The sequence below is a fragment of the Crocodylus siamensis genome, chromosome 2 (genome assembly GCF_052110815.1).
Source record: "Crocodylus siamensis isolate JL-2025a chromosome 2, ASM5211081v1, whole genome shotgun sequence".
Lineage (NCBI taxonomy): Eukaryota > Metazoa > Chordata > Crocodylia > Crocodylidae > Crocodylus > Crocodylus siamensis.
In genome coordinates, this window is record NC_143396.1 from 89,672,055 (window position 1) to 89,801,026 (window position 128,972).

General features: G+C 42.1%; 1 protein-coding gene across 2 annotated transcripts; it reads right to left on the bottom strand.

Annotated features, from left to right (window-relative positions):
- Window positions 1-5,092: 5,092 nt before the first annotated feature.
- GUCY1A1 (guanylate cyclase 1 soluble subunit alpha 1) lies at window positions 5,093-65,012 on the bottom strand. 2 transcript variants are annotated; one of them, XM_090034720.1, is made up of 9 exons: window positions 64,948-65,012; window positions 28,266-28,685; window positions 22,487-22,548; window positions 20,326-20,384; window positions 18,836-19,545; window positions 16,338-16,823; window positions 15,464-15,607; window positions 7,897-8,051; window positions 5,093-6,140 (listed from the first exon to the last, which is right to left on the bottom strand). In XM_090034720.1, the coding sequence occupies exons 2-9, from the start codon at window positions 28,518-28,520 to the stop codon at window positions 5,939-5,941; spliced, it is 2,073 nt and encodes a 690-aa protein (XP_089890846.1). In that variant the 5' UTR covers window positions 28,521-28,685; window positions 64,948-65,012; the 3' UTR covers window positions 5,093-5,938. The 2 variants fall into 2 exon arrangements, with proteins under 2 accessions (XP_089890846.1, XP_089890845.1); XM_090034719.1 differs by having other exon boundaries at window positions 64,890-64,966.
- Window positions 65,013-128,972: the final 63,960 nt, after the last annotated feature.

The following is a 128,972-nucleotide window of genomic DNA, read 5'->3' on the forward strand; positions in this document are numbered from 1 at the left end:
CACTTTGCAAAATCTAATATTACCATGGGGAGATGTATAATTCTGGAAAGGGAGTGAAAATGGTAAAGTGCATCATCACATATAAAACAACATATATTTTTTCCAGGTTAAAAATAAACCAGAAGCTATGTTAATAGGCTAGCGGCCTAGGACAGTATTATTGAGTTTAAGTTTGAAGCAAAAACAAATATTACTTCACTGGAATGAGTTAAAGACAATCTGTAGGGCTGTGAAATTGGAGCTTCATTACAAGGGGAAGCTAACAGACTGCAGAACAAAGGATAGCCTGATTGGTGGAACATCAAAACTATTAAAAGAAGAGAGTGTTGATAACACCCACAAAATGAAGAGTTTGGAAGGTATCAGGTTGATTAAAATGAAGTCAATTGACTCAGTCAGCACTACCTGACTAGAAATGCTGCTGCCACTGCTGGTAGTCAGTTCTAAACTTTGGGTTGACCACAACTCAAAGCAGGGGGCGTGCAACTGCACCCCTCCTAGATCTGCTCCTGAACATTAGTGCCTTTGCTTTCCAAGGGATTTAACTGCACTAGCAAGTCAGGGACTAAAAGAAAAGAATAAATAATGAAAAATTATATTTAAAAAATAGATCTGTTAACTGTAACCTTTAAAATGCACAGTTTAAGGAAGTATAGTTAAATCCATAATAAAAGTTTTTACTTTCTCACTGTTGGAGACACTGGAGAATTTGGCAGCTTCTCTGAAATTTGCTTTTGTCTACAGTGAAAGTTCCCAGCATTGTCACTAGTTGCTTTGACATGATTTTGTTGCTAGGGGGCCCCCAAAAGTCACTAGAAATAGTGAAAAATATTGTTAAATGCTGAACTCCCTGGATTATGTATGGCCCTGTGCAGTATGCAAATAGAAGGTTTCCTGATCCACTAACTCAGGGAGAGTCTGCTTTGGGTTGTTTTCTATTCAGCTGTTTCAAATCACAGTGGTCAGAGGCATGACATTTTCATCATTATAATATACATGTAAGGATGTACAAATATGAATGCATTTTTTTAAGGTTATTTCAGAAACATTCAGCGATGTCTTAGAGCAAAACACACCACTTAAATTCTAATTCTGACACTGTCAGACCGCAGTCCAAGATGAATTTAACAGTTTAGATAATGCTCAAGGGGTGCATATACATGAGATGTTTACTGCACAGTTGACTAATTAACTGTGCAGTAAACATTTCTGTATCTTCATGTGCATCCTTATTAGGGTTCACAAAGCTAATAAACTTTGCAGCAGGGTAGTACTTTTAAAATACACATACTGCCCTGCTTTGGAATTTTTTCATATGCAGCAGCGCGCATGTAGACACTACCCCAGATGGCTGGGGCAGAAGGTGCTTGTGTGGGGCTAGCCAGCAGACAGCCCCAGCGCTGAAGCACCCTCGTGCCTCATCCAGCTGCTCTGCTGCATTTGAAGCTCAGTCAGAGCAGCCCTGGGCTGGTAGGCTGACCCCCACGGTTCCCTGCCAGCCCAGGCTGCTCCAACCAGGCTCCACATGCTGTGCACGAATAAACTCCAGAGCAGTATGCTCCAGAGGTTTTGCTCCCAGGTGCACTTTCAAACAGCATGCCTGGGAGTAAAACAGAGTTTACTCATGTGCATTAATCACACGTGTAGATGTGCTCAGGGACTCATGCTTCTCTGAATTAGAATAACCTATGTAGAAGGCAGGAAACTTTTGTGAGCTTTGTCTTCTCTTTCTTCAAGGTTAGGTGTGATGTTGACAGACTGAAGCAGACTAATACCAGCTCAGGACTTGATTTAAAGCCTACTGAAGTCAAAGTTATGTATGAACATTGAAGTGAGATCTCCAGGGTCGTTAATTTGTGCTGCAATTCCTTCTGGGTCTGGTTCAGCAAAGAAAATCTGGTTGAGTAGGTTCGTTCCCATCACTAAATTTGTTACTTTCACCTCTCCACACCTGCAAATACTGAATTTCACTGGGGAAAGGATTCCACAGGGCCAAAGGGCAATTTCTTAGCCCTGTCCCTCTCCACCCTGAAAAATTCCTTTTTGGAGCATTCCTCTACAAGCATTCTTAAAATAAACTTAATACTTAAGTTTGAAAAAAAGACTACTGAACAAAAGTGAAAATCTGTGTAGTAACTTTGATTGGGAACCTTGTAACTTCTCAAGGTTCAGATGACAGAACAATTTCAGTTTAAGTCTATGATGTGCAGCAGAGATGGAAGCAAATCATGGAGGTTATTTCCATTTACAATAGGTAACTGCTGACTTAACTAGAAGCATTACTTTATGTTCAGGATCAAAAGGCACGTGAGACACGCAGCTTGTTGTTTGATTTTGCGATTCTTTCGAGTTTATTATTTCTTTGCCTGACTATCCAGCTTCATGTTCCAGCATAACTCCATATTTAACATTCAGCTCCTACCATTTAAGCTCAGAGAATGCATATCTTAAGCACTGCTGTTTTTCTTAAAATAATGGGTCATGTTCTCCCCTTTGTTTTGCAGTCAAGAGGAGAGGAAAAACACAATAATATCAGACCAATAAACCAGGAAATAAAGAAAGGCAAGGTGCCTGACACTTCTCCCTGTTGTCCAAATTGTTTTTTCAGTTTCTGGGAGTTTGGTTTTTTTTGCTTTGTTTTCACATGATGGTTTGAAAAAAGAACCTCAGACTAATTGCACTTCCTCTGGCACCAGAGATGAGAAAAAATCTTCCAAACATCTCCTTGACACTGTATCAGACCTTGATGGAATGAATCATTGTCAATAGAACTATTTGATTTATCTTTAACATTATGTGACAAAATTTTTAGGTTGATAGATCCTGGTTCACATTTATGCTATAAAGCCCCTTTGCACCACTTTGACAGAGCAAGGGACTGTAAACATAGATGTAAATTGTATCAGAACAGTGTAAAGTGTAAATGAGGACCATGCTCAATGAATCACCTTAATCTACTACAATTTGCATATCTGATGCAAGTGTTTCACCTTCTGATCTACCTTTGCATTTATATTGTTGTCACCAAATATTAACCGAGCTCCAGCATACTATATGGCTGAATGCAAGAGAACATATAGGACAACAGATTGGAAACAACTGTATTATATTGATCTGCTTGCAAAAAATATTATGTCAGTTAAACTTCATCTTTCTTTTGTAATTTTCAAAAGAGCGTACTTGTTGGCTTTTTGATGTTTTTGCCTTAGTTCATGTTTAAATAACAATATTTGGTTTTAAACAAAGGTATTTTTGCATTAGTACTTAGGTGCTGACTCAGTGAAGAAATTGAGCAGGAGCTTGATATCATTGAGACTTAAGCACATACTTAAAGCCTTGATTCAGGAAAAGACCCCAGCAGCACATTCTTATGCTGAGTCCTCTTCAGAAAGAAACTCAAGCTCATATCTAATTTTAAGAAGGTGCTTAAATCTCATTGACTTGAATGAGCTCAAATGTAGTTGCTTAAGGCTAAGCATTTGCTAAAGCACCTAGTCTGAATGCTTCCAGGCACATCTACATGTGCGTTAATCTGCCATAGTTACTGCACATTATTTCGTGCCTGTAATAACAAATACTAACTCAATGTGAAGTAACTGGTGCTACTGTGCAGTAGTGCCGGTGCACACATTTTCAGTGGCGCAAATGCACAGTAGACTAATTGTCTTGTGCATTAGTTCATTAGCACAGGTTTTCCTGTGATGTGCTAATGCTCAGCAGAATTAGTCTACTGTGTATTTAGCTTCTTGTGTAGATGTGTCCTCTCTGAAGTGCAGTATCAGTGGATAAGGAATATTTGGGCATTTTGAGACATAAAGTTATTGAAGACAATGATATCACAGAAATTTGCACTAGCTGATGTTCTGGCTCAAAATATCTTAGACTAAATGAGGCAGTCAGATGTTTGGGAGAAGAAAACTCTTTCTGTAAGGCCAAATTACACTCACTTCAAATGATTCCCTTTAAAAGAAGTGGGAGCAGTCAAAAAAATGCATGATGCATAGAGTCATGAATTTATATTAAATCAGTCCTTGAGAAAGGCCATCTATCCAATACAAAAATAATGTTCTCTCAATCAAAGTGGAACTCACACTATGGTGTCTTTTCCATACGGTAGAAGAGGAGTCATATTGGAGAAGAAAAGTGTTTTTATTAAAAAGTCCAGTTTATTTTTTCCATTTGCACTAAATGAGGGATGGACTGATGCTCAGACTTCAATTGTTATTGAATCGTGTCCCTTTTGTGGGTCTTCCAAGGAGTTCCCCTATAATGCTTAACTCTACAGGCATTCTCTCAGGACTTCTAAATCTTCTATGGCTATAACATAATAATATCTGTCAATAAAAACAATGCTGTTTTGACCCTATTACCAGCAAGATGTTCAAAATTGCTATGTCTCTGCAATGTTGTTGTTTCTCTGTTTTAAACAGAGCGTAGTTTTACTCTCCTAGTTTCTAAGTCCTCTTGGAAAATGATTCAGTATCTCCACTGCTATTCAGATGGTGCTTGTGGAAAATTTGTTTTAAGATACACTATTTTTTAAATTTGTTCCTAGGCATTTTACCATTAGCTCTGCTGGTGAAAATAGCAACTGGGATCTAATAGAAATAAATACATTAAGTACTGTGTGGTGCTCAGATACAATGGTAAATAAAGCCATGTAAGTACCACTGACACGGTCAGAAATGCTTGTTTCACTAACAAAACATTTTTTCTTATCTTCTATAATGCTGCAGAGTAAACAAAGCTAAGGGAAATCCAAACTGGCTCACATGTGCCAAGAATTGTTAAACAGGTTCCAGTAGCATAATCTAAAATTCTGTTATGCACAGACCACAGAAGCATGGTTTGCAGCATGGCTGCAATAGCTAAAAAAGCTTCTCAATTTCCTGGTAATAATGCTGCATGTATATACTTAAAGCCTTTCTCTTCACCTTAATTGCTAAATGACAATTTTTAAATGAATGAATAATATATATATTCAGAGTCTATTTCACCTCTGTATTATTTTAGTTTAACATCATATGTTCATATCAATGTGTTTCTGTGTTACATGCTGTGCAATCTGGTTGGAATTCATTTTCTATGTAAATACTTCCCAATATATTTTATTACAATCTTTGAAACAGTTAAAATTAAATGGCAACAAAGAGAAAACATATATTGCTACAACACATAATATAAGGGTGAAATAATTTTTAAATTGCATTTAAAACTCCATGAACTAAATACTGTTGCTGATTACAAAGGCTTTAGTATGTGATAATACATTTTTTGATCTATAAATATTTATTTTATGCACAATAATAAATTCAGAAAGAGTAAGCAGCATATTATGCTATATATACTGTTATTAGTTACCACTGACAACCTGATTCAACAAAATGCTGAGTGCCAACTATTCTCATTTACTTCAGCGCACGATAGGAGATGGTCCATATCTCATAAGACTCACCCAAAGGGCATAATGATGCAACAGAAGATTATGATGTCAGTTATAATTGTTTATGGATACTTCTCTGATCAAGCAACTAAATAGACTGTTTTTAATAAGCATTGGTGTGCGCAACTCACAATACTGCATGTGGCTGCATCATTTGTGCATCACGTTTCCTGCAACAGTATATGTACAACACTTCTAGAATTTGCAAAACAAGTAGGATTGAAATGGTTATGTAATACTTACAAATTATCACAGGCAAAACAAAATACTATAAAACAACATTTTAAAACAGTGAAGTTGAAATATTTAGTGACTGTATTTCTTATAGAAAACAAAAATAAAAAGTAGTCTGTGACATACTTCCTGAAATTTTAATACTGGTTTTCAGGTGTTAACAATCTAAAGTGCTTTCATATTTCATATACTTTTTATTCTCAGTGTATACAAAACTGAAAATATTTATAAAATTATTTTGTAAATGTGTGTATGTGCTATTTAGTCTATTCCTGTTGCCTTGCCTAAGAAATTTGCATTACCATCTTCAAAATCTCTCTTTTGAAACCAGGCCTTTGAATTTGTTCCTTGAATATAAGCATCCAGAAAATAACAAATCCCAGGGATATCACTGGGAAAGTTTGGAGGAAGTTCTTCTCTTGAACGGGGTGTGAACACAAAACCTGGGTATTCCTTAAGCAGCCTATGAGAAAATTAAAATGATTTGATTAAATATTAAATCAAACATTAAATTGTTGTAACTAGTGAAAACATTCTATCATTCTTCTTCATACATGATTTGTAAATCAGGACAGGTTCTGTTTCAACACCTTTCTGTTATCCAATGAAGAGATAAATTATCCTGTTTAGCTGGCATTCCCTTTGCTTACTGAGTGATTTAGTAGTCTGTAAGCTATTCAAACCAAAACATAGTCTCTCTTTCTATTACAACAAGGCAATATATTTGTTGTAAATACTTTTAAAAATCTATTTAACATTAGCTAGTAGATCAAATTAGTTTATAAGCCTGGCACCCGAATTAACCTTTCAATCAGAGAAATACGAAAAGGGTCTTAATACAGTGCTTAAGCCACCAAGCCTGGAACCAAAGGGACTTCATGCTCTAACCAGGACCTTTGTCTCAGTGGATCAGAAACTTGCCTAGTCCTCTTTCCTTTTAAGCCAATAAATACTAAATACAAAGTACAGTGGCTTATCTTGATATACTGAAACCAGGAAGAAGTACTCTGACTAGCTGACATTTCCAAGCGGTCTTCAGGTGTAACATTAAATGAAATACATTGCAATAATCCAATCCAAATGTGACAGACTTGGGGAATAATGGTGTTGAAGACTACATTTGACATCACTTACCATTGACTTGATATATGCATATAGAAAAAAAAGCATTCTTGGCCCCCATTCTTGACACCCAGAAATAACTGGGACTATAACAGGGATTTCTATATTGTGAACCAGAGGCACAAATATATGAATCTGTTATTTCTTCTTAATAGGAAGAAAAATCATTTCCACCCGTCTCTCAATTCCACCCAATAATGACACCTATTTCTTTATCTGAATTATTTCCCTATATTACAAAGGTATCGGGAAAAGGAACAGAGTTGTGCTGTGTTTCACGAGGGAGTCTTTTCATGTTCCAAATAATGATCAAACACATTGGTCACTGAAAATAACAATAGAGCAACTTAACTGCAACCCTATTCACTTCCAGTAGTTTTCATAGCAGAGTCAACAATACCTTCTGGTCATTTATATCAAGGACTGCTGACTAAAAAAATCAGCATGGTCATCTCTTTCTTACTCCTTATTAGAAGGCCATTGACCAGACTAGTCTAGGTGTCATATGAAAGTTAAAATTTCACTGAACTAGGGCCCAGAAAACTGAATAAACCAGGTACTGGCACAGTTGCTTCATCACAATTTTCTTATTTATCCTCCCTAAACAAAATTAAAAGATCTGGCAACAGTTGATGAGTTTATCAATCACTAGAAATGGTTTCTTAAGGAGATATCTGTTGTTCAGTTTTATTATTATTTTCAAAGGAGCCTAAGTCAGTTAGGTGCCCAGCTCACACTGAAAATTATTTAGTTCAGCATGGATCAGACTTCAGAAGAGGAAGAAAAAGCCAGACATGTAAAACTTCAAGGTCAATAGCAAAATGTATTCTATTTATTCTGAGTTGTTACTTGTAATAAATATGACACGGGAAAAATACATATTCTCTCTCACTCTTTCCTTTGCTGTTGCTACTGGCTGGATGTTTCTGGCTAAATGATGCAATCATGAGCTATACCATCAAAAAAAAAATCTCAGGAAAACAAAACTGAATTTTGTTCAGCATTTTGTTCTGAACTTTGTTAAAAAAAATGAAGACAACAATTGAGAAAGTACTACAGAAACTGTCATAAGTTTGGATTCATTTTAAGTACTGTACCTGTAAGTTGTTGGACTGACATTTATTTTCCTAGGTACACTGCAAGACTCGAACTTGTTGGCAAGAGTTACATTATTTCCAAAGAGACAATAACGTGGCATTTTAACTCCAACAACTCCAGCAAAGACGGACCCAGAATGGAGACCAATACGCATCTTTAAATGAAAGACATAGAGCAGCTTTTATTAGGTATAGTAATAATATTCTTACAGCAAGTTAGCTTTAGTACTTCACCTTTGAATGAGAATATTTTAGAGGTACTTATATTTAGTGGTGGGCCTGTAATTTTTTAAGATATGTTCTATTATCATTAGAGGGCCATAAGCTTGCTTAAGGAAAGACTAAACTGCTTAAATTTTCAGTCCATTAAAATTGAATCACCACTCATAGTCTTACTGACACCATCCAGCCCTAAACTGATCAAGGAATGACATCATACTATTATTATCAGGAATTATTGTCATAAATCTGAAATGCTTTTCTAAATATTTAGAGCAAGGGGTGCTGCACAGTAAAGAGGTGAGCTGGTAGAAAGGTAAGATGTAAGCAGTTCTGTTTTTTGGGTTTTTTTGTTTTGTTTTGGACTCCCTCTATACATTACAGATATCACACAATTAACTGATGAACTGTGCAGTTACCCTGAGACCGGTTACATGTGCAAAATACCTATCAAGCCATAACAAGGTTCAACCAGCTATAAAGTTAGACCTTGAAAATGTGTACTGAGTTTACAGCTGGTTGCTATCAAGCTTTAATTTGTACGTGTAGCAGGGTCTCCCTTGGGGCAGGCAGCCCCCACGTCTGACAGGGCTCCCAGAAGCAGAGGTGCACCAAGGACTGCTGGGGCTTACGAGTCTCATAACTGAGGGGACTCTCAGCCCCAGCAGCTTCCAACTCTGTAAGAAACCCCCCAGGCCTGAGGGATCACAACTGCCATGATCACCCAGCCTTGGGGGTCCATAAAATCCCCAAGGTTCCAGGATCACATACGATTCCATTCATCTGGTGTGTGGGGTGCCCCCACAGCTGGGAGCCCCTCAACTAAAAGGCTCCTGGACATAGGGCCTTGATTCTTGCTGGTGCAGGGGGAATCCAAGATCAGGTTCTCCCCGAATCAGCAAAAGGACACAACAGGATCCAATGCACAATCTCACAAACACGGCTCCTGCCATGGATGGATCTCGTATTAGATCCCTGCATGTGTACAGGGGGCCTCAGGGATGTAAAATAAGCTCTAAAGAAAGCAAATGGCAATGCATGGACCACACTCCCAGCTGAGCTCTGTTGAGATGGGCCTTCCTAGAACACAACCTACTGTATTTACTTTTATCCAAGATGAGGTTTCTTTCTCCAGCCTCAGGGCCAGAGCTCCTGGTACTGCAGTCATTGCTACATGGCCAGGCTAGAGCCAGAGTAAACACGTGCTCCAACTTTGAGCCAGAGACAGGAAGGATAAGTAGCAGCTGGAGATGCAGGGAGAGCATGGCGCAGTGACTGCAGGGGCAGGCCTATATGTAGAGTGGCCAGGTACCAGGGGGCAGAGGGCAGGAGTGCAGGGAGGAAACTGATGGGTGGGCGGGGTGCAGGCAGCAGGGGAAGGCAAGTGATGGGGAGCACTGGTGGCAGGAGGCAAGAGACAAAGGTCAGGCTCTGACCCCCCAACTGCCTGCCCCTGTTGCCAATTGCCTTGGTACAGTGGGGCCAGGAATGAATTTAAGACAACCCTCCAACAGTTAGATTCTATACATGGAAAATTATAACACATGTATACATTTTCCATGTATATAATAATTACTTGGGAGGCCTTCTTAAATTCAAAGTAGTCTTGGCTTTGGGTAACTACGGTTCGCAACTGGGGCGATCCACAGGAAGGTCCCAGCTCGTGTCCAGAGTTGTTGCTGCCGCCGGCTCGCGTCCAGCCCCTTTGCCCCCCAGCCCGACCAACCCAGCCCTTAGAGCCAATCCTTATCCTGAATGGTTACTAAAATGAGGGATTTGTATAACTGATGAAATAGTCACAGTACCAAAGGTACAGATTGCAGGAGTATGTGAGAGTTGCTCTGTCTTCTGAAATATATCTTAGGATTTGCATATTTTGCTTCTTTGATGCTGTCCTTTGTTTCATCTATTTAATTTTTCTCCCTTTTTAGAACCTATTATCTGGCCTTTTCAGAACAGGATTGAGAGTTAGCAGCAGGGCGGTACTGGAAAGTTTGCATTGTTACTGCCTGTGCTGTTCCATCTCTTTGCATCAACAGAACTCTCAATTCCACACCTCCAATAAGGGCTAAATTCATAATCTGTATAATTTTAAATAGAAAATCATCTCTCTCTGAAACAAAAGCAACATCCACCCACATAGAAGAGCCAGCCAATGATTAAGGTATGCACATTAAATATTAATCTGGTTTAAAATAAGTAATTTGCAGTTAGGCTTTTTTCTCAGAAAATTCATTACAGAAAGCAGACTGTGTCTTAGATTTTTTGTTCTACAAAGCCACTAATGTTTCCATGAAGAGACAAAAAATACAGGCAACTTCAGTTGCATTCAAAGTTTGTATCATCTAATGCAATGCAAATTATATTTTGTATATTAAATCCTTTTAAAATTAATTTTAAAAGTGTAATAGCATTTCTGAACTCAAACTATGGCAGTTTATGATATAAAGTATAAATCTGTTAATTAAATATCATCAAATGTTTTCTGCATCCTGATTATATATTTTTTTTTACTTTCAAGGAATGTGAATTACAATAAGCACTGGTTGATTCTATGGCATGGCTTTTTCTCTGATAAAATAAAGATCATGCCATCATCTTAATAAACATAATAAACATTTATTTAGCCTTAGACAGTAATTTGCTTTAAATTAAAATTGTGAGGAGGGGCATGAATTTAAAAATGAATTAATAAACAAAAACTGGAAAATGTGGTTGAAAAGGAAAAAAACATTGAAGAGGAAGTCAGAGGCCTGTGTACCTATTTAAAATGGGGTCCCACCCAAAACATACTGAATTCAATACAAAGCTACACATCCATGTTTTGGAGCAGGGCCAAATGTTGCAGATCTTTGTGAAAATAACAAAATAATTGACCATTCCCTTTACTGTCATCATGCACAGGAGTACATTTATTCCCCCTAATCTCATTCATTTCATTCAATGAGATGTAAAACCATGTTTAAAGTGTAACATGTGCTTTTGAACTGAGGCTTTGTATGTTATAAATCTACTGATTCATAACACAATTGAAGTATTGACGTCACACAGACTGTAATTTTATTTTAATTGTTTAATACATGACTGAAAAAACCTGTCAATAAGAACATAGGAATGCCTTTTACTGGGTCATACCATAGGTCTATCTTGCCCAGTGTCCTGTGTCACACAGTAGCAAAGAGTGGATGCTAAAAGAGAAAGTGAACTGGGTATGACCAGACAAGGTTCTTTGGGTGAATCTGATATCTTTTATTAATTAGACCAACATAACTAGTTGGAAAAAAGAATTTCTCAGCAAGTTTTTGGATTTAAAAACCCATCATCAGGCTGAGGAAGCATCTGTAGTTAGCGTGTACTCTTCCTGGATGGAATGAATAGTAAAGAAGCCAGAGGCTGATATGCATGCAAGAAAGCCAGTCAGTGAAGATGTAAATTGCTTGCATATTATACTTGTATCATGCATACTATCTTGCATACCATGTTGCATGCATATCAGCCTCTGGCTTCTTTACTATCCATTCCATCCAAGAAGAGCACACGCTAACTGCAGATGCTACCTCAGCCTGATGAAGAGTTTTTAAACCTGAAAGCTTGTTAACAATTTTTTTCCCCCAACTGTTTAAAGTTGATCTAATAAAAGGTATCAGATTCACCCAAAGAACCTTGGCCTATGTCCTTAGACCAACACAGCTACAGCCTATACCCCTTGGTATGACCAAGCTTTTTTCCACTGTTCCTCTCTCATTTGCAGCCTCCAGCATTTATGATGTAGAAAGCTCTAATTCAGAGGTTGTGACACTACTTGTCATGCTCAATAGCTACTGATGCCCCTTTCTTCCAAGAATTTTTCTAATTCCATTTTGAATCTGGCTAAACTGTTAACTTACACAACACCTGGTGGCAATGAGTCCCACACTTTAATTACATGCTGTGTTAAAAAGAACTTCCTTTTGTTAGTTTTACATGAGTCACTTTACTGTGCATTAGACTAATATAATATGCAGTAAAGCGCCGCTGTCTATATGTGCGCAGGACTTACTGAGCATTAAATTAGTCTAATGCACCATTTGCCAGTACCAACACATAGAGGTACTAGATAAACAGTGCATTAGCTAATGTGCTGTAGTGCACGTGTAGATGCTGACTGGGAGTAATGTGCTCCAGGTCAGCGCAGGCAGCAAGAGGCCCGCTGCTGTCTGGCTAAGCCCTGATGCAGGGGAGCTGTGCCAACTGCAGGGGCAGCTGTCTCCCTGCCACGTGGGAATTGGGATGGGTCCCAATCCCCACATGTCTGGGTGAGCTGTGCCAGCTACAGAGGCAGCTATCTTCCTGTTTGTATAGGGATCAGGATGGGTCCTGATCCCATGGCCAAGACAGCTGTGCTGGCTGCAAGGGCACTGTCTTCTGTATTTCCTCACAGTCCACCTTGGTCTTTACCACTTTGAATAATTTTGTGTCATTAGCAAGTTTGTCCATTTCAATACTCACTCCCCTTTCCAGCTCATTTATGAATTTGTTAAACAGCACTGGGCCCAAAACAGATCCCTGTGGGACCCTGCTGTTTACTTCTTTCCATCCTGAAACCTTACCATTTATACTCTGTCTTTGGTTTCTCATTTGAGCCAATTTTTAAGCTACAAGTGGATATTCCTTGTAATCCTACGACAGCCTAACTTAGTTAAGAGCCTCTGATGGGAGACCTTGTCAAGGCTTTTTGGAAGTCCAAATGTACTATGTCAACTGGATCACCCTGATCCACCTGCTTACTGACACTCTCAAGGAACTCTAGTAGGTTGGTGAGGCATGATTTCCCTTTGACAAATCCAGCAATGTGCTGAATAAATCTTTTTCATTATTATTTTTTCTGTCAGTTTTCCAGGAACAGAAGTTAGGCTCGCTAGCCTATAATTCCCTGAATCCCCTCTAGGGGCTTTGTTGAATATTGGAGTCTTATAGGCAACCCTCCAGTCCTCTGGTACTGAGGCTGGTTTTAGTGATAGTTTGCATACTATAGTTAGGAGCTGGACAATTTCCAACCTGTATTCTTTCAGGCCCCTAGGATGAGTGCCATCAGGTCCTGGTGATTTGCTGTTTAGTTTATTACTTTCTTCTGTAACCTCATCTATTGAAACCTCAGTTTGGGTCAGCTCCACTGACTTGTCCCTACAGGGTGTGTCTACACATGCATTTAAGGAGGCAAAAATTTAATGCACATTAGCTTAATGCACATTAAGGTGATTTAGGTTCGCATCTACACATGCATGTGTTAAATCCATTAATACCATGTGCATGGACTAATGTGGGACTAAAGTTAGTCAGTTCATACACAACATGAATGTGCCTTAGTGCATCTACATATGCGTTAATGTGTTTTAGCTATTCATGCCTCAATTTGATACTTGCTTTTGCAAGTATCAAATTTAGGCAAAAATAGCCTAAAATCACCATTTTTAAGATCCATTAAGGGCAAGCACATATAGAAGTGTGCCCTTAATGTGCCTTAAATTGAGCTAACATACCTTAAATTAGCACATGTAGACGTACCCAGAGAGGAGTAGATTTGGAGAGGGTATTTCCCTAACATCTTCCAAAGTGAAGGCAGATGCAAAGAATGCATTTAGTTTCTTAGCAATGGCCCTGTCATCCTTTCGTGCCCCTTTTACACCTTGATCATCCAAAGGCCCAACTGACTTCCTTGCAGGTGTTTAGCTTCTAATGTACTTAAAGACTTTTTTATTGTTACCTTTCATATCTTTAGAACAGGGGTGGGCAAAATGCTGCCCAGGGGCCAGATGTGGCCCACCAGGACCAGACCCTCTATCCGGCCCTCAGGGCCCCTAAAAAATTTAGAAAATTAATATTTATCTGCCCCTGGCTGCCTGTCATGTGGCCCTCAATGGCTTGCCAAAACTCAGTAAGTGGCCCTCTGCCCAAAATAATTGCCCACCCCTGCTTTAGAAAATTTCTCCTTAAATTCTTTCTTAGCTTGTCTTACAATTTTACATTTGATTTGCCAGAATTTATGCTCTTTATTTTCCTCATTAGTATTTGACTTCAACTTTCTGAAAAAAAGACTTCTTCCTGCTTATTGTCTCTGCACCTCTGCCATTAAACCATGCTGGTTTTCTTTTGGTTTGCATTCCATTTCTTTTTATTTGTGGTATGCATTTGCTTTCTGCCTCCAATACGGTATTCTGAAGCAGTTCCTATGCTTTTTCCATGTACTTCACCTCCTACAGGGCCCCTTTTAACTTCTATCTAGCTTCCTTATTTTGGTGTAGGCTACCTTTTTAAAATTAAAGGCTACTGCGGCAGATTTCCTTATCCCTCGTACATGGATGTGAAACCCAACTGCATTGCAGTTAGTATGGCAGAGTGGCTCAGTAACACTTACCATTTGCACCAAATCCTGTGTTCTACTAAGGACCAAGTCAAGAACAACCTTTCCTTTTGTAGGTTTCAGAATTAACTGCTCCAGGAAGCAGTCTTTTATGACTTTGAGATATTTGGTCTCTGCATCTTATCCTGATGTTAAATTGACCCAGTCTGTTTGAGGATAGCTGAAGTCCCCCATTATTACTGTGTTTTCCACTGTTGCGGCTATTTATTTCCCTTACCATTTCTAGCTTTCTGCTGTCATCCTGATCTGGGAGTTGATAGTATAGCCCCAGATGTACTTTTTGTCTACTGAAATACAGAATTTCTATCCATAAAGATTCTATGGTACCTCTCATATCAGTTGAAAAATCTACCCTATTTGATTCTATGCAGTCTTTGGTGTAAGGTGCCACGTCCCCACCTACTGTATCTTTCCTGTATAACTTGTATCCTGATATTGCAGCATTCCATTGTTTTCCTCATTCCACATTTCAGAGATACCTCTTACGTCAATAACATTTTTTCAATATCATGTCAAAATTTATATATTGCTGCAATCAGGATTATAGTTGTTCTTTTGGTGATTCATATTCATCTGCTGCTCTCAAGGAGACCCTTCTAAATATCATTTTCTCAGTTTTTAATAGGGACAGGGGTTTACTCTTCTAATTAAAATATTTTAATAGAATATTGCAAGTCTTGGTAACTTTATTGCTCCTGAAATAATGACAGTATATCAATGTCCTGCTATCGACTTCTGTACATTTAGGTCCTCCAAATTGATTCTCAGATTTCTGGTTTTGTTTTCTTCACAAAACCTTAACTCATTAAAATATACCATCAAGCAATTGTGAAATTAATCATACTTATTTCCCTGTTTGTCCCAATGTATTAAATATTATATAAGATGGCAGTTCATTGATGACAGACAGAAACAAAAAATGTATAGATGTATGATAAAATGTACAACCTTAATAGGCTCTCCATGGGGAGACATCACCTCATCTGAAAGCTCCATCATCTTCAGAGCCATTAAGGCTACTTGCACAGCGTGAGTCTCACTTTCTTTGTGTAAACCACCAGCCACACAATAGGCATCTCCAATGGTCTCCACCTGAACAAACACATTTGGTTCTTACTGTACACACAGCTTTAAATAAAGAAAACACACAGCGTGGGCTTAAGTACTGTCAGTGGACCGCACCCTGAAGCCAAAATCCTGTTGGCTTTAGCTAGAATTCTACTAACTGGGCCAAGTGATGCAAAGATCATTTTGCAAGTAAGCCTACAAAGAGTGATATATGTTGGTGATCTGTGATGGTGGCAATGCATTTATTACATTAAAATATTTTTGTTCCTCACCTGCTGTGAGACTTTGGGCTTGCTCTGATCAGTTGTCTACTCCACATTCACACCAATATAAGTGACAGCAGGATTTTAACCCATGGTTTCTAACTTCCATTAAGTTTCCCATGTGGCTACACAATCAGCTGATTGTTTGTTATCAATCTCTGTGTTACTTTGTAACTTATTATACTATAGAAGATGTTGAAAAATGGGCTGCATGCAGCTCCTGGGCAGTTCTGGTGTAGCCCCTGATGAAAAGCAGGGTAACATGGGTAGTACAGAAGTATTTGTCACCTCTTTGCCATATGAAGACTTTGAAAGGCCACTCCTAGAAGACTGTAGCTTGGCCACCTCCTCACCCTCTCTCCATGTTATGATCCTACTATAATTAAGGTCAGTATTCAAGTAATTTTTCAAGTCCTATCATTCTCTGTACCATTGTAGTCTCCCTTCCCCCCCTGCCCCAAAATGACATAAAAATGCAATACGTTCTCTACCTTGTAGATATCTAGTTCTCCACACTGGTAATCAAAGCGAGTATAGAGTTCATTAAGCATGGTGATAACCTGCATAGGTGAGCACTGTGCGCAGATGGCAGTGAATCCGACAATGTCAGAGAACAGCATTGTGACATTACTAAATTTCTTGGCTTGCACAACTTGTCCCTGCCAGAGCTGCTGAGCGACTTCACCAGGAAAAATTGAGAACAAAAGATCTACCGTCTTCTTCTTCTCCTCTTCAAGAGCTTGGTGGGCCTGCTCCAAAGTAGCTTTCAGTTTTCCTAACCTCTTCTTCAGTTCATCTTGAGCTCTGGCTTGTTCTCCTATCAAAACAACATCCCTCAGTGCATTATGAATTGGAATATCTGAAAGGTACAGTCCACGACCTGTAAAATCTTCTAATCTATCCACACAAGGAGATCCCAAAAACAAGATAGCATTGGATTCAAAAATATAGATCATTTGGCCTTTAAGATCCATGACCTAAAATAAGTAAAGAAAGAAGAGTTGAAGCATGTCATCCACTGTCCTAGTTTGAAATGGGAGGACTCAGGGAAGGCACAGCATGCTGTATGATTCAAGAAACAGTCTTGTTCTCAGTTGTTCTGTTTCAAATAATTCACTAAATAGAAAATGTGGTTCTGTGCCATTGGAAGCCATTAAATGGGTTTAGCAAATTATTAAAGCTATGGAAGTGCTTCTGGCACTAGAGTTAAACCAATAATGATTGAAAAAATATAGACTTATATGGTATCCACAGATATTTGTTTTTACTAGGGAAAAAACAATCATCAAGAGCAGTTTTGTCCATTATTATATATATACATATTGGTATGCAATCTTTGAATTTGATTATATTGACTACACTGCCTGTTTTATGCACAGTTGTTTTGTATATGAGGAAAAATAGAGAAATCTTTTTGTATTTTAAGACAGTAACTTTGCAAACTAATGCAATTTAAAATTGAAGAGGCCTAAGTATAAAGAACAGTATATGTTAGACTAATAAGGCAGTAGAATACCCTGCTTGAGGAAGCTGTAGAATCCTTAGTAGAGGTTTCCAAGAGGTAGGAGAATGATTTGACAGCATTCCTGCATTTGTGTAGTGCTTTGGACCACATGATCCTTGCAGTCCTTTCATAACTCCCTCCCAATTTAGAGATAGCACCAGAATAGCACCCCTCGCCACTGTCAGTCTTTGATGAAGCAATGCTGCATCACCCAGACAAAGGAGCTGGGCTGTAGCAACTCTGTCCTGTCCAACTGTGCAGCTAGACAAGCCATGTGCTGGGCACCCTGCTCAAGTAAAACCACTCTCCTTCTCCCCACAGCCCCATGGAAGTTTTGCCCAGGACACAACACTTATTAGTTATGTTTCTGCTTTCCAACCCTACAAATCTATTATTCTGCATTTTAATTACCTACTGAAGTAAAGAAAATGTATTTTATTAACTATTTTGTTCCTTTATACTTATCACGTATAGGATATGAAGGTGTTCCAGAGCTCTCTTTATGTTGCTTTAATGACATAAATGCTTTTGGAAACTGTGAACCACAGCAGTCTTTAAGATCTTGCTTTTACTAAAGACCTTAGATAAAGTAACTAAAGTAGGCCCGGTTTTTCGAACATTTTGCTAAGGTAAAAGCTGACTAAAATTTAAATATTTGTCTTTAATAAGGTTCTTGGGATGATGCAGCCGGATTGGAAAATGGTAATGGGTTTTAGTGATCTTCACTTATAAGTCATCAGCTTGAATTTGGCATAGATCAATAATGATGAAATACTGTTGTCTTGATTATAAAAAGCCCTGTGTTGTCACAGTCCATTTGCCAGAGTTCCAGTCCACAATACTTAAAAAGAGTCACCACATAGAACTAATAGGAATCTCTGATAGCAAAGGTATCAAAGACTGAATTAGCCTTGAGTGTGTTCTACCTGCTTACTCCTCGAGGTGTTCTCTCCAGATCAAAGATGGGGTGGGTTGAAGCTACTTTCTCTATTCTAGAGATGATCTGTCATCAATCTAATACAATTTCTCCAATACAAAAGTGTCTCTTTACCCTCACAATTCAACATGTTCTTCAAAACAAAACAAAACAGAACAGGACAGAACAACACAAAACAATAAAGGACCAAATTTAACTCATTAATATTCGCACTGAAGTAAAAAATACTTTTAATGGGAGTAGGGCTTCAGAATTTGGCCTGCTTTGTAGTACAGAACCTTCTATGTCTAACTAGAGGTGAAAGTTTAGTTTACTATCTTCCCCAGAAACTCAAGGCTATATGGTGTTTATTACTATTATTAGTATGCTTTTGTTGTTGTCATTTTATTGTATTAGTTGTTGGGATGCAAACAATATAAAATTACAGGTTTTATTTCATCACTGACTGGTTTCTGGTGGCCACTGATTTATAACTCTGCCCTCCACCTATCAAAAGAGAAAAAGAAAGGAAGATGTTATAAGGTAAACGGCTAGAAAACAGTTCTTACCCTTGAAGACTTCTTAATAGAACTGTCCCATCTCCTTACTCGTACAGTGAACTGCATATTCAGCATTGCCATAATCCCACTAAACGTGCAGTTTATTTTTGGAGTAAGAATTTCAAAATACTCATCAAAGTTTGTTTTTGGTTGAAGTTCTCTCCTATTCATAAGTCTCCTTATCCCATTGCCAATTTGTAGAACAACCATATCCTTGTCAAACATGAAATGAAATGGAAAGGTCTTACAAAACAAAGAAGCAGAGATTACAAGTGAAGACTGTGGGTTACATGGAGATAAGGAAGGTTTTGTGCTTTTGACTTGTACAGAGTACAACAAATATGGTTGGTTAATAAACTCAGTGCATTCATTACGGAAGCAAGGAGGCATCAATGTCACTTCCACATCAGTTTCATATAAAATACGAGCTGCTGCTTTAATAATACCAGGAAGAATGAGACTAGTTGTTTTTTTAGGAAAGAAATAGTACACATTTAAAAAGTCTTGATCTTTTTCCAAACATAATATGGAGGCTTCTTCAAGTCTGTCCTTTTTTACTCCTTCTTGGCTATGGCCACTCTGCTTCAGAAGGGTACTGAAACTGTTTAAGAAGTCCTTAAGAGTTCCACCAACAACTCCTAAGATATGTTCATCCTCTTCATAGCATATTTTAAAGAGCTCTTCACCAAGGGATTTCTTTGCAACATCCACTGGAACACCTGTAAGCATAGACCCACAATATGATCACATAGGCTCTTTTAAGCAACATACTACACACAAAAAATGGCAATGAATTTCACTCTCTCTCCCTCCACCCAACTACAGCCACGTACTTCTAGCATTATTTCTTCAACACTGCAAAAACACCAAAGGACTCTGGTTTGGGAGCCCCATCATGGCTTAGCCAAAGATGTAAGAATCACTTCCTATAAAACAGGGACTTGGTGGCTTTCATTACCACAGGTTATCCAATTCCACTTTTCCTTCAGAGATGAAGAGACAGACAGTCTTGACTGGGGCTTTCTTGACTAGGGGACTAAAAGTATATATTTGCATAGCACCGACCTCTTGGTCATTAAGCAACTCCTAAATACAGCATTGGTAAAAATAGCCTTGTTTGGTCAATCTAGTACTAGTGTAACACACAAGCACAAGGAATAACATGTTTCAGTTCAAACTTGGTCTCATTTCTGCAGACTAGAATAGCTTGGCTGCTCTTCGGAAGGCAATACAAAATTGAACAAATCCAGGTTTCGGTTTCAGCTGAAAAATTCTAACCATCTATTATAACCTAATCTGCAGAGGTTGAGGCTGTTACTGCCATCTGCCTTTCAATATTTGCATCACATTCCACAACTCATGCTATTAGCTGTGGAAATCCTCAGTTGTGTCCCCAGTTTGTCAGCCAACATGGCAACCACACATGTAATAATGAAAAACATTGTTTCCTGGTAACAAGATCAGTGGCTAGTTGATATAACTAAACAGTGTTACATTACCTGCTAAATTTGCATGTTCAGTGACTGCTTTTTCAAAATCTTCTCTGTCTCCAAATTTTCTACAAAGATCATACAAATGTAAGTAAAAAATATCTAAAAAAATCAACTGCAAAACATAATGAAGATGACATTGCACTGGAAAAATGCTAGCCAAATGAAATACCATTCCCAAGTTTGTTCTGTAATGATTGGTTTTGTTTATAAATACATTTTTTTTATTAAATCAAATGTGGGCCTTGAAAGGAAATTACCATCCCCTGTACATTTATGATAAATTAAAGCTTTAATGGTCTGAGCTTGGATTAAGTATTAAGGCCAAAGTATTAAGACCTTAATTGATTAAAATTCTCTTTTTTTTTTAGTATTTGTCCTTATAATTGTTATTTTCAACTCTGCAGCATAGTTGTATTTCATAACCTACTATATGATATAATCAGGCTTTTATTGACATCACGCACTTCCCTGAATTAACTTACATTAAAATTAATGTGTGAAAAAGTTTCTTTATTACTGGTATTATCAGGAAGAATTTCATTTATACAAAAGTATTTATTTCATTGGAGTCATCCCAGATTCACATAACATGAAAATTAGACCCATTAAAATACTTTGAAGCAAAGATCAAAATACATTGACCTGAGAGGTAATCAATGAAAGGAATGCTTTCTAGCTTAGGTCAATATTTATCTCTATATATCAATTAATCTTGACTACAATACATACATATTGCTCTATTCTACATATCTTCACTATAAATACTTGGAAATATATTTATATGTTATATAAATAAAACATACATATATGTTATATTTATAAATATGTTATATACCGTAACAACTCAAGTCTCAATATGTCTTCAGTATCACCCTCACTGAAGTGTTTATTAGTTTCCTCTTTCACACCAATATTCAAAAGAAAGCAGAAAAGTAAAGAACCAGAAAATATTCACTGACTATTGCCAATCTGTTCAAGAAACAGCAATTATAACATATTGTCTGGGCCCATCTACACAAGACACTTTATTGCACCGTAGACTAATTACTGCGCAGTAAAGTATCACTGTCTATGCATGTGTGGCATTTACTGTGCAGTTAATGAGTCTACTGTATGGTTGGCTAGTACCTGTAGATACAGGTAGTAGATTAACCATGCAGTAGGTACTGTGCAGTAGCACATTAGCATGCAGTAGCAAATTGCTCCTGATCAGTTCCTTGTCAGTAAATTCCTCCTGTTTCTAGCCCTGTGCCTTGATCTGCCAATGGGGGAAGGGACAGTTGCTGGAGGAGGAGAAACAGCTGCTAGAGGAGGGGGCAATTTCCCAGCCCTGCACCCCAATCTGCCGAATGCGGCACGGGTCTGGGAGGCAGCTGCCGCAGAAGGAGGACAGCTCCCCCCACCTCCCAAAGCCCAGGCCTGACCCTGGTGCTCCCTCCTAGCCTGGGGCTGGCACCAAGGGGAGCCTGGAGCCCGCCCTGGATGCTGTAGGGGGTCAGAGCAGGGAAAGAGTAGCTCTGCACTGAACTGTTCCCATTGGGCAAAAATTTCTTCCCAACAGGCGCATGTGTACACCTGCTTCTAGGGGAAGCTTCCTGTGCAGTAAGTTTGCAGTACATTAATAGCATGTGAAGACGTGACCTCTGTTTGGTTTTTCTTTGGATAAGTCAATGTTTGTAGAGCTTTGAAAAAAATATAACATCCTTTAAGTGCCACATAAGACTAGGTATTGTTGTTGTTACTGTGAACAATCATATTATTGCCAACTTCAATATTATTCTCCCATGCACATATAAAAAACAGATGTTAAGGTCAAACTTTTAAGATATCCACTAATTTGAGGAGGATTATTTTCTGTATTCCTGACCTGAGACACATCTAAAGAACTCTTATTTCATAGGTGATGTGAGTACAGGTAGCTTTCAATGTTTTCAACTAATTAATTAATTAGTCAATCAATCTATTATGCCACTCAGAAGTATTTTTTAAATGAATTGTTGCACAGAGGAATTCAGTAACATGAACAAAAGCACATATTACAAAACTACATTATCGGCATAGTCGAAACTAGCGCTCTAGAGCCCTCATCTGCCCAAACCAGTACCCATTGCTTCTTGCATACATTTACTACATATTTTTTTCTCATAAACAAACCATTTTAACATACCTGTTTTCTTTTATTCTGTGCTTTGCTAATGTTCTCTGAAGTGCAAGATTTAACCGTTCAAACTGGAAATGAAAAAGAAAATTAGTTAATTAAAATGCCAGTTGCTTAAAATGTAATCAAAGTCAATTATTATAAATAAAAGACTTAATTTGCCTTTTAAGAACTAATATCCCTTTCAAAAAGACAGATTAATTAAAAAGCATAATATGTCCAGTTTTAGGGCTTGGCTTAAATTGCTGCCTTGAGCTCTAGTAAATCTCTAATCAAATCCTCTGGATCTATGTGTCATACCATTTTAACATATGGTGATGTGGCTTTATTTCCAGGTGTTAATAAAGAAAACAGTGACAGTAAAATATGCCAATTTCTATGCAACTAAGTCTTACTTTCTATTGCTATAAGGTAGAAATGGGAAAAACTTAACCCTACAGATCAAAACTGCCATAGGAAATATAGCTGTATAGTACAAGAATATGTTTTCATGTTTCAGTTAACCTTCACCTAAAAACTAACTGCACTTCATAATATCTCTCTCAATGAAACACAATGAAAAGTATTCTTCCTAAGCAATGGTATTTCTAGGGGCATTAAAGGCCAGCTTCTATTCTATCTATTATGCATGTAAGGGAATTTGGGTGTTTAGATGTAATTCGATACTACCCTGCATGAACCCCAGACAAACAATTAGTGCAAAAGATGAGTGGGTTCTCCTCCTGGTTTGCTGATTTGTTTTTGTAACTCAGTCTTCAGGGTAAAATGGTGTTATGTTGCAAAAGTAGATGTGGGAATAGATTTTCAGAGACTTGAGCAGAGTGTGTGTGGGGGGGAAATCACTTTTTTGAGTTTAAATCCGCTTAAGTACCTAACACATGGATTAGAATCTGGCCCTAAATGCTTCAATATTTTCAGGAGTTTTAGGAAAGCCTCAATGAACGGAGGTCAAGATGAGAAGTGCAAATATAACAAAATATGTTTTCAAATGTAACAAATGCCATAGACATGGTTTGGTGCCACAAATAATGTCTTAAGAATGTTTTTGTGAAACCAACTTGAGCCATACATGAAGAAAAGGAAGAGTTTTAAATACAAGAATTACCAAATGACTGCAAATTCTAGCCTGACTCCACACATTTGAAAAAAATAACTTACAATAATAAGAATCAAAGTCTAAAAATAGTCCAAGTAAAAAGTGTTTGATGCAAAGGGCCTATTATGGTGTCCTGAGGATATCCCAACTTGCCTCATACCTACTTCTTGCATGTCTAGTCCGCTGTCCTAATCCATACTCTGGTCTCAAATAGAGGTTAAAGCTCTCTACATCCAAGCTCTGCTAGTTGTTTTGAAGCAGTGAAGCTGCATGGTGCATAGCTCAGTTGTCCATGCCTCCATCCAATTCTATAGCCTCCACAGAAAGGCTATAGAGCCTTTGCAATAACAATGGACCCTCACTTCACAGTCCCTTTTTTGCAGGGTTTCTTGGATCTGGCTTGCCCCATCACTCTCCTTTTCTACTTCCAATACATGGGGCAGGAAGGAAGGATACTGAAAAGAAAGCATCACAATAGGATGGCAGCACAGCTTTGTTTTTCAAACAACTCTTTTATACAATTTTAAATGAACAAGATTTAATTCATACACAGATATAGCCAGGAACAGTAGGACAGCTGTCCCATTCATTGTACAACTCCTGAAAACTCATTTTTTATCTGTAACTTCCTCCCAACAAACAAGCAAATGCACAAACAAAATAGCCATGTGTATTTTTGCACCCTTGGTCTGATGAAAAGTTAAAGTTTATTGTACCCTTGTTTTCTATATAAAACTAGAAGCTTCAGGCACTGATCACAGACACCGATATGGCCCTTTGTTTTGAAGTTTTCATTTGAGAGAAAGGTAACATAAATCACTGCTGGTAAGCAGGGCAGCACAACGTACTCTTGGCAATAAGAAATATGCTTTTGAACAAACTCAAGCCATGTCGAAAGGAGGGAGATGAGACAATTGCCAAATTCCGATTCTGCAGCGGACTGTATGAAGAATTACTGCTACACCTGAACAGCATGCCATTGACTCTAGTGACTTGGAATTCCTGAGATGTTAACCTTGGCCTCTCTTCTCTTCTGGCATGTGTGGCTGCACCTTATACAAGGGTATTTTACATGAAATCAAATCCTGGCCTATGGTCTTTCTCAGTGAAAGATTTCATAGACTTTCACAGGCTTTCATAGACATTAGGGCTGGAAGGGACCTCAGAAGATCATCGAGTCCCGCCCCCTGCCCAAAGGGCAGGAAGTCAGCTGAGGTCATAGGATCCCAGCAAGATAAGCATCCAATTTGCTCTTGAAGGTGTTCATTGTAGGTGCTTGAACCACCTCCAATGGCAGGCTGTCCCAGACCTTGGGGGCTTGGACAGTAAAGAAATTCATTCTTATGTCCAGCCTGAAACGGTCTTGTAGTAGTTTATGACCGTTCGACCTCGTCATCCCTTGGGGCGCTCTGGTGAACAAACATTCTCCCAAATACAGGAGAGCACCCCTAATAAACTTGTAGGTGGCCATTAGATCACCCCTGAGCCTGTGCTTTTCCAGGCTAAACAGCCCCATAGCTCTCAGCTTGTCGTTATAAGGTCTGTTTTCCTGATCTCTGATCATGCGTGTGGCTCTTCTCTGGACTCTCTCAAGCTTCACATCTTTTTTGAATTGTGGAGCCCAAAACTGGACGCAGTACTCCAACTGCAGCCTCACCAAGGGCAAGTACAAGGGGAGAATGAGGTCCTGGGATTTGCTTGAGAAGCATCTATGGATGCAAGCCAGCATTTTGGTCGCTTTACTAGCTGCAGCATCGCATTGGAGGTTCATGTTCATCTTGTGGTCAATGATGACCCCCAAGTCTCTTTCTTCTGTAGTGCTAGCCAGCGTAGCACTGCTGAGCCTATAAGGATGCTGCAGGTTTTTCTTCCCAAGGTGGAGAACCTTGCATTTTTCGGTGTTAAACACCATCAGGTTCTTGTCCGCCCATTTGCTGAGCTTGTCCAGGTCAGCCTGGATCACCCGCCTGTCTTCTGGTTTGGATGCTTTGCCCCAAAGTTTGGTGTCATTGGCAAACTTGGCCAGTCCGCTCCTGACTCCAATGTCCACATCATTAATGAAGATGTTGAACAATATGGGTCCAAGGACGGAGCCTTGGGGGACCCCACTGGTCACAAGGCACCATGATGAGTGACTTCCATCAATTACTACTCTCTGGGTCTGACCACGGAGCCAATTTCCCAGCCAGTGGATTGTGGTGGACGCAAGGCCCCAATTGGCCAGTTGCACTAAGAGGTGATCATGGGATACCAGATCGAAGGCTTTTCTGAAGTCAAGATATATGAAATCAATCTCTTCTCCCTTGTCCAGGTGATAGGTCACCTGGTCATAAAAGGAAATGAGATTGGTCAAGCGAGACCTACCCGCAACAAACCCATGCTGGCTATCCCTTAGGATGTTGGTGTCAGCCAGTCCATTAAGGATGGCCTCTTTAATAAACTTTTCTAAGATCTTGCCCGGGATAGACATCAGGCTGATGGGCCTATAGTTAGCTGGATCCACTTTCCTCCCTTTCTTGAAGATAGGCACCACATTGGCCTTCTTCCAGTCTTCGGGCACTACACCAGAACACCAGGAGTTTTCAAAGATCTGTGCTAGAGGCTGGGCTATGATGCTCGCCAGCTCCTTGAGTACCCTGGGGTGCAGATTGTCAGGGCCAGCTGACTTGAATGTATCCAGCTTCTCAAGGTGTTCTTTTACAAGGTCAGCATTAATGGAGGGCAGGGGATCTCCCTCACCCGGACCTCCCTGTCCCGTAGCAGGCATGGGCGTCCCATGGGACTGATGAAAGACCGACGCAAAGTACCCATTTAATAGGTTGGCTTTTTCCTGGGCGTCAGTTGTCAGTTGCCCCATCTTGTTCAGCAGGGGTCCAATGTTGCCCTTGCTTTTCCTCCGGCTCCCCACATATCTGAAAAAGGACTTTTTATTGTCCTTGATACTCGAAGCTAGTTGATGTTCAGCTGCAACCTTGGCTTTCCTGGTTTGCTCCCTGCAGGACCAGAGCAGTGCAGAATAATCCTCCTTAGAGGTGAATCCCATCCTCTATCCTTTGTAGGCCTTGCATGTGTTACAACACTTTTCTATATAAGAAGAAATCTATTTTGTTAAAAAAGGGGGAAAACATATCAAGAAGAAAATAAAAATAGATGAGAAAGAAGTACTTGGGTGAAAGAGAATATCTTAATTCTAGAATCAACTGAAGAAGGCACTTTGCCAAAGCATTCATCTACAGAATTTAATTTCCCCTTTATCTATAACTGAGTGTGTTTAAATGATGGATGTCTTCTATGTAAATGCAGCAGGCTGAGGTAAAAAGTCTATTAAATATAAACAGTGGAAAAATATAACTAGGAGGCAAGAAATGGAAGACCTGTGAAAACTGACCTGGAAGTACATTTAGGAAAAATTCCAGAATGTTTGGCAATATATTCCATACCTGTTTGAGATGCTAGGCACGTTAACAAATGAAAACTTCCATTTTTCTTCTTAGATGTTATGACAACCATCTTTACCACTGAGACCAGCAATTCCATTCTCTGCAAGGTCGCAGACTATATTGTACTCGCAACATCACATGTACCATGGAACTGAGCCAACATTAGTCTCTTGAAGGTCAAGCAGGTGAATTTAAAAAATGATGCAGTTTTGCCTGGCTCCTTTTCTTCAGTCAGGCCCTCAGAACTTAAATCTAATCTACCAAACTACCATTGACACCAATGGAGGCTGCCAGTTTGAATCCTTCACTATTTGCACAATTTCTATGATTTTTGTACCTGGGGGGGGGGAAAAAATCAAGTGTCCTACCAGTTGTTTTTTAAACTGAGATTGAGCCTTTCCAGTGTGGAATTTGAGTGCTCATCTAGTTTTAGTCAGATATATGAAATCCTTATTTTGAACTGTCACAGGCCTTTTAAGTTTTGCCTGTGGAAATATGTCTTAAACATCTTTAAAATCATTATTATATTTGTAGTCCTTATTCAACACAAAAGATGTGTTTAGTGCCATAAAAAATCACAGGATAAGAAATAGTTTCAGCTTCAGTCAGACCAAGTGTCACACTTGGCAAACCTCACTGACCCAAATGGGCCTGTTTTCAATATTGCATTCCTTGCTCACCTGGGTAGCGTTGCTGACTTTAGAAGAACTACTTAAGAAGGAGTAAGGGTTGCAAGCCCTAAATCAAACACTGACAATACAATTTTAAAAAGTAATATCCCAAAAGAAACTTAGTATAGAAGCTGGACGGAAGAGCTATTGAAGATTTTTACCTATAAGGCTTTATTGACCTGTTTGTTGTGTGTTATGTAAAAGCATGTCGAGAAGGAGTAAAGATTTAAAATTTAAGAAGTGATTAAAATGAAGAGAAGGTAGCTGTTCTAATGTAAATACAGAAAGGTAGCTTTTGAAAAGTACTGGCCAAAATAGAAGAAGGGATGGAAGAGTGGTAGAAGGATGCAAAATGGAAGTGTGGGAGAAAGAACAAATGAGAGCAGAAATGTAGGCAAAGACAAAGCTATTCAAAGCCTTAAAGAAAGAACAAGAAGCTTGAACTCAACACAAAGGCAGTCTAAAGGCTTGTTTAAAATGCATTTTATATTAATGTATTTCTCTATAAATCTAAATAATAATAATTATAATAATAACAGGCTACATAAAATATTTCTTTTCAATATCCTGAAATCATTTACCTCAGGAAATAGCAGTTTGCAGATGCTCTCAGCTAATGTGTGTAGATACACTCTGTTCCTGCTAGTTTTCCTTTGGGGTGGGTTTCCATGAGCATCTTTTTCATGGACTTCTTTGCAAATGGGCAGAGCTGCTCTAGAACTGTTTGACTCTTCTGCACTTTCCTCCTCATTTTCATCAGAAACGTGACTTTGGGTCAGTAACGAGAAAGGACACTCCCCAGTGATCTTCAAGTCTTTCAGTTTGGTGCAAAACATACTGTATGGAGTTTCTCTGCTTATTAGGAATACTTTGTTTTGCGCTCAACACTCCTCTTCTATTGACTAACAGCAGAAGAAGCCAGAACAGTAGGTGGAAGCAATTACTGTAGAAGCTTATTTGTAGTCATAAATCACTGAAGGGACAGATGTAGCTTCATATTCCTAGAAAACAAGAGGAAAGTGGGGGGAAATTATTCTATATACTTTCATTTAATTTGGCTTAAATGTCAGCCTTGCCACAACATCCTAAAATATTATTTCCTTCAGCATAACTTTAAGCACAAGAAAACTTCCATTAACTTCAACGGCACATGGAATTCAAGTTACATAGATGATTAAAGCTAACTACAGCCATTCAAAAAGCACCTGGCGGAAGTGCTCTATCACATTTTACTTAAAGTGCTATATGTTAGAGTGGGAATGAACTGAACAGATATTTACCATTCAGTGGTGGGGGCTTGGTGCCTGCTTGTACTGGCCAAGGCCAACAGGTGAAGGGTGGCCACTCTCCCAAGCCTAAGTCCCCAGCCAGCTAGTGACTGTCATCAGCAGCTACATGGAGAGCGGGGGGAGGACACAGAACCTCTCTGCCATGAGCCGCCGCCCCCCCAGCCCCAGATTGCTGGCTGGGATCTTAGGGGAAAGAGGGGGGCAGATCTGCACAGCTGTGGAGCTGCCTGGTCCAGCTTTTCTCTGTGCCAGGAATTGGGGCCGGGGTGGGGGGTGGGAGAGAAAGCCCCCCTATCATGTGGACCTGACGCTGTGTCCCCCCAAGACCCCAGCCAGCAAGCTGTGGCAGAGGGGAGTTTGTGACAGAGGGGGCTCCTTTCCCCCTGTCCCCTGCCCCAGTTCCCAGTGTAGCAAAAAGCCAGCCAGGCAGCTCCATGCAGCAGCTTCTGGCTGCAGCTGTCAACAGGCTGAGGGGGGGGAAATGAGCCTGCCTGCTACAAGGATACAGCCCCCTTCCCCCGCCCTCCCCTCGAGTGACCCCAGCCAGCAAGCTGTGGGGCTACTTTCCCTGCCCCACCCAAGCCTCCTGACAATGACAGCCAGAAGCTGGGGACTGGGGCCAGGGGTGAGGGGGAAACAAAGCCTTTCTGCCATATGGACCAGCTTGACTGCCACAAAGACCCACGTCCGCAAGCTTATGGGGGGATCTCCAGGTTTCCCTTTCCCTCCCACCGCCACAGTACAGAGTGGAAATAGAGCCTTTTCTGTCTCCTCTCTGTGACAGCTCAGTGGCAGAGCTGGGCCATTTTTCATCTACTCTGGGTGAGCACCAGCAGAGGTGATCAAGCCACACAACGAAGGGCCCTGGGATGGTGACAGAATGTGACCTTCATTGAAGTACGATAGATGTAGTACAGATCTTCAAAAAAGTGCTCTAACCTAAAGTGCTTTAGTCTAATACCACATCCACCAAGAGTTAAATTATAGAGGGATCCACCATTTTTAAGTGCTTTATGTGCTGTGAAGTCCATTCTGTTACAGCTTTAAAGCGCGTTTTGCATGCTTAACGCACATTGTGACCTCTATACCTAGCCTAAGTGCTTAGCTGGATCAGGGCCCTAGTGCTTAAAGCACAAATATATTTTATCCAAACTGTATCTGTGATCATCTTGATAGATGAGGCTTCAGCTGGAGAAAAAACGAGAGACACTGATAATTCTAGCCAGAAAACATTTTTCTTTCTTAAGAAATAATTTTAAAACTACCCAATACAATAAGATTTATTTTTACTGTTATTCAAATTTATACCTCAGACTTCTTAATGTTCGCAACATCACTTTCATAGTATATGCAAGTTAGATTGAATTAGATGTGCTTACATTTCTGTAGTAGAATATTATGGATTCCAAAGGCCAATGCCTCTACCCTGACTTTCATAGATTTCATAGACATTAGGGCTGGAAGGGACCTCATAAGATCATCGGGTCCAGCCCCCTGCCCAAGGGGCAGGAAGTCAGCTAGGGTCAAAGGATCCCAGCAAGATAAATGTCCAAATGTTTCTTGAAAGTGTCCTAGAGTAGGTGCTTGCACCACCTCTGGGGGGAGTTTGTTCCAGGCCTTGGGGGCTCGGACAGTAAAGAAGTTTTTCCTTATGTCCAGCCTAAAATGGTCTTGCAGGAGTTTGTGACTGTTGGACCTTGTCATCCCCTGGGGTGCTCTGGTGAACAGGTGTTCCCCCAGATCCTGATGCACACCCCTTATGTACTTATAGGCTGCCACCAAGTCACCCCTGAGCCTGTGCTTCTCCAGGCTGAAGAGTCCCATGGCTTGCAGCCTCTCTTCATAAGGCCTGTTCTCTTGCCCTCTGATCATGTGCGTGGCTCTCCTCTGGACTCTTTCAAGCTTCTCCATGTCCTTCCTAAATTGTGGAGCCCAGAATTGGATGCAGTACTCCAGCTGTGGCCTCACCAAGGCTGAGTACAGTGGGAGGATGACATCCTGGGTCTTGCTCAAGATGCATTGGTAGATGCAAGCCAGAGTTTTGTTTGCTTTGCCAACTGTGGTATTGCATTGGTGGCTCATATTCATCTTGTGGTCAATCATGACCCCAAGTCTCTTTTGGTCATGGTGCTAGCAAGTGTAGCATTGCCAGCCTATAAGTGTGATGTGGGTTTTTATTCCCATGAGGTGGAGCACCTTGCATTTCTCTGTATTGAATGCCATCAGGTTTTCATCCACCCACCTTGCAAGCCTATCAAGGTTGGCCTGGATCACCAGCCTATCCTCAAGTGTGGACACTCTTCCCCAAAGTTTGGTGTTGTCAGTGAACTTGGCCAGTCCACTTTTGACACCAGTGTCCAGATCATTTATGAAGACATTAAAGAGTACAGGTCTGAGAATGGAGCCTTGGGGGACACCACTAGTCACTGAGTGCCATGTTGATTCAGTTCTGTCAACTACCACTCTCTGGGTCTGACCTCGGAGCCAGTTCCCCAGCCATCAGACTGTGGAGTAGTCGAGGCTGCAGTTGCCCAATTTTTCCATGAGGACATCATGGGACACCAGGTCAAAGGCTTTTTTAAAGTCCAAATATATGACATCAACCTCTTCCCTTTTGTCCAGGTGATACATCACCTGGTCATAGAAGGAAATGAGATTGGTCAAGCAAGACCTACCCACAACAAACCCGTGTTGGCTATCCCTCAGAATGTTGCCTTCTGTTAGCCTGTCAAGAATGGTTTCTTTGATATTTTTTTCCAAAATCTTCCCAGGGATTGAGGTCAAACTGATTGGCCTGTAGTTTCCTGGGTCTTCTTTCCTCTCCATTTCTTGAAGATGGGCACCACATTGGCCCTCTTCCAATCTTCAGGTACTTGCCCAAGTGCCACAAGTTTTCAAATATCCTTGCCATGGCTGCATCCTATGATGTCTGCCAGTTCCTTTAGCACTCTTGGGTGCAACCTATTTGGACCAGCTGATTTATGGGGTCCAGCCTCTCAAGATGCTCCCTCACAAGATCCACCAATGGTGGGCATATATTCATCTTCATCCCAGTCATCCTGCATCATGTTAGGCAGGGTGGTCCCTTTGGGCTGGTGAAAAACGAATGCAAAGTAATCATTAAACAGATTGGCTTTTTCCTGGGTGTCTGTAGTCAGCTGCCCCAGCTGGTTTACCAGGGGTCCAATGTTGCCCTTGTTTTTCTCCCCACATATCTGAAAAAGGACTTTTTTTTTGTCCTTGACTCATATAGCCAGATGGAGTTCAGTTGCATCCCTAGCTTTTCTAGTTCGCTCCCTGCATGTGCGGACCAGTGCAGCATACTCCTTCTCAAGAACAAGCCTCCTCAGTTAATGGAAGTCCGCTTTCCTAAAGTCAAGATCTACTGCATTGCTGGCTGACTTGCCAGCTTTGTGATGGATAGTGAAAGTGTTCAACTCGTGGTCACTCTCACACAGCTTCCTTTAGATTCTTAGGTTGCTGATTAGTTCACCCCCTTTGGCCAGTACCAGGTCCAGCAGCACCTTGCCTCTTGTTGGCCCATAAACTTCTTGAGACAGGTAGAGCTCATGCATGCATGTAAGGAAGCTTTGTGACCAATTGGATTTGGCTGAGTGCTCATCCCATGAGGTGTACGGGTAGTTAAAGTCTCTCATGATACCCATGCACCAAGAGCATGCAGCCTTGGCCAGTTTCCTGGCAAATTCTTGGTCAAGCACTTGTTTCTGGTCTGGAGGTCTGTAGTAGACTCCTACCATTGTATCCCCTTCACTACATCCCCCTTGTATTCTAACTCAAAGGGTCTCCAATCCTTGATGTGCCAATCTCAGCTTGTAGGGACATGTAGCTATCCTTCACATAGAGAACTACACCCTACCCCTTTTTTCGGCACAATCTTTCATGTATGGGGTATAGCCTTTTATACTAGTAGTCCAGTCATAGGAGGAGTTCCACTAGGTGCCCATAATCCCTATGAAATCATAGTCATTTCTGTTTAGCAGAAGGATCAGTTCCTCCTGTTTATTCCACAAACTCCTAGCATTAGTGTACAGGCATGTAAGTGTGTCATTGGAGGCCCTAAGCTTCCTTGTACTCATGGAGAAGCTCTGTTCCTGGACCTGGGTAGAAGTAGGTTCCCTTGAGCATCCTAACCTGCTGGTTTTGCAGTTGATGCTTGGTGAGCTTGCTCCGATGGTTGTCTGCCCATCCCCCAGTGAGCTTAGTTTAAAGCCGGATCAAGCAAGTCAGCCATTCTGGCTGAAAAGAGCTTCTTCCCCAGTAGAGTGAGGTGAAAGCTGTCTCTTCTGAACACACCACTGCCTCTCTCTGAACAGCAGACTGTGGTCGTAGAAGCCGAAGCCTTCATGGTGGCAGCAGTGCTAGTCTTCCATTTACTGCCTTGATTCATCCCTCCCTCCTGTGCCTGTGACCCATAACCAGAAGGATCGAGGAAAAAACCACCTGAGCCCCCAACACCCTGAGCCCCACTCCCAGAGCCCTGTAGCCACTCGTGAAAATTCTTCCAAACAAAGTGAATTTCCAATTCTGTTCTACTTTTTAAAAAACATTACTGATAGTTATGTCCATTTAAGAAGTATCCCTTTACTCCATGGGCCTTTCATGGAGTAGCATCAAATTCTTTAAAAAAGGAAGAGGAAAAAGATCCTTTCAGCAGTCGAGTGGATTTCACTGTGAATATGAATAAATTGCTAAGAAAAGTATATGCAGTATTTAATAATGTGCATGCCACATTCCCAAATGGGTGTTTTAAGGTGTCAATGAACTTTGAGCACATGGCCAGGTGTTTTGCTGAACTGGGGCCTAGGTTTTCTAAGAATAATCTTAAATCTATTAACACATTATAGAATCATAGGCACATCCCCATGAGCAGGGGTGTACAGTTGCCATGGGGAAAAAAAAAAAAAAAAGCAGTGGCACAAATTTATGGCTCCGCTTTTTTGCCCAGGCACACACCTCAGCACCTGGGGTTAGCTTGTGGAGAAATGCTCTGGGTGGGAAAGGGAAGGTTGAGGCCAGCATCTGGGCTGGCCCTAGTGGCTTTACCTGGTGTGCTGAGGCCTCTTGGGGTTCCAGTGGCAGTGATCCAAGAGTTAGCAGACTGGCCAACAGCTCAAGTGTGGCTCTGGCCAGCCAGGCTCTGTTTTTTGGTGGCACATGCTGCTGCCATGTGCACTGCCTCACTTTTTTTGTCATGGGTTTTTCTGACACTGGGAACTCCCAAAAAAACCTACCGTACAACAAATTAGCAGTGTGGCAGTGTGACAGGGTTGCCATTTTCAGAGCCTCTCCAGACACGCAGCTCCACCCCCCTGTAATGGGCCGACCGCCCGCCTACTCTTGTCTGCCACACTTTGATCTTATTTATAAACGATGGATAATTGGAATTAGCAGGAAGCTGCCCATTCATGTGCGCCCCGATGACAGGGGGCACTGTCTGCGGCTCCTTTTCCTCCCCTACACCACAGCCCAAGCCTCGCCGATGGTGCTGGTGTAATCTGCCACGGCCCGTTGAATGCCTTCGGGGCCCCTTACCACCTCTTCTCCCTTTCGGGGCTCCTCATCGCCCTTCCTCACCTTGAGCTCCTCACTACCCCCCTAACTCCGGGGCTCCTTGCTGCCCCCTGGCTCCAGGGCTCCTTGTCCTCTCTGGGGCCTCTCGCCCCCTCTGGGCTTCCCGCCCTCTCTGGGCCTGTACCGTGCTTCCCGCACTTCTCGCCCCCTCCGAGGGCGATGTCGTGCTTCTCGCGTTTGTGCCACGCTTCCCACGTTCCCTCGCCCTCTTGGGGCCTATGCCGCACCTCTCGCCCTCTCGGGGCCTATGCCGCGCTTCCCACACTGCGCCGCGCCTCTCGGGCTCAGGGCTCAGGTGGCCCGTAGCCATGCCTGGCCCTCTGACCCTTCCTCCACGTCATGCGCCTTACTGGGCAACTGCCTTTGCGGGCTGGGGTCCCAACCCCACATGCCAATCGCTTCTCTGGTGCTCTCTCGCCATGCCCACTGTGGCACAAAACGCCGTGCCACCCTGACACCATTCGCTGTGCCCCTAATGGGCACCAGGAACCCCCAAACTACTGGGGAGCCCCTGTGAGGCCTCCTCACTCCCCTACAGCCTCACCTGGTCCTCCGGTATAACCATAACTAAACCATGAGCCAAACGGCTATAACACAAACACCAGAAGCCTCCTGCCTTGTAACCCAAAGTCCGCACTCACTCAGCTCTTCACCAGACACCCTCTCATCATGCATCCAGTCAGGGCAGCCAGGTTGTAACCCTGGACTCTGTCTGATCAGCTCTCCCACCCTGCTCCTGCTCCTGCTCCTGCTCCTGCTCCTGCTCCTGCTCCTGCTCCTGCTCCTGCTCCTGCTCCTGCTCCTGCTCCTGCTCCTGCTCCTGCTCCTGCTCCTGCTCCTGCTCCTGCTCCTGCTCCTGCTCCTGCCAGGAGGGAACTAGCTCTGGCCTTGGCCTTCTCTGTTTATAAAGGCCGGGCCCTGCCCCCTGGTGGTCAGCTGACCCACTCTGTTACCATGGTTAACTCTCACCTGCTGCCCTGCTGAGTAGCAGCTTAGCCCATTCACTACCATTCAGTAGCAGGCACCCTAGTGCCCTGCTACAGGCAAATACCTACATGTGCAGCACATGAGATTTACAGCACAAACAGGTCTGTGGCCCCACAAACTGCATGTGTACACTCACCTGGATGTGCCCATAGGGTTGGATATATCCTTAAGGTTCATCTGGTCCCATTCTCTGCACAGATGAAAGATATCTTATTCCTAAACCACGTCAGGTAGATGCCTATCCAGCCTCTTGAAAACATGCAATGAAGGAAATTCCATAGCTTCGCTAGGTAGCTTATTCCATTATCCTACTGTTCTAACATTAAGAAAAGGGTTTTTTCCCCCACCATTTTATGTAAAACTTCTTTGCTGCAATTTAAAACTGTTTATTTATGTCCTATCCTGTCTGTGTCAAAGGAAAAGAGTTGTTCTAGCTCTTCTTTATGACAGCTTTTCAGATATTTGAAAACTGTTATCATGGTCTCCCTTAATCTCCTTTTCTCCAGACTAAACATACCTCATTCTCTCAACCTTTCCTCATACAGCTTGCTTTTCAAGCCCTTTCTCTGTATTTTTCTCAAATGCAGTGGAACTGAACTGATCAGTTCTGAGTCAAGTGGCACAACCACCTCCCTAGCCCAAATTTGCTTTAGCCTTGTTTGCTCATCGGATTCACAAGACTCCCCAGATATTTCTCAACCGTGTCATTTCCTAGCCACTCATTCCCTGTTTTATACTTGTCTTTTTTTTTCCTTTAGGGGTAGCATCTTATGCTTGTTTTTATTGAATTTCTTTTTGTTGCTAAAAACCTAGTTCTCCAATTTATCAAGATCATTTTGAATTCTATCCTGTGATGGTGTGGACTAGCCTGCCTCTGGTGAGGAAGGGGATTAAAAGAGGCCCTGGGCTATGTTGGCCCCACTTCAGCATGCTTGCAGCTAGTGGCGTGCAAAGCTTTGGTAGCCAATTTAATTTGGAGAAGATTTGGCCAAATTCAGAGGTTGAATCACCAAATCCAAATTCAATCAGGAGAAAAATAAAACTTCCAAATTGATCTGGAGCCTCCATATCAATGAAAAAAAGATTCAGCTATTCAGAAAGCAGTCTTGCAGGGGAACAGAAACTGAGAAGAGGGAGGGAGAGCAGGTGGGAAAGACTGACATCTGTAGCTGGCCAGTGACTATGATCTTTCCCTGATCTTTCCCCTTCCAATCACAGTGCTCTGGGGGAGGGACATAGAAACAGCATATAAGCCTCTGTCTGCAGCCTTTCTGGCCCTTTTGCGAGCTCTTTCTGCCTGAGCAACAGCATCTGAAAGGTACTACTTAACTGGCTTGTCTTCCTAGTCAGTCTCCTGCTAGTCTCCCTTCTTGGAAAGGATTGTATACAGGTTACTAATTACCCTTGCCTAGAATCCCTCTACTTATCCAATCCATTTCTTTCAACATATTCTTCCCCTTTGTTCTTGTTATTCTTTTCCCCACACTTTTTAAAAAGAAAGCTGTGTTTTCCCTGGCACTGTGATCCATCACTGTGCAGGAAAGCATATACATTACACACACATAGTAAACAGAGAGAAGAAGAGATATTAGTTACACACAAAGAGTAAACAGAGAAGAGATATTAGCTACATACACATATAGTAAGCCAAGAGAAGAAGAGATATTATAGTTACACACACACACATTTTCCAGCACAGCAAAGATTATGAAATGTGCTGGAAAGGCAGATGCCAGGTTTTCTGGTAGGGGAGGGAGAGGGACTAGATGGAGTAGGGGAGAAATACAAGTCCCCCCCAACCTCCCAAACACAGACACATCCTCTTTCCTGCTGCCAGTTTCCCTGGACCTGCACCACATCCCCTAACACCAGAAATAGCCACCAGCACCAGCATGACAGTCTCCTCCACCCCAATTTCATCTCCCAGCATGAGCTCTGCAGTTCCAGAGGAGGAGCTGGATCTGGAAGCAGGCGACCTGAGTGCCCTAGCAAAAGAAATTCTGGGGAACGAAATGGAATCTGAGTTTGTGCTCCCCACCCCTCCAAGCTCCCCTAGAGCCAGGTCTACATCTCCAGAAGGCAGCTTAGAGGAGACTGTGGGGGCAGGTGGCTCAGTTTCTCCTGTTGTTATGCCTCTGCCTGCTGAGGAGGGAGATAAGGCAGGATCCCCATCCTCAACACAGAAGCGGAGGGGTAGTGTAGTGTGGGAACATTTTGAGGTGGCAGATGATCCCAAGTATGTTATCTGCTAGCACTGCTGAAAGTGGATCATCTAGGGCAAGGAGGTGAAACATTTCACCACCACAGCAATCCTGCTGCATCTCAGGAGGCAGCACCCCTTTGCCCTTGCTTCTCCTCAGCCTGGTACCAGTGGGAGCGTGCCCAAAGGGAAGTCCCCCTCTCACTCCAAAGCCCCTGTCCCCATAAAACAGAGTCAGGCCACCCTGGAGCGGTGGGGGGAAAGCCAAAGACAAAGGGGCGGGAGCACATTGCAAGGGCAAGCGAGATCACCCAGAGCACTGGGGAGATGCTTCCTCTGGATGGCCAGCCCTTCTCCATTGTTGAGCAGCCAGCGTACAAGTAGCTCACTGCGCTCATGGCCCATACTACTAAGTGCCCACACACACCTCCTTTAGCAGAACAGTGGTACCCTCCCCGTATAAGGCATGCAGGGAGTACTTGAGGGTGGAGCTGCACAAGGCAAGTCCATAAGTATCTCTGCACTTCACCTTGGACATCTGGAGCAGCCAGGGTGGACAGTATGCCTACCTCTCCCTCACAGGGCACTGGTGCAATCAGTCAGGGCATCAGTGGGCTCTCTGTCAAGCAGAGGTGATGGATGAGTCCCACATGGCAAGGGAGATCATGGTGGCCATGAACTACATAGCACAGGGGTGGCTCATTGGGCAGGGTGAGCTCACCCCTGGGTTCATGGTCACCAGCAACGGGGCTAATATGGTCAAGGCAGTGCAAGATGCCAACTTTGTTGGCATCCACTGTGTGGAACACAAGTTCCACCTCATAGTCAGGGACGCCTTGGAGGAGGACAGGGCTGCTGGTGATGGCACCGTGACACCCCCCAACTCATTTAAAAATGGAGGAAGGTGGTGGGCTACTTCCACCACAGCATCAAAGGGAGCAAGATGCTGTGGGACAAACAGGCAGAGCTGAGCATCCTGGAGCACAAAATCATGCAGGATGTGGAGGCTCAGTGAAACTCCGCATACCTGATGCTGGAAAGGCTGGTGGAGCAAGAGAAGGTTATCCATGAGATGGCCTTGCTCAGGGAGAAAGGGATCAGCGGCCCCCTTAACAGAGCCGAATGGGATACCATCTCCCAGATCTTAGTGGTCCTCGAGCCCTTTCTTGAGGCCACTGAGACCCTCAGCACTGGTGATGCCCTCTTTGGCCAGGTGATTCCCATAGTCAAGAAGCTTGAGAACCAAACAGAGAAGTTCCAGGGGATCAATGTTCCTGGCTGCTAAGCCGCTTTCACCAGAGATGCAGGCACTGTTGAAGCGGCTGAAGGAGGACATCAAAAAACCGCTGGATCTGTTGCAGTCTGGTACAGTCCACATGCTGGTGGGCATGTGCAACCCGAGGGTGAAGGGGAGCATATGCAGCACGAAAACTCTCGATCACTAGCCGGAGATGCTGGTGAACAGAGCCAGGGAGGGAGAAGGGCAGAGGCGAGGGGACGTGGAAGAGGGGGATCAACTTTCCCATGCCAGGATTCCAAGCACCAGTCAGTCTCCTCCATGCCAGCCACTGCCAATGTGGGCCAAGGGCATGGCTTCAATGTTGGGGTCCAGAGGCACCAGACCCCAGCCTCAGGCAGGTAGTGCCAAGGCTTTGGTGGCTACCAATCTCACCGAGGATGTGGAGCTGCTGTACTGCCACCCCTTGGCCTATTGGGTAACCCACAGCTAGATGTGGCAGGATCAGGCCACAGTTGCCCATGAGCACTTGTCCTGTCCACCAACCAGTGCTCCAAGCGAGAGGGTGTTCATCACTGCTGGGGATCTAGTGACACCCCACCACACCTCCTTGGAACCTGGTTTGGTAGAACAGCTGGTGTTTCTGAAGGTGAACCTTCCGCTGCTGGGTTTCCCCAAGCTCCACCTGCAGATTGAGTGAGTGTCACCCTCCTTATTCCATCCACACCTATTTTTTTTTAAACCATTTAATGCCCCGCTCTCAGAACTGGAGGCGGCACTCACTGTATCACCAGTCAGCAGGGAAGAACATCTCCCTGCTGAGCTCCCGTGCCAGGATGAACTTGGAGGTATGAGCTGGGGCTATGGGGAAGGAGGAGGCCCCAGGTCCTAGGCATGACCTAAAACTGTACCCTGCCAGGGTTAGGAGACCTGGTGGGACTGCTGGTGGTGTGGCAGCCCCCCAAAAATGCCAGGACTGCAAACCTCCCTGGTGAAAGGTGGGTAGGAGGCACCTTATAAACTCCAGCTACCACACACATGCACAATCCTGGCTAGGGAAAGCCCAGACCTGTAAGATCTTTGAGAGGCCTGAAGATTGCTGGTTCCTGTGGAGTTGTGAGGCCCCAGATGAGCTTTGCTGCCTGGGATACCATCTGCAAGGCTTTGGCCACAGTGTTAGGGGAGATATGGGCCTGCAGAATGGATGCATGTCATCCCTAGACATCAGGGGCCTAAATGGGCAGCCTCCTGCCTGGGAAACATATGAATCAGTTTTCCATCAAGGTGTGGCAGGGGAAAGAGGGGCAGGCAGTTAGCCCAGAAACAGGTGGGCAGGCCAAGATCTCACTCACACTGGGAAGGCCCCCTGCTCTTCCTGGATGGAATGTATAGTGAAGAAACCAGAGGCTGAAAGAAACAAAGCCAGTCAGTGAAAATATAAATTGAGGTGTCAGGGAGTGAGGGACAGGCTGGGGGGCGGTAGGGAGGAGAGAGGAAGGTGGTTTGCAAAGCATCCTGGGATGCTGGGGGACTGTGAATAAACTTTAACTAGGAAGGGATCTGGGACAGAAGTTCCATTAATCAGTTTGAACTAAATCAGTTCAGTCTGATACTATATCCAATCAGGTTTATCTTAAACCAGTTTTGATCATTTTCAAAGTGGTTTATATACACTGAACTTCTGTTCTGTTACAAGTTTAAAACAGTTTCCAATCACTTAAACTGGTTTATGTGTAACTTCTGCCCCTAGCCCTCAAGATACTCACTATTAAGTAGGGGATACAAAGAAGCATGGGAAAAGCAATCTTAAAATAAACAAAACAAAACATTTGTCCTAGGATCAAACTACAAACCACAGATGTATTGATTTTTTGGTTTGTTCCAGATTTACAACATCCGATGCCAAGAAAAATTCTATATAAGTTACAGAAGATACTCACTGTAGTATAACAACTTATAGAAGAGTGCTCAATAGACTTTCTTAAAAATAGTTACAGTATGCTTTCCTCTGTACATGCCTCCATCCCAGCTGGAGTGCCTACTATATGTTTAACTGTATTACCTACTAACCAATACTCTCCTCAATTAATAACTTTCCTATTAAATAAATGAAAGGACAAAGCAGTGAAAATGACCAGACATAAAAGCAAGCCAGTACTAAACCTTCATTCAGAAACAATTGCATGACCACTTGCTAAACAGTATTTAAATACTGCAATTCCATAATTGTACTACAGGAAAGTGGGATAAAAATCATAAGCAAACCTAAAATATTTAAAATGATGTAGAATACACATAATAGTAAAATATAGACAATCATAGCACTTCGTATGCTAAATGGTTTCAAGTTAAGAGTATTTTGTCTTGTCCCGAGCATTTTAAAGAGGCTTCTATTAAAACAAATGTAGGGAGGAAATCCCCCAAATCCACATAAAAAAGTGTTCATATTTTAAGAACTTAAAATAAATGTTTAGTTTTGTTTTATGTCATTCTACATTCATAAAACACATAAAATACATTGTGTGTGTTTCATGTGCACACAATCAAGGAAACTGTTTTCCTTCTGGTATGTTACAGTATGAAATACGTGCAAACTTTACACCACACCCCTTCAAAATATTCATCTGTTTTGGTTGTCACTGAAACGTTAAACATTTGGAGGATGTATTCAAACAAGCACACATGAGTCAGAGCATTAACAAGAGTGGTTTTGGATGGACAACTGCCATTACCTGTGTTAGGCACAGCAGGCATTGAAGAAAGCAATGTCCCCTGTGATCTTAGATGCGTCCATCTCCTTAATGAGATATCTGTTAAGTCCTTTCTTTGTCCTAGGAGAGCACAAGGGCAGCACTGGGGCACATACTCAGGACCCCTTTAAACTATGTGCTTTGGCTATGGACTTTGTATATTCACACCGTATATGAATATCTCCTGTTTCACTGACAACACACTCAGAACATATTAACCACTCAAAAACTACAGTAAAAATAATGCTGCATGTTACCTTCCTAATGGAAGACTACACTGCAGAGGACCCCACAGGCACTATGGCCGTGAAATCCTACCTCTATCATTGGATTTCCCCCAGCAATCACAGCACTTAACTTTGAAATGAAACATATTGTTCCCCTCTCTTGCCAGTCCTAAGAAAACATGCCTTCACTTTGGCCCCATGTTTATGGGTGGATCTAGGATCTTTAAAAGAGGGTATAGATGTTGTGACATAATATCACATATAAAAATATATATATTTTTCTCCACTTAAAGATAAACTAGATGCTTTGCCAATATGCAATGAGCTAGTACTATATTATTCAATTTTAAATCAAGGCAAAAACAAATACAATTATTGGAATGTACATTAAATTTGCTAGATTATATATTTAGTTAACCTTCCCCCCCTGCAACAAACTAGGCAAAAATAGTCCAAATAGTCAAAAGGTATCATGTCATTAATCTTGTAGTCATTATAGCTGAATGTATGTCTCTTATTTGGATTTATAAAACAAAATATAGCCTTCTTCAGCGTCTTAATAGTGCCTTCAATGCTTCACCGTCAGTCATTTCTATACCTGAGTTAAGATTTTTAGCTAGAGCTAAACTGTGTGCAGTGCTTTGAAAAAGAAGAGAGATAGGACCAAGAATGGCTAACAGACAGCAAAATTGCACAGGAAAGGATAGTTTGGATAGTGGAACATCAAGATCATCAAAAAGTATAGAGGGTCATTAACACATATGGAATGCAAAGAGCTTACCAGGAATTAGGGAAATGACAATGAGCTATGAAGTCAGTTAACCCTTCAGTGCTGCCTGAACTGAGATGCCACTGCCCCTCCCAGGAAGTTGTTTTTAAAGTTTTGGTGAAACAGGAATCAAAAGGACGGAGGGCAGGGAATGCAACTGCACCACTACACATCCCCCTGGATCCACCCCTGTCCATGCCTGAATGATTACTGGGACCCACCATGCAAGCAGGAACCAGAGTTACTTCAATATTTGCCTCCAACTCAGAGATCACCTGGGAATAGTGAGCACTGTAATAACAGCAAAGCAACTGAGGAATTATAACAGTTCAAGAAATACATTAAGAAGTTGCAGTGATTATCTAAATGGAAACTAATAATCAGAGCATAATTACTGAAATTTAACAGTCATGAAATCACCATTATTCCTCAAAAACCCATCTCAACAATAATGTTACTGGAATATTGAAATCATATAATTATGACCTTATGACTGATTTTATTTTTCTGCCATTGGGTGACAAAACCCTAGATCCAAAAACTGCAATTGCTTGTAGAATGTATATACTTCTTATGGGACTCAGAGCTTTTTTCACACTGTGGGATATAATCAGTTTGTCTGTTCAGAGAGTCTCTGAAGTTGCAGAGGCAGAGATAGGATAGTCTTTAAGCACTGTAGGTTCTTAAAAAGCTTTTTTTTATTTGTAAGGTATTTCAGCCCATTTTTGCCTGAGAAATCACGCTTCAAGTACTGTGCCAGTTTTACTAAGGACATTAAGTGACCTAGGTGGACAAAATAAGGAAGTGTTCAAGACAGAACAACCACAGCAGTGAAAACTGAACAAAAATGTTTGCCAAGTAGAAAATAGCCAAAACAGCTGGGAAGTTGTATTCTCATGGAGCTAAGGAAATACAGTGGTTAATGTATAGTATTTCCCCTATAGTTTTCAATCTGTAAAAATTCATTAAAGATTTTCAGTGAAAATAAATAACCTCCGGTTATTAAAGATATTAATCTATGTAGAGTTTTTCATGATCTTACAGCACTAAATGTACAATTGACACTCAATGGCAGTTATATGATCTTTGGTGTATGTATAATTTACCTCAAAGTTAATAGTATGCAATAAATAAGTTCAAGTTCAATAAATGGAAAAAGTACTGCAAGTACTTTTCAAGTTCAATAAATAGAAAAAGTACTGCAAGTTCAAAACCGTGAAATCATTATAAACTGAACAACACTCAGTTCATGTCCTTGTTGGCTCTCTTCATGAACATACTTCTAACTCTGATCCTACAAACTTGTGGCTTTACACATGTGAATATCAGATGATGTCACAAAAGTATTCCTATAAGCAAAGATAGTGGGGGCATAATATTAAACCACCGATTTTCAGTCATGCAGGCTGATAAAGTATTCCAGACACAAGGATGGATTTATCATTTAAGAAGGAAGAAAGTAAAAATGAATTGTAATCACTTTGCTGTAATAAGAATTTAAAGTAGTGACCTTTTATCTCAGAGTGGTTTTAAGTTTTCTTTGTGTTTGACATTCATGGTCTAACCAGGCTTTCTGTCCTTTTTAATAATGATGGAAGAATTAAACAAACCATTAAGATATTCCAAAATCTTACACTCCTTGAACCAAACGACATCATTTTTTTTGTAATGGACATGCTCGAGTCAACTTGTGTGCTGCATCCATAAGGGACCTACCAAAATAGCAATTTTGTGATTTTTGTGGAAACTGTAAATTTAGGTGGGCTCTGCAAAAAATCATGGGCTCCATGTTTCTGTTGGGCTCCATGAAAAAAAACAACTTATTGAAAATAAAATGCTGGTTCCCTCTGGGGAGCCAGCAGCCCTCATGGCCCCACACAGCCTGCAAGGGATGAAAGAAGGAGGGGGGCTGCCAACAGGGCAAGCTGGCTGATGCGCTGTTCCTTGCTGCTGACTAGGAATTGGCAGAGAGGCGGAACCACATGATAGACAGCCCTTGCAGCCAATCAGCGGTGAGGTGTGGTGTCATATTACAGACAGCACTCGCAGCCAATCAGCAGTGATGGGTAGGCCACTGGGGCCCCTTGGTCAGATGCATGGCAGGGGGACACAGTGCCTGACCTGCAAAAATGGCTGCAATCCCCATGATCTGACCACAAAGCCAGCCAGCAGCCACCTTGAGTTCGGTGAACCCCTATCCATAAGACATTACAAAAGAAAAACTGCAGAATTACTTTCTTTTAATTCCTCTAAAACAAGAAACCTACTGACACATATACACATGTGATGCATGCAAGGAGTTCTGGTTTTTTGGCCAGAACTTTTCTACAAATCAATATGATTTGTATATGATTATAAGCTTGAGAGCCAAACCTGAACCAATACAATTGTTAATGTTTCATAAGTATATAGAACACTGTAGTATATTATGATGCCTGTTGTGGTTAAATATTTCCTTGATGCCTATTGTGACTGTGATCAGTGCTTTCAATTATAATGAAGAGGAAGCTTTAATAAATAATTATGCACCAAAAGTTTCTCTAAAGTAAATAGATAGTACTGAATCTTTTGAAAACTAGGTCCTTAGAAGGCAAACAGTGTTTCATTTAAAAATTCTAACTGTGGATTTTTATGACTCATTTGCCACCTGTAGCTACTATTTATAATATCTAAATTATAATTTTCACAAAGAAAAAGCACTGACAACTGCCTTTTCATATTGACTCGTAGTTAAGGGCTCATGCCAGCTCCTACTGAACTCAATAGCAAGCTTTCTGGATCCTGCTGGAACAGACCCTAGAATATTTGCCACAGCTGTCACACAAATAATAGAGTCCATGATTTCCACGTTTGAGTGTTTTTTTAGTATCTAAAATGGAATGTATCCTTAAGCTTTGACATTCTGAGATTTTTGCATATAGCTGGTAGTAAGTAAACCAGTTTCTCTGGGAATCTTGAGAACTGTTAGGTTAAACTGAGCTCCATGGGAGCAGGAACTCTCTCAGTTAGAAACTACAGTTTATCAAGTGGCAGGAAGTCATGGTTTCATCATGGTTTTTGGAGGGGAAATTATTTAAGTATTGAAAAAAAGTATTTTTTCCTCTGGTTTGGGGGGGGGAGTATTGAAAGCTATGCATCTGGTTTAAGATGCATTTTGTCAAGCACCCTGCTGCTGCTTTTCACACAGCTCAAGCCAGAAAGGCAGCTCTGAAAAAGAGAGAGCAGCCCTTTCAAACTACTTTCCTTTACTGTGTCTGCATGGTTGCACCCAAAATTATAAACTGGTTATCTTTGCTTTTGCTTCCACATCACTTTTGCAATGTTGGCATTACTGGTAGTACCCCCTGAAGTGCCTGCATACTTCCAACTCCCAATGATACTGAGAAATTTGCAGTATGCAAAAGTTGCAGGATCAGGACCTAATTTTATAGTCTAACAATGCAAAGGCCATTATCAAACACACTGAACTGCACTCACTGGGAATGCGTTTCAATAACATTTCATATTTTGCTTTGTTGAGTTGTTCCATTTTTAAGCTCCTTTGGAAAGTGGAGAAATACATGTTCAAGGCAAACAATTCCAATCACAAAGCCTGATAATTAAATGCATCTATATAATGTTTTCACTGTCACTGGGACAAACTAACTGCAAGACATTTTTTTACACAAGCAAGGCACAAATCTTGCATGTTTAATATCCTGCGGGTGGTATCTTAAAAGAAAACACTGTAGATTGTTAACCACACTAAAGTAATAAATAGTTAATTGTGTTCAGTCGTTGTGCTAATGCATCAGAAAAAAGTCTTTCATGGGCCTCTGCAACAAACTGAAAATAGAATAAATCAGAAAGCATATCTTGGTATCCCTTTGGATATTAAATCTCCATGATACCGGCCATTGTTTTCAACATGCTTGCTGCAGTTTTCACAGCTGCTGTTCTTTCATTCCTTCTATTCCAAATATTCTCCTTTTCCCTTCATCATATGAAAGAGAAGCTATTGGCAAATGGCACAGTGTGCTTCTGAACGACTTTTGCACAGAAAAAGTCAGCATATGCAAATGACAGCAGCAGGTAGAGGACTTGCAAAACTATCGCAGAGCTAATTGCTATGTTCTCCCCTTGGGTTGTATGTGGAACTTCCCTTGACATCCGTGGGAGTTCTGTGAAAAGACTGATCTGGAAATATGGCCCTGAGAAAAACACTGTGCCAAAAATAATGTGCTAATAGCAATTCTTACGCAACATATATATAAAAATCTGTGGAACTGTTTGCAGAAGAAACTTAGATTATCCAGGTCTAGAAATCTGAGGTATATCACAGCAGAATGACCTAAAATCATATCTAAAACTGATTGTTTTAACATTTTCACCAAGTAACAAATCATTAAAAAGGGAGAAAAAAGAATACACGTTACTATGCCAGCTTTCAGATATCCCCATTGTTTTCCAAACTATACTTTAAAAATTATTATTTTAAGCTTCAAAAAAGTTAATCTGTGCTGCTGTACTAATTATAAATGTTATATATTTAAAACATTTTATATTTTATAAAGTATACCCAACTTTGATTCAGGTGTAAATGTAAAAAAATTCTGCATTTCACAGGAGTACTGACTAATTTGAATAGAGGGTGTCAAAGAAAGATTTTTGAACAAAGAGACCATCCTGCCTTCTAAAAATCTCTTTTCTACATTCAATTTTCCATACCTCAATCTAGAAGGTGGCTGTAGTTCAGGGTAATAATAGTTAATAACAGAGGCTGTGGTTCAGGACAACGTATCAGCATGTTTTCAGCACTAAATATATGCATAAGTCTATTGTATTCAATGAAATTTAAGTATACACTTAAGTGCTATTCTAACAGGGAGTGTCTTCCTGACCTAGAACTCTAAGGAGTGATAATAAAGAATAAAACCGACTTAGGAAACTGGAAAGATTGACAGTAAAATTTAAAGAATAAGAAATTAGAGAAATCACTGATTTAGAGGTGAAAAACACCAAACACTACATATTTAAAATAAGTTTCAATATGTAAGCAACTGAAATTAGTGCAGCTTTCCAGCTCTTTCAGCAACTTCTTGCACAACCCTAAGTAAGTATCTTAAGGTCTCTGCACCTCTTCCCTCTTCTGTAAAATGGGAATGTTTTACAGCAGTGACGATTAAAACACCAATGCTTAATATATTGCTTACCAAATCCACTACACACAGCATTTATATGCATATGAGTGCTTGTCCCATTTCCCAGTATCCCTGTTCAGTTCTCTACTTTGTCCTTGAACTCCCCTGAAGACTTAAATGAAGTCTGTAGATGAAGACAGAATAGTCTAGATCCCAAGCACTTTGCTCAAGGAGCAAGCCAAAAGGGGAAACTTAACTAAAACTGTTCAGCATATTCCACAGTTCTAGCTCTTGATATTACTCTGTGGGCGTATCTACACATTGCCCTATGGCAATGTAGCGATGCACCATGTCACTGTATGGCGTGCTACAGCAATGTAGCGATCACATGGGTCTACACAGGATTGCCAGCTGTGTCATCGTAGTGGCCCCTCAATATAGCACACCACTACAGCGATGTAGCTGGGAAATTTATGCGCGCACAGTGTTGTAATAACCCATACTGCGCCATGCTTTACTATTTCCAAAAGGAAATACTAAACCACGTTGCCATAGCAACATCACTGTACAACAATGTGCAGACATGCCCTACCAAGTAGACTAATCAGCTCTGCAGTAATACATCAGTCTACATGTGCACCAGTATGTAGAAACTAATCAGTCTACCCAGTCTATACGTGCATTTGATCACATGTAAGGGACAGTACTTACACGCGATCAAGTGCACATATAAATTATGACAGGGGTTGGCTGGGGCACAAGTGGGCTAAAGTACATGGGTTGCCTGTCAACTAGATGCGCACTGTAGCACCCATGTGCCCCAGCCGGCCCCACCACTGCCCCACACTGCCACCCAGAGCCTGAAGTTGGACCCCTGGACTCATAGGCAACGTATAGCAGGGGCACATGCTCCCTCAGATTGATGCAGACCACGCTCCCCCATAACTTGGTGTCATTGGTGAACCTGGCCAGTGAGCTCTTCACCCCCACATCTAAATCATTGATTAAAATGTTGAAAAGCACTGGACCAAGCACAGACCCCCAGAGGAACACCACTGGCCACTTCTCGCCAGGACAACACAGATCCATTCACTAGAACTGTCTGGGTCCTTCCCCACAACCGGCTTCCTACCCACCTAACTGTCAAGCAGTTAAGCTCACAATCTTGCAATTTTCCTGTGACAACATCATTGGATACCAGATCAAAGGTCTTTGGGAAGTCTAGGTATACAATGTCTCTTATCCAGGTGGCAAGTTACCTGGTCATAGATGGAGATGAGATTGGTAAGACAGGACCTGCCCACGACAAACCCATGCTGGCTATTGTTCAGAATCCTACCTTCTGCAAACATATTGCACAGACTCCCTGATGAATTTTTCTGGGATTTTCCCTGGGATAGAAGTTAGGCTAATTGGCCTATAGTTGCCTGGGTCCTCTTTTTTCCCCTGCTTGAAGATGGGCATAACACTGGCCCTCTTCCAGTCTTCAGGGACCTCCTCTGAGCACCACAAGTTTTGGAAGAGCTTTGCCAGAGGTTCCATGATGACTTCAGCCAGCTCCTTCACATTATTGGATGAAGTTCATCCAGTCCTGTTGATTTACAAATGTCTAACCTTTCCAACTGATCATGCACCAGCTTAACATCAACAGTCAGGCCTGTTTTTTCACTTGAAAAATCATACTAGATAAGGTTCTTATGAATGGACATGGTAGGAATGACTGCCAACATCAACATGAGCACAGTCATTCCCACCATGCCCATTCATAAGAACCTTATCTAGTATGATTTTCCCCTTAATCCGGTGAAATACCAAAGCAAAGTAGTCATTCAGGAGTTCAGTTTTCTCCTGAGTGTCAGTAACCAGCTGCCCTGAGTTGTTATGTAATGGCCCCATGCTTCCGTTTGTTTTCTTCCTTTTCCCTACAAAACCTAAAGAAGGGCTTTTTATTATCTGTCCTTCTCCTACCTTTCCTCTGCATGGGAATGAACTTCTTTTGTTCTTCGAGGATTGTGTCCTTGAAGAATGACCACTCTTCATGTACTCCTTTCACCTTTGGTCCCTGGTCCTGCAGTGCTTCCCCTACTATTGCCCTAAACCTGTTGAAATTCGCCCCGGGCATGCTCCAGTCAGTGTTTCCCCGTCCCCCAGAGATCTTAGTTTGAAGCCTTATCTAGAAGATCAGTCATCCTGGCCAAGAATGGACTTACCTCTCCATGTGAGGTGGATGCTGTCCCTTCCCACGAGTCACCTCTCCCTGAAGTGTGCACTGTGGTCAAAGAAACTGAAGCCCTCTCAGTAGCACCACCACCGGAGTCATCAGTTCACTTCTTTGATGCATCCTTCCCTCATAGGTCTGTGGCCTGCAACTGGGAGCACAGAGGAAAAGACTACCTGTGCTCCCAACCCCTTGAGCTCAGCCCCAGAGCCCTGTAGTCACTCGTGATCCAGCCTAAATTACTTCTGGTTTATGGCTCAGGTGCATGCATGTGTCTGGCCAGTGCATAATCCACTGAGCATGCTCAGTATATGAGCAACAGCAGAACAAAAATGCCCAGGTGCATGGTTAGAAAACTGCAGTTCAAGTACACAAAAGGAAAAAGAATCCTGCCTTAGTTAGAGGGGAAATACTCAGCTAGCCTGGAAGTCCCTGCTCTAAATCAGGCAAAGTGGAAACTTGAAGTCAGGTCCCCAAACACCAAAAGACAGCACCCAAGCCATCAAGAAAGTCATACCTGCCATCCCTGGCTATCTCTTTGTAAAGGCTCTAACCAGAGTCTGTATGCTCTGGAATTAGAGCTTTTTTCCAAAGTGGATGAGGCAACCCTTAGTTTGAAAGTTCCTTTGTGAAGCTTCTTAGGTTAGGACTCCAAGCAAACTGCTAAGCTAAGGAACAGCATCAGCATTTAGGGGAACTTTGTATAGGCTTAATGACAGAAGCAGGGTTAAGCAACAGGTGAGCCGTTGTTTTACCTATATCTACATCAGTGGTGTCTAAATATAAGGCACTTAGGTGACAACTGCCATGGAGGCTCTGGGCCACTACCTAAATACAGGCACAGCAGACTTATGTCAGACTTTCCTTACTGTGAAACCAAAGTATTATTAAGTGACATGGAATTGGCAGAATTCTTTTTTCCCAACCCATGAATTAATATGAGAACAGATACACGGAACAGATATCACTAGAAGAGTTCCTAAAACTTTATCAAACTAAAGACCATACAGCATCATTTCTCAATCACCATTAAAAGACAACCCAATTTGTGTTTGTTATTTTCTTAATACTTAGAATGGACAACCATTCCTTGATAAAACACCTCTTAGTTTATAGCATTTAGGCACAGAATCAATTTCCAAAAATCCTATTACCCTGGGAACCAGAAACAGGATAACGTCTGCTTGAAGATACAATATTCAGAGATGTGTTAAGGAGTCATCAAGATATATGCAAACATTCTGCCTATTTACCTGGGTTTTATGCCTTCATCATAGGTCACTTGTAAGATTCCCATTCAAGTTAGTTGTAATCAAGATTGATTTTTATTTCATGGATGTTTGATGGCCCAATGGCAAGATACCACATTGTAGAAGCATAAATAGAGATGAGTTTCTTTATGGACTCAAAATGGCACTTGGATTATTGGCTCTAAGCCATTAGACAAAGTAGTTCAAATCCCAATTGAAGACAAGGCAGGGCAATAAAGAGGTCCTGATTTATTTAAGGCAGCACCCGTTTATGGACCTATGTAAAATGACACAAGGAAAATTCCAGAAATTAAATCATACATATACTAGTGCCGTTTGTGGCAAGGATTCTTTGTATTTTGTATTTTTTTTTAAATATAGGGCTAAATCCCATTCACCTTTACACACCTAAGTCGCATAACTGCAGTTGCAAACCCTAGGTCGAAACAATCATCCTGTGTGCATGCCTGCCAAAAGCAGGGTGGTGCTGGAGGAAGAGGACCCTCCTGTGTTTTAGCTCGGTGACCTAGTGGTTTGAGCACTTGCCTAGGGAGGAGACACATGTCAGAGGCCCCCTCATCCAAGGAGTTTTAACTTGCATTTTCTGCTTCCCAACAAAATGCTCTAAGCACCAAATTAGGCAGTTTTCAGGGCCTTGGCTACAAGAAGAGGGACAAGAATCTGGGTTTCCTACTTCCTAAGCAAATGCTCAAGCCACTATGGTATTGGGTCAAAACATGGTTCTTTTTCTTCTCCACTGCTATTTTTTCTTCCAGCAGGTACATAAAAGGGCAATTCTACTTCAGTAAGTGCCAAAAGTGTAGTTATGAGGTTGCACACATGCCATTTGCACATATAAAGAATAGAAGTCTCCTACTTTGTTCATTTACATATGTAAAATGAAATAGGATTCTGCCCATACTGCGGTTGCAGCAGATGCAAATAGGCATACAGATGCATTGCATAAGTGTAATTTCCCATTGGACAGGGAAATTTGTGTATTTGAGTATTTGTGGTTTCTGGGGAAAAGCAGGATGAGAAACTTCTCTTTAATTATAATAAACACCCAGTACTGCATTCCAGCACTAAGCTCACACTTCCAACAGGGTACCAAAGTAGAGCAGTACAGGTGCCAAGAAATGCCTCTTTTGGGGCATCTAGTACCACTAGCAGTACAATGAATCTTGTGGTATTTGTGTTCTAGCTTGGTACATAAGCTACAAGGATTGAAGTCTCCTACTTTGTTCACTTACACAGGTGGAGCCAGGATTTGTTCCTGACTCCTTTGTTTCCAGATGAAATATTACTGAAAAAAAATGTATTTAAAATAGTAGTACCAGGAAATTTCCATTGAGATACAGCTTCTAATCTCCAAGGATATCATGGGGTAACAAGAGAAATAAGGCAGTTGTATAAGCCTCAATATTGCAGCTATTTTCAAAAACTGATATTATAAACCTTTGCATAGAGTTTAACTCTGTTTATACCAAAGGATTAAAGCCATGAAATAAATCAAACTGACAACAGGAGTGAATTCCAAAGTAATGCAGCTTGGATGTTGAAAACCATAGTATGAAACCTAAGTTTGGTGTTGAGGATCTGAAAGCATTTGTTAATATTTGACTTAAGATTATGAATGTTTTCCACTGGTTGCACAGTAACTGTTGAAATTAAATAGTTGAGATATTATATCAACACTTGTGTAGAACTTTGCTTATTGCGTTTTTCTTCTAATGTCAGACAGACCAGCCATCTATGGTACACAGATTAGAGCAATTGTAATAACATTCTGAATACATAATTTCAAAATAATGTTGACATTGTGACCTCACCTCTGCTGCCTTTCTGACTTCTTGCTCTCATCTACTCCTGCTTCATATTGTTCCTAACCAAAATCTAACCACAACATGAACAAGATTAGTCATTTTGCTTCTAGCTTCTACCATCAGGAAATAGCAATACTACATCTCTCTGAATGCCTCATGATATTCCATCTCTTCAAAGCCTATTTGAAAAGTAACTTTTACAGCTTTGTTTTGCATTTTAATTCCACTCTTATTTATTATTTAAATCTAAAATTATATTCCTTAACACTGCAAAGCATTCTCCGAAAGAGCGTGTAGAAAAAAAATCACTAAACAGCATGCTGCACTGACCTGTGTTAAAGAAACATACACACATTTTCTAAAGGCTACGCATGTTTCTCCTAAGGGAACACTATTTAATATGTTAATTTTTTCTAGTCAATGGGATGCCTGTGACTTGGAAAGAAATTATTAAATTGCTTTTCTCGTACTTTGGCTAGGCAGCCATACAATCAATGTGCTTTTCACTCAGTCAACATATGCAAATTCTTTTCTACCCTTTACTTAAACTAAAACGTATTGTTTCCCCTCTTTTCTAACTTTAGTTATGCTTCTTTGATTGCTTATTTGAGAAAGCATGCCAACATTAGATTGCACACTGTTATTCACTGCTTGGTGTATAACTCTGGTTGTACCATTTATTATTTATTTGAATTAGCCTCAAAGTAGGCTCTGACTGAGATCAGGATCCTGTGGATATACAGGGTCAGAGACGATATTTGCCCTACAGAGCTGAAAATCTAAATAGATAAGATAGAAAAAATTTACAGATGAGAAACTGAGGCAGAGAGGGGGCACACCTGCAAGGGCACATTTGCAGTCTATGACAGAGTTATGAGTGGAACCTATGGATGCAAAGATATTTTAGCAAAGAATTTATGCAAACTGAAACAACTTCAAATTATGGTTAAAGTAATCTTTTTTTAATTTTTGCCCAAATGAAAAAAGACGACACATTTTGCCACTTTTGAAAAAAAAATGTACTGATTTTAAGGCTAGTCACAAAGTGGCTTAAGTGGTATTCACAAGACAGCAAGGATAGGATGCTTTCACCTCTCATCTTATAGCCCAGTGGTGAGCACCCACCTGGGATGTGGGAGACTGAGATTACAATCCCTTCCCTACCTGTTTAGAACAAGCATTTGCTTTGAACTCTCCACCTCCCAAGTGATCTAGCAACTGGGCAATAGGATGGAGGCTACCTGATAGTCTGCTTGTGAATCTAGCCTTTGCTTTTATTAATAATATCCAAAAAGAAGCAATTCATTGCAAGTCAAATAAAGCCTTTTATTTAGTCAAATGTTAGGTTCTCTTTTTACCCCTTTTAAGTTTTTTTGGGGGGGGGGTTGATTTATTGAAAATTCTGAAAAATATATTCAGGTTTACTTGCAACAATGTTTTTGATTCATTAATCAAACTGGCAAAACGGTTATTTCAATGGCCCTACTAAGTTCATTAACCATAATATTGTTCCAACTTTTGGGGCACTTCTTCCTTGAGGCTAAGGACAAATAGTCAAAGAGCCTGTGACTGAATCAATCCAGTCTTCTCAGGTGAGTCTAAACTGTGTAGATTGAACCAATAAGCAAGTGAACAGACATTCACTTTTTATTCCAGAAATGCAGTCACATGCTTGCTGTGGCCCAGGCCAGAAGCTGAGGGAGGTCTAGAGCATACCTTCTTGCTCAGCAGGATCAGACAGGTTGGGCCAAGGCTAGCCTGCCGATCCTTTGACAGGGGGTTTGTGGTAGAGGCGCAAAGCATCCTGGGATGCTGGGGTACTTTGAGTTAACTTGAATCTGAAGGGAATCCAGGACAGAAGTTCAATAAATCAATTTAACCTAAATCAATTAAGTCCGATACTATATCCATTCAGATTTATCTTAAACTGGTCTTGACCCTTTTGCAAGCAGTTTATGTGCACTGAACTTGTGTTGTGTTATATATTTGAACTGGTTTCCAATCACTTATACCCATTTATGTGTAATTTACATCCCTAGCCTGTGAGAATGCTGAAATTCTGTCTTGAAAACCACAATGTGGGTCTTAATATACTTTGTGATTTTCATTGACTGTGTCTTACAGCAGTGCCTGTGCCAAACACTAAATACAGTTTTAATCTAGCATATTTCAGTTAGTACATATCTTTCTTAAAACGAAGTATGTTTCTGTACTTTCAGTTATCCAATCTAAATAGGCATAGCAACATGAAAATAGGGAAAATAATTTAGGGGAAAAGCAGCAATTAAAAATTAGGCTGATGCATATGTTCTTCAAATACATGGAAATCTGGCCATTTTTAGATGTGTAATTTAAAACTGGCACTGCAATGAATATTTCAGGCTCCAGAGTCCATGTGATCATGAATAGAGAGCTGGCATAGCTGTTAGTACAAGCACTAGCAAATCTCTACCCTTTCCCAACAATGGAGACAATGACTGAAGATTAACTGGTTTCTTAACCATAGAAATAATTTCATGAGATACCAAACAAAGTACTTTTTCCATGGAGCAAAATAAAAATCTTCTGGAGGTATACCTGAATCCTCATCATTTTCCTTCTAAAGCTCTTCTGTGTGTAAAGAGCTTTTGTGTTTGATGCAAAGGGAAATCAATTTTCACCACACCAGATTAATCAGTTTTCTCCACGCATTAAATCTAAAGCCACAATGAAAATTACATCAAGCACATGCTTACCTTGGTCTCCTTTAAAAAACAACTACTACTATACAACTCACCCATTTCAATGTATCTCAATATTGCAGTTATTTCTTGTTCTGGGTGTCTCCAACAGTGTTTTAACTATTTCAACAGGTTGGCGTAAGTAGCAATCACTGAATATGACATCACAGACACTGAGTGTTCTGCTGCAACCTTTGGAATCTGTGACAGTACAGCATGTCACTGAACTAAGAAGCGCCAGAAGGACTTTCATGAGAGGAAGTAAAGATTTTCTCTAAAGGTTGGTTATATTTTTTGTTGAATACCTGTCATGGGCTGGTTAATGGAGATAGCCAGTTATTAATATTTACCTAATTAAATTTTCATTTCAACTCTATATATGGAACAGACTGCAGATAGGTTCATCACTTTACTGGGTAACTTTTACTCTCACTGAACTCCTTGGACCACCTGCAGAAGTTACTGTATGCTAGCCAGCAGTGTAAATGTGTATTTAAGGGCGAGATGCTGCTGCCACTAATACAATCTTTGAACATGGCACCTGCCTTCTCCCTAGTGCTGTACACACCCTATTTCCTTGATGACAGGCTCCACAAGTGAAGCATTTTTCCTGAGTTCCTCCACTCAGAAGTGGCTGATCTGTTTTCCAGTAACTGAACTGTATCAATATGCACAGCCACAAGTGAAGCATGAAGCACAGGCACAAAGCCCCAGGGTTACCATTATGTCTCAGATACACACTTCAGGGTATTTTCCCCTTTTGCATGTGGAGACAGAAAAAGTTATCACAGCCATTAAAAGGGTACAACATAGTCTCCCACCATTCATCCAGCTATGCATAATGCATGGAAGATGGAACTGGCTTGCTTACATGTGAAGAGCCTTATAATACATATGGTCAGTAACCTCTCCTCAGTCACATCGAGGCTGTAGGGTCTCATCTCCTGTAACATCTACAAAACATGAGTCTATTAGTGTGGTGCAGGATGGGGGCAGTCAGAGATGGATGATTTTGCTTATTTGTTTTAAAAAAACTCTTAAAATGATTCAGCACTATAAGGTTATTCACAGTGCTTGAAATCTAACTATGGGAGAGTCTACACAAGATGTTTACTGTGGAGTTGCCTAATTAGCTCCACAGTAAATGTCCCAGTGTCTGCATGTGCAGTGGTATTAGAACCGAGTAAACTAATTAACTCCGCTGCAGGTTAGTACTTGTCAGCCGGGGCAGCTCTGACCCAGCTCAATATTCTATGGTCCTGGGCGCAGGTTCAAGCACAGCTCTCCGGAACAATTAACTCCAGTGCAATATATACCCAGGTTTATTGCTGTGCATTGATTGCACATGTAGATGTGCCCTATGTGAACTTACATACTGCTACCCCTGCTGTCCCTCCTCCCTAATCTACCTACCCTCACTCTTTGCATCCTTCTGGCACAACTGGGTCCCAAGGATAACTGTAGTCTCTGGGTATTAATGTAACACAAATCAATCACCAGAATAAAAGAGCTCTGAAATTTTTTGTAAAAAGTTAAGAATAAAAAATATAAATGCCTGTATGATTTGCAAGAAGCTTACAAGGGAAATAAGAGAACTAGAATACTCTACTGACCTTCACAAAATAGGCATGACAGAACATCAGGGGAATGACAAAATCCAGTGAGATACTGTAATACCTAGATATCAACTGAGCAAGAAGGATATACTATATTGATGAGAATGGTGAGTGTTGCTACACTGAAAGATTCCAGCAAATCTACTGAGATAAAAATTCTCAGTCAGGAGGGCCACGTAAGTGGATACAAATATCCTATTGGAGGCATCTCAAATATATCTGGACCCATAGGCCAGATGAGTGGCATGGGACCAGTCCACGGGGCAGATGAACAGCATAGGGTCAGCCCTGTGAGCCGAATCAAGCCTACATTGTACCCCAACCCAATTCCATACTGGGTCCAGCATCCATGATGCTTGCTTAGGCCATTCCAGGATGCAAGCTGTACCTGGTCCCTGCTGCAGCTGGTTTGGGGCAGGAACTATGTGCCATGTGGGCCCCGGACCAGCTTGAGTGGGCATCCTGTGTGGCACAGTCCCAGAGCGGCTAGAGTAAGCACTGGACCAGGTAAGTGGAGGATCCAGCACCATCTCTGGCCAGTCCATGACTGCATTTCTTGTGCCACCACTCCAGAATCTGCGCTGCCTATGGCTCCTGCCCTGGTCTGGCTGGGTCAGGTGCCATGTATGGCTTGTGTCCCAGACTGGTCAGAGCAGGTGCTGCATGTGGCATTGTCCTGGACTGGCCAGAGCTTATGCAACAGGCACTGGCTTTGGCATGCGGTGGCAGCCCTAGACTGGCCCTGCATGGGTGCCATGTGCAACACAGTTCCTGGAATGGCCACAGCATGGGGCACATGCTCTAGGCCCTGTGACTGGGGCTAGTCTAGCGTATGAGTCAATTTGGGACCTGGGACCAGCACCAGTGGCCAAATGATGTGGCCCTATGGGCCAGATCTGGCCCGTAGGCCATATCTTTGATGCCCGTTGTATTATAAAAATGTACTTACACTGGGCTATATTAGAAGCCTTTAGATCAAAAGAAAACAAATCACTGTAGAGAAATATCAAAGCATAAAAATCTAGCAATTTGATATAATGATATAAACCTCCCCACATAAAATGGTCAAGTGGCATAGTAAGACAAATTGAATGAAACAGTTTCTCAACACTTTAAGTAATTGTTTCTTGAAACAGCTAGCTCTAGAACACACAAGAGGGAGTCTATACATATCTTAGTCTTTAGTAATGCACAAAAGATAATTCACAAATGGACTGTAGCTAAGTCACTCAGTAAAAGCGATATAATTAGGTTCAATGTCCAATGTACAGGCAGAGTGCAAAAACAGTAACACAGTGACCCTAGCTTTTTGGAAACAAGATTTCAATCATCAAAAAGTCCTTAAAGAAAAAAAATGAAGGAAGTAATATTCTTAGATGTGGAATAAATGCTACTTAATGAAACAACCATAGAGGCCTTAACAATGTATTTAAATAGTGGTAACAGTAAATGCAATCAAATTCAGCTTTTGGATATCATTCTGCATAAATGTTCATGTAAAGTGAAATTTGTTCAAGTACAGAGGGCCTGTGCAAAACACTTAGGCTACCTATATATGTGCTTGAGAGTGGGAGAGGGGGCCCTGAGAGGCATTTTAATTAAAGCAGTTGCTGGAGAGCCGCGTCAATTAAAATGCCTCACTGTCACATATATTACGCCCCTGCAGGTTTAAAAAAGGCCATGTTACACTTTATTTAAACCTCATTCAATGAGGTTTAGACAAAGTGCCCCCATGGCCATATTAAAACCTGTGGGGGCTCATACATGTGATGGCGAGGCCACACTGAAGCATTTTAATTACAATGCAGAGTAATCTCAATTAATTGAGTCTGCTCTGATGCATTGTAATTAGTAGGCAAACTAGCATGCGTATAGGCAGCTTTAAAGCCCAAGTTTGAAATAGGGATGAAGTGAAGGCCTTCCACTCTGATGTATAATTACCCCTTAATAGAAACACACTGACTTAGAATATGATGCTGTAAAGTAATTTACTTCAGTAAAACTCACTTCCCTCAAGGAATAAAAAGTAGGGCTTTGTTACACATTTCTTTTAGGTGGCTCCTGGAGCTCTTAAACCCTGAAACATCAACACATTAACACCTGAAATTAGTTTTAAGCACACTTCAGGGAGCTTACAGTTATGCCACTCCAAAGCAGGTTGATCTCTGATGCATGTTACCCAGCTTGTGTTCCATTAGTGTGGCCACTCCTCACGGATGAGCCACCCACATTGCAGTCCATCCAGCATCCCTGCTGTTCTATGTGGACAAACTTTCCACCCCCAGAACTTTACTGCCTAGGGAGCAGTTCTAGCATCAAGACAATTCCCTTTCCTACTGGGGGCATGACCTTCCCACCCTCAGGGGTGCAACCCCATATAAACAGCCTGTAAAGCACATATCAGCTAGTCAGGTTGCAGGGCATGGATGAGTTCAGAAGTAGGGTCTAGGGGGAACAAGGTAGGGGTCTGGATCAAGTCCCTATGAGCTGGGGCTTCCTTCCTGGGGCAGGGGCAGTAACTCCCCAAAAGTGTCTTCCCTTACCACTCCCACCTCCCAGCCACCCCAGGAAGCACGACCTGTACTTCCTACACCCCAATACAAAATCCCAATTTATTAAAACATGACACCTTCTTTAAATTGATTTTTTTAAATTCTTTTACTTTATCATTCAGTGCTGACTTCCTTCATTTCACCACCTTTCTCCCATCCCTTTTTCCTTTCCACCTCCTATTCCATTACCCATACCCATCCCATTAACTATCTGCCTCCCAGCTACATGTTCCTGCTCCCTGCACCCCCATCTGATCTCTCACACCCCCACCTAGAGCTGGGATAAAAAGCCTGTCTTGGCTCATGAGCCCTGTAATGGCAACACATCAGTAGCTCCTAGCCAGGCCCCTACTCACCAGCCCTCTAGTGCCAAGTCACAACTGTGCAGGTTGGGCATAGTTAAAGAAGTTTCTTAGCCTTAACGTGTGGCTTCTCCAAACTCAAGCTAGCACTAACACCAATCAACATCTGAGCAGCACAAAGTACAATGAGTAACAAAGCCTATTTAAGTCATGGGTGTCAGCTTGATCAACCACATGGAAAGCATTATTAGAAAATTAAAATAAAACCAAGGCCCCCTCCAAACTGGCCATTTATAAGAACACTTGCTGAATTTCTATTACAGAGTATGTAATATAAATTACATGAAATAAATGAGAAGCCAAGAACAGCTGAGGAACACTAGCATTATATCTAATAATGGCATCATTAGAATTGTGGGAACACAACATAGGAGAAATGGATATTGTTTTATCAGTAACAGTACCTGTGTAACAAGTGAAAGGCTTCATTAGAGGTAATAACGATCTCTTCAATTGCTTGATACAAGGAGAAACAATAAGCAAGAACTTACAGTAATTATACAGAATGCTACATCCAGCAAATTTCCTCGCTCTTACTAAGGCAAAACTACCAGTGGCTTTAGGGTTTAAGCACCACTTCAGGAAAGTATTTGAGCATGTGCCTAAGTCTCATGGGATTTTTCAAGTTAAACATACCCTTAAATTGTGTCCTGGACAGGGATGTTTTCTGAAACTATATTAAAAACTTCCAAAATATCATGTTTTCCTAATAATATGTGTGATTCTCAACTTTTTGTACAGATAGCCCATTTATCACCCACTAAAACTGCACATTTTACAACCATGTGTCAGGGTACTTAATATCTTTCAGAAGAAATATTTAAATGTTACATTAAGTATCTGTTTTTTGTCTTATTTTAAAATTTGGCTTGTATAAAACTATATTTATTCAGACAACTGAATAAATGGACTAAATTTCCCTAAGCATGTAGACAAAAATATTTTTAAAAGAGAAGGCAGAACAGAATGTATGACTAATTGTAACAGAGAAGTGTTAATGACAGCATTGCATAACTCAATTCTCAACTGCTAAAATGTATTATACCTAAATCTTCAAAGATGTAAAATTCCTTAAAACATATCTTATAGTTTCCAGTAACACATTTAAAATATTCTAATGCCTTGTAGTATTCCACTTTCAAGCTCTAAAGACAAGTTAAGAAGTTTACTTGTGTACAGATAAATAGGCCAAATGTCGACAAATTATGCAAAATCCTGCCAAGAATAGATCTACTAGTACTTCAGTTTTGAGTTGAAAACAAATACACTTCTTTCACTTTAAATGCTTATTAAATTATTTCCAGTTATAACTCTAAAATATTATTTTTAAGAAAATAGTAAAAATATAATATTTTATTAGGTTGTGGTTTACTTGATTTTACACTTCTAATTGCAGTATTTCAAATACATGGCACATGTATGTCAAGACAGCATAATCTCTTACTCCATTGCTTTACAAGGTTTTGATTGCCTTTGTGCTATATTAAGACTACTCAATACTGCATTTATCATGTATGGTTACTTAAGGCTGGGTTTCAATACAGGATTTGTCTGGAAACAGATTCACAAAGATTGGCAAAAGTCTTTAATAATTTAAGAAACATTTAATAAACTTATCTTATTTAATATATATTATTCTAAATAGGACAGAAATATTTTCCATCTTTATTATCAACAGGACATAATCATTAAGGTTTTAACTTTTTTTTTGGTCAAAAACTTATCTGGATATTTTAAATGCAGAGGCAGACAATAGTTAAATGAATGGCAGAAGAGATAGGGAGCAATTAATCATTTAAGGCACAAAGCAATATAAAATAATCACTGCACAGCATGCTTGTTTTGTGATATTTGCTCATGATCTTGCATTCATTCATAAGAGTTGCAGTATGACACAATGCCACAAGATAAATATCAGAAAGTTGTATCAAGATAGAAATTTTACAGCTGTCTCCCATCTGTTCCCCCTTGCCTCTCCTTTCTGTCAGTATGAGAGATTTCACCAAATGCTTTCTCATCTTGACATAGTACACCGTGATAGTTCCCCAATCATACATACAGTTGATCAGCACTCTCCATGCTGCATCATATATCCCCAGTACTGTTGTTATTGTCAGAGTACAGAGCATGTTTATCAGAACTATAGTATCTGAAGCCCTATGCAGAGCCCTGAAGAAGCACAAGCTGAGTTACGTACTCCTGTACAGTAAGGTGTTTTCTTATAAGTGTATTTACATCCCACTTGGCTGGGATGATCTAGTTGGGGATGGTCCTGCTTTGACCAGGGGGCTGGACTAGATGACCTCCTGAGGTCCCTTCCAACCCTGACTTTCTATGACTTGAACATAAACATTTAGCTTTTTAACTTCAAAGAGAAACATTTTGTTACTATGTTACTGAAATCTGTGTCCTGTACTATTCATAACTGTGGCCAGTCCTGAAAAGATAACAAAAAGCAGTCTCTTTTGCTTAGTTTAATTTGCATGTTCCCTTGATTGTATTTTCTGCAAAGTGGAGGCGGATTAACAAATCATAACTAAGAGAAAACACCTAACCTACTAATGCAGGTTTTGCCTAGGAACTGCAGGAAGAGGCCATTTATAGCTACAGCACTGAAAACATGTAGTACGCTAACTAATGAAACTGATTTAACATCCAAATCCTGTTTTGTTATTAACTTTGCTTACGAAAAAATTCCTATTGATTTATTCTATGACGTACTACAAAATGAAAAGTCTACATAAACAAAAATGTTCTTTGCTCTTAAAATTACAATAATTGTCTAAAGTCTTATTAATTCTCCTTAGACTAACATAACACAGCACAAAGTAACCTGTAGCACAATGAGAACATCATGTAACCACTGCACAGCGTCACTGACTAACTATGTGAACCTCAGTTCCCATTTCTATTAATGCTGCATGTCTGGTTAAGGCTTTTTTCCCTGTTATTTCATGCATGGAAAACAGAAAGCCATTTCACCACATACTCAGATTAAGCATACACTTCTGAAATACAGCCATCTTAGGAGAAGCAATAGATCAGTTTGGCAAAGTACAAAAGATGGGTAAAACTACTCCCTTGTATGAGAGACAAGCTTTTTCAAGTGCCTTAAGGGTTTATATATACAGCTGATTTTATAAAAGCAACTACTAGGCTATACGGGAGTAACGTATTTCAAATTATAGCTAATAACATAGAAATAACTACATCAATCCAACAAAGAGACTATGGGTATATAATCATGTACAGAAACATTGTTTTACATTTTTTTTAAAACAACAGTGGGCTGAGACAGTCAGATGAAGTAGCAAAAAGTTTCAATACTAATGATTATAAAACAATTTCTTGGGCATCAGGTATTCTTCACAATGCCCTGCAACTGAAAAGCTTGAGTACAGAAATAAGAGTACTGGAAAACGAAGTGTGTTGTGAAATGAGAAAGTGGGAAGCATTTCACGTTGGTCCATAATTTCTGAAGTGCAATAATATACATATAAATCTTATATATCTTCAGGAAAATCTTATATATATATACAGATCTATATATGTGTGTGTGTGGCTTCAGGAAAGTTACAGATATATACATATCTATATATATCATTGCACTTCATGCATTATGGACCAATGTAAGATACCTCCCACCTTCTCATTTCACAGCACACTTTGTTTTATATATATATATAAAAACACTGTGTGTATACACACACACGCACATATAACTGCAGGGATGTTTCTTCAGGAAAACTGTGTGTGTCTGTGTGTATATATATATAATTTTCCTAAAGCAGGGTCATTTCTTCAGGACAATCATATGTGAGAGAGAATTGTGTGTGTGTCTGTAAATATATATGATCTTCCTGAAGCAACATCCCTGCAGCTATATATATATATATGTTATTGCACTTCAGATGTTACAGACAGATGTGAGATGTGGGGATATGAGTATGATTTTCCTGAAGTGACAGGATATATATAACTTCAGGGATGTTGCTTCAGGGAGATCATATAATATATTACATAATTTCTGAGATTATATATGTATATGTATACACACACATCATTGCACTCGAAACATTATGGACAGATGTGAGATGAAAGGATACACATGCGATTCTCCGGAAGCAGCACCCCTGCAGTGATATGTATTTATAGATCCATCTATAGGTATGGGTCTCTCCCCCTCGGTGCACACACCTGCACCGCTGTAGCTGCCGGGACGCCGCTTCACGGAGCCCGGGCGGAGCACGGCCCCGCGCTCCTCTGGCAGCGGCCCGGGACGCAGAGCCCCGTGCCCCAGGCGCGCAGGGCAGGGCCGGGCGGCTCCGCACCGCCGCTTCCCGCAGAGGCTTGCCCGGGCCGGGCTGCAGCCTGCCGCCCCCGCCTCGCGGGCCAGCCCGTCGCTCCCGCACCTCCCGGCCGGGGCGAGGGGCGCTCGCTGGATGCCTCCCAGCGCTGTCCAGGGTCCCTAGCGCCCGGCGCGGCCTCACCTCGGACCCGCCCGCTCGCAGCTGGGTCCCCTCTGCCTCCCGCCCGCAGCGCACGCACCTGCGCCCGCCGCTCCGCGACAGCCGTCGGCGCGCTCCGGGGCCAGCGCGCCTCTTTGGGCGGCCCCGCCCCGCCCCGGGCGGGGGACACAGCGCCGCGCCCCGCGCCCAATCAGCGGGCGGCCCGCGGCCGGCTGCAGCCCTCGGCCAGCCCCGGCCCTGGGGGTCTGCGCTGCCTCCGCCGGTAGCACAGCCCAGCCTGTCAAGTGCCTGGAGGGTGTCGGCAGACAGGGGGGCTTCGGGTAAAGCCGGTATCTTTTATTAGAACAACTCAACTAGTTGGACACAGTCTTCTTTGCAAGCTTGCAGGTAGAAATACCCTTGGTCAGGCTGAAGAGGCGTCAGTCATATATATCCATATATGACAATTTTTACATGCAGCTGATTTATATAGAATATATTTATATTACAGCTATGATATATATTATAGTTTACACATTCAGCTGATTTATATATTATATATACATATGATATATTATAGTTATATATATTATATATTATAGTTTATACATTCAGCTGATTTATATATTATCTACATAGATATTATATAGTATATATTATAGTTTATACATTCAGCTGATTTATATATTATATACATAGATATTATATATATTATATATTATAGTTTCTACATTCAGCTTATTTATATATTATAGATATACATTATCTATTTTAGTTTATACCAGGGGCTGTCAGCCAGGGGTATACATACCCCTTGGGGTACTTGAGAAAGTCCTAGGGGGTACGTGGAGTGGGTGGGGATGGAGCGATGCCATGCACCATCCCGCACTGCCATGCAGGTGCCACCCACCCAGCCAGATGTGGGGGGGAAGCTCACATGTGGTGGCTGCTGCGGCTCTGCGTTTGGTCATGCACCCTCCCCCTCACTCTGCGTCCACTGATCCAAAAAGGTTGAAAACCCCTGGTTTATAGATTCAGCTGATTTATATATTATAGCTATTATATATTTTATACATTATGTATTAGTTTATAGGTTCAGCTGATTTATATATTGTAGTTTATACATTCATTCATTTATTCATTTATTTTTTATGTATTCATTTATACGTTCATTTATTCATGAGGCATCATTCATATACATTTATATAGTCGAGTTTATACTTTCAGCTGATTTATATATTATAGTTTATACATTCAGCTGATTTTAAAAAGCAACTGCTAGGCCATACAGGAGTAATGCATTTTGAATTCTAGCTCATAAAGTAGAAATAACAACCTCAACCCAGCAAAGAGTTTGTCCAAGATTGAATTCAAAAGCACTCCACCCTGCCCTGGCCTGGCTGGGTTTTTGCAGCAGCAGGATGGCTGTGGTGTGGTCCATAGTCAGGAGAAACCTGAGTTAAACTAAGAGCCGCAGGGTTGTTAGTTGTAGCCGTGTTGGTTTTGGGACATAGGCAGGCAAGGCTCTTTGGATAAATTTTATTAGACCAACTAAATAGTTGGCAAAAAGGTCTTTGCAAGCTTTCAGGCACAGACACCCTTCTTCCGGCATTGGGAGACTCTGCATTGGGAAACTGAAGAGCTGGCATTTTCTGAGGGTGGCCTGAATCTGAAAAAGGCAGCTCCAGACAGGCCGGGGTTAAGGGAAGGTCTTGGGTCTCTCCGCCTAAACACCCAGAGCCCTACAAGTCAGCCACAACCCATCCCAACCGTGCAGCTGGTCCCATAAAAGATATGACCTGATACAACTTGTTACAACACCTGGACTACAGTCACCAGGGCTGGCAACTGTTGTTCCACACAAGTCATTTCTCAGGCATGACTTACAAGTGACATTTAGTTAGGGCTGCAGCATGGAGCAAGAACCAGGGTGTAGCCATTTAATAATGTTCCCCTGGGGCAAAGCTCTTGCATATTGCTGTTAAACAGGGCTGGGTGAAGTGCTTTTGGATTCAGTCTTGGACAATAATTAATACAGATGTATAAATAATAATTGCATGCACGTATATGCAAAAGAAAGAAGAGGACACCAGGGTTTGGGAATGATTCTGTTCGGGGAGAGCTAGCCGGTTGGGCTGTCTGTTCTCATGATAAGACCAGGTTTTACTCATCTGACAAATGCTAGCCTGTCAGGCTGAGCTCAACAGTGCTGAGTGTCTGTCTGAAGCTGAAACTTTTGGGAACATTTCAGTGAATGTGGGTCCAAAGATGAGAAAAAACGCATTGTTCTCCTCTCACAGACAATTCTGACCATTTTGTTGCGAAGCTCTGTTGGCTCCAGGCTCTGAGCGGACACTTGGAATTTGGCTAGAAAGATCATCCTGGTGTCAGAGATATATCGTTTCCTGTTCCTGTGAGAGTCCATAAAAATTCAGCCATGTTATAAAACTTTGAAAAATCTTGACTTGCCTATGATTAGTTATAAGTTAGTAGCTAAAGACTCTGATGATTGCATGTGCACTGAACATCCTTTAAGAGCTGAGCAAGTGTTCCCAGCTCCTGCAGACCATGGTGGCTCCAGGCCAGAAGTGAGAACTTGGAAGCCTGGGGACTTGGCAAAATTAATTATCTGTAAACTTAATTGTTGCATTTCCCAATTTATTGAGCAACTTGATATTTCTTTTGCATATATATGCATGCAATTATTATTTATACATCTACGTCAGTGCTTCTTAACCTTTTCTGGGCACCCCTCATTAGACTTAAGGCACCCCTTCGGAAAATACTACCTCTTAGTTTTCACTATTTTTCAAGACTATAGAATAATAATAATTTTTTTAAAAACTGCTTCTGTTGCAAAAAACTCAGAAAGACCACAGCAGGTCGGAATGTTTTTGACACTATGGATTCCTATTTGAAATCTCTGAGTTTATCGTGTCAATCATATGTAATTATTTGCATATTTGACAGGGCTAATGAAGTGCCATGGCACCATGGTTAAAAACCACTGATCTAGTTGCTCAAGACATTCTACAAGAAAATGTCAATAACCTGCTCCAAGGACTTATTGGAATTAGACTTTACAAAGTGAAAAATTACAATAACTATGAAAGACAGATTACAGACCCAGATATATTTCCATGAAAATGTTATTACTTTGTTGGGATGCACTGCAATTCAAAATGGCACGTTTGTTAAAATGTGTATCCTTCTTTATATTCTTCTGTCAGATTTTCACTCCTTAATTCTCTTCAAATGCTATAATATTGTGCTTTCAGTGGGCATGTGAATCAGAACTTGTATATTTTTTTCAGGAACGAAGTCGAAATATTTTTGTGAAATAACTTTCTTTGCAAAGGGAGTCTCCTCCCCCTCAGTTAACACTACTGAAGTGATTTTTGTTTAAATGGAAAATAAATGTATTGATTCCCAGTTCTTCATACAATTTGTTTACAACTATACATGCCTGTCCCAGGAATACAAGGCTTATCAAAATCAAAGGAAATACTTTCTCAAGATTCCTTGTTAAACTGCTGCCCCATGAAATGTTGCCTAGACTTGCCATGGGCCTTTCTGAAAGCACCACTGTACATCTACAGATATACTTTTATCATTTAAAATACTTGTGGCAATTTACCATAATAAAGACAGTTCTTTCCTTTAGCAGTCATGAAAGTACACTGATTTTACGAGGCAGTACCTGCTATTTTACTTCCTGCACAATGTCCTCCTGCAATTCTGAGTGGCCTTTTTACCCAGCTTATTCTTTTAAATAAAAAAAGTAAATGGTTTCTTTCAGTCTTTGCATCTTTTTTAAATGTCCTTTTAGAACTGAACAAAATTGGCTAATGCTATTTAGGAAGCAGCAGGTAACATAAGGACGCATTTCTTTCCCTTAAGAAACCATGTCTTGGTAATTCTACAGATAGCATATGCATTCCCATTTGGGAAATTTATTATTAGATGAATACAAACTCTCAAACTTCCTCCTCTTTTTTCAGTTGTTAGGGCATTCTTCACTTCCTATCCAGAATCAGTTGCTCAAAAACCTTTGTCATGTGGTTGTGTTTCACTCCATGGTAAGTAAAATGATTCCTATATGTACAATGATCAATAAAGATTATAAGCTTTATTGGTGTCTATTTGGGTAAAAGTTATCATGCTTTTTTTAAAAGTTTGATCCTTTATTGACTCATTCATTCATTTAACATGCTTTTTATAGCTGGGATTAAACGCAAGTAGCATTAAAAAATGGATGGAAAACTTGTGTTTAAGCAGCATGGTACTTCTAGACATACTAGGTAATTGCCCATCAGGAATGACAGTGGGGGTGGAGGGAGAGGCGGGAATGGAGTGCTGCCACCCACCACCCTGTGCCGCGGCCATCTCCTAGGAGTGGGCACCTCCATCCTCTCCATCCCCTTTGGCTAGCACCCCATCACCGCTGCCTACAGGGAAAAAGGCCAGGGGTGAGGCCAGCCACTCCATCCCCGCTGTCATGGCGGCACTCCACCGTGCCACTGCTGCCTGTCTGGAACACACTTGGAGCACTCTGATTGGTTGTTTCAGACAACCAGAGTCTGTGAAAAAAGTGGTATGGACAGACAGGCAGACTAAGGCTTTTATAATGTTGCAATTTCTATATTTTTGACCTCCCAATTATGTTGAAAAATGGTTTGCTTTTTGGGGAAATGAGTTTACTCCTAGATTCCTCAGTACTGAAAAAATGTATATCATACTGAGTAATAGTGTTAATACACTTCCTATACAAATTCCCAACATCATCATATAGGTTTCTAAATAAGTGATCTTTTAACTTTGGATGAAGAATTTATATATATGTCATTCATAATTTAAGTTGCCAGTTTATTCGCCAATCAAGAATAATTGAACACTAGAGATCACTATAAGATTTCACACAATAAATATGGGCAGACAAGATTCTTTGAGTAAGCCTGATATCTTTTATTAAACCATCTAAAATAGTTGGAACAATTTTTCTTTGCAAGCTTTCAGGTACAAATTCCCTTTGTCAGTCTGACGAAGTGTCTGCAGAGCCTTTGCTCTTCCTGGCTGGAATAGAATGGAAGCCAGAGGCCAGTATGCATGTGAGAATGCCAGTGAGTGAAAATGCAAATTGAGGCAGTCTATTCTATTCCATCCAGGAAGAGCACAGAGCAACTGCAGACACTTCCTCAGATGACACAGGGGAGTTGTTCCCAAAAATTTGCAAAGAAAAATTTTTTTCAACTATTTTAGTTGGTCTAATAAAAGAGATCAGATTTACCCAAAGAGCCTTGTCTGCCTATGTCCTTAGACCAACTCAGCTATAACCTATACTCCTGGAACATAATAAATATTGCATATCTGAACTAGTATCTCAGTTCCTCTCACTTAAATACAATTTCATAACTACCTTTGACCTATTTCATTTTCTCTTTGGGATGGAAATTCTCTATTTGTATCTTGCCTAAAAGAATGGAGCTCCCATCTTTCTTCAGGCCTTTGGATGCATTCATAATACAAATAAATAAGATCTTACTTCCTGAATACATAATCTCTCAATTTCCTATTATGACAATCACTTATGAAAACATCCTTGAACAATGTCACAAAACAACTTTTCTTCTGGATGTTGTTATACAAACATCTGGATCCACTCTACATTTTGTGGGAAAATATGAGAAGCTAAATGGACTCTAGTCCAAAAAATCTTTCAGTGTCACAAGAAAATGAAACACAGGATTTAATCTTTTTCATTGAGAAAATCAGAATGTTATTTGGAATAATATTAAACTGACCTCAGTTTTGCAATCACCCTCATTTATACAATTAAAAATGTCAGTCTTACTCCAATTAAAATCAATGTAAGATGCTTATAGACTGCATTATGAAAAGGCTGATATTTCATATTCTCAATATTTGCTTTTGGACCAGAACATTTTAGCACTTAGATGTGAATTCTGATATATTGGTTTAGATTGGGTTAACATCAATGGTTCTTGAGGAATAAAATTCTACTCAATTGGAGTAGACGCTTAATGCATAGTAAACCAAGTATACTATGCATTGGTGTGTCACAGCAAACGCCATGCTAATACACTGCCGAATTAGTCTACTGTGCATTAACATCACAAAAAAACCGCATACCTTTTCTACTGTGCAGTGGCACTGGCTACTGGGCATTTAGGTAGCACCTTATATTAGAGGTACTAAATTTAATGTGTTGTAGCAACAGCACATTAATGCACATATAAAAACACCCATTGGAAGCGAAAGTATTAAAATCAACAAAATATTCCATTCAAAAAAGAATGGTGAATGTTGGAAATGCCTGAATGAACTAGCTACTCTGACAGATATTATAGGACTGCAAGGAATGAATTAGTTTTTGCTTTGAAACTGAAGAGAGAAAACATGAATTGATTTCAAGCACGGTATATCATTTAGTTTTAACAAATGCTGCGGAACTATCATTTGAACAAAGTTAGCCAGTCTAACTTCACATTTGAGTCAGAATATTATTTATTAAATACTAGAAATCCAATGTAGTGTCCGTAGTGTAGAAAAATGATGGTAAAATGTACAAATACAAGAGTCGCTAACAAGAAAACCCTTCCTCACAGGAGTAGATACTATAGATGCTGTAAGTCCTATTTTCTTCCGTAGGCCAATTGATAGCAGTGAGACCTGTATGGATGAGTACAACCATTGGATCCACAGGGAACTTCCCTTTTCTTTCCTGCTAAAGTTTCTTGGTTTTTCTTTCTTCATTTCTCTTAATATCCTTGAAGTAACAATATCAGCTGATGCTTTTTTGTATTAGCACAGCCTCTTAGAACCTCATTTCTTGTCTATTCCTATGTGAGACATGCACTGAGTAGAGTATAGGTGTGGAAGAGCATGGAGAGAGTAGGCAAAGGAACATTTTGCCTGCAGCCCCAACAGAACATCTCCTGCAATCTGGCAGTGGGGGATAGCCACTTGGGTGCACTATTTGAAGCCTGATGCATCACCATGTTTCCCATTTGAACAGTAATAGATGTTGTGTATGTGTGAAATATGGAACCCTAAACAACTACACATGCTCTAGTCTACACTTGACTATTGGGGAGCATCACCAGTCAATTTACTGTGTGTTTGTTGGTTTGTTTGGTGTGGGGTTTTTTGTAAATTAGGCATAATCCTTTGATTTGTCCTAATGTATGCTGAGAGATCTTGGCATCTATTACACGTATTCTAGAAAATTCTAAAATGCTTTTTAAAAAGGCACACATCCCTGCAAGAATACGTATTTTCAGGCATGAACATTTGCCATTTTCCCTTTATTCTACAATTGCTTTTAATTACAAAGAACTCATGTTGCCAGCATGTATTGTCCTGTAATGAGTCTGATATTCCTTTTGTTTTGTAGACCTTTCCGTTGTACTACCTGAGTACTCTCCTCAGCATATTCTGTATATGAAATCATACAAAGTAACCATTATGGTATTTATTAGATGTCATACAGTCTCTATTTTGAAGCATTAGATATGGTACTAAGAAGACAAAAAGAAAAGATTCTGAAATGAGGCTAATACAGTGGCAGGAGCCAGGCTAAAGAAGAGAGAAAGGAAGCAAGTTCTGAAAAAACTGGAACTAGGAGAACAAATATGAAATAGTAAAAATGGCACCACAAGAATGAATTATGGTTAAAAACAGTGTCAGAGAAGAAGAATAAAGAGTGTGAACAATAAGGGAGGAAATAGTTCTGTCACTTCAGGAGTTTTCTCATTTCACCTCTGAGGCCTTACGTATACAGTGGCTTTTGGGGAGAATCTTTCATTGTAGCTTTGCCAATAATGTGTCTCAGTCCTCTACTATATATGAATGGTCAATGACAAGAAATGCCTGTGCTCTTATTCTCCCCAGTTTGCTAGTATGTGTGGCTGTCCCTGTGGAAATACAACTGAGAGAAATTCAATTAAAACGAAAGCAGAAGTAATCTGAACGGTCACAAGGTTATTGGCCAGTTGCTTGTCTGTCCAGAGGAATTCTACAGTTCCATTTTCTTATATACCTCTTCAATATATAGATGAGGCTGCTAAAGGAGCTAGTGAATTCATTTGAACTGTGGTATCATCAGCATGCAGATGGCATATGCCACTGTCTCATTTTCATCAGACAGATATTATTTCTCATTTCCTTGACCGCCCTTGGATTATGATAGTAGAATACTTTGTAGAATGTAAACAGGTTTTGCAGTTTCTTCTAAAACTGCAGTGTAGGCTACCATTTATATCTAGGCAAGACAGAGAGAAGAAAGGGGACAGTGTGCCAGGTTTTTTTTTAAGAGTAGGAACTACTGTACTTTTCAGCTCTTATCCTCTTTTTCTCTACATGGAAGATTCCAAAGAGCAAAAAATTCTTCACAAAATTCTTTATGTTTTCAAAATCTGTACAATGGTGATAGCTTATGGTTATAAGCTATTAATCAGGTTTAAGCAAAAAAAATGTTGGCCACATCAGATTGTCCAGGATACTGGGCGGATCTACACAAGATGGAACGGCGCAGTATCTATGAGCTACTAATCATGTGAGGACAATACTGTGCAGTAGTAACAAGCTACTGCACAGTAGTCTGTTGGTACTGTGCAGTAGCATAAGGCAAAAACCATGCAGTGACCGTACTTCATAGTAATTTGGGTTGGTTACTGTGCAGTCTGCACAGTACTGCTTATACAAGTACTAAATGACTGAGCAGTAACCACTGCACAGTCCTCTGCACATGTAGACATGGCCACAGATGCACAGGACAGAACCAGCATGAGAAAGCTATACTTTCTTGCAATAATAACCTCTTTACAAAGACCCAAGGAGAGGGAGGGGTGGGGGGAGACATAAAAACAAAGCAACCCAATAAATAATAGCACCATAAGAAAGACTTAAATTAAAGGAAAAGGAGAAAAGAAAGAAAGATCAGGACTAGAAGGTGAAACAGAATTCTCAGTAGTTAGTTGCCAGGAACTTTGGCTGTCCATTTTTGTGTCATTACAAAGGGCAGTCTATTGTTTGATAGTACAGGGATGGCATTCCTGAGGACTTCCATACATCCCAACCACTCCAATTAAAAAGATAAGAGTAATCACCCTTGAAACTGTTAACTATGGCTCTTAAATATCTGCTTTGTTCATGCTGAAGGGTTACAATTAACAGAGGTATGTCACTGCCTCAAATGGAGTAGATATGTAGGTGAACTAGGGAAATAAAGTGTCAACAAGTTTCTGAAGTTTCTTTTGATGCTGTTAACCTAAAAATGTAATGCCTCTTATTTTATTCCAATGATGTCACAGTTGTAGATAAATGTTTTTTGCCAGTCCCCACTTTTGCCAGTCCCCACTTTTGAGTTCATTAGTGATATGTCCATCTAAATGAGCCCATTCACCTGCCTAGTGTTGTTGGGTGTCACAGGTGTGGCAGGGCAATTACTGCATGGCTTGTTGGTTGAAGGCTGATGGTTGGTTTCTTCCTTCTTAGTGCCTTTCACAGGGTTCCTTCACTTAAGTGCCTGATGATACTGACATCAACAGCCAAGTCCCCATACACTTTCTTTAGATGTGCTTGAATGTCAATAGGCCCTCTGAAGTAAGGAACTGAACTACCTCTCTCTGTTTTGTAGGCATGTCATGTTCATCAGGCATTTTGTGCAACTGCTGCTGTGCTGCAATATGTGGTATCTCAATTGAACCTTAGGAACTGGAGTGACAGGTACAAGTGCTTGGACTAAAATTTTCTTACTGCTGTTGGTGGCTTACGTAGGAGACAAAATTTAGGAGGTATTACTTTCTGACTGACCCTACCATGTGGGTTAATTGGACTTTGGTTTCCCAGAAACCATCCTAGGGTGAAGTGGTGGCAGCTCATCAGGGTAAACATATCCCAAGTAGGTGGGATGTCAGTTTGTTATATTCCCTTATGTCATGTTCAAATCATACAGCTCACACTGGAGGTCAGCACACAGCATAAGCCAAAAGCACATACATGTTCATATTTGCCAATTTACATTTCTCAACAGTACACTGAAAGGTGAGAATGTTGTCCCTAGACTCACAGAATTAGACTATAACAGAACGGTAGGCTCCACTGAGACATCTGCTTTTCAAGATTTAGTTTACAAATATTCAGAAGTAGCCATAGAGAGCTGGCTGCGCCTCCAAATATATGTCTACCATTTAGGGCAGGCCTGCCTAACTTCTTAGTGGCTGGGGGCCACACACCATACGGCTGCACCAGCAGGGGCTATGGGCCCCTCTCACCTCCCTGGCTGCAAGCTCCGCAGGCCTTTTGTGGGTGAGCAGCTCCCCTCTTTTCCTCTCCCTCCCCGTCCCACCATCACTGCAGAGAAGGGAAGGGAAGCCTGAAAACCCTGGCTGCAGCATCAGCCAGAGCAATGAGGGAAGCCACAGCTAGGGAGAGTTTGGGGGGGGGGGCACAGATTAATCCACCGTGGACCGTATGTGGCCCAGGGGCCACCAGTTGGACAGTCCTGATTTAAGGATTGATTCAGTCCAGTGGATGCTGTTCATAGTTTTCCGTTCAGATGTTTGGGTGACTAGAGGGATTGTTTGTCACTTAGTTGTTCTTTCCATTGAAGAAAGCTGACGTGATAGGCAGCATTATCAGAGTGTGCAAATGGCCCTGAATGCTACGTATTTTTCAGTTGAGTTAGGTAGGTTAACCCCATAGGTATGGTATAACTTACCTTAATTAATATTAGATATCATCAAGGTCTTCATAAATGCTTTTGTAAAATGAATAGTGTTTTTGATTAACTGTCTTACAGTTTAGTTTAACCTTCTAGATTGTAAAATAAATAAATAAATAAACCACAGTGAAATTGATTCTATGATTTTATGATTCTAGTCTACTCTGGTCTCTTTAAATTTGGATCCTTAGTTCACAGACTTATTAATAACCTTTTCCAGCATATAGCAAATATGGAACTAGTGTTTCAGAATGCAGGAGAAACATTCTAAAATAATATTTACCTGTCCCATTTGTGAGGAGTGTTTTCAGTAAGCACTGCAATTGTTTTATTCTGTAAACTGTATACTGGACCTGTTGATGTTTTGAACCAGGAATGCCAACTTGACCTTCTAGAGCCATATAGGACATGATTAAAAATAATTATTAATTACTTGTCTTAGTTCAAATCTTTGAGCCCAGATTTCATAAGCAGCAGATCTTAAAATGCCCATTTTGCATGTTCCCTGTAAGACTGAGATCGTGACTGGAACTAGGCCTGCATCAGAGACTCTCCAGATCCCAGTCCATACATGTTGTACACCTACCCTGTAAGCATTGCCTAAGCATTTTCCTAGCCAGGCCAACTGCTTTACTTGCTCTGACAAGTCCTGGTCATACCTATAACAGCTGATGGGGGGAGGGCATAGGCACTGCCTTCCTTGCTAATATACTGGCATGATCCTTCCATGTATGCCTAGGTTGGCATTGGTTTGCCCCACAAATTGGGCTCATCATACTTCATATGAGGTTTGTTTTCCATTTGGAATAGAAATGTGCCTCTGTGTTTTACTCATATACTAAAATAGCTGTAAGTAAAATATGTTTTAAAATAGATCCAGAAGTATCATCCACTTCTTTTTTCCAACTGCTCAGTATTTTGATTGTACTGTTTTCCTGCATTACTAAATTCATTGTGGCTACTACTAAAATTTTCCTTGTTCATATAGGGTTGGACTGTGACCTTACAACCAAGTCTGAGTAAGGGAAATCATATAGCTATTCTGCTGCAGAAACAGGCCTGCAACTGAATTGTGACTGAGGGACACAATCTCCCTCTGTTGTTCCTTTGCTTCAGAAGGAAGTTGTTTATTTTAGCACCTTTTTGATACAGACTTGTCCTACTATGAGCTGGCTTGATTCTACCCACTCTCTGACCCTATACATGGAAGAATGTCAGGCTGTCAGCACCTGCTCTCTCCCTCTGACTGGTACAGACATCAGTATTGCCAGTAACTCATATTGAGGTATATTGGGACTTCTTACATTCCCTGACTCCTCTGAAGAGAGGTAGAGTTGGGTTTATGAATGAGTTGTTTGGAAGTGTGCATAGGAAAAATTATTCCTTTTTACCGTTCCTGTACTTATGAGAAAAAAAAAAAAACATTTCCTGGAAGATTTCTGCTATCTTTATAGTATTTTTTCCAAGCCACTCCAATAGAGTAAAATTTTCAAGTTAAAGTTGAAATCCTATTGGTTTGTATCATTTACTCTTATCTAAATATTATCACAGAGTTCATAGTAATGAGAATGTCTCAACATGCTACACAGTTATATGTATAAGACTTTCTAAGAATGGGTTAAATACAGCTTGCACACTCCATTTAACCCATCTGCTTTAATGAGTTTTCCTTATATTTTGCCATTGCCAAGGATAACATGGGTGTTGACCTTGATGTGATTTTGTCATTTGAAGGTCACATTAGTGCTGCAAAATAACCAGCTTCCCTTTTTATTATCTGGGTAACATAGCTAGATTACAGCTAGTAATCTCTGACAGATGCTGTGATGATAATCCATGCACTGGAAGTTGCTAAAATTGTTTTATGTAGTATATGGTTTTATGTCTGCAGCTCATTCAAAATGTGATGGGCTATAAGGTTGTGGTGGAGACAACTAATTGACTACAGTGAAAAGATATGGTGACTTTTGAAGGTATTTGAAAGACTCCCTCTAACTTCAGTGTTGCTGGTTACAGTGGCAAGTGTAACACTGGCCAGTTTTTGTGCCCTATACTGCCAGACAGCCACAGGGTGTGTCTACTTGAGACATTTACTGCAGAACTGACTAATTAGGTCCCACAGTAAACATCTCAGCATCTATGCATGCAGCCCTATTAGACAACAGGAAAATAATAAACTCTGCAGCAGGGTAGTACTTGTAAATACAAGTATTTACAAGTACTCACAAGATCACTTATTTCTATGAAATCATCAGCCCCCATAATTAAAATATTGTCACATTTTGGATATAATTCCAGTTTTGTCAACCCATGAAGTAGAAGCTAAATAAAGGAGTCAATAATCTGCAATGATTTACTAAGAACCATATTCTACCTGGTTCTTTTATTGGTAGGAACTGTATGGACTTGGTATGCATATATGGATAACAGAATTCATCTGCCCTTGGATATAAGATCTAAACAGAAGTCTGACAGAGATCATCAGGCCTGCTCTTTCCACTCTTGACAGAAAAAAACAGAGATGTGGACTTACCTTCAGCCACCTTCAATGGTGGATCCAGAGAGGGTGCAGTGGCATGGTCGTACCCCTATTAGATTGTGTCACAGAAGCAGCAATCAGGGACTTTATTTTAATCAACTAAGAATCAACTAAGAATTCCCTCCCACTCCCTTCCCCCTCATGCTCAGTGGCATGTCCCCTCCTCTGTTCTCCCTTACCTTCTACTTTCTCCCTCTCCCAAACCCGCCACTGTTCTTGGCTAAGCTAAGGACTGGGAGCACTCCAGAGATGTTCCTGCCCCACTCCAGCTAGGCTGTACAGGGAGCTGGGCTCAGCTGGGGACAGGGGCAGTGGCAGACATGTTTCCCCTCTCTGCTTGGCTTTCTTGGGTGTTCCCTACCAGCCTGGGAACAGGCTCAGTGAAGGCAAACCCACCCGCCACCAGTGCTGTCCCTGGCCAAGCTTGGCTTCCCCCATAGGAGTTCCCTGCAGCCCCAGCTGGCATGGGGCAGGAGCAACTAGGACAGCAGCAATGATGGGCAAGTCTCCCTTTCCTATGCCCAGAGGCATGAGTAGAGAAGGAGGGCAGGGGAGGAGAAGTGTCACTAAGTGCAGGATGCTGAGCATTGGAGAAGATTCTTATCTGTTTTGGGGACTTCAACAAAGCCCCTGGCTGCTTCACTTGTGGTTTGGTCTGCCCAAACTAGTGAGGGGATGGAGAGGCTGGGATCAGAGGAAGCTTGCCAGGGGCTGGCTCAGTCACTCCTGCAGGGCTGGTCACTGTTCCTGCCCTCCTCTTCAAATGCCTGGATATGCCTGTGGACATTTTGTACACATGTGCAATAAGCTCTATGCAACAAGAAAAGGTTAGAATAGGTGTCCCTCTGCTTCCTCAAAACAAAAAAGCTTCCCACAGACCTCCCACGGGTGGTGAGTCTCTGCACTATCCTTTTATATGGCTTGTTACTAAAATGAACAATTTAGCTCCAGAGATACATTTTTAAAGATTTTTTTTAACCACATTTCACATGTGAAAGCTGAAACTTAAAGAAATTAATTTTGATCATAAAAGAGCAAGTAGCTGTAAAATCTTATAACAAATTTATGGATTTTTAAAATAAAGATGACTAAGCCATACTTAGAGTACACATAGAAACATAGAAAAAATATAAGTCTATCCAACACCTCCAGGCAGCAATGTCATACCAGTAGCAAAAGTATACAGCTCCTAAATAATGAATCTTTTAAAAATAAACATTCCACAGAAAGGAAATTATATTCTTTTTTTTAAAGTTCCCCTTAGCTGCTTGTGCCTAAATTTAGAAAGGGTCAGTTTGTTCTAAGGGCAGTGGTGCACAGCCATCTATTTGAGAAACATCATTTTCAAACCATGAACCCAACTGCAGTGAGACTTTATCAACAAATAACAAATGAAGGAAGCAACCATTTCATGTAAGGTTAAAATGGCAAAGATCTATTAGATCAGCCAGTTCAGTCACTTGGTCTGTACAGAATTGTTCCACACAATATATTTTTTCATCTTTTGTCTGGTGCAGTTTTGAATATTGAATATGGATCCTTTAACTTTCAACAATGTGTCGAATGCTCCATAATCTCATTGTCAGAAAGAATCATTTTAAATGCTACTTATCATAATTCCTCTCTTAATTATATTTATACTCATTTCTTTTGATCCTCTAAAATATGCAAATTAAATCAAAACTCAAGTTCCATACAGTACCCTAACTGTGGACATGAACCCTCCCCCCTCCCCCCCCCAAAAAACCAAACAAACCTCCTACCCTGGGGGTCTTTAAGAGGAGGCTAGATGAACACCTTGCTGGGGTTGTTTGACCCCAGTACTCTTTCCTGCCATGGCGGGGGGTCGGACTGCTCAGGTCCCTTCCGACCCTACTAACTATGAAACTATGAAACTAAGAGGCAGGATTTCATAAGGTGATACCTTTTATTGGACCAATTATAAAGATAGGGTAGAGTTAAACAAGCTTTTGAATGCAAGACATTCTTCATCAGGTCTGACCAGTACAAGCCAAGTATACCATAATTCTAGGAGGGGAAAGAAAGAAATTGTCAGGAGTAGCAGACAAACAATTAGCAGAAGACAAGAACCTGATTACTGGGAGATGAAGGTCTGTCAAAAGGAAGGAGGGTCATTCTTACCTTTCATGTGGGGAACGAATTCAAAATTCAGGTATATTATAATGTTCCATAAAACCAGTATCAGTATTAAATCCTTGGTTCCTTGTGTACAGCCAGCTTATGAATTTTATCAAACCAATTCCATTTTCTTTATTGTGCTAATAAGTACAAACAAGAGCAGAATTTAGGTCATTTTATAAGACATAGCTACAGAAAAGGCTCTAAAATTATAACAGAAAATTAACCTGTTGATGCATATACTGATATTATACTTTTAATGGGTTGTTGAATTCAATAGAGACAAACTTGGTCATTTTTGCAGAAATCTCTAACTAAGCAAAAATAATTCATACTGGAATGTGAATGAGCTTAGCATCCATGAAGTTCACAAACTCACTCTATTTGTAAATGTACTGTGGTGCATCTCGTCCATAGAACTGTCACTTGAGGTTTGGAATGATAAATTAGTTTGCTAGCCTTGGTTCTGGTTCAGTGACTATGCTTCCTATGTTCATTTAGAGTAGATGGTATGTTTGAGATGGAAAAAATGCTTGATAAAATAAATCCAATAGGAAAATACATTATTTTATTTGTAATTATCTTCTTCTTTGGGAAATACATTAGTTTGTGATGGACTAACTTAAAATGCTAATTGAAGCGAAACATTGATGGGTTCTACTTGAAAGCTTATTAAGTAGTTTCTAGTAGATTCTGTTGAAGTGGAGAGAGAGAGCTTTTAGTAATCAGCAAGACATGAAATGTATGTCTTTAAGAAACTAGAATGGCAGCAGTCTCTGCACAAGTCACCCCTGGTTTGCATTTGGGAAATCATTGGACAAAATATTCCCAGCTGCCAAATTATTACTCGCATACGTTTAGTTATGCATATGTATTTTCATAAGATTGGGTCTTATATCTCCATCAATTCAAAGTTTCCATGCAAAACTCTTTCAGTGCCTCCCCAACCTATTTTTCATCTAAAGTGATGGGCTCTATAGATAGGGGAAGAGCAGTAGATGCGATATACTTGACTTTGGCAATGGTTTTGACACTTGTCTTCCATGACATTCTCTTTAATAAAGTAAGGAAATACAGACTAGATTAAAGTACTATAATGTGGATACATGACTAACTGGTTGGGTCATGGTGCTCAACAAGGAAGGGAAAAGGTATCAAGCGGGATGTCCAGGGGTCTGTCCGGGTTTAGATTGTTTCATGTCTTCATTGATGTTTTGGATGAGGAAATTTAATGCATGCTTAGAAAAGTTGCAAGTTGGTTGGAGTAGCAGGCACTCTAGAGGGTTGGGCTAGGATCCAGAATGACCTGAGTGAAGAAATGCTCCACAATCAATCACATAAAATCAATATGGATAATTGTAGAGTCCTGGAGTTGGGATGGAATATTTGCATGCATAAATACAGACAGGGGAATGATTGGCTAGGCTACAGTAAAGGACCTGAGGGTCACAGGGGACCATAAGCTGAATATAGGCCAACAATGTAGCAAAAAAGACAACACCTCAATGGACACATCTATACAAGATGCTTTACTGTGCTCTAGACTAATCTCCTGCACAATACAGGCAACCCCACTTAGCGCTTTTAATTGGTTCCAGAAAAACTGAGCATTAAGTGAAACCCATTTCTCCATAAAAATGAATGTAAATAGAGATTAATTGGTTACTATCTGCCCCACCACCACCTCTCCCTACTCCCCCACCTGCCTGCTGGTGCTCCAGCCCCACGAACCAGCCCAGGCCTGTGCTCCTGCTGCCCTGCTCTGGGCCTCTGCCGGTCCTGGCCCTGGGCACTGGCATGGGTCCCATGCTCATACCCAGCCCCCACCTCGCTGCTTCTCACTGGTGCTGCCTCTCCCCAGCCCCCTAGCCTGCCTGCCAGCCTCTCTGGCACTACTTGCCAGCCTGGGCACTGGGCACTACTGCCACCCTGCTCTGGGCACCAGCCCCTAGCGCCAGGTACCAATGTGGGCCATGCACTTCTGCTGCCCCACTCTGCGCACAGGCCCCTACTGGCCCTGGCCCTGGACACAGGTTTGAGCCCCACGCTACTCACCTGTGTCATTGCTGTTTCTCCCCACTCCCCTGTCCGCTTCAGTCCAGGTACCAGTGTTCCTGCCACCCTGCTCTGGGTGCAGGCTTCCACTGGCCCTGGCACAGGCCCCACACACCAGTGCAGCCCCCATGCTCCTGCCCCTGGACCTGGGTGTGGTCCCCTGCCAGCCCTGGCCCCAGGCACTGGCTTGGGCCCCATGCTCCTCCCCTTCTTTTGCAGCTGCTTGTCTGCCCCCCTGCCCATTCCAGCACCATATGCCAGCCTGGACCCACGCTTCTCCTGTCCTGCCCTGCGCCCTCATGCCTGCCCACCCACTCACTGCCACTAATTTACCCCCCACTCACTGCCGCTGCTTCTCCCTGCCTGCTTGTCTGCTGAAACTCTGATTCCACTGAGCACTATAGCAAACTGGCTGAGCACTCAGCAGAATTGGGTATCAATTCTAAATGAGCGCTACAGCGAAACAGTGCTAACTGAAACCGCATTAAGCAGGGGTTGCCTGTAAAGCAATGTAAAATGTCACCATCTACATTTACTGTGCAGTAAATTAGTCTACTGAGTGGTTGGCTAGTACCTGTAGATACAGGTAGTAGATTAACCATGCAGTAGCTACTGCATAGTAGTGTGTGTGTAGACAGCTGACTGAGAGCAAATTGTGCTATACAACTCTTGTTTATTTAGTTTATACATGCAAATCTACCTTGCCTTCTGAGATGATTTAGGCTGGGATGATCCTGCCTTGAGCAGGTGGCTGGACCAGTTGACCTCATGAGATCCCTTTCTTGTGATCGTAAATAAAATTTTAAACAAGCAGTATTGCTCAAAAATTAAAAGGTAGGCCACAGACAACAATGGCATTAGCATAAAAATGACACACTTTTAAAATGGGCTCTTTTTAAGCTATTCATATTTTATTTTTTATTTTTAAATGACAGTTGAGTTTTTTATTCTTGATCACTTGACTCCAAAAAATGAGATGAAATAAGGGAACCCTGGGTTCTGGCTCTTATTCCCAGGGCTACTTATACATGTTATTCAATGACTAATGGAAAATACATAAAAAGCATTAGGAACAGAAACCAGAGCTCCTTCTGTGCCAGAGAAGTGACCTCCTTTCCCTAACATGTAATAAGGCCACATCCCCATGAACATATGCATGCATCTCCCCAGGGACAACTCGCAGTGGCACAATTGTGCCACTGCAAGTTGTCCCTAGAGAATGCGCCTGCATGCACACTCTGACACGTGGCAAATTGCCATAGGTGGGGTAGGGAAGGCTGGGGCCAGCACCTGAGGTGGTCCCAGCAGCCTTACTTGTAGTTCTGGGGGCTTCCCAGGGCTGCAGCAGCGATCCGGGCATCTGGAGTCTGGCTAGTAGCCAGATCATGGCTCTGGCTGGTCCGGCTCTGGTTTTGGGTGGTGCACCTTACAGCCACGTGCATTGTCCTGCTTTTTTTTGCCCCATTTTTTTTGGATATAGGAGTTCCTGGTCTCTAATTTTGCCTCTGCGCTGCAAATATGCAATGTGGAGAACCTATTCACATGCACTATGTGCTTTCTGCAGTGCCTTAAAGCCTTTGAGCCACCATAAAGTACACATTCCTTTTCATGTGAACTTGCCCCCAGTGTCTGTGTTAGATACTTGGCTATGATCATTTAGTCAGGAATGATCCTGCCTTGAACAGAGGACTGGACTAGAAGACCTTGTAAGGTCCCTTTCAGACCTACTTTCATACAATCCTATGAAAAACTTGTAGGCTTGTTACACCTAGGCTACAAACAAATCCTCCCTTTGTTTTGCCTTCCTTCTGACCTCAGGACTCTCACACTCCTTTCTGTTCAGTCACCCAAGTTCACCGGAAGCGATTGAGTACTCTAATAGTCTTACCTGACACATAGCCTAGTAGTCAGAACATTTCCTCCGAAGTAGATGTGGGTTCAAATCCACTCTGGCTGAGTGGGCTCTAGAACCTTGGTTTCACAGACTAGGCAAATGGTTTAACTTAGGGGTGGGCAATTATTTTGGCTGGAGGGCCACTTAACAAGTTTTGGTGAGCTGTCAAGGGCTGCAAGGGTAGTCCTTGCTCTTGATGGAGTCCCCGCCCCCTGGTCACCATCTTGGGACTGGAAGTCCCACTCCCTAACCTCTGACCTTTGCCACTAGAAGTCTCTCCCCTTGCCTGAGAACTACTCCTTTTAGGAGGGAAAATGCTGCCATCTTGAAACTGGGAAAAGAAATCACATACTAAAAATAAATCAAGCATGTAACTTATTTTAATTTTATTTAAAAAAAAATATTTTGTCCTGATTTATGTGTGTTTATGTAGTAGTGTATCTAGAGGTGATTGCTCAAAATACAGTTGTACTCTTGGATATTTGTGTGTGGGTGTATGGGGGTATATGTGGGGTGATCTGGTTGGAGAGTGGCTGTGTGTGTGTGTATGGTGGGGTGTGTGGGGGTATGAAGTGTGGGTATGGTGGGTGGGATGTGAGGGGGAAGATGGGGGTAGGTATGGAGGGGTGTGTGTGGGGATTATGTGGTTGGGGTAGGGGCTATGGGAGGGTGTGGGTGTGTGGGGGGATATGAGGGGTGGGGTGGGAATGTGTATGGGAGGGTATGAGTGTGTTTGAGGGTATGGTGGGTGGTGTCAGGGTCTAGGAATGTGTTTGGGTTTATAGTAGGAAGTGGGAATGTGTGTGGGGGGATTGTGGGAGGGTATGGATGCATTGGGGGGTTTGGTGGGGGATGCAGGAGTATGTGGGGGGATATGGAAGGGTGTGGGTGTGTTTGGGGTATGGTGAGGGGTGGGAGGTGTAGGAACATGTGGGTGTAAGTGCATGTGTGTGTAGAAGGGGTCCTAGAGTGTGCCAGTCTCTGGCTCTGCAAGTGCTGGCAGTGAACGGATCCAGCCCCACCTGGCCTCATAGCATGCAGTTCCCTGCACTCCCACCCCAGTCCCCGGCCATACATGGTGGCAGCATGTGGGGCCAGCCTCACCTGGCCCCATATTGTATAGATCCCTGCACTTCTGCTCCTTTCCCCCAGTGGGAGTCCCTGGCCCTAGCCCAGTGGCACCCTCACCTGCATTCCCAGTCTGGCAGGTAGGGAGGCTGGGAACAGCCATGGGGTTGCCAGCAAAATCCTCTGCCAGGCAGAGACTTCTTGTTTCCAGCACCCCCTAACATGGGGCTAGGACAGGTCAGGCCAGGCTATGGGGGAAGGGGAGTTGCTTAGCAACCAGAGCCACGCCTGCTGCAGGGACCTGCTGGCCTGTAGAGGGGCAACCCAGGGTCAGGGCTTATGGAGGGGCACTGTGAGCCGGATGGAATTGCCTAGCAGCCCGAATTTGGCCCTCAGGCTGTATTTAGCCCGCACCTGCCTTAACCATTAGATTACTAGGTAAAAAGTGGCTTAGTTTTCCTCCTCCCCCGCCTCTTTCCTCTATGTACTTTTATTTCAACCAAAAAATGGGGGATTCAACATGGGATTGGTGTGCTTTGCAGACAGATTTGCAATACAGCAGGCCTCACTTGGAAGCGGATATGAAGGTAGCTGTTCTGGAGCAGTTTGGAGCATACTCGGAAAGCAAAGGCTAGTCATCTGAGGATCTTCACATGCCAAGATGGAGAAACTTGAGAAAACTATGTCTTAGTGATTTTGTGGTACTGAATAGGGTGGGTAGAATAAGATTACATGTAGTGATTTAGACACTGAAAAGCTACATCAGTGCTACTTAGAGAGGCAGAATAAGATCTGTGTTCGAGTTCTCATTGCAGATCTGCCTGTCCAACCACTTAATCACTGTCCAACCACTTAATCATCATAATCTTAGTTATTATATCCATTCAACCTTACCAAAGACCAATGCGGTTGTACAAGAATAAGTTGTTAATAATTTCAGAGCAACGGGTTTACATATGTGTAACTAATAGAACCTTTGACTTGCATTTATGACTGGTAGAATTTTTACTATTGAAAAGAATTGTGAACCAGTAAAAACACACCTCATTTGTCAGATCATCAGCTGGGTTTGTGAGGACAATTGTTTGCTAGTATCAAGAGCAGTGGAAATGAAATGCAGCTGACAGAATGCAGGTAAGAGAGGAAAGGACTAGAAGGAAGGGAGAGTCATAAATATGTTTGGTGTTTGGCATTGATTTCAGACGTGTTCAAAAGACTCTTCTAAAATTCTAACAGGAAAAGAAATAAGCTTTTCCATACACAATTGGATTAAAATGCATAATAATTTAAACAATACCCAAGACAATATTAAGTAATAGATAGGAATCTAATCAGGATCGTTTTGCTTTGTGTGTTCCTTTTTTTGGAAATACTGTTACTGGTATGTCAGCCACCTTCTTTTTTATTGCTCTGGGAAAGGGCTACTTGGTGGACCTTTGTGACCACTGCCCTTCTTGTTTATTAAAAAAAGCAACTTTAGCCATAACCTTGTGATTGTGTCATACATGGATGAATTGCACTTTCAAACAGGATCATAATAATAGACACATTATCCTCAGGGAAGACTAGGAAATTTGGCCAGTTGGGGAGATGTCCATCGCTTTACAGCAGAGAAAACTGGATGTGTGATTCTATTGCATCATTATCTCATACATGACTCTGGACTTGTCAGTAATTCATCGTGCAATACTAAAGCCACCCGGTGTTTTTGTATCATCAAATTTATCAGTGGTTCTTAACCCATAAGAGCGAGTGCATTTTACCCTTCTCACCTGAAGTTTCACAGACCATCTCTCTTGCCATTTGTAATTGTTTAACATTTCCTGTGCCAGCTATAACAGTTGTTTATATAATGTTTTATGTATTTCCAGGCATTTTTAATGCAACTTGACATCTGATAAGAGAAACCAACAGCTTTAGGGAAGTTCTCAAGAGAACCAGCACAGTTCTCTCTTTGGGAACTTGTAGTCTATGTGAATGCCTGTTGTTTGCCTATAAGGGCCTGTAGCAAGAAATCATTTTTTGCCTGCCCCTCCACTCCAGTGTGAAGCCCCTCCATATGGCAAAAGCTCCTTTTGTAGTATTTGCCCCCTTTTGGGGATGCTTTCTCTTTTCTAGATTTTTTTCCTTCCTCCCTCTTCTTCTTTTATTATATTATTTTTTATAGAATATAAGGTGTACTTGTAATAAAAATATAGTTTGTAGATGCTTTTGTGGGTATAAAAGAGTATTCTGCATCAGTATCCCCCCCAATGTATTTGGTCATTGTGTTGTATGTGCGATGGCATTTCACCCTATTATGTTTTATATTCTATAATTTTTAACTTTGTAACAAATATACTTTAAGTTTAAAAGTTGTACCATGTAACAATGTTAGCAAGGGCAAGAATCGAACTGTGGCTTCTCTGTATGGAGCAGGTCCCTGAATGAATCTTGATTGATTGCACAACACAGTAGCTAGACAAGATAACAAGTTAATGAGTGGCAATTAACACCTATGAAACCACAGACTAAGGAGAGGAAAGGGTCAATACAGAGCCAGGAACTCCCTGAAACTTCACTCTTAAATGTACAGAAGCCCCGGTTTGAATTAATCAATGCTGAAGACTGAGTCTTGGGACTGAATACCCGCTCCGATCAACTGCCCCCCAGAGCCCTATTCATCACAGCAGTGAATTAATCAAACTTCATCAACGAACTCCAAAGACTGCACTTACTTACAGATGTGACCCCTGGGGCTGACAGCTGCCATCCAGCAACCACCAAAAGGGACAATCCACAAAGTCAACAACCCCTGGATTGGGTAAGCCTGAAAATTGGGGAGTCACCAAAGTCTTCCAGAGAGGGATAAAAGGCAGTGAAGAATGACCCCCAGTGGTGCCCTCTTTGACCTGACCAGCACCCTGCCTGCCCAGCCAGAAGGACCAGCTGGTGACCCCCTTCTGAAGCAACATCACACTGAAAGAAGCCCCGACTGGCCATCAACAGCAGACTCCAGTGCTTGGGGATACATATATCTTGACACCAGTGCTTAGTGTTCATAGTTAGCTACTGTGAGTGTGTGTGCGCGCATGAATGTGTGTGTGTTTGAGGGGATCAGCCCCAAAGTTTATATTCTGATTTTTGCATCCATCTAGTAAACTAGAATTTTATGATGATCCTGTGCGTTGGCCCTTTGTAGCCAACAGGCCTAATGAAGTATTTTGGAGACATACTGGTTAGCAGTCAATATCTTTGTTTAGCATAATATATCTGGCAACAAATGAGTCTGCACAAAGCTGGAAGAACCTGTTCATTATTGCCAGTGAAAGGATGGTGGAAGTAATTCAAGGTGAAAAATGGGATAGAGTTTAACCTGCACATACTATAAAGAGATGTAAAAGAACTGTTCTGTCTATTGGAAAGATGGTGCTCTTATGTTTCCCGCTTCTTCCTATGAACACTCCTTTCCTGTTTTTTTAATGAAATGAATGCTTCTCAAACTTTATCATGCAGGGTGATAGGGGGCATAGGACTGTGCCCTCAGCACAACTTGACGTACTAGCTCTCAATTTCAATGGGAAAGTGGTTATTTGTACCAGGTTTGTACCAAAGTCTCTTGTGTTCCAAATAGATATTTGGTTCTTTTGAGCATCATGTATATATCAGGATTAAAACAGGTTAAAAAACAAAGGTAATTACAGCAGAATTATAAGTGCTTTGTGGCTTAAAAGGAAGGTTCACCATAGGCTAGGGACAGACATTACATATACACCAGTTTAAGTGATCAGAAACTGATCCCCACTTGTGGTCCTCCCCACCAGGAAGAAGCTTGTGCTCCCCAGACATCAGGACAGGGACTGCAGCCCCCATTATGGCTCTGCCCCCTTGCCGCTCCAATGTCAGGGATGAGGGTGCAGCCAGAGGCTGGCTGGCAGGGCCCCTTAGGTGGGGGACAGGGAGTGTGGTTATGTCCCCCTCCCTTTGGCTTCTGGCAGAGGGGGCTTATCCTACCATTTGCCCCATGCAAAGAGCGAGCAGGGATGGCGGTGGTCAGAGAGGGAAGACCCTGCTGTAGTCCTCTGGGGGCAGTGGGTACAGAGGGGGGAACAACCTCTCTCCCTGGCTGAATGACATGAACTAAGGATCTCAGCTTTCTTGTCTCTAAATAAAGTTGGAAATAACTGAGTTAATCTGTAATTCATAATATTTTTTTTATATTGCTGAAGAGTCTAATAGAGATAAATCCATAGGATTGCATAACATTACAATTTTCTGAGCCCTTTGGGAGTACTTATAGTCTTTAACATCTTGATTTATGATACCTTGTTGTATGGACTGTACACGGGCAGTCCTCTCATGTTGTTGACGTGTGAAATCAAGGTTATATTTATAGCACCTAGAACAGGTGGCTTGAATCATGTTATGATAACACTCCATTTTTTGATGAGCAAACTTCATGAACTTGAGATCACTAAAGGCTGTTAAACTTCATTTATGAAATATTTAATGTTTTTCCACAGCCATTCATTCTCTGTAGGTCAGGAACTGGTGGGGGGAGCTCTTGTTGGGTCTACAATATTGTGGGCACTGATGGGGCAGAGAGGAGGGATGGGCACTGTCAATGTTTCTGGCCTGAAGATAGCTCCAGTAACTGCAACCTGGCGCTACAAAGATTTCTTCAAGTCAGAGTTATTGATATTGTTCATCCTTCCCCCCTTCTATTTCTGACAACACATATTTTTTGAAAAGTAGAAACGTAGACACTGTAGCATATGTTCCACCTAGCAGCCAGTTTATATTATGTTTCCATAATTATCCCACTGTATCTCATTTCTAGCTACTATATCATACTTTGAGAATCAGATTATCTTGTGAAAGAATTGTTCATTTATTTTGGCTAATGATATGTTGTGGCAGACAATCTAAAAAATCCAAGGTTTCAAACATTACATTAACCAAAGCTAAGAAATCAGATGCAAACTGCATAAACAAAGATCTGAAGTTGCAGAAATGAAACTTCAGTTCCTAAATGAAAACACTGTGGAACAGTGGGGAAATGTACGGAGCACAAAAAACATAGACATCATCAGGGCTGGAAGGGACCTCGGGAGACCATCGAGTCCAGCCCCCCGCCCAAAGGGCAGGAAGTCAGCTGGGGTCATAGGATCCCAGCAAGATAAGCATCCAATTTACTCTTGAAGGTGTTCAATGTAGGTGCTTGAACCACCTCCGCTGGCAGACTGTTCCAGACCTTGGGGGCTCGGACAGTAAAGAAATTCTTCCTTATGTCCAGCCTGAAATGGTCTTGCAGGAGTTTGTGACCGTTCGACCTAGTCATCCCTTGGGGCGCTCCGCCAGCCCTGATGATGTCTGTGTTTTTTGTGCCCGTACATTTCCCCACTGTTCCACAGTGTTTTCATTTAGGAACTGAAGTTTCATTTCTGCAACTTCAGATCTTTGTTTATGCAGTTTGCATCTGATTTCTTAGCGTTGGTTAATGTAATGTTTGAAACCTTGGATTTTTTAGATTGTCTGCCACTGTTTAGGTTGTCTCATTTATGGCCCCTGTGCAAATCACCATGGGCATGTGATATAAGGCATATATGGAATTTAGCATTTCTTATTCTCATCTCTTTTTTCCAAAAGTTGCATACAGAAGATCTGTCTGTTTAAAAGGTAATTCTATAGTCTAGATTCACATAACATCATTTATTTACTGGAAACCAGCCCATGCCATTGACATTCAAATCCAATCTCACTTCTTTCATAAATCAGGGTCATTAAGCTCAAGCACAGCTATCACATGTATAAGTAAGACATTAGTATTATTATGTAAATGGTATGTTGGCCATTACTCTTCTACATTCATTCACTCTTATTCTTCTCCTGTGACTTCAGAGGCATTACTCCTGATTTACATGGTCTACATGAAAAAGTAATTAGTTGCACAGTCCATATTCATTTTTAAATTTGTGAAAACATTAACAGGAGGAATTTCATCTCAGAAGCACAATTTCTGAACATCTCCCCTCATAAGCTACACTGTTACAGAAGTGCACACAGCTAATTCTGCACACCAGGGGCCAGAACCACGGCCTCCTCCCTGACAACTTGCTCTTGAAGCGGTTTGCAAGGACAAACACCCTTCCCATGTTTGGCAGCTACATTAGATCTCAGCTCAGTCGAGCAAGTACTGAACATCCAGCCAGAAGCAGTTTATTTGATTTCTGAATATTACTGATGCTGGTGGAAGCTAAAGTGTGTGATTTTTCTGAAAACTAAACAAAGGCTTACCAGTTTATCAGATTAGCATCTACTGATCAGTTATGATTACCATAACAATTTTACAAAAAGAGGCTATCTATTAAACTGTAACTTTTGCAACTCTTCCATACTATTCTTTTTCCAGCTTTTTTTTTTATTTAAGCTGATCAGTGTTTCATAACTGTGTTAACACCATTCTAATGATACTTCCTGCTTAATATACACTAACTTGAAAAGTAATGGTCAGTTTTATACAGTGAGCCTTTTAGCATATGTGTTTTTTTCCCTCCAGGCACAAGAATTCTACAGATAATTGTATAGTGAAGCCTTAGGCTTTATCTTTTGAAATATTGCAGATGTGCTGATCTGGTAGCTATTTCCAACCTTATGCTCTGTATGTTGATTAGGAAATAAGGTTTCAAATGACATAAAAATAGCATTATTAAGAAATTAGTTGATGTGAACATCTCTTTCTGTTTGAAGCATTTTATCTGTCTGACAGTTTTATGGCTTCATCCTTCTTTTAAATCAGATTTTCAATAAATCCATTTTCTTCTTCAGGAATTTAATTTTATCTTTATTGAAGTATGTTTTAATTAAAAACTTGTAAAGCAACTGATCCTGCATACTTTCATACACAGGCTCATTGTCTAAGGGTGAGATTTTCAAAACTACCTAGATGATTTAGGAGCATAATTCCCACAGAATTTCAAAGCGACTTGTGTTCCTAACTCAGTTAGGTCATTTATTTATTTATTTATTGATTTGTAGTTAACCTGCTTCTTCTGTTTGTTGATTTTTTAAAAGTACTGCTATGGATTTATAATGTAATTAATAGATTCATAGATTCATAGAATGTAAGCTGGAAGGGATCTTGGAAGATCATCAGGTCCAGCCCTGCTGCACCAAGGAGGAAAGACAACTGGAGTCAAGTGACCCCAGCAAGGTGACCATCCAGTCTCCTCTTGTAGATTTCCAGAGTAGGCAATTGCAGCACCTCTGGAGGGAGCTTATTCCCCCTAAGTGTGAAGAAGTTTTTCCTAATGTTGAGCCTGAAGCGGTCTTCCAGGAGTTTGTGACCATTATCCCAAGGGTGCCCTGGTGAACAGTTGCTCACCAAGACCTTGATGTATGCCCCTGATGTAGTGGTAAGCTGCTACCAAGTTCCCTCTCAGCCTTCTCGTCTTCAGGCTGAAGAGTCCCAGGTCCCTCAGCCTTACAGTGTATGGCTTGCAGTGTAAGCCCCATATAATATGGGTGGCCCTTCTCTGGACTCTCTCAAGCTTTTCCATATCCTTGTTGAAGTGCAGCACCCAGAACTCGATGCAGTACTTCAGCTGCAGTCTCACCAATGCCAAGTAGAGTGGAAGAATCACTTCCTTGGTTTTGCTGGAGATGCAATGATTGATGCACGCCAGAGTATTAGTTGCCCTGCTGGCTACAGGACTGCACTGCCAGCTCCTATTCATACTGGTGTCAATTATTACCCCCAGGTCTCTTTCATTTGTAGTGCTGGTCAAACTGGCATTGCCAAGTCTGTAGGTTTGCAGGGGACCATTTGTCCCCAGGTGGAGCACTTTACATTTCTCAGTGTTAAACTTCATCTGGTTCTGATCTGCCCAAATTGACAGTTTAGGTCCACATGGATCTGCAACATATCTTCAAGCATGATCATGCTTCCCCATAACTTGGTGTTGTCTGCAAACTTGGTCAGTGAGTTCTTCACCCCCACATCCAAATAATTGGTGATGATGTTAAAAAGCACTGGACCAAGCACCGACCCCTGAGGGACACCACTGGTCACTTCTTGCCAAGATGATACAGACCCTTTCAGTAGAATTCTCTGGGTCCTACCCCATAGCCAGCTTCCTATCCACCTAACTGTCTCACAATTAAGCCCACAAACGTCAGATTTTCTCATGAGAATATCATGGGATACCAGATCAAAAGATTTTTGGAAGTCAAGGTATACAATGTCAACCTCCTCACTTTTTTCCAGGTGGTGAGTTACCAGATCATAAAAGGAGATGAGGCTGGTAAGACAAGACCTGCCCATGATGAAGCCATGCTGGCTGTTGTTCAGAATCCTACCTTCTGCAAGCCTAATGCATATAGACTCCTTGATGAATTTTTCCAGGATTTTCCCTGGGATAGAATTTAGGTTAATTGGCCTATAGTTACCCAGGTCCTCACTCCTTGCCTTCTTGAAGATGGGAACAATATTGTCCCTCTTCCTGTCCTCAGGGACCTCTCCAGAGCACTACAAGTTTTGGAAGAGCTTCACAAGGGGTTCTGCCATAACTTCAGCCAGCTCCTTCAGCACCCTTGGATGAAGTTCATCCGGGCCTGCTGATTTATATATGTCTATTTTTTTTAATCGGTCACATACCAGTTCCATGGCCATAGTAGGAAGGCAGACAGTCCTACCCTGGTGCTTCTGTACCCTATGTAGCATGTTTTTCCCTTGGCCCTGTGATAGATCAAAGCAAAATAATCAGTAGTTCAGTTTTCTCCTGAGCCCTGATAACCAGCTATCCTAAGTTATTTGGCAGTGGCCCCACACTCCCATTTGTTTTCCTCCTGTTCCCTACATACCTAAAGAAGGACTTCTTGCTGTCCTTGATCCCCGTTGCTAATTTTAGTTCAGGTGCCACCTTGCCCTTCTAATCTTTTCCCTATAAATGCAGGCCATTGTTGTATAGTCCTCCTTGAAGCATGCCCCAAGCTTCCATTTTTTGTACGCCTCTTTTTTCTTTCTTAAGAGGACTGTGATTTCCCTGTTAAGTCAAGAGGGCTTCCCAGCCCTTTTGCTGCCTTTCCTCTATGTGGGAATGGAATTCCTTTGTGCTTCAAGGATCATGTCCTTAAGAAATGACCACTTGTCACGTACTCCTTTTGCCTTCAGTCCCTGGTCCTGCAACACTTCCCCTATTAGTGACCTGAACTTGTAGAAATTTGCATTTTTGAAGTCCAAAACTTCAATCCTGATATTTAGTTTGTTTGCCTTGTGATGGACCGTGAACGTGATGGTTTCATGGTTGCTGTCGCCCAAGTTGCCCTCTATGTTTAAGTTGGTCACCATGTCATCTCCTTTGGCTAGAACCAAATCTAGAAGAGCGTTATATCTGGGTAGCCCTTGCACTTCTTGAGTAAAAAGGTCAGAAAGGAACACAACTGATCTGACTTGGCTGAATGTTCCTCCCAAGAGGTGTCCAGGTAATTGAAATTTCCCATGACAACCATGTCCTGTGCACATGTGGCTTCTGTCAGTTCTTGGGTGAACTCTAGATTGAGTTCCTCCCTTGGTTTGGTGGTCTGGAGTACACACCTACAGTTAGGTCTCTTTCACCACACACCCCACTCCTTGCCTGCAGTTTGATCCAAAGGGTTTCAAGTTGTTCTTCTTTGGAGCTGATGTCGGCCTCCGAGGAGGTGTACTCCTTCACATAGAGAGCCAGACATCCACCTTTCTTTCCTACTCAGTCCCTTCTATGCAGGTCATAGCCATTTATGGCTATGCTCCAATCATGTGAGGACTCCCATCAGATCTCCACAATCTGATTATAATGTCCACTGGAAAGTAGGAGGGCTAGCTCCTCCTGCTTGTTTCCCATGCTCCTGGCATTAGTGTACAGGCACCTGAGTCCTCCTACTGAGGCCCTCAACTTCCCATCACACTGAAGGAGAACTATTTCTTCAGCTCCTACAAGAGTGGCTCTTCTAGTGTCCCTATCTACGGCGCTTTCGTGTATGTTGGTCCCCAGGCATGCTCCAGTCTGTGTTTCCCCGTCCCCCAGCAATCTTAGTTTAAAGCCCTATCTAAAAGATCAGCCATCAGGGGCTGCACAGACCTAATCTAAAGCAATCTGTTTTACAAATATTGCAAACTTCCTAGCATATCCCTGGTGAAATGAGAGAAATGAAGGGCTTTTGATACATATTCTTATGTTGGGGAACCTGTTGATGCCTCTGCATACGATTCTTACATATTTTACAAAATAATGCTTGAAGTTGAAGTTACATAAACAGTGCCACTGTGAATATATCCATGTCATTAGTTTTACCAAAAGGATATTTAGGATATATCATTTTCTTTCTCCCTGAGGAATGCTGCTTTGAAAAATATTCCATATTGTAATAAAATAAAATCCCTATAGTGAAATATGAATTCAGCTGCTTCTATATATGTTAGTGGCCAGAAATATACTAGACAACTAATTGTATATCATAAATATTCTGCTTTTTAAATCAAGACTCTTATCCTGTGAAGTGCCGAGCATGTCTTGCAAAGCGCACTCTGGCCTAGATTTTAAAGCCATTTAGTTGTTCCACTTAGTGCCATGAGGCACTGGTGAGGACCAAGTGACTTGCATGGCTGAATCCTATTTTATCGTGCTGACTGATGATGCATCCCTTTTCATCTGCATGCTGACCACCTGCATCAGTGCAGACTACTAGCACTACTGAACCTGCCCTTGTGTGCTTTCCAGCAATTGATATAGGGATCAAAGGCATTTTCTGCCTATTAATTTTTCTCCATAGTTATGGCTTTTCCCTAAATAAACAGGAAACTTCATTGCACACGTTAGTTTTCAAGTGGTGTCTAAGTGTCATCCTGCCACAAAGTCAAAGGTCCACCCATGCCCAGCAACCCATTTGTCTAGTGGGGTTAAGGTGGCCTAGCTTCTATAGCCAACAGTATCCAAGTGGGTGATGTGCCTAACACCACAACCAGCTGCCTTTGATTACCCAGATGGAGTGATCAGGTACTCACTTGTGCCTGGATCAGCTGCGGACAGCCTTCAGCACAAGTTTAGAGCATAGCTTCAAAACTCATGTTTTTTTAAACTACTGAAGGACATCTTAAGTGTCCACACTGACACTATACAGAACTCAGCAAGCTAATCCTGAAGTAATAAACACTTGGATAATTGTGGCAAGGCCTGTATTAAAAAATGAAAGGTCACAGACTTGCTGGGTGCAGGTATAGAAAAGTGTCACGTATCAACCCAGAATCTAATAGCAAATTCATTCACCTGTTTTATAAAAATAGAGAAGACAGCTCCTCAGTAATGGGTACTAATATAAGGCAGCCAGTTTTTTCTGTGTTGCTTTTCCCCACCCCCAGCATTGTCTCCATTTCTTCAGGGCTGAGTTGCAATTTTTTAGCCCTCGTTAGCTCTCCATCTTTGTACAGACGCAAGGGGTGAAACACCAGCCCTGTAAAAAATACAGTGGCAAAATTACCGGAAAATTTCTCACAGAAATCAGTGAGAGCAAAAGCAGCCCATAGGATACTAATTAGGGTTAGACAGTCTAGGTAAATATAACAGAGAATAGAAGGAAATATGAATAACATTAGAGCTGTAAAGAATTAAAGACTATGCACTACTCCTTTATTCGAAGAGCCCGGATATAATGAATTCAGCTTAATTGCTACTCAGCATAATGCCACTGATATTAATTAATTGAATTGGTATTTATATAGGTGCCACATGTGCTTCCAAAAACAATCCATTCTAATTGCCCTTGGTTAGTGGATTCTCAGCATAAGCTGCACCCAATGTCAAATCAAATTTGGCAGCTGCTAAATATGCTCCAGGGTCCTATCATTTAATGAAAAAAGTATGGGCTCTCAGAATGCAGTCATTATGCTTAATGGCATTTCAATCCTGCCACCAGGGAATAAAAATAGTTATCTCTAGTAAAAGCATTATCACAAACTCTCCTTATATCACTGTTCATATTAACTATACATATACCATCACCTTATTTAATCTGGTAAACCCTCCAAAAGATAAAAGATCAGATGATCACCATTCATGACTCCTTTGTGTCAGTCTAAGTGGTGGATCTTAAAGTTGCCCTAAAAAGTCATTTGAGAAGTTCCCTGATATATGTGAAACACAAGAACTGGGAATGCCATCCTGAGAGTATGGACACACAACATGGTTATTATGGAGTAATTTACCTTGGCTTCACATCACAGTAGATTTACTCCACTGTAAGGACCTGGCACACAGCTGTTTTCCAGATCTAGTATGCCACAGTAAGATCTATTTTCAAATATGGTAACTAGGTATAGGGGGAGCCATTTTGGATTTAGCAAGCAGTTCCAGCAGGATGAGATTTAACAGAAGAGTGGACACATGCCTGATAAACCAATGTAAATTATACTCATGCATAATTTCAACAGGGACCCTGCCTACCCATTTCTGCCCTGGCTTATGTGGCCCTGCATCAGGTAGCTGGACCACTGCCAGGTCCACTTTAACTGGTGTGGTGCTGGCTTCTACCCTGGGGGTCTTTAAGAAGAGGCTTGATGCCTACCTGGCTGGAGTCATTTGAGCCCAGTTTTTCTCCTGCCCAGGCAGGGAGACTTGAAGATCTACAAGGTCCCTTGAAGACTTGAAGATCTACAAGTTCTGTGAGCAGCTCTTGGCCCTGAAGTGTGAGTGGGTGGAGGCCCTGTGAGAGCAGACCATGGTGGGAGCAGACCTTTGGGAGCAGACCATGGTCCTGCTAGGGCAGTGAAGGCTATGGACAATGACTGCCAGGTGCTGGGCACTGTCCTGCCCTGGTGCCACCTGCTGCCCAGCCCCCAACACTAGCCCTGCCTGTCCCTTGGCAGTGGACCCACCATGGGCTTGGGAGGAGGTCCCATGCCACCTCCAGCAGCCAGGAGCCCCTGGCCCAGCCACTGTCCTGGGTCCCCCACCACTAAGGACCCACCCACTGCCTGGGCCCACTGCTCACCCCAGCTCCACGTGAGTACAGAGCCAAAGCTGCCTGCAACAGGGCCAGGACCATATTCTGGCTCTGCTGGCCCTGGACACTGGCTGCCAGAAAGGGAGCCACCTGCATCAGGGGACCAGCAGCTACTTTCACGCCTGGTGAGCTCCCCCCCACACACTAAACTCACCACAGCATACACATCCAAAGGGCAGCAGTCAGAGGCTGGGGTGCTGGGCACCTGTCCCCGGGCTCTGCCTCCTAGGGCCCCCCCCCCCCATTGGTGATGCATAGCGGGTGCATGTGGGTGCACGTGCACCCCCTGAGATTGGCCATGCACCCACTGGAAGAGCCAGCTCCAAAACCCAAAGTGCCCACAGAAGTGCACTTCCGGTTTCAACAGTTTCACCACTGGTGGTTCTGGGCTCAGTGATCAGCTGCTGGAGAACTGTATGGCTATGAGAAAGAAGCTGTTTGTGTGAGTTTGCAACATGTTTTAGATAAGATGTTCTGTACCAGGGCCATGTGGTTCCTGGCCTCAGATTAAGGGTTGGGTATGCATGAGTGCCCAGGACCATGGTAAATCAGGCAGGCCTAGGCCCACCCCCCGACCACCCCAGCTGACTCCCCTGGGGCCTGCAGGCCATTGGGTGCTGGCTGCAGGTGGCCTACTTCCCCCAGGCTGTTCCCAGAGTGGGACAGGCCAGGATACTGGAAGCACTTCCTGCTATGGTTCCAGACCCCACTGCTACACCCCTCCTCTGGCAGGCCAACTGCACTGCTGCACTGCTGTCTAGTCCACAGTGCCCAGGCTAGAAAGTGGGTCTCCCAGAAAACTGGGACAAGGAGCTGCCTGTCCCTCTGCCCTCCCCACAGGGGTCTTGTCTGGGGAGGCACCCTGGAGCCAGGCCCTCCCTCATGCCTGTGCTGTGCCCTAAGCATTCCCCTCCTGTTCATGTCCTTGGTGCTGCATGAGAAGCTTTTTGCATGGACCAAGGGGTGCCTGACCCACTACCTGCTGCTGCTGCTGCTGGGCATGGTGCCCTGGGTGAACCTTCACACCTGAACTTCAATGCTGTGTGTGTGTGGGGGGGAAGTCTGGGCTGCCCAGCAGCATCTACTGCTTCCTGGAGCGCTACTTGTGGCTGTGTTATACAACCCTGCCCCTGCAGTGAAGGAGGACATCACTGCCGGCATAGTCACATTCCTCAGCATGTGAGGTGCCTGTGGCTGCCTAGCTGTGAGGGCACAGGATGCTCAATTAAGTTTTGCATTGTTTCCTGCCTCCCTGCATGCTGTTGGGGGTGGGGTGGGGATAAAGGGCCAGGGTAGTGAAGCTGGGCCAGCCAGTGAACGGGGGCAGGGATAGAGGCAGGGGCCATGTCAGGGAGAGCTCTTCCCCAGTGCAGGGCTTACCATGTGGCCAGGGCTGGTGTGGCTGCTGGCAATGGTGTGAGGCTCTAGGCAGTGTTCTTGGAGAGTGGGCTGTAGCATGTGAGGAACTGGGCAGGGGTCCCCATTCCCATGGAGGAGCTGGCACTGGTGGTGGCTGGTGGTATCATGGCTGGCTGTGCCTCATGGCTGGGACTGGGGCTGAGGCTGTAAAGCTGTTGGGGCAAGCACTGGCCCAGTTTCCCTGAGCTGCTGGTGGAGGCTGTGGTCGGGGAGCTTGGCAGAATGGGCTGCTGGAGGGCCAAGGCACCTGCCCCCAATGACACATCACCGAGGGTGCCAGGCTGGGGTGGGAGCTTGGGCAGGCTGCCTGTGCTGCTGTATACAGCATGGCTGCAGCCTGGGTCCCAGGCACAAAGATGTTTGTCAGTTGCTGCATAAAGGGCCTTATGGCCACTCCCTGACTGATGATTGTGGTCAGTGATGGAAACCCATTGTGCCTGCAAGGCCTTGACCTTTTTGTGGCACTGCCAGGCTGATCAGCTGTGGCACTTCCAGGCTCCTGCCAGGCTCGTTTGTGGCACTGCCAGGCTCCTGCGTCTGGCATGACACCTGCTTATATATGTGAGTGTTGGAGTGCCTGCCCCTTGCACACTGGCAGTGCCCCTCTATCTTGCCCCACCATGAGGCAGCCCAGCCCTGAGGCAGGAGATGCTCCTAGCCTGGAGCTGTGGGACTAACCGCAAGCTAGGTCCCTAGTGGCAGGGCTGACCAGGAGCAAATTTGCTCCTGGATCATGTCTACACATGCGTTACTGCACAGTAACTAATTGCAAGTAAATTTGCTAGCTGTCGTGATTAGCAATTTTTACTGTGCTGTAAGTGTGTGCACATGTAGACAAGCATGTTTACGGTGCAGTAAACTACTCTTCTGTGCAGTTAAGCATTTCATTTAGATACAGCCTGTGTAGAGAAGTCAGAAAGATGTAGGTTCAGGCCCCTTCTGGTCAAGGGGGCTGAGAAGCTGTGTCTCTGGTTTCCTATACAAGCGCCTTAACCACTCTGCTCATAGGGCTAAAATATGGGAGGACCCCTGTCTTCCTCACTGAGCATCTAATACCCATTAATTATGGGGTTTTGTCAAGCTACATTTGTATACATATACATGATTTAGGTGCTCCTACACGGTTGGGTATATGGCCAGATCATAGCCAACTATGAACGTTCAGTCTGTGTGTGCACTCTAATGTGTCTACACTGCAGGGATAATAGAATGACAAGCTCTATGTTAGTGTCAAAAAGCCCATTTATGCAGCTGAAAAACTGCCATTTAGCTACACAAAAATAAAATTCTACCCATTGTGTGTATGCACTCTGAACCATTGAGTTCTGAGGAGCATCCTGATTTTAATGTTATGACACCAGGTTCCTTCTAGTATTCCTCTTTATCTGTTCCTAGAAGTATGGGAGTCAAATGGGGGAGGGAGGCAGGGGGCATTCTGGTGAAGGAAAGAAAAGTAAATCAAAAGGAGTATCAAGCAGTATAAAACAGTGGGAGCATATACACATGTATTAGTGTACTTTTCCTAACACACATTACATTTAATACCTCCAATATGAGATACTAAATAAATGTGCATTAGGCTTATGTGCAGTAATGAAAGTGGACCTTTTTTAAGTGATGCTCAATGCTCTGTAGCCTATTTTACTGTGCATTATGTAACTGCACTGTTTTCTATGTGATGCTTTAATGTGCAGTAAATAGGCTACCGTGATTAAAGTGCATGTGGAGATGCACCCAGAAATTCTAAGGTCCTTAGAATTGGAACCTAAATACCTTATCCTGCTGAGTTTGTTACATTCTTACTCTCTTCCTGACACTTTGGGAGGAACTAATGCAATATAATAAATATATTTTATTTTTATTCCTTCTCTCAGAAATAAGAAAACCCAGAACAATACATTGTAAATCTTCTGTACAGATCACTATATAAAGCAAAGTAAAGTTTGTTTCAATCTATAACTATAGTGGAATCAAGCCTTGCATTTTCTCACAGTAGAATGAAGGAAACGAGTGCACCTTTTCCCCGGCCCCCCCCAGTAACAGGCTGTTTGAAGGCAAACCAGAAGATTGAAAGACAACAGACTACTTTCTATTGGGTCATTTGTGGATATACCAGAGCATTCTAATTCTAACAATTTTTTCCCCTTGTTTCTGCCTTATATATATAGTTAATTTACTTGCAAACCCTGTAGAAAATAGTTCAAATTTCTTTATATCCTTCTCTGATAAACTGAGACAAATCTTACATTTCCACCCCTCCACCACCCTGTGTTGTACTGAAGTAAATCTTTATTCATTCTCTGTTTAAAATAGAACTAATTGTATGTCTTCAGAATGGGCCATATTGTGCCATCAATATTTTAATAGATCCCCCATTGACTGAAATGTGGAGTCTACTAAAAAATTGATGGCAAGATTATGGGGCACTGTAAGAATGCCTATACTGAAATTATTTTCTATTGTATTCATCTAGATAGTATTTTGCTCTTAAAAATGAGGGCAAAATCTATACTAGTTGAACTACTTTGCCTTTTGTTTATACTGGCAAAGTTTATTTCAGTCTGAAAATCTACTGTTCACTGTTTCCTCCTATGTATTAACATACACAAATTTGTTAGTCATTATGGATTCAGAAGATGTAACAGAAATCTTTGGTCATAATGTTAGCAAGAGATCATCCTAATGCCAGGTAATGTATGTAGCACTGCAACCATTCTAGAATAATAGTTGTATATTAAAACAGGAAGTAATGCTAGAGACTACAAGACAGTAAGGCTAAGGTAAAAACTGAAAAATAAGAACTCACGAAAGACTCATCAGTAGTTCGGCCTTCAAACCTCTATAACATTTTATAGAGCAAGAGAACAGAGTTTCCTAAATACTGACAAATTAATGCTAATACCTGTACAATAGCTGACCATCTTAGAGAAATTCCCTTTTGTTGCTTAAATCAGTCCGTTTTTAATTATATGGGAGAATAAAACAATCTTAACATTTCCAAAGTGTAATTATTTTACGTTTTTCATAATATAAAAATTAGTGAATGGATTTAGCTTTCTTAAAAATGAAAATAAAGTCATCTGTAGACTGAAACCACATATGGAAAAATTCAGAAGAAAAGGAACATTTTCACAGAAAATAGTGAATATATGAAGTCTGGGAGACAAGTAAGTTTAAACTATGTAGAATATATAAAATGTCCACAAAAGAGAATAGCATTGATGACCTACATTTTTAGCGTTTTATAATCATGAAGGAATAGCTCGGGAGACTAGTTATTTATGCCTGAAAACATACACTTACATAATTCATCACACTAATTTCAATGCAACAATTAGGAGAAGTGTTCATTGCCAAAAGTAAGGGGAGAAAAATCCATCTTTAAGAAACAAAGGCACTCTCAAATACTTATTATTATAAAGTTTTTTTGTCATTATTGTTCCAGATAAGTTAATTGTAATAGATGTTGTTTATTTTAAAACAGTTGTTTTTTTAACTGCTGGGCACATAAGTTCACAATTTGGGAGAAGACCAAATTGTTCTTTTCATTTTATTGCTGTAATTCCCCTGATTTAAATTATACCCCCTCAAACAAAACAAACCAAAACATAAAACCAAAAATGTGTAGAACTTAAGCACCGTAAGTCAAGGGTTCAAAATATGGTGATATCTTATCTGATGGTATTTTGCGAAGGAAAGATGAGGTTAGGTCCCTAGAAGGGATGTAGTCAAGGAGATTTATTAGGCTCTCATGACCTAATTTGTTGGTGGTTCAAGTCAAATGTTACCTCCATTTGGGTATGGGCTCCCACTAACTGGTAGAGTTACTTTATTTGTATATTGGTAAATCCTCTACATTTCAATGGCTGAATTACTGCACATGTATATATTATTGCATAGTTTGCTTAGTTCAAGACAAAGGAAATGATGGAAGCTAGCCAACCAAAATATAGAAGAGCTCAAAGAATAAATTGATGCATCCACTTGCTGTCTTTTATAAAATTTGCTAAGAACAGGGGTCTGATGCTAGAAAGGAGATAAGCAAATATCTCCTGACAGACGTTCTAACAAAAATGGCAAATGGCAAATTATAAATGACAGTTATTATGACATGAAAGGAAAATAGATTCATCACAGCTAACTCCCATCGCAGTATTAGAGCTGGACTACTGTATTTCTTCCTTGATGGAGTCCTAAGACACATGCACTATTGTACTCATGCTGAAATGCATCACATTTAAGTATATTTGCTCTGTTGCAATGACAGCAGTCAGCTTTAACTGTCCTCTCCTTTCGCCCCCCTGCCTCCATTATTTTTGACCCAGTGCATATTAATCATGTTGGGAAGCAATTTGCAAAGGTATTTGCTCCCTAAATGAGATCTTACCTTTGTATGACAATTGTTTTGTTAATTGACAACAAAACTGGAGGTAGGCAGCATATTCTATCTTTAAGATGAGCAATAAATTAAAACAATTATAGAAGCTTAGAGAAAATTTCATTTGCCATGCAAAATGCTATAGAATCTGTACAACAAAAAACAGTAGGATAGATAACTGGTGCTTGCATGCATTGATTCATCTAGCAAAACAAACATCTGGGCTGCATCTAGACAAACATGGCTGTGCAGTATGTGGCACCGCAGACCTGTCTGTGTGGGCTATTTTTTGTTGTTGACCCCTGAAAATCCAGGGGTCAAAAAAACTCATGGAAAAACTCAAGAAAAAAAGCAGGCCAGCTCATATGGGGACTGTGCACGGTGCCCAAAACTAGAGCCTGGCTGTCCAGAGCCATGCTCTGGCTGCTGGCCAGGCTCCAATGTGGCTACAGCTTCCCTGGCCCCCAGGTAAGGCTGTTGGGGCCAGCAACTGTGCTGGCCCAGTCTCCCCTACCCCACCAGGGTAACCTGCCGCATGCCAGAGGGTGCATGGCACAGGCGCCCCTAGGGAACCAAACATTTGTGCTCAGCTGGACACAATCCTGGTATTCTTTGTTGTGGTTTTTCAAGTTATGTTTAAGAGTAAGTAAAAATAACATGCTTCCATTTTGCCATTTACAAATGGCATTGGCTAGAGTGGAACCTGAATAGAGAAGAAGAAGCCCATCCCAGAACTCTACTGGTGAGCACAATTCCCGCTGTCTCCTAGTTCCCTGAGAAGTGTTAATTATCTGAAAGGGGAAGGTAAGTAAAAGACTATGATTTCTTCTCTGTCTATACTACGGGTCAGCAACCCCTAGCATGTGCGCCTGAGGCACATGAAACCATTTTGCTCAGCATGCCACAGCTGGTCTGGGTTCTGGGCACCTGCCACCAGCCGTGGACCCCAGGCTGCTTGCAGCAGGAAGCAAGGAGGCTGCAAGCCCTGCTATGAGCAGCCTGGGCTCCATGGCAGGCACCTGAGGCCCACCCAGAGCCCAGGCCAGCTGTTGGAGGCAGCCAGAAGGCTGCAACTGGTACACCAGGGTCTGGAGCCCCAGCCTCAGGGCACATGGTGGGGAAGGGACTGGGGCAGCACAACCCTGGACCCTCCCCTGTAGCCCACCTGGAAGTGTGTGTGCACCCGCCGCCTGCAATACACTGGGCTGGGGCTCCGCAGACCTCAGTGCAGTGGCTTGCACCCTCCTCACTGCCTGCTGTGAGCAGCCTGAGCTCTGTGCAGGAAAAGGTTTCCAGAGCCCCAGCTCTGCTCATTGCTGGTGGCGGGTACACACGCATCTCTGGGAGGATAGCAAGGAAGGGACTGGGATTGAACTGCCCCAGCCCCTTCCCTGTGTGCCCTGAGGCATGTGTGCAGCTGCCACCAGTCACGGAGCTGGACTGGGGCTCTGGATCCTGGTGCAACTGTTTGCAGCCTGCCCACTGCCTGCTGTGAGCAGCCTGGGCACCAAGGCCAATGGCAGCTGCATGCATGCCATGGGGCACACTGTGGGGAGGGGGCTGGAAAAGCACAACCTTCAGCCCTTCCCTGCTGTCCACATGCACCTGCCTCCAGCTATAAGACTCAGGCCCCCTTTACAGCTGCCCCGCCACCAGAATTCTGGCCAGATCACCAGTTGTCCATACCTCTTTCAGTGTGTTGGTGGATATCAAGGGAAGACTCACCTCAATATAAGAGAAAACCTCTTGAAAAATAGTACATATCATTCCATGCAAAAAGACTGTTTATAAAACATTGAGGCTAAAATATAGGAGACTCAAAATCAGGAAAAATTACAGTTATTTATGATTGCAAACTCAACCTTCACATTGCCCCCTTGTGTTTATGCTTTAAAAATTATCCTTCCTTTGATCATGTTGTTTACTGTTCAATATAATATGCAGAGCCTGATATTCAGTAAGTAGATTGCTATGTGTAAAGGGAAAATGTCTTTGAGAGGGGAGGGATTTAAAATGGCAACACTGGATTTATGCTCTTGGGGGACCCCAATAAAGAGAGAAAGCTGTCCCTCTAGGTCAACTTTGTATCTTCAGCAAATGTGTCGATTAAAGAGACACTCGGTATACCATGCTTAGGGCCAATGCTAAACTGTATTTTCTATTTACATAAACTCTTATCCCTTTACTGTTTCTCCCTACTGGTCTGCTTGAGTACTGCTGTTAAACAGGCACAACCAATACCACATTTCCTTTCTGAAAAGAGAAGAGTGATGGCGACCTTATCTAAACTTTTCCTTACAACAGATACTCAGAATAAAACATAACAAAGCAAAAATAAAAATTACCATGAAGGATGGGTATCTTCATTCTTAAGTCATGCAGTTATCAGTTTTTGACTTCCCTGAATTCTCAGGGTTTTATGTAATCCTTCTGGGATTTGCCTCCTTTTTTCCAGCTAGATATCTCCTTGCCAGTACAAAAGCTGGAAGTCAATGCTATCAGTTCCACCTGGGCAAGTGCTGTTCATAGTTTAGTCTTGTGCTAATGATGAAAAGCTCTTTAGGTTCATCTGGTAACAGCAGAAGATGCCACTGGCTCTGGTGGTTCTGTCCTCTTTCCCAAGAGTCTTTCACCTAGTATGAGCCCACAGAGCCACTCTTCTCAGTGATTTGAGTCTGTTGTGCCTGCCAAAGCTCCTCTGATAGGCTTTGTAGCTTGGCATGTGAGTTTCCAATTCACATACACTTAAGTCTACATTTCCTTGATATGAGTATGCAAGTATTCAAATTACGGTGTAATCTAGAGAAAAATATGGCTTTTGACATGTTTCAGGGGTGCTGGTTGTAGCTGTGTTGGTTTAAGGACATAAGCAGACAAGGTTATTTGGGTAAATATGAGGCAGAAAACTGAAGAAGGGTGCCTGTGCCCAGAAAGTTGCAAAGAACAATTTTTCCAACTATTCAGTTGGTCTAATAAAATATATCACATTTACCCAAATAACCTTGTCTGCCTATGGCCTTTAATATTATTTTTGGAGGATACTAAATAAAGGGTGCTCACTGCTCAGCCCCTAGCCCATGGACTAAATCCAGCCTGTGGCCTCATGTCATCTGGCCCATGGGAATCCCCATGGGTCCAGAAATTTGGCAGCAGGAAAGGGATGCAAGTGGGCAGTTCCAGGTCCCCATGGAGTAAACCTGGAAGGAGTGGATGGTGCCAGGACCTCCAGGGACCAATCCCAGTGCACAGAGGAAGGAGGGGCAGTACCAGGTTCCTTAGGGACACTCCTGGGGTGCTTCCAGTCCTTTGAGTTACACTCACCCCTCACTGCTTTCTGCTGGTTGACCACTGAGAACCAGCTGAGGTGTACCAGAGGCCAACTTGGCCTTTGGTGCCTCATCCCTACCTGTCTCTCTTAGGCCTTACCAGCCTTCAGCAGAGAGGAGTTTGTTAGCTAGATGGGTCACACCCTTGTCTTGTCATGAGCTAAGAAAAGTGGATCCCTTTTTCCATGGAATGGGCCAGCCTATATGGTCAGATACTCTGGGAACAAGCCTCACTGACATCAAGTAGTTGATAAAAAGATAACACAAGTGATTTATTACAAAGACCAGGAACAAGTATAAGACATCAATAACCATACACTGAGGTACAGACTGAGCTACAAGAGTAAAAAAACCAAAAGAAAGTATAAGAAGAATAACCTGTTCTTACCCTGCTCCTTGAATTGAAGGATACAGTCGCCAGTAGCCAGCTTCAGGAGGTTAGGGTGCAGACCCTCCCTGTGATCTTTCTACAAATTCTCCTGGGAGCTTACCTTTATCAGGCAGCCTTGGCTGAGGGACCACACACCCCTTATACCTGGGAAGACGGGAGACCAAGCCATGCTTTGGTGGCATGCTTAACTATAGTTGCTAAAGTGGCCATTAACATACGTCATCCCTTCATTTCTGGGGAAACTTACACTATGCCAGTAATTTCTTGCCCCCCACAAAGTACATGTTTTCCAAAACAGAAATTGTTCCTGATCCATTTAAGACCAGGAACACATGTGGTTCCTTTCAGACATGGAGATTTGCTAAATCAGTTTCTAGGTGTGACTTCATGCTAGAGTTTTTCCTTTTAAAGTGTAAATTAACCACTGTCTTGTCATAGCCTGGTTCCTGCTTACACCAACCCCTGTCAATTGCTAATTCTCAACAATTACCTGGTAAACATGAACAGTTGAAAGCCACTTAAGTTAATCACTACCTCATAAAACAGCCTTGGCTATAACACAAAGTTATCTCAAAATAACATTTATAGCAAATACTATCATATACACAGATATGCAAATGATAAAACTAAACCTAGCTCCACTCTAGCTACAAAGAGACTAAACAGTACAGGAGTAAATCTAATTTAGAGGATCTAATGATTAGAAAATCTAACGTAGCCACACAGTGAACCCCAAAGGTAATTTTGTTCCCGGGTGAATCCATGGCATGGACTACAAGAAAAACCTCTCTCTACAGAGGAAGTTGAAAGACACCGGATTCCAAAATAGAAAGCTTGTTCAAATAAGGAACATTCCTTCTTACTATGCAACCCTAACTCACCTTGAGCAGTGTTTACTTGTCTGAGTATTCCCATTGACTTTTGCATGAAGAGATGCTGCTCAGTGTGATTATGAATTAAAGAATTCATCTGTTTGTGTATGGCATTTGTCAGTCTTTTGTGATGTGGATAAGGAGGATAAGCTTATTTTCAAGTGATCATATAAAATGAATTCACTGTACCAACTCATTTTGCATATGCGGAGATAGTTAAATATTTTCTATACTGTCTAGATAACCTTTCTGGTACCACCATACAAAGGTGAACTATCCAACTACCTAAGAAATACAAAAAAAAGTCCTATGTGGTTGGATATCATTATATAATTTGGGTAGCTTTCATATATCTGGCAGTTAAAAGAAGTGTTCTTTAATGTACAATAGAGGACCCTAAGATAGTGATTCTCAATCAGGGTGCTGTGGGATCCCAGTGTGCCTTGCAATTCTTTTAAGGGCACCATGGGGTGCCACACAACGGGTGCTGACAGACATGCAGCTCCCCACTGTAATTCATGTGAAAGGTTAAAGTATTCAAAAAATGAGTGAAAAGTAAGAGCTGGCACTTCCAAGAGCTACCTCAAGCTGGATGAGGGGTTCCTCCAGCCAAACAAGGGGTGCCTTGAGTCTAAAAAGGTTGAGAACTACTGTTTTATAAGGGCCTTAATAAGCAAGGCTGATTTAATTCCATTAAATACTGTACTATGCAGCCAGAGTAGTGGTGCAGTTTCTGTGTAATACAAAGGTCCATGGTACCAAACGTTTATCTGCAAACTGCTCTGAAAGAGTTCTATTTATTTTCTAATTGTCAGGGGGCCAAATTTTGCCTTTAGATGCATGCATGTGGCTAACACTGAAGTCATTTCAGAAGCTGTGTGCAAACATACAAGGATAGAATTTGGCTGGAACTTCTTGATTCTTCTTAAACACTATGCATGCTGTTTCAAACAACTGTTAAATAATTTGTTTAGAATTTTATTTTAAAGGCTACTTGATTTGTACTACGAGGCTGGTTAATATTGAATATTTGGCAATAGGGAATGGCAAATCATATATTATCTGTGATCGTTCTTTTAGAGACTAAAGGCACTTTGGGTGCAGTCTTGCACAGTGCTGAGCACTGTAGCCCCAATCCTGGCAATTTCGACCACACATGCTTCCCTTTAAGCACATGAATTAACTGTTGAAATTGGTAAGGTTATGTTCATGTCTGAAGTTAAGTAGGTCAGACTACCTATCACCGAGGAAGAGTGAACTAAGACCTGATATGCATTTTTCTGAAGAATAGACATGGCTGCTTCTCTGAGAGAGATCCATATTAGAATGGTAACACTAGTTTGAAAAATACAGTTTTGTGGCACTTTAGGGTTTTGTATTATGAATTACAAAGTATAATTAAAGAGGTTGCAACAACAACTGATACCAATGTACAGGCAAAATTGATGCCTGCATTGTAATTTTATGCAATGATGATCACGCTGCAGGATGTTTCCTGGAGATGAATTACTGGTTGGGAATAGCTGATGATAAGAGCTGGATTTTTAATAGAGCTGCCATGACAATTATTTGAGAACATGCCATACAATGTGTTTCTAGAAAATTAATGCTGTGTGTATTAGGCAGACTGTTTGTTTGAATCGTCTCTCAATGTTGTGTGACTTCAGCAACTTGAAAAGATCATTCAAACAATCAAGAATGGCAATGGGAAGAGGAGGTTTCTTCTTTCAGAAGGAGACTTTTTCCCTCAGTCACACTAGAGCAGAATATTTCTCATGGGACTCATCTACATATTGCCTTATGTCGCTGCAGCAATGCACTACATTGCCGTATGGCAACGTAGCAATCACGTGAGTCTACACATGACCGGCACCTACTTCACCATAGCACACACTCCCCCCATTTTAGCGCACCACTACAGCAAAGTAGAGGCTAAAACTAACCATATGCTGTGCATGCAGCTTCTTACCATCAGCTATTAAAGCACAGCACAGTAACAATGTTGCTGTAGGGTGAGGTGTAGATGTACCCTTGATGAACCAAAGCTCTTCTCATGTATAATATTAAATACAAAATCATAACCATTTGTGGTTGAGAAGACCAGCACATGTAAGATTTAGGGTCTGGTCCTGAAAATACATATTGTCATGTCCAGTGTACATTAACATGATTTCCATTATCAATATCTAAGTTATGCAAACTGCAAAATTGGCCTTTGTTTTTTCCCATTAAAAGTTTTAAAGGTAACCAGTTATTTGTATTTGAAAAATTGCTCAATTGGCCATTTGTATCTATAAAATTGCAGACGCAACCTGGAGGCCCGGGTCAGCACAGCCTGAAAACTAGTTTAAAAGTGCATCATAGCAATCATAGGTTGAAGTTATATATAGCCCACCTATGGCCTCCTCTATACATGCAGATAAAGGGGCAATGGGATCTAATGTGTGTCTCAAATAATCAAGCCTCCTGTCATGCCAAATGTACGTGGAAGGAAGCATGGTTGCAGGATCGTGCATTACACGCCATTGGGCCTTATTGCCCATGCAGGGAGATCAATGCTGGAGTCATAGAATCGTAGGAAGTGAAGGCTGGAAGAGACCTCAGGAGGTCATCTAGTCCAACCCCATGCTCAAAGCAGGGCCATCCCCAACTAGATCATTCCAACCAAAACTTTGTCTAGCCAGGTTTCAAAAACCTCCAAGGATGGAGCTTCCACAACCTCTCTGGATAACCTGTTCCAGTGTTTTACTACCCTCCTAGTGAGAAAATTCTTCATAATATATAACCTAAATTTCCCTTGCTGCAACTTGAGCTGGTTGCTCCTTGTTCTGTCATCTGCCCCTACTGAGCACAGTCCAGCTCCATCTGCTTTTGAAGCCCACTTCAGGTAGTGGAGGCTGCTATTAAATCCCCTCTCAGTCTTGTCTTCTCCAAACTATATAAGCCCAGTTCCTGTAGCCTCTCCTCAGAAGTCATGACCCCAAGGCTCCTCACCATTTTTGTTGCCCTCTGCTGGACTCTCTCCAAATTTTCCACATCCTTTCTGTAGTGGGGGGCCCAAAACTGAACTCAGTACTCCAGATGTGGCCTCAGCAGTGCTGACTAGAGGGGAATAATCACTTCCCTTGACCTATGGGAAACATACCTACCAATGCAGCCCAGGTTGTCATTAGCCTTCTTGGCAACAAGGGCACACTGCTGGCTCATCTTCAGCTTATTGTCCACTGTAACCCCCAGATCCTTCTCTGCAGAGCTACTGCTCAGCCAGTCAGCCCCCAGCCTGTACTAGTGCATGGGATTGTTCTATCCTAAGTGCAGGACTTTCCATTTGTCTTTGTTGAACCTCAGGAGATTCCTTTTGGCTCAATCCCCCAATTTATCTAGGTCACTCTGAATCATAGCCCTATCCTCCAGAATATCTACTAGTCCCCCCACCAAGATTTGTGTCATTTGCAAACTTGCTGAGGGTGCACTCTGCCATCTTCCAGGCTGCTGATGAATAAATTGAACAAAACCAGTCCCAAGAGTGACCCCTGGGGCACTCCACTTGATACCAGCTGCCAACTAGACATCAAGCCATTGATTATTACTCTCTGAGCCCAATGCTCCACCCAGTTTTCTATCCACCTGCAGTCCATTCATCCAGCTCATACTTCCTTATCTTGAATGCGAGAAAGTTGTGGAAGACTGTATCAAAAGCCTTGCTAAAATCAAGGTATATCACATCCACCAGTCTCCCTGCATCTACAGAGGCAGTCATCTCATCATAGAAGGCAATCAGGTTGGTCAGGCATGACTGGCCCCCAGTGAATCCATTCTGACTGTTCCTAATCATGTTTTTCTCCTCCAAGTGCTTAGAAATGGATTTCTTGAGGATCTGTTCCATGATTTTTTTCAGAAACTGAGGTGAGGCTGACTGGTCTGTAGTCCCGTGCATCCTTCTTTTTCCCTTTCTTAAATATGGGCACTATGTTTGCCCTTTTCCAATCATCAGGACCTCTCCTGATCACCATGAGTTTTCAGAGATGATGTCCGGTGGCTCAGCAAGCACATCATCCAACTCCCTCAGTGCCCTTGGGTGCATCCTATCCGGCTTCATGGACTTGTCCATGTCCAGATTTTCTAAATAGTCCTTAACCTGTTCTTTCATACCTAAGGACTGCTCATTTCCTCCAAACTGTGCTCCCCAGTTCAGTACTTTGGGAGCTGAACTTGCTTGTGAAGACTGAGGTGAAGAAGGCATTGAGCATGTCAGCCTTTTCTGCATCCTCTGCCACAAGGTTGCCTTCCCCACTCAGTAAGGGACCCACACTTTCCCTCATCCTCCTCTTGCTACTGACACACTTGTAGAAACCCTTCTTGCTACCCTATGCATCCCTTGCTAGCTGCAACTCCAGTTGTGCTTTGCAACTCCAGCTCTGATGCAAAATCCATGGACAGTCCAAGGAGCCAGCAAAAAGTAGCATTACCAGAGTAACCTAGGGAATTATGTAGGTTTATGCAAAAGAAATGCTAGGACTTAGGACATGTTACATATTCCAAAAGTTGCCAAAAGGTGCCAAAAGTTTAGCACAGGCTTTTCCTATAGTTAATGAGCACTGTTTGTACTGAGTGTTTCAATAAGAGTATAGTTATGCATTTATATGGAGTAGACTGTACCTAATAAACGTATTGTCAGATGTGGTGATCATAATCATCAAGTAGTACAACAACTACTGAAAAAATCCTTTTCCACAATTAGCCAGTCATCAATCTCTATTAAGTGGTCAGTTAATTTTATGAATTCCATTAAGAAAAGGGATGGTTCTTCCAAAGTCATTTCAAAGTACTCTGTGGGAAACAGAAGTCCCAACTGAAATTCAAGCCAAGTAAAACACAGGAAAGATATGTTGCTTTTTCTGTTCTGAAAGACTGGGTTAAACATTGGCTTATGTGGGAAGGCTCCAAAGGGTCAAACTTTTCAAATCCTTTAAGTATGATGGGTTGGCAGATAAATAAAGATCTCACTGAATTGATGGATTTTAAGTGAATATTTTTACTATTCTGCAATTATCCATGAATTTGAGAAATTTGATATTGATTATAAGACTATATTAAAATGAGTGTCTTTCTATTAATATTACTTCAGGGCATAGACTTTTTAAGGGAAGAAGTAGGAAGTAACCCACAGTGCTTACTCATTTCTGTTTCAACAGATACTAGGGTTTAGGACTCCTGACATGTTCCAAAGCTTGATGCAGCATCTTTATTGATCAGTATTCATTGATACTGATGACAAAAAGAGTGAAAAATGTGCATACTTCCAGTTTAGAGATTCAGCATGTGCAGAATGAAGCATTTAAGATAAGCAAGCATGTTAACTGGATTTTGCACATGCTTGTTTGCAGAATACAGCTAACATGATTGCTTAACAAGTACAGCATATAAATCTTCCTTCTGCATTTGACACCATTTGGAGAAAAGGAGTTTTGCTGAAGTTGGAGTATGTCATCAAATGCAGACCAATTCTCACACTAATAAATGTTTTCCTACCAAACTGTAAATTCCGGGTACATCTCGGTGAGGATTTGAGTCTCTGGTGAGTGCTAAATGATGGTTTCCATCAGGGGTCTGTTCTTTCTCTGATTCTTTTCAACCTATACACCAGCAATATCCTGCCAACAACATTGTATAACTGTATTTATTCTGATGATATTGCTTTAGCCACACAAGGTGATTCTTTTGAGGCAACAGAAAAAGTTCTCGAAAATGATCTGCACACCCTAGAGGACTATTTCTGATCTTGGCACTTGAAACCTAAGGTAGCTAAGATGGCGTTTTCTTTGTAGACCAAAATTAATGCATGAAAAACATCCAAGGTACCTTGGAATCACTCTAGACTGAACTATCTCAGTTACCACCAACACCTTGAAATTAATGCCGAAAAGGCAGCGACAAGGGTAAAAGTGATAGAGGAGCTCTCTGGAACATCCTGGGGAAGTGATGCCCTACCACCTCTAGATCAGCCCATGCCCTGGTATTCTCTACAGCTGAATAGTGAACTCCCATCTGGTTTCAAAGCTGTCTCACTCATCACATCCACACACAGGTGAACGCTGCCATGTGAGTAGTAAGTGGTGTTCTAAAGTCCATGCCGCTTCCGTGGCTGCTGGTGTTCTCAAATATCACTCATTCCGTGGTGAGAAGGGATTCAGCCATACTTTGAGAGTACAAAAAGATCATGGCTGACCCTGACCTCCTGTTGTATGAAGATATCAGTCACCCACCAAGATGTAGGCTTAAGTCAAGGTAACCTTTCTAGTTACATGCACGCCAACTTTCATCGAACAGTCTGGATGCTGAGAGCCACTAGTGTGAAATCTAGTCTGCAGCAATAGCATGCAACAAAAATTTGATCATAATCCAACCGTCAAGCTTCTGGGTTTCTGCTTGCAACATAAATATTGAACTGCACTGAACTGAATTTTAATGGGACACAGAAGGTGTGCCTATTTATTGAACAAATGAGACATAAAGGATTTGCCAAACTACATATGTGGTGATGTGCAGTCGATGAGCCACATTGTAAAATCCTGCCCTGAACTTGCATATCATGGAGGGACTGAAGCAATCCAGTTAGCCAACCTAGATGTTGTCACCTGGCTAACAAACCTCAACTTACAACTATCGTTAACCTGTACCTTCTCTGCTCTTGCTTGCTCCAGCCAAATGAAAGAGGAAGATGAAAAAGGATTCTGTATAAGATTTCTTAGATAGACTACTCAAAACTTCATAACAGTGGAAGTACAGTATATTAGCTGGTACAATATACTAATATGGCACAGTGAATTCTGTGCTCTCGCATAAACTTCCTTGCCTTTAATTATTAAGTTTGTGATTGCCCTGAGATCTGTGCTCATCTCAGAAACCTGGAAGGCCAGAGGTGTCCAGTCTGTGCCCAGTATCTCTATGAAGCTCCTTGGGGATTTTGCTCCCATGGGATCTTGATTTATGCATTCTTTGCTTGTCTACCTAGCCTGCAGGGATAATTTCAGTGGTAGAAAAACTGGACTGGGCCCCTGCAGCTCAAGGGCTGCCTGGCCTTGCTGGCAGCTCGCCTTATGACCAAGGAGCAGGCAGGGAGGCTCCACCAACCTCAGGATCGGGCCCCTCACTACTTCTGCCTTCAGCAGGCTCCTGCGGCCAGCAGGGCACCTGAGGCCACCCAGAAAGGGGCTGGTGTGCCCCACAGGCAGCGCGGGGTGTTGGGCAGGGCCAGGGGCGAGGTTAGGTTATCAGGCAGGGCTGGCCTCCCCCCGCCCCTGCCCAACACCCCACCTTTCCCACAAGCATGCTGGCCCCTTCGCTGGCAGCACCAGATGTCCTGCCACCCACAGGAGCCTGCTTGAAAGCAGAAGTGGCAAGGGGCCCAATTTTTTCTGTTGTGGAGCCACCCTACCTGCTCTGGGACCAGGGGGTGAACTGCCATTGGGCTGAGCAGCCCCTGAGCTGTGAGGGGAGAAGGGCAGTCCTTCCCTCCACAGTGGCAGCACCCCCTGGGGCTGGCCGGCTGGGCTGCTAGTGGGCTGTGTGCTGCCTGAGCTCCCAGGGCGTTCCGGGGGGAGGGGAGGACGGGGAACAGGGGACAAGGGGACTAGGCAGCACTGCTTGCAGGGGATAGTGTATAAGTTGAGACTGAATTTTAAGAGTTAAAAATTTGGCTTCAAAACTCAACTTATACACCATGAAATTTAGTCAATGTAAATTAGCAAAGGCAGTTGGTATAAGAAATTTAGATTTAAATGTCCCCTTAAGGATCACCTATTTGGTTTCAGTAAATGGGTTTTTCCCTAATTGTTCTCATGATGAGTAGCGTAAATTCTCCCAACATAAAAGAGAACTTGTAGTGGTCTTTAAATCTGTGATCACCCTGAGATCTGTACTAATCTCAGTACACCCGCAAAGGCCAGAGACATCCATTCTGTGTCCAGTATTTGTGTGCAGCTCCTTGGGGATATTTCTCCCATGGGATCTTGATTTATACATCTCTTGTCAGTGTCTGCACCCAGATTTCCAGACTGAGGAGTTTTGTGGTGCAAATCCTCAATAGATTTATGCTTGAAAACTTCCCAGCCCCAGGGAACCATTCTGCATGGACTCTGCTCTTACAGCTGAATAGATTTCATAGATTTCATAGACATTAGGGCTGGAAGGGACCTCGGGAGATCATCGAGTCCAGCCCCCTGCCCAAAGGGCAGGAAGTCAGCTGGGGTCATAGGATCCCAGCAAGATAAGCATCCAATTTACTCTTGAAGGTGTTCAATGTAGGTGCTTGAACCACCTCCACTGGCAGACTGTTCCAGACCTTGGGGGCTCGGACAGTAAAGAAATTCTTCCTTATGTTCAGCCTGAAACGGTCTTGCAGGAGTTTGTGACCGTTCAACCTCATCATCCCTTGGGGCGCTCTGGTGAACAGACGTTCCCCCAGATCCTGGTGGTCACCCCGATAAAGTTAGAGGTGGCCATCAGATCACCCCTGAGCCTGCGCTTTTCCAGGCTAAAGAGTCCCATGGCTCTCAGCCTGTCATCGTAAGATCTGTTTTCCTGACCTCTGATCATGCGCGTGGCTCTCCTCTGGACTCTCTCAAGCTTTTGAATGACGTCCCGGGATTTGCTTGAGAAGCATCTATGGATGCACGCCAGCATTTTGGTCGCTTTACTAGCCGCAGCATCGCATTGGAGGCTCATGTTCATCTTGTGGTCAACGATGACCCCCAAGTCTTTTTCTTCTGTAGTGCTAACCAACGTAGCACTGCCGAGCCTAGAAGGGTGCTGCAGGTTTTTCCTCCCAAGGTGGAGAACCTTGCATTTTTCGGTGTTAAACACCATGAGGTTCTCGTCTGCCCATTTGCTGAGCTTGTCCAGGTCAGCCTGGATCACCCGCCTATCTTCTGGCGTGGATGCTTTGCCCCAAAGTTTGGTGTCATCGGCGAACTTGGCCAGTCCACTCCTGACTCCAATGTCCACATTGTAATGAAGATGTTGAACAGTATGGGTCCCAGGACACAGCCTTGAGGGACCCCACTGGTCACAGGGCACCATGATGAGTGACTGCCATCAATCACAATCCTCTGGGTCCGACCACGAAGCCAATTTCCCAGCCAGCAGATCGTGGTGGAGCCAAGGCCACAACTGGGCAGTTTGGCCAAGAGGGGATCATGGGATACCAGATCAAAAGCTTTTTTGAAGTCAAGATATATGACTTCAAGATAGCTTCTATCACCAAGAGTGATGTTGCAAAGCAACTTCTAGGAGCAGAGAAGTTTTATGCCTTGGAACAATTTAAAGGTGTAATAATACAATTTTGTTCCACTTTTGGTTTTTCCTGTAATTATTCTGAGGCATACACAGCAGTGGGGTGACCTCTGAAGTATGCTTGTAGTCCCAGCAAATTCTTGCTTCCTGTCTTTTACTAATCAAACTCTCGGCCTTCTTGTGAGATAATTGTTCTTTTAGTTACATATTTGCCTTTAGTGACTTAGTTTCTCTCTAGGGAAGCTCAGTGGAATTGCTACAAAGAAATAGACATAACCATTTCCTCAATTCAATTATTCCTTATCAATAACAAATTCAAAATATAACAGTATGTCCCAGAACAGGACCATGGACATTGTCAGTCATTTAACCTTACATAATGAAACATACAAATGCATTCTTAAACTTAAGAACATGTTTAAGACCCATTTCCTTCAATTTGATTTAAGCATATGCTTCAATTTAAGAAACATTAGCCATCAAATACCTCCACTTGCCCAAATTCACCCAAATGAAAATAAAACAAGATCCCAGATTATAATGAACCAATAAATTGGGTATGTCTACATATCGCCCTATGGGGATATAGTGCATCACTACATTACCATATGGCACTCTATGGCAATGTAATGATCACATGGGTCTACACGTGATTGCCGGTTATGCTGCCATAGTGGTGCACTTCCCCCAGTATAGCACACCGTTACGGTGATGTAGTAGCTAAATCTACCCGTGCAACATGTGCACAGCACAGTAACCTCCCATACTGTGCATGGCGCTGTAGCAATGTTGCCATATGGTGATGTGTAGACACACCCATAAACCACTAAAAAGAGCTACAGTGATGGGAGGCCAATTCTAAAATGTATGTTCCCATCAACTGTACATTTTCCAGGCAATATCTAGGATACTATGGCTAGGGACAGAAATTACATATAAACTGGTATAAGTGATCATAAACTGGTTCAGATCTGTAACACAACAGAAAATTAGCTCACACATACCACTTTCAAAATGGTCCAAACTGGTTTAAGATAAATGTGGATGGATGTAGTATCAGACTTAACTGCTTTAGGTTAAATTGGTTTATTGCACTTCTGTCCCACCTCCCCTCCAGACTCAAGTTAACTCAGTCTCCCAGCATCCCAGGGTGCTTTGCACCTCCCCCACAACCCTCACTCACAGGGTGGGTGGGCTAGCCTTGGCCCAAGCTATCTGCTCCAGCTGATCAGGGAGTCATGTCCTAGACCCCTCCCTCCCCCTATTTTTTTTGGCCTGGGCCACTGCAGGCACGTGGTTCCATTTCCAGAATCAACAGTAAATGTTTACCTGATAATTTGGTTCAATCTATGCAATTTAGATTAATTGGTGAAGATTCAGCCTTGGGATTTTTGACTGTTTATACTTAGTCTACCTAGCACAAGAATATAAAGATGACTATAAGGCTTTCTCTCTGAAAAGGAAAGAAAATTTAAGCCTATTGATCATTCTTCCTTTGCCAGGCCCTTGGAGAGAAGTTACAAAGAACTGATACACCAGATCAGTGCCACATAGGGCTTTACCTAGGAAGCAAGGGGAATGTTCCTATGGGCAGTTAAACAAGTTTACAGGCATTGTGGCTAGGTACAGAGAGTCAAAAAGCCTGAGGCTGAATTGATTGAGCTTTTGTAGGTCAGTCTAAGCTGCACAGATTAAACTGAAACAGAAGTGAACAGACATTTACCTTTGATTCAGGAAATGCAGCTACAAGTCTGCAGTGGCTCAGGCCAGATGCTAGGTGGCCCTAGAGCACAGCTCTCTGGCTGTGTTTACTTTTTCTTCCTGCTGCTGCCTGGAGGTGTCTGGGATTTGCAGTCCACAATTACAGCAGCAGGACTCTGCAGAGTTGCTCATCACTTCCTCTTCCTGCTTCCAGTTGCCTCTGGGATTTCTAGTCCATGGTTGTAGCCACCAGTAAGTTTTAGTGAGGGAATGGCTGTTTAATCCTCCTCCCTGGCCCCAGACACCAGCCAAGGTTTGTCAGGGGTGGGAGGCAGTCCCTCCCCTGCAGACTGGATACCCAGCCAGGCTTGTCCCCCGCTTCATCAGCCAGCCCTCACTGTTCCAGCTAGGGAGCAGAGAGGCAGAGCCAGCCTAGGTCCCTGGAGCAGAAGCCCAGCCCAGCTTAGGGCTGGAAAGCATGGTGGGATGTTGGGGGATTGCGATTTAATTTGAAGTAGGAAGGGGTCTGAGACAGAAGTTTCATAAACTGGTTTGACCCAAATCAGTTAAGTCTGATATTACATTCAACCAGGTTTATCTTAAACCAGTTTCAGCCATTTGAAACTGGTTTATGTGCACTGAACTTCTGTTCTGTTACAGATTTAAACCAGTTTCTGATCACTTAAACTGGTTTATGTGTAACTTCTGTCCCTAGCCTCTATCACCAGAACAGCTGTCTGGCTCATTGACTTTTTAGACACTGATAAAAGGATTTCCATGATTCGTGAGGACCTGACTGGAAATTCCAGTTGAAAATTTCCTCATAGTCCCTTGTAGTTCTAGAAGCAGCTGGTCTCTTGGTTCCTGGAACTACAACCAACAGAGATCTGAATGATTTTAAGAGGGCCTTTTGGACCCTTAAGTGAAATGTGTTGTCTGTGGGGAGTTAAGTTAGTCTTTCAGTAAGGTCTGAATTGGGGATGTAATCTAACTTATTTAATAACCTTAAAAAATCATAATGCTAGACTTATTCCACACTCAACCAAAAGGTCTCTTGCTAGCTGTGCTGCTCACCTGCCACTGGAGTTCTCTTTTTCAAGGTTGCAAGGCAATACCAGTCTAAAACAAGGTTGTAGAAAAAGCAGAACACCGAGACTGGTATTCAATAATGAAGGCATAAAGTACATTCATTTTGTATCAAGAAGAGAATACATTTTAATCAGAGGAATTATTAAGTTAGAGAAAAATAAGTGAAACACTAGTTACTCACTGAATGCTGTTACTAGTTACTCACTGAATGCTGAATAAAACGTGTGCCATATTGTACACACAAAAAAACTACATAGAATAACATTCTTCTGCTTTACTGTGGCATATAAGGAAAATACTAACAGCTTGGCTGAAAGGCATCAGATAAGAAACAGAGCCCATTGCATTTAAGAGGTAAAAAGAAAATCATCTTTATAAAAACAAAACACAGTGCACGTTATTAATATCCATGTTTTCCCAGCTGTAGTCCAATGTTTTAGGTTCTGTGTTATTTCACAAAGTTTACTTTACCATAAAAGGCACTTGAAGTGGTAAAGCTAACCAATGGCAACAAGTGAGGAAGACATAAGAAGCCAAACTTAGATATGGAGTCAATGGAACTCAAAGGAGTTTCCCTGACTTCTTCCATGTCTGACTAGCCCTAAAATGTGAACAGTGAACTTCAACCATGGCATGAAACATTGTACAATGACTACAAAAACTATGAAACTATGACTTCAGTACAAAATTAAATTTAGAGTTCCAGGTTTTGCACTGACATTGATGGGGTTGTACAGAGTGTCTCAATGCAGAATTCGCCTCCAGAACATTTTAAGTGTCACTTTGGGAATGTACAGTCATTGTCATCAAATTAGTGAAGAGCTTTCATTGCAGATATCATAACGTGTTATTTGAGGTAAAAAGTTACTGGTGATGAGTATGGAAGAAAGGTTCTCACAATGATTAGACTATAAATTGAGAAATGATAGAGGATAGAACAGCATAACATTTCAGTCTCCTTCCCATTTTTTTTCTAGATTAAAAAGCAAACAGCTAATGGAAGTTACTGGTCTGAGAAGCAAACAATATGAATATAAAAAGGCAAGAATATAAAAGGCAAGATCAAGGGCTAGATAAAGACAAGAATATATAAAAAAAAAAGTCAGTATATTGTCTACGGTGTATGTGAGTACTTCCCCCATAGAGCATTGTTTAAATCTGAAAGACACTGGGTCAAGACCAAATCCAGCTCTTCAAATGACCCTTAAATATCTTGTAGGAACAGAAGTTGGCTGCTCTACCACAAAACAAGCTCACAGTAATCAAGTACCAGGTGTTGATGTAAGCTTCAAGTTAATTTAAAATAAAACATGAAAATATGAATTTTGAGAGGCATTGATAGTTGTAAATCATGAATAATATGTAACATAATCCAAAGTTTTCACTTTCATAGGCTTGTCTTTTAGACAGTACAGATTTATTTTTGTTTGCTCTTCTAGTTGGCATCAAGCCAGATCCTTAAATGATAGATCTCCACTGAAAATAAAAAAGCTTTGAAATGTTGAGGAGTTTTTAAAGATCTCATATATGTTATATGTATAGGCATATTGCTTATACATATAAGCATTGCAATAAGAATGACAGGTAATTGCTTAGTGGTTACAACATTCACCCAGGTAGCGAACATCCTGGATTCAGTTCTCTCTTCAACCTGAGATGGGACATGGTCTGCCACATCCTAGAAAGATGTCCTAATCACCAGGTTATAGGTTAATCTGGGATGGGGGTATTCTTCACTTCAGTTGTTGAATCTGTGCCCATGAAGGGAAAATAATTCAAGATTCAAGGGGCTAGACAGAGGAAAACAGGGACTGTACTCCTGTAGCAGGGATAGGCAATTATTTGGGCTGGAGGGCCACATAACCAGTTTTGGTGAGCTGTTGAGGGCTGAACACACACATGTGCAGACACACGTGCATGCGCATGCACACACACACACACAAGCTCCCCACAGCTCTCCCTGCACCCCCTCACTCATCCCGAGTCCCTGGCACATGGCTGGGTCAGGCAGGAGCCAGGCAGCTGCTCCAGCTGTGCCCATATGGCCTGAAGTGGCACGTGGGAACACAGCGTGGCATCAGCTCAGCCAGAGCCAGATAACTCTCAGCTCCCAGCCCCCTTCCTCCTGCACCCCCAACCCTGCCAGCAGGCAGAAACATACCTGAGCTTTGACTTTTACCAGAGTTTGGGCTGTCTGGTCTGTGAACGGGCGCAGGGTCAGAGCTGTGCACAGGCAGCCTCACCAGGCAGAAGCCTGGCCAGGAGCTCAGTGTCCCCTGCCTTGGAGCGTACCCTCGGGGCTGGGAAGGGGAGTGGTTGCCTGGCCACTGGAGCCAGGGCTGCTGCTGCAGCCAGTTATGGCATGGGGAAGGGAGAAGAGTGAGAGACCCTGAAAGCCAGGGCAGCTGTGGGCTGAATACAATTGTCCTTCAGAAAAGCAGCTACGGGCTGAATAGAACCATTTGGCAAGCCATACTTTGCCCACCCCTGTCCAATAGCCTATCGGATGGGGCACTTGATTGAGATAAGTGAGCTGTCTTGTGGCTCCTCTTCCCAAGATTGTTACCGTATTTTACCTAGTAAAGAATTAATTGAACTCAGGTTTCTCACTTCTTGAAATGACTATTCTAGTAACTAGGCTACTGCATAAACAGGGCGTGCCATCTCCATTACCTCCTTCCCAGGCAGCTATGTTTTTGAAAGAAAAGAAGTAGTGACTGCTGGGTTTTGTACAGGCAGTGTGTGTGAGTTCAGTCAATGCCTTGCTAACCTGATTTACAAAAAAATGGTCCCAACATGATACCTTTTATTAGACCAACTGGGAAATTGCAAGAAAGCTGTCCTTTTCTGCAAGCTTTCAGGCTCAAAGACCCTTCATCAAGCTCTGGGAAAAGTATAGATGGTAAAAGATGGTAAGAAGTCCCCCTAGGTAGGAAAGAAACTTCATTTTTGCAGAGAGGGAGCTGGAGATGGAGGGCTGTCCCTCTGGGTCCATGGGGTGTCTTTGGGAGCTGTGTTAAGTAGGTCTTTGATGGGTAAATCAGGTAGAATTCATTCCCTGGAGGTGTCAGATGGCAGCCAGGGAGGTAAAAAAACTTCCTTGTTGTTCTGCAATGAAGTTTAAAATCCAAAATCATCTAAAATTTGGCCTCTTCCACGTTTCAGGGATGTACTTGGTAGCTGTGCTGGTCTGAGACAAGAAGACATACAAAAAACTAGAACTCGTGATTCCAAAATGGTACTTTTATTAGACCAACTGAGAAATCGTAAGAAAATTATCCTTTTCTGCAGGCTTTCAGCTCAAAGGCCCTAACCTAATGTCACTTTTGAGCTAACCTGATGTCACTTTTGAGGAAGTACAAAAGCAGAACTCTAGACACCAAGTGAACTGTACTAGCAAAAACTAGATGTTGTGTGCTTTCAAGTGACCAAGAGGTTAAGTGACGGTTAAGACTTGCACTCCTGGATTTAGATATTTAAACTTAAATGTTGCCTAAATTCTAGCTTGAAGCACCCAAGTCTTGTTTTGTGTATACATGGGAAGGCTCATTTCTGAAATACTGATGTGGTAAGTTAGGGGAATGGAGAGCATCTCTGACTCTTTGTGCAGTGCTAATACAACGGCATCCCCATTTAGTCTGGGCTGTTTCTACTGTGGTAATTATAATAGTACCCAAGCAATGACAAGTCCAAACATTTTTGTACTTTTAGTGAGACAGTATCAGCTCCTGAAAAGCATTTGAGGCCAAATCCTGGTCCCTTTTGATAATGCTCTGGAGTCATTAGGGCTAACTCGTGGAAAAATTAGAAAAGTTATTTGGGTACAAGTAATGTTTCTATAATTTGGTAGAGGATCAGGGGATCATGATGGATAAAGAAGAAGATAAGCCAGGAGACTGAGTTACACATACCAAAACCTGTATTTCTTAAAATATAATTTTTTTTTTTTTTAACAATATGCAACTCTGTGTGCCAGCACATCTCAGATTTCATCTGTTGTTTTGACATCACAAAGAGGATGTGGGTGTCACACAACATGGTCTGAAGAACAGCAGATGAGGTTGCTTGGTCACTGTAGAAACCACACATCCTATTAAAAAGGTACATGTTTGGTGCTGCTGCAATCAAGATAAGCTGTGGAATATTTAAAAAATGTCCTCATTGTTATTTTGATGGCTGAGTTGCCAGTGTTACAAGTACAAACAGTGTAACAGAAGTGTGTAGTTGTTTTTCTTTTTTCACTGAAATGATTAATATTGCTCCCTGTTTAAATTAAACCATACTCTGGATATGAAAACAGAAAGACATCCCAACTGGGAAGCCAGGCAATACACAGATCCTAATGCAGCTTCCATTACAGTCAGGGAAAGGCACTTGTTGACTTCACTGAGAATTGGACAGTGGCCATGAAGCAGATTTAGAAAACATACACATTTGTCAAGTTTCCATTTAGCAGCTGTTAGGCTGTGACTCAGAAGGGTGGTGAGGGGTTGAGGCTGGTGATGATAGCTCACAAAAGAGACGATATAGATTCAAGTGGTTCAGTCCCTTTGGGAGTAAGATATCCATGCTAAGGTAAACATAATTGACAGCACTGCAATCAAAATACAAGGTCAGAATAGGTGCGCAAAGTCCATGCTGGTTAAGGAATGGTTAATAAACTGCTGTGGGCTCATTCAGCCCCAGTCTGCTTCACTTGCAAGAGCTGTTGGGTCTGGAGGGAAAAATTAAGAGAATCAGCTTGTTTGAGGAGGCTTGTGGAAGACAGCTAATCTATTTCACTGTCTCCCTAAAGGAAGGCCTGTTTAAGGTGGAGATCTAATAAGAGTCTGCGGATTGTCAGCATCAGCCTGAGAGTAGGTAGGCCTAATGTGGGGCTATTGTGTTTGCTGTTTTATGTGGGATTTGCTTATAGATGAATGGGACTACAGCAGCTGAAGGCCTCCTCCACTTTAAAGTTGTTGAGTGTCCTCAACAATAAATCTGGGGTGTATGGCAGGAGGTCATTGCACCCGTGCATAGCAGGACGTATGATTGTAGGGTCGAGTATCAGAGCCCATTGCGCCTTATAGTCAATTTAGGGAGAGCCTGATCCTGGGATCCCCTATACTAGCAAGAAACAAGCTCCCACGGCTGGGAGCCCCTGGGGTGGGAGATTGCAGCTGTCATAATCTCTCAACCCTGGGAGTACATGAAACCCCCAGGACTGGGAGGTCGTGGCGGCTGCAATTTCCTAGCCTCATGGGGGAGTGAAGTCCCTGGGACTGGGAGATCACAGCTGCTGTGATCTCGCAGCCTTGTGGGTGTGTGAAACCCATGGGACTGAGAGATCATGGCAGCTACAATCTCCTACCTGGGAGGCTTCATACACTCTTGAGGCTGGGAGATTGCAGCTTTGTCCCATGGCTGAGAGCTGCTGCCCAGGCTGAGAGATTCCCCCAGCTGCAGGGCTCCCAACCCTGGCTGGACATGATGCACCCCTGCATCTGGAAGTTGCAGCTGCCAGGGCTCCCGGCCCAGAGGAGGCCTTGCTATACATGCAAATTAAAGCCCGGTAGCAATCGCCTATAAACTCAGTGCACATTTTTAGGTCAAACTGTATAGCTGGTTGGAGCTTTTTATGGCTTGATAAGTACTTTGCACATGTAGCTGGTCTCAAGGGCCAAGTACAGACATTACACTTTTACTGGTGTAAACAATTGGAAACTGGTCAACACCTGTAAAAAACCAGAAGTTCGGCACACATAGGCTGGCTTAAAACCGGCGGAACCTGGTCTAAGATTTCCCCCCAGCACCAAAGGGTGAATACGTGTTATGTTCACTACTGACTTAACTGTGCTGCTTACAGAGAACTGCCAAACTTAGGTTGATTCCGCCTCAGGCTTTTTGAATGTTTGTACGTAGCCAAGGTAATTGCACAATCAACCAGTTAATTTCATGATACCTGTAATGTGCGGATGGGGCCTCTATGATTAACTTGTCAGAATAACTGTATCTTTTAAGCTGAGGCCTATGGAGTCAAGCCACATCTCTGCAAAGCTCTACAGAGTACTTACGTTCTCATCCAAGGAGAAGCTCTGCAATGCCTAACTCTTGGTTCTTAGCCACTTTTGCCAAATAAGAGGTCCAGAGTCAGGTGCATAGACTTTCTGTGCAGTGCAATGGGAGAGTTAGATGCCTCAGAATGGGATCTGCTGAAACCCCAGTGCAGAGCTGGGAGTAACCTAAACTAGCCAAGAAGAAAAGCTGTAAAAATACTTAGCCTTTAGGGTGTCTTAACTCAAAATACGAGTTTTAAAACCCACTTAACCGCTGCCTAATCCTGGAGGTGCCTGAAGGGTCTGTAACTACCTCAGTTCTTGGTGCTATATATTTCTTTGAATTTGACTTCTTTTGACTCTGATGCATTTTTCTTAAATGATGTCATGCTTAATAGGATGCATTCTGTCTCAGGCATGTAAGAGGTGTGTGTGTTTTTGTGGAGGGAAGGGAAGGTTGTGTTTGTTTAATTCAAGATAAGAAAAAATACCTTTTAAATTTTGAAGGCTACAGTAGCTCCCCAGTTCTGAAGTTCTGCTTCCTGGGCATGCCGTGGAGCATCTCAATCTTGACAGGGTTGTTCAGCCCCATGCCAAAGGCCCAGACCCACAGAAGGACTGAAGTCCCCCAGTCTAAGCATGATCCTCAACATCCTTTAACTTTTAAGCACGTGGAAGTCTCTGGGTCATGTTCTACACCTAACATGCTTGAGATCTGCTAAGGTGATCCCGTATTGCAGACTCCTGAAAGACCTGATCTAGGAGATAGAAATTCTCAGAGCACAACACAAGGCAGCATTGAGGTCAGAACAAAACAGAGCATCCATGGTTATTTTGATTAAAAAAATAGTGATTTATACATTTATAAATTTATTCATTGATGTTAACATGCAATTGAGCATCTGCCTAGGAAATGGGAGATCTGTGCTTAATTCCTTCTTCAGCCCAAAGGGGTTCAAACTCAAATCTTTTTCCACTCAGATGAATGCCACATTACCAGGCTATAGGTTGGTTGGGGGATATATAGCACTTCACTCCTGTTGAAGGGGGGCAGCCAGGAGTACAGAATATGCAAGAGAACTGTAAAAACTGTAGTTTAGTGGCTAGGACCCTTACATGGAAGGAAGAGGAGATCTAGGTCCTAGTCCTTCCTTATAGTGTTGGTTATACATTTTTACATGAAACAGTCATCCTGTGAAATACAGAAGCAGTCCTGTTAACAGCTTCTTAAAAGAAAAGAGTGGGCGCATTGTCTGTCCCTGAAAGGAAGAATGTAGCTGACTAGTTGCAGGAGGGAATGCCAGGCTGACATACTAGATCTAACAGAGTCATCTGTCTGTAGTCCAGAGTGAGGTGCCTAAACTCTGGAAAGGGGTGGGATTTCAAACACACCACTCCTTTCAGTGTTTCCTACTTGCTAGCTTAAGTAAGGCAGCCTGCTGAGAAGGACAGATCTGAAGCCAATTCTGAGGCTTATTGAGTCTTCTCAGGGGCTCTGTTGGGAATCTGTCATGTAGACATTTTCTCAGCTTACCGTGTTCGGCAGTAGTACTCCCTAAAGGTGCTGTGCTCCTGAATAAAACACAGTGTACCTGAGTTTGGGGGCTGTTTTGTGGATTTTACTTTTGAAGTCAAGCATCTGTGACTAGTGGCATCCCTCAAGGCTCTGTCCTTGGGCCAACACTATTCAACATCCTCATTAATGATGTGGACATTGGTATCAGAAGCGGACTGTCCAAGTTCGCTATCGACATTAAACTCTGGGGTAAAGCCTCCACACCTGAGGACAGGAGTGTGATCCAGGCTGACCTTGACAGGCTCATGAAGTGGGCAGACGAGAACCTGGTGGTGTTTAACACCGAAATATACAAGGTTCTCCACCTTGGGAGGAAAAACCTGCAGCACCCTTATAGGCTCGGCAGTGCTACGCTGGCTAGCACTACGGAAGAAAGGGACTTACGGGTCATAATTGCCCACAAGACGAACATGAGCCTTCAATGTGATGCTGCGGCTAGTAAAGCGACCAAAACGCTGGCTTGCACCCATAGATGCTTCTCAAGCAAATCCCAGGATGTTATTCTCCCCTTGTACTCGGCCTTGGTGAGGCTGCAGCTGGAGTATTGTATCCAGTTTTGGGCTCCACAATTCAAAAAGGATGTGGAGA

Coding starts and splice junctions, on each gene's coding strand:
- GUCY1A1 (XM_090034720.1), bottom strand. CDS start 28,520: ATGTTTTGCACCAAACTGAAAGACTTGAAGATCACTGGGGAGTGTCCT. Junction 22,549..28,265: donor GCAAACTGCTATTTCCTGAG/GTAAATGATTTC, acceptor TTTCATTTCCAG/TTTGAACGGTTAAATCTTGC. Junction 8,052..15,463: donor CCCATGGAGAGCCTATTAAG/GTTGTACATTTT, acceptor TTTCATTTAAAG/ATGCGTATTGGTCTCCATTC.